Source organism: Ptychodera flava, chromosome 10 (genome assembly GCF_041260155.1).
Source record: "Ptychodera flava strain L36383 chromosome 10, AS_Pfla_20210202, whole genome shotgun sequence".
NCBI lineage: Eukaryota > Metazoa > Hemichordata > Enteropneusta > Ptychoderidae > Ptychodera > Ptychodera flava.
This window is the reverse complement of record NC_091937.1, coordinates 28,668,691-28,812,869: the sequence shown is the minus strand read 5'-3', so window position 1 is coordinate 28,812,869 and position 144,179 is coordinate 28,668,691. Positions and strand designations below refer to the sequence as shown.

General features: G+C 37.5%; 8 protein-coding genes and 1 non-coding gene across 13 annotated transcripts; 8 read left to right on the top strand and 1 right to left on the bottom strand.

Annotated features, from left to right (window-relative positions):
- Positions 1-4,275: 4,275 nt before the first annotated feature.
- On the bottom strand, positions 4,276-9,166 carry LOC139142422 (L-rhamnose-binding lectin CSL3-like). The gene is made up of 6 exons (XM_070712349.1): positions 9,037-9,166; positions 8,698-8,731; positions 6,205-6,489; positions 5,888-5,908; positions 5,004-5,267; positions 4,276-4,444 (listed from the first exon to the last, which is right to left on the bottom strand). The coding sequence occupies exons 1-6, from the start codon at positions 9,091-9,093 to the stop codon at positions 4,428-4,430; spliced, it is 678 nt and encodes a 225-aa protein (XP_070568450.1). The 5' UTR covers positions 9,094-9,166; the 3' UTR covers positions 4,276-4,427.
- Positions 9,167-24,590: 15,424 nt separating this feature from the next.
- LOC139142421 (uncharacterized) lies at positions 24,591-31,074 on the top strand. Its single transcript, XM_070712348.1, has 11 exons — positions 24,591-24,752; positions 25,632-25,683; positions 26,586-26,761; positions 26,974-27,149; positions 27,709-27,881; positions 28,279-28,329; positions 28,627-28,647; positions 29,099-29,274; positions 30,084-30,244; positions 30,477-30,652; positions 30,856-31,074. Exons 3-11 carry the CDS (start codon positions 26,729-26,731, stop codon positions 30,906-30,908), a joined length of 1,020 nt encoding a protein of 339 aa, XP_070568449.1. The 5' UTR covers positions 24,591-24,752; positions 25,632-25,683; positions 26,586-26,728; the 3' UTR covers positions 30,909-31,074.
- Positions 31,075-38,143: 7,069 nt separating this feature from the next.
- On the top strand, positions 38,144-51,249 carry LOC139142419 (uncharacterized). Its single transcript, XM_070712347.1, has 11 exons — positions 38,144-38,229; positions 42,726-42,771; positions 43,704-43,879; positions 44,693-44,868; positions 45,488-45,660; positions 45,950-46,000; positions 46,719-46,739; positions 48,103-48,278; positions 49,164-49,323; positions 49,655-49,830; positions 51,025-51,249. Exons 1-9 carry the CDS (start codon positions 38,185-38,187, stop codon positions 49,284-49,286), a joined length of 987 nt encoding a protein of 328 aa, XP_070568448.1. The 5' UTR covers positions 38,144-38,184; the 3' UTR covers positions 49,287-49,323; positions 49,655-49,830; positions 51,025-51,249.
- A 3,908-nt stretch (positions 51,250-55,157) lies between these two features.
- On the top strand, positions 55,158-62,783 carry LOC139142417 (betaine--homocysteine S-methyltransferase 1-like). The gene is made up of 8 exons (XM_070712344.1): positions 55,158-55,335; positions 56,702-56,742; positions 57,268-57,458; positions 58,480-58,674; positions 60,016-60,127; positions 60,834-61,030; positions 61,932-62,013; positions 62,319-62,783. The coding sequence occupies exons 2-8, from the start codon at positions 56,727-56,729 to the stop codon at positions 62,615-62,617; spliced, it is 1,092 nt and encodes a 363-aa protein (XP_070568445.1). The 5' UTR covers positions 55,158-55,335; positions 56,702-56,726; the 3' UTR covers positions 62,618-62,783.
- A 3,492-nt stretch (positions 62,784-66,275) lies between these two features.
- On the top strand, positions 66,276-77,647 carry LOC139142416 (betaine--homocysteine S-methyltransferase 1-like). 2 transcript variants are annotated; one of them, XM_070712343.1, is made up of 8 exons: positions 66,276-66,465; positions 72,156-72,196; positions 72,844-73,034; positions 73,377-73,571; positions 75,628-75,739; positions 75,908-76,104; positions 76,749-76,830; positions 77,156-77,647. In XM_070712343.1, exons 2-8 carry the CDS (start codon positions 72,181-72,183, stop codon positions 77,452-77,454), a joined length of 1,092 nt encoding a protein of 363 aa, XP_070568444.1. In that variant the 5' UTR covers positions 66,276-66,465; positions 72,156-72,180; the 3' UTR covers positions 77,455-77,647. The 2 variants fall into 2 exon arrangements, with proteins under 2 accessions (XP_070568444.1, XP_070568443.1); XM_070712342.1 differs by lacking the exon at positions 66,276-66,465 and adding an exon at positions 68,570-68,717.
- A 1,618-nt stretch (positions 77,648-79,265) lies between these two features.
- On the top strand, positions 79,266-86,650 carry LOC139142418 (betaine--homocysteine S-methyltransferase 1-like). Of its 2 annotated transcripts, none has more exons than XM_070712346.1 (8): positions 79,266-79,359; positions 79,757-79,825; positions 80,502-80,692; positions 83,958-84,152; positions 84,889-85,000; positions 85,194-85,390; positions 85,734-85,815; positions 86,134-86,650. In XM_070712346.1, exons 2-8 carry the CDS (start codon positions 79,810-79,812, stop codon positions 86,406-86,408), a joined length of 1,068 nt encoding a protein of 355 aa, XP_070568447.1. In that variant the 5' UTR covers positions 79,266-79,359; positions 79,757-79,809; the 3' UTR covers positions 86,409-86,650. The 2 variants fall into 2 exon arrangements, with proteins under 2 accessions (XP_070568447.1, XP_070568446.1); XM_070712345.1 differs by having other exon boundaries at positions 79,304-79,427; positions 79,786-79,825.
- Positions 86,651-93,209: 6,559 nt separating this feature from the next.
- Positions 93,210-104,169, top strand: LOC139142415 (betaine--homocysteine S-methyltransferase 1-like). The gene is made up of 8 exons (XM_070712341.1): positions 93,210-93,394; positions 95,534-95,577; positions 96,374-96,564; positions 100,403-100,597; positions 101,586-101,697; positions 101,886-102,082; positions 102,771-102,852; positions 103,553-104,169. The coding sequence occupies exons 2-8, from the start codon at positions 95,562-95,564 to the stop codon at positions 103,849-103,851; spliced, it is 1,092 nt and encodes a 363-aa protein (XP_070568442.1). The 5' UTR covers positions 93,210-93,394; positions 95,534-95,561; the 3' UTR covers positions 103,852-104,169.
- A 3,514-nt stretch (positions 104,170-107,683) lies between these two features.
- LOC139142414 (betaine--homocysteine S-methyltransferase 1-like) lies at positions 107,684-121,801 on the top strand. 3 transcript variants are annotated; one of them, XM_070712339.1, is made up of 8 exons: positions 107,684-107,792; positions 113,514-113,577; positions 113,989-114,179; positions 117,335-117,529; positions 118,450-118,561; positions 119,094-119,290; positions 120,292-120,373; positions 120,916-121,355. In XM_070712339.1, exons 2-8 carry the CDS (start codon positions 113,562-113,564, stop codon positions 121,212-121,214), a joined length of 1,092 nt encoding a protein of 363 aa, XP_070568440.1. In that variant the 5' UTR covers positions 107,684-107,792; positions 113,514-113,561; the 3' UTR covers positions 121,215-121,355. The 3 variants fall into 3 exon arrangements, with proteins under 3 accessions (XP_070568440.1, XP_070568439.1, XP_070568441.1); XM_070712338.1 differs by lacking the exon at positions 107,684-107,792 and adding an exon at positions 111,056-111,193 and having other exon boundaries at positions 120,916-121,801; XM_070712340.1 differs by lacking the exon at positions 107,684-107,792 and adding an exon at positions 111,271-111,391.
- A 1,903-nt stretch (positions 121,802-123,704) lies between these two features.
- On the top strand, positions 123,705-123,791 carry Trnay-gua (transfer RNA tyrosine (anticodon GUA)). Its single transcript is given in 2 exon segments — positions 123,705-123,741; positions 123,756-123,791. It is a non-coding gene; the product is annotated as a tRNA-Tyr (tRNA).
- Positions 123,792-144,179: the final 20,388 nt, after the last annotated feature.

Here is a 144,179-nt window from a genome sequence, read left to right as displayed (position 1 = left end):
AACATCATGAGATGGATATGCATATCGACTTACTTTTCGATTGCATGTAATATATATCCATTTTATTCTTCTATGGTATAATGTCAGACTCTCACAGTACACATAAGTTTTGCCAAGGAGAGTCATTTCACAGCAGATCTTAGTATTCCAATTTGCAGTAAACATCCATCTAATTTGCAAACCAAAAAGGCTGCCAGTGATATAAGCTTATTAATAAAACAGACCAAAGTTGTTTATTCACCAGAGTCCTGCGGGTTTCTGAAATTGAGTTTTATTCGCGCTGGAAATATGCGGGCTAGCGAAAGGTTATTTTTAAAATGGAACATATGGGATTGAAAGTAGGCCACTCTTGCGTAACATGTTATTGATGCATACTCTTTTCTTCCTTACAGAAGCGTCTGTCTGTCTGTCTGTCTGTCTGTCTGTCTGTCTGTCTGTCTGTCTGTCAGCCTATCAGCCTGTCTGTCATGAACGTGATAAATCTGCAGCTTAATAATCTTACACGTAATAAACATTCTTTCATACTTATCCTTTATCGGGAAGTGATATTCATATGAAACAGAGTGTAAACGAAGTTAGGAATTACAACATATATCAAAAATACAAAAAGCAACAAGCATGCAGGGCAGACATACACACAGGCAATTCGATAAAAAATGACATGTATGAACTTTTCATGTCATGTTTTTCGATAAGAGCAGCACATCCAACGCCACATTGGCGGGATTTTGAAAAAATCATCAGACCCCAACCCCTTAAAAACAGTAGTCCAATAATGGAGCAATGGTTGTTACAATTTTTTTGACTGTAACCCTCTTCCACTGGCTGTAGAGTTACACACACGCACTCACTCGCTATCACGCGTCCTCAAAACTTTACCAAAGGTATGAATGTATCGCTTAAGGCAGTATACGCCTCGAAAGTGAAAGACTTAATCTTTTGTTTAAACTTTCCTAAATAGTAGGAATCTTTCAGCCATTCTCTTTTAAAATCAAGAAAAAAATCAGGGGCCACCGTGCAAATGTTGGTACTGGGACACAAATCACTCAAGATTTGCTGATATTTGTAAGCCACAATGGCCGTCATCCATGTGTTAACTCTATTGAGAACAATACAATTTTCGATTTTTGAAAGACTAAGACGGTGAATTTTTCTTAGACCAAGAGCTTCAAAATGTGCCCCTACAAGTGGTCGATCAGAAAAGAATTGCCAAAGTTTTAGAGTCCAAATATCTCACCCCGGGGCGCATTCTACCTTAACTGAAATTAGAATGCTGACTTGTCACAATGTACCAGGCCATGGATTCAGATAGGTGTTTCGACATTATTGTTTTCTTTCACATGTGTACGTGCGGGTGCTCCTAATTTTTCAGAAATGTTCTATTACAGCTCGGAATAAAGAAACAGAGTGGGGTTCCAAAGTCTTCCAAGATAACACCGTTTATTTCTTATTCATGGGTTTTTCAGGTGTGTCCCTTCGTCCCCATGTATTCGTAAACTTACCTGTTATATGCATGGTACATATGCATAAAATTCAAACTCATTACATTACCCCCTGTTTACGTGGATATCATACGATACACCTGCAAATTCTTATGGCTGAAAATTTTAACCACTTGGTTTGTCGGTAGTTTGCAGGTGAGCCAGTGTGTAGGTATATATGTTTGGAATATTTCGGTTTGTCCGAAATCTCACTACGATTTTGTGGTTTGAAGTCACGCCACCACACACAGAGTACGAACGGCAAGTATTCCTACAAATACATTGGTGGCTTATTATCAAGCCCATCATGGCATAAATTGAGGCGTTACGGTTTCTTTTTTAGGCCGTCACAATGTAATTTATCAGCTTAAATTTGAGCCACTGACATCATTGGTTTGTTTATATATCAACAAATTCATTGGTAGTCTCGACTTCAAGACCTCGGTCGCTTCGTCTTTGCATAATAATCATGGAAAAGTGCGCCGCAAGCGTTGAAGAGTGTGACTTAGCATCGAGTCGCGAAGCGACGAGGTCTGGAGACTACCGATTTCCGCATTCCAGGATATTTATACTCACCAATCAAATACTGTGGACTATTTTATATGATTTCTCTAGCATTTCTTTTAGCAGAAAACAGATTTTCAATGTTTCACTGTGATCTCATTTTCATGCTCATATTTTACTTCAAACCCCAAAATTAGCTGTTCCGTGCAAAATGTTTCTTGTAATCCGTTTTGTCAAGGTGGAATATTCTCGGTGAATAAGATATGCCCGAAAACAGTTACCTGCTCTTGAACTTTATCTCAACAAAGGAATCCAATGCAACTTGAACTTCCTGTGTTTAATTAGCATTTCCCGTACTTACAATTATGACACAATGCTGTCAATTTAAATGAGTATAAGTCAAGAACGGACGGCTGGGTGTCTACCAAATCTTCACAGATTAACAAACAGGTGTCGTTCGAGGGCGCTCTGTGGGTATGTTATATTACCCTGTCAAAACTGTGCATTGCTGCACTGAAAGTCAAACCGCAGAACTGTTGGTATATAAAAATAATAAAGCAGCACTGCTGTGTATTTATCTCTGCGTGTATTCCTATGTTGTTTTAATGTTTTTTTCCGCGTTCTTGTTGATTGAAGAATACGAAAAAATTGAGAGTGAAAAATAACGCATCACCGTATCATTTTTGAAATATGTGTAGATGAAAAACAAACTTTTTATTTTTCTTGGCCTTAGGCTGAGTGTCGAGGTGCATATTATCTGAAAAACAGGCGCTGAAGACCCAAGAATTATGTGCGAGAGAATCTTGCTCTTTCGACTCTAACAGTCACCTCTGGTTACTCCAAAAGGTTTATGATGGAGGCAAACATACATCCATCAGACTTGCAGAAATATTCGATGACATTCATCCCCTCAAAGCTTAACAGATTATTTTTGAAGCTTTTCACACTTGAAAAGTCGATGTAGAAGCAAAAGAGATCGTTTAGAAATCACATTATTTTGATAACAAACCACTTCGAATTATGAAAATCAGCTGAAGTATTGTAAATTGCATGTAATGTTATTTTTGATTGATCATTTTTTACAGTAAAATCGCCATAATGACGTACATTATTTGGCGCCGCGGTAGACTGAAAGATCCGTCGTTCGAGGGCGCTCTCTACGCCCCCTGTTAGAGCGTCCCCGAACGACGGATCTTTTAGTCTACCACCGCGGCAGCTCAGATTTTAGTGTTTTGTTAGAGATGTCTTATCTCAAGTCGAGATGAATTAAATTCTCGTGGATGTCTCATGAAGACATTCACAATATCTATCAATCGTTTTGAGTGGGAGGAAAATCATACGCCTTGAGTCATTAAAGACGTAACGTGCGAGATGACAGTCAACGACCAAGGAAGTGCGCTGTATACAGTGAAACAAATGAACGCGAAAGTCAGCGCCTTCACTTCGGGTTCAACTTTGTTGCGGCTTTAAATAAAACATTAACATTACCCCACTGATAGACCGGCAACTATTGCAATGGCCAATATTTTGCATAGGAAGAAGAAAACATTCAAATTTTGTAATAATTTTAGAACATTTAATGTATTTAAACTTTTTAAGTAGAGAAGACGGAAATCTTGCCGGAAATTTGACTGCAGAGAAATTCTATCGGATTTTGCAATATTATGTTTTCGCTGTACAGTCCAACAGATGGTCTCTAATCAGCCATAACTATATAGGCAAGCATGTACAGGTCGTCAGTCAAAGGTCTGGGTAAATTGCTTATGGTATGATGCATAACTTAGCAGGGGGTCTTGGAACCTGATCAAAAACTAAACTTTAATCATGGCAGCCAGTATTTTAATGCAAAACAGTTTGTGTCTGAGTCCGGCGATAGGCTTAGTGGTCAAGGATCACATTATTTCAACCAATTTACATTCGGATGTTTCTTGGCGACCATTGCATAAACGTATGTAACCTTGCTCCAGTATTGACCTAGCTCTGTATCCATTGGCGGACCTCGCGGTACTGGCTGTTTTTACATTCGGACGAGTCATACGCCCCACACCACCGCCGTGTTCCGATCTGTAAGAGTACTAGTTGGAAGCAGGAAGCGTCTGAATGTAAAAACAGCCCTCCCAACGTCCCGCCAATGGATCCAATGCTATAGCATTGGCCGCACACTATGTAAATAAGTGTTTCGAGGCACCTTATAGTATACACACCTTAGTCATTGTATGTTGTGCTGCAGTTCATTTATCACTGAATTTTATAAGATGATTGAACATATAAATAACTCTTTAGCAATACCTCATTTAAACATGTTCTTTAATTCATGATTATTATTGTATTTATTGGAAGAAAACGATCCAATATGGCTGACAGAAAACCGCGCACACCATCATTACATTAAACAGCGTCATGTCTGTTTCTTTGTACTGTGCCGTATTTTCTTCGGGAATTCTAACAGGACGATTTACCTGTTGATTTCAGAAAAAAAAACATTAACCTAGAGTTAGTGAATGTTGATAAAACGTTAATAGAATATATATTCGAAATAAGCTACGTTTGTGATTACCCGGTTCTCAGAAATAAAATTAAGGCGATATTGAAGGATTCAACGCGCACGCGATCGCTATGGCTGGCAGTGTTGCCAATGCGCGCTATTGCACGTGAAAATCTTATCATTTACATAGTTTGGAGCGGCTTAATCTTTTCAAAATGTTACTGTGCTAATCTGCATGTCTATGACGTCACGCGTTCGCTGATCGACAACCATGCGTCTGCTCGGTTTTGGTGCGATAGTTTTGTATCTTCGGGTCAATAAATACACAAAAACTCTTATTTTCATGGATTTGACAAAGAGATTAAAACCGCACACCGTACTTTCAGTACATTGTTTCTTTTAGATCATTGCTGCAAACCTGTATGTTGCGTAACATTAGGGCGAGCATATATTTCATACATCTTGTTATCAAACCTATATTAATGTTTATATATCTCTCTTTAATATCTGAAATACAAAATATATGAACTCACATTTGTAGGATACTTCCAAATACTTAAACGTTCCGTAGCAAGGATCACCGAAGATATCATTAGAAGCATCAACACTGCAGCTATTTTTACCATTACATCTATCGGACACGATGGCAAGACTATTTGCTGCCTGGCAATCAGTAACGGCATACGAACCACACACGCTGCCGTCTGTGCGTCCGTAGTTTGCAGACTCAACCTCGATTTCACCAGACTGGCAGCTCAGGGTAAGGGTCTCGTGCTCGCATACAGTCCCAGATTTGTCTGTATGTTGGTGAATATAAAGATGTTTTTTATTACTGAATGACAAGTGATGCAAGTAATATAACAAAATCGTTGGTATAATCTCTTGTGGTATACAAAACGGAATGACCCTTATTTTCTTTCGTGATGTATGGTTTTATTGATTTCGAGATCTCTGTTTTTGTTTTTGTCAGATTGAAAGACGCCTACTTATTACATCTACCGAATCTGACACAGTGAGACTGTGTTCTGAGGTGTCACAGGCCGGCTTTCAGAAAATAATCTCATGTTCTTTGACCTTGACGTGTACACATTGCGAGAAGATCAAATCACTCTATTTTCACGTTTGGATAGAACTAACTTCAATATGCAAAAAATCTTACATCAAGCTAACTCCTCTTCAAATTTTACCCACCAGTGCTACAACTCACTTTGGTAGCAACTGCATACAGAGCTGTGTTAGCGCAGTATACATTAGAATCAGCAGAAAATCTAACAAACAGAAACTTAGAACTTAGACTTGGCAAACACTATCAAACGGGATAGGGAAAAACTATCGGAGATATAATTGTACCAATTTGGTACAATTATATCTCCGATAGTTTTTCCCTGTTTGGCCATGGACTTGTACGGCAGCTTACCTTCAACGTCACACAGTTTTGCTGTAATAAAATTGAAAAGACAAAGTGATTGTCACACATAAACAAATTGCTAATTAAATGTTAATATAATAAGCTGTGATTGTCAATACAACGTAAAGCAGAAGCGGTCACATTTTCTTTATTGCCCTCCTTCCATTAAAGATAAAATCAAAGTTTGTCTCTCATACGCGAGAGTCTGTCGTTAATTACGCCATATTGTATTGCGATACGGTAATGTAAGATATGCTTGTGAAGGCTGCATATCAAATAGTTGGCATATTACAGTCAAAAATCATTTATCACATGTATATCCTCACCGCCACATTTGCTTGTCTGACACTTGTAAGTGACATCCAGATATTTGAAAGTACCCCAGCACGGGTCACCAAAGACGTCGTTGGAGGCAGGAACATCGCAAGTACTTTTCCCGTCGCACTGGCCAGACACTAGGCTGAGACTGTTGTCTGCTCTACAGTCAGTGACTGCATAGTTGCCACAGACGTAATTCTCTGTCCTTCCGTAGTTTGCGGAGATAACCTTAATGTTTCCTCGAGGACACGTCAAAGAAAGCGTTTCGTGTTCACACACCCGGCCGAGCTTTTCTGAGAAAAGGAAGAGGACTATTGCTCGCCACTTTCGTAAGCATAAAGAAAACACACGATGCATTTACATGAAACACCAAACTCGTCGTAAACTTAATAAGTGTCGTCGTATGGATGAAAGTGTGCATGTTATAAAAATGGACGTTTATAATATAGATGCCTCTTAGTGTCCTATATTACATACGATGAATGGCCTCTGAAGTAATACCAATTAGGTAATGAAGCATGTTTTGCAATGGTATCAAAATGGTCAATAACTTTAATAAGAGTGCCTATTAGAGAAAAGGAGATAAGGCTGTCATGTGTCTGGTAGTATGGATATTTAGTAATGCTAGATGTAAGGGATAGGTTTTTGAGACTGATTAACGGTTACATTTGAGACGGCGCGAAAAAGCTTACCGACATAGGGCCTACTCACCTTTTGAACTGAGGTGAGTGCTAAAAGTAGAATGCGCTTCATGGATATATATTCGGAATTTTACAAACTTAATTTTCTGATCTACTCCTTGTTGGGGCTCAATTTAAAGTTCATAAAGAAAGACAATTTTCACCGTCTTAGTTTTTTTTAACTAGGAACTCGTAACCATCCCCATAGAGGGAAACATAGAGAACGAAGGGATAGCGGCCATTTTGAATTTGAATTTTCAGAAAATGTTCGATAATTTGTTTCTCTCGTACCAAACTTTGCACGGTAGGTAATCCCTGATGGTTACTCTTAATTAATAATAAAATGGTTGAAATTTTTTATAGGAAAGAACAGTTTGAACAAAAGTTTGTCCTTCACTTTCGAGGCATACACTACCTTAACACGTACGCGTCCATATCTCCACGTACAAAGCAGATGGTTCTACGTACCAGCGAAAAACAACCGTAACGGGCAATAAAGAAAGAAATAAAAAACAAACCCAAAAACAAAAAAAACTAATAATAATATAGCTAAAACGGGAAATGTTACACGGCAAATTATGTGATATTGAGACGACTTAATGTGACTGGCATTTTGTCTTTCATTATTATGAACAAGTTCATTCAGTATGTACCTCACAAGAGGGCATAAACAATGCGGAGAGAAACAATATGTACAGTGAAAGTAAATAAGACTCGCAGCCAACGCAAACTGTGCAGAACTTGCATACGAATAATGTAGAGTGGATACTAAAAAAAAAGAAAATGACATATCGAAAATTGTTGATGGCAATTTACAAAGAGAGCCCTTTAATACATGCAATCATTTAACACAGGCGGAGAGCATTCCACAAAGGTCTGGCGAAATAGTGTTATAGCAAGTGAAGCTAGAAAATCTGCAAACCTCACGCAAAATTCTCAAAAACAAAAAAACCAAGCCCGTACGAAATTCATAATGCTAAAAACATAATTGGCTAAAGCCGAACAAAGAAAACGGCCACAACGATTTACCAAGCGAATGACTATTCAAGTGCACTTTTGACCAATAAACACGGTAGTCTACAATCTAATATGTTCGTGATGGTTAGAGTACACGACTAGTTCACACAAAGAGTGCTTCTGTATCTGAATCAAACCTATGATTTGAGTGTTGTCGCATACTTCAACAACCGAAACTGGGAAGGCTTGAAAACCATGCATATGCGAAGAATAAGCTGCGACTAGCTTCATGTATTAAGAAAGAAAGACACCGATTCGAGCGTAAGCTCCATCAATTTTGGCATTTTCGAATATATCAAGCATTATCTCGAAACTCTGTCTGGGCACAGTGTCTAACTAAAGAAAAATAACCCGAACTTTTACGCTTTTAATCGACCGAATGGAAACAAATTTCCCGTTGATTGGCAGTTTCATCAGCAAAATCTTGGGCGCATGATTGCGAAGATAAGTGCGGCAACGCACGTTGTTAAATGACAAATAGCATGTGTCGAGTTGTTACATCAACCGCGATGGCACAGAAAAATAACATCGGCTTTTCTATCGCGGCAAAGTAAAAAACGGCAATCGCAGATTGCTTGATATGAGAAGTGCGTGTCCTTCAATTCTCTGAAACAGACAGATTTCAGAAATTTCACAACTGTTCTGTGTCACCAGCACGATATGTCTAGGTCAAGACTAAATTTTACTCTTTCTACCTTATAAACAGCTTTTCTTACAGTAATTATAACCATTATGCGTGACTACAACTATTTGGGCTATTAATGTGGTCAATTTATGATATGTCTGCGAAAAACTGACACTTACCCGGTGCAGGGGACCGACCGCCTTCAACCACATCCTGCATTTTATAAAATACGAAAAAAAAAAAGAAAAGTTGTGAATCCATCTATTTGAAAAGAAACATTGTCTCGTGAATTATGTTTCTATAAATTTAAACAGGACTGATATTACGGGAATACTCAGTGTAAACAAGCACAAAAGTTATAGCCAGGGATTGAGGCTAGAACTGTTACAAACTCACCATATTCAGAACTTTCCATTATGATGTCTTATTACACTGTCCAAATATTGAGAGAGAGAGAGAGAGAGAGAGAGAGAGAGAGAGAGAGAGAGAGAGAGAGAGAGAGAGAGATTTAACTTTACCTGAAAAAGGACGAAGGCGAAAAAAGCTGCGACTGTCGAGCTGACTGCAAATCTCATGGCTGCTGATATACTTATTAAAATTCGTGTTGCCCACTTGCCTTAAAAAGGCCAGATTTATAAGCGTCATGTGATTTTCCCACCCTCTGTTTGGCTTTTTAAATATAACACTGAAATACCAGCATTTTGACGCACATTGAAATTTCAAAGTAAACAATTCTGCTACGGCTGTCGTGATCTCCAAGTTTAGCAAGCGTGTTACAGCCTAATGGAGGTAAAAAATGTAAAATAATTCACGAGGTTCATGAATGTAAATTTACCTGAAGAAAGCCATCAATTTGAAATTATCACGTGACAAATACGAGCTGTGGTCTGCTCACCACGATGACTTCTTTGCCAAGATCTATGAACTATACGCAAAAAATCATTTTCAATATTTTTCAATGTTTGATACGGAAAAAAAGCTGCTTTACTGATGATTTACTAATGTCCTGTTGATTCTAACGACTGTTCAAATTTATATAGCGGGTGGGATGTGCTTAGCTGTTGTACGCGGTTCAGGTGGCGTTGTTGACGAACGTACAGCTAATTAAGCAGAGGATGCTACAATTAAAGATTGGTCCTTGAGACAAGCCGACAGGAACGATCAACAGTCTAGCCATTATCCATCGTAAAGTTCTATAAGTTTGGTTCAATACCAATATTTTCGAGTAGCTTTTCCTGCTATTGGGATTATGCAATCTGCAATTTATTAACTTGAATCTGTATGACCAAATACGCCACGAAAAAGGTTGAAAACTGCAATGGGCCTTTCTGTGCTTTATTTTGTAATAATTTGGGAGTCTCTTAAATGTTCGGGTGTATCGAGCGTTGAATCGAAAAGTTCGAGTTTTAACTTTTTACTGACCTACATCACGGTACAGTATTTGCATATTGTAAACGAGCAGTCGTTTATTATTTAGCATGTACTATATTAATTTCACGGTCTGTACCCACGATAGAACCACCTGCTCTATTCCCGATTTTTTGCATTGTTGAATACAGCTGTCAGGTCAATTTTAACACATAATTGTCTCCTTGACATTTTACCTTGATAACTAAATTCTTCAAAACATTTGATATTTGAAATTTCAGCAAAATTATGCAAAATATAAATGACAAGATTTTTGTTTCATATGAATAAAAATTTACTAATATCGACCATCATGTAGCATTACATAATTTGAAAATCACGTATTAATATTTCCTCGGCACAAAATTTTGAGTTCCAGTATCGCGTGATCTTGTACCGAAGTTTCATGTACTTGCAAACAACACATGTGGAAATAATTGTAATTATTTTAAGATTTTTATCACAAATAGCCGAACAGCAATCAAAGGAAAATTGCCGTTTATTACCTTTCGTACTCTTGATCATCTTAAACGTAGTGATCGCTTTAGTTGGGCTCAAAGATGCATCGACCAATAATTTGATAAGGAGTTCACTTGCTCCGCCGCTGAAAGACTTTCTTTGCCCAAGTATCGAGTTACAACATTTCCAACTTGTTGATTAGATAAAATTGACTAGAATATCGTCTTGCAAAGTATACGTGTAACATCTTTTTAGGGCTTCGTAATAGCATAATATCCTACCCACAAAATTCACAAAAATGTGTTCTTATATCTAAACTTTTGATTTCGTGTTCTCAAAAGAATATATTATAACTTTATGCTGGTAGCACTATGAGTTTATAGTCGTCTCATTTGTTAACGAAAAGATCCCTTATTATGTATTAAATGGCAAGACTAGAGATTTTGTCTACATCATATATACGGGTTACTGAAAATATGGAAAGCTATGTGTGACCCCGATTGGGTGACATCAAATTGTCTTGAGTATGATCATGTTTTGTGATGTGCATTTAACATATCGTTTAAAGCTTTTACAGCGTTGTTCAAGGAATTTAAGATGTTGTTGTAGGCATTTTAAATGTTGTTATTGACGTTTAACAGGTTACCCTAGGCATTTGCAATGTTGTTCTTGACATTCAGCATGTTGTCCTTGTATTCATTATGTTTTCCTTAGCATTTAACATGTTGTCCTTAGTATTTAACATGTTTTTAGGCATTTAACAGTGTTGTTCTAGGCATTTAACATATTGCAATAGGCATTTACAATGTTGTCCTACGATTTGACAATGTTATGCTGGGCAATTCAATGAATAGCTTCAAATTCAGTGACTATCTCGCTATAATTTATCCTCCGGAATCGGAGATTAAAGAAACTACAGAAACGGCCTCTTCTGCTTCGTATCTGGACATTTTACTTGAATTTGACTCTAATGGTCACCTTTCTACTAGGCTATATGACAAGAGAGACGATTTCAACTTCAGTATTATCAATTTACAACACCTCATCAGTAATATTCTGCTCTCACTAGCTTTTGGGGTATACATTTCCCAGCTTATTCGATATGCAAGAGCATGCAGTTCATATGGTGATTTTGTAGAGAGACTTAATCATCTCTTTTACAAACTGTTAAATCAAGGTTACACCAGAAAAAGACTTGTCTCTACATTAAAACGCTATTTTGGCAGGTAAATACAGCGTCTCTCTTCGACTAATGATCGCTGATGGCATCGGTGACATTGAACTTTAGTTGGTGACCACTACCTATTTGACTTACAGATTGATATATGGCGGGTGCCACATGTAGGACAGGATGCGCTTTCTATTTTCGAAACACCTGACATCTCTTCTTGGCTTTTTGGCCAGAAGTCCATATATCTTTCTTTCATGAATTTAACTGTGTTGTGTGTACCGGTGCTTTGCTGTCTGTTTTGTGCTGTTTTGTGTCTATGTTTATAACTAGTGTATTACGAATTTTGACCTAGTGTTATTGAATACGGATGGGTATAATCGCAATTATTTTTCTGGCTGCCTTTGAGATACACACTTTGTAATAGCACTTTGGAACTCCATTGCAAACATTAAGAATGAATCAGTTTCAGATGATTAGGGCATATCGAAATGAGTGTATAGATAGGTCACAACAGAAAGCGTTAACAAGATTTGAGGTAGTGACTTCCATTCACATTACTCGTCAATGTACTCCTGGACGTAAATAAACTCTCGGAATATGTGAGGGCGCAACAACTCAACCGAGATGTTGAATCATAGCATCTCGTTGCACTTTCTATGGTTGAATCAGGTCTTTCAAGTTATGATGATGGAGCCATGAGAGTGAACGTTTTATGCCAGTTGAAGATATCGTAAATTTGATTAAGACATTGCATTAAAAATTTACTATTCGACCGACAACTCGGTGATACGCAGCGATAATTTCCCCGTGTACTCCTTGCGTGATTTTACCCCAAAGTGCGACCTGCAGCTCGCAACAGACCAAAGGGCGACAATTATACTGACATCTGCTGTCAGATAAAATACCGTCTCATATGTCGTAAACGATAAATTACGTATCTTCTTGCCAATTTCTGGCTACTCCATGGCACAGCAAACATTTAATGAGATGCATATCGACTTATTTTTCGAGGTGCCTGTAGCATGTATTCATAGTCATTTTTTCTTCTTATTGTATAATATTAGACTCCAACATTGCACATATGTTTGCCCAAGGAAAAATAAAATCTTTGCATTCCAAGTTGCTGGTAAAATTTTATACCTGTGTATATAAAACAGTTAAAAGCCGTCTTATTTGCAAACCAAAAGGCTGTCAGTAATATATTAATCAGACTGACAGAGTTGTTTGTTCATCATAGTCCTGCGGGTTTCTGAACTCCTTAAAATCATATTTAGAAGTCGGGTTTTATTCGCGCTGCAAACATGCTGGGTTGCTAAAAGGTTATTTTTAAAATGGAACGTATGGGATTGAAGTTGTATACTCCTGCACAACATGTTATTGATGCGTACTCTTTTCTTCCTTCCCTAAGCGTCTGTCAGTGTGTCTGTATGTCTGTCTGTATGTTTGTCTGTCTGCCTCTCTCTCAAGAACGTGATGAATCTCTAATCTAATCATTTGAGCACGCAATTAAAACATACCTATCTGTTATCCGGAAATGACAGCCATATGAAACAGGATGTTAACAAATTCAGGTATCAACATATAAAGTATCAAATAAAAAAAGCAATAAGCATGCAGGACAAGTAGATTCGGTAAGATAAATATATATATATATATATATATATATATATATATATATATATATATATATATATATATATATATATATATATATATATATATATACAAATAAATATATACAATAAATAATTATTGCTCTGGAAACCTGCATCGAGCACTTTACCCCTCTGAGAAGATACAAACAAGTTTTGGTATATATATATATATCTATATATATATATATATATATCTATATATATATATATATATATATATATATATATATATATATATATATATATATATATATATATATATATATATATATATATATATATATATATGAACTTTTCGTGTAGTTTGAAGAGGTCAGTTTTTTTTGGGAAAAGAGCCGCACATCCTACACCACATGAAGCATCAGCCATGTGTCATAAATGTCTTAAATTATCGCAGCTCACTATTCAGGACATTTCAGAATTTGCTTGAAATGGCTTTGAGTTTGCTTGACTTGGCAACAATTATCAGTGATATTTTGTTGAGACTTGCATGGCAGCCGTACAAACAAGCCTAAAATAAGTTCCATATTGATGAACACACTCATGCTCAAATAACAGAAAAACGTATCAGATGACATGGTATTGCTTGCATTATTCGTCTAGAAATTATGAATATGATAAATAAATGTCGTGTATTAAACTTTATTTTAATTATACAAGCCTTACCTGTGTCGATTGTGTGCCTATTACTTTACCATTGCTATCTCTGTATGGTATTTCAAATAAAACAGTCCATATCTGTTAATTGTCCTCCCTAACACCTTTATTTCTTTGTTCAGCAGATCACAAACGTGGGGCTTATCGCTCTGACCAAACAACTCGTTAGCAGCTCAAAAACTACTACCTTATAAGCTGCTTATGAGCTATTTGGTCACGGCGATAACGAATTAACACAGGGGTTGCTGTATACATCTAGCGCCATGGTGTTGTCCCTTCTTCCCCTTATTCGTAAACGTATCTGTATAGACATGGTTATACGCACACAATTAAAATGTTAGCTCATCATATCATCCCAAGTACTCGTGGTTATCATGCGTGATCAGACCTTCTCACACTGCTTCGTCAATATCATCATGATGTCATGGTTTTGATTACAAGTTCATGACTGATTGGTCAGCAAGAGAGAGGTAACAAATGTAGTGGCCAAAAGGCAAAACACGTAACACATATACTAGTCTGGCAGAGACCCTGCGATTCGCGTTCTTCCCTGTTGGAACACGCGCGCGCCCTTCAGAGACGCGACGCGAATCCCAGGGTCTGGACGTTCTTGCAAGCGACCGGTCGGATTTCTGCCTGATCCGGGTACTTTACAGAACTCCACACATCCGTTAATGAAAACAAAAATGACAAGTAGCATAGCCAAATAAAATTAAAAATGAAAAATAAAAACATACCGCGTATATAGGTCTACCGGCTACTAGTATATATTCTCTCCGCCCAGTTAGATAGGTGTTTCTTTTGACGTCACTACCCTTATTGAATATTCATATACTTGCAAAAACCGACAGTCGCTGTGTCTGGCAGCGCGTGCTCACAGCTGCATAGCGTAGCCTTCGAATGCAGGCCCATCGTGGGCGCGCACGAAACGAGGCACAGCGACTGTGGAGAGTCTACACATATACATGCACAAACACATACAGAAATACAACATGACACCCACACAGAAACCGTGGTACCTTACGGCCGGTCAGGCTAAAGGTCAAGTTTTAAACTTTTAAGCTTGCTGGTAAATGCCTTTTTTGCCTTTTTCAGATATCATGAAAAATTAATAAAAACCTTTATGAGAATGGTACTCTGCGGCCAATCAGTATTTCATCTGCGCACATTATCGTAAATGCTGATTACCTTAGAATCATGCCCATTTGCACTTCTTTTCAAGTTGTATAACTCTTTGCAGTGCGGTGTTTCCCTTACAAAAGTGCTAGCATACTTCCAGTTTGCCTTTTGCGATTTCCTATTTGAGAGTGCGTGTGACCTTTTCTGTAGGGCGAGGCGGAATATGAGACGAGGGATCATGATATCTACATGTAGATTGATGCTTGTGTGAGCATTTTCGGGGAATATTAAGATTTGTCTGATAAAAATTGTCAAGGTGATCGTTCGTTACCTTCCTGGTATTTTCACGGTCCAATCACGAGTCAACCCACCCAATATAACCGTGATTGAATTATGAGTCATTGCTCTAAGTCTGGTCGACATCGCTTTGTGATGTGTCCTTATTTTGGCGGGTTGCGCAGCAACCAGTCAGAATGCGGGCACATCACGAAAATAATCCATGACATATTGACTTCAATAATGGAATTTGAACTTGAAACAGATTGTTGATTATTCTGGTAAGCTTACATCTATTGCATATTGAAACGTACCCCTCTTTCTATTTTCAATATCAATTTATCATTTCCAAATAAGCATATTACGGAGCTTCTTTGTAATCCGTGACATTTTTCGGCCAACCACTTTTTTACCCTGAAATTAAAGAATGACAGTCGAAAGGTGGGCAAATTTCATTACCAATTACATTAGATTGGACCAAATTTCGATCATGAATGTTCTTTCTAGCGCCGCACTTTGCAATTAAGAATAACAGGTGCAGCATGTTTAAAAGCCAACCTCATTTGTAAACAATAAATGCAAATATAGGAATTCTGAATCGGGTAAAATGCTAACTTACCAATACCGACGATAATAACGAAGCTTCTAGTTGTGCAATGTTAAACATAAAATCGAAATTAGTAATTACAAATTGGCTCCACGTGACTTCAATTTAGGGAGCCATTTTTTTACGGGGTGGCAATAGGGGGCTTAGATTTTTACACAAGAAGGTTTGAGGAGGGGGCATATATTACATAAATTTTGGACGAAAGTTTGGCAATTTTTATAATACAATGATGAACGAAACATATATGACACTTACATAGTGTTATTCTAACAGCATAAATTCTACAATACATTCTACCCACAGTAGAGGCGGTATATACATTTTTAGTTATGACTGTTTTGCTTAAAATACTTCATTGGATTGTGAGGGGGACACCTTCAGTGTCAAGTTCACTACCCCCCGCAGAATCAAACGATTAATCGTAGGCAAAAGTGTCAAAACTAGAAATGTACATACAGTATTACTGTTCTTGTCCGTTTCAAAACTGTTGTTCTCTCATAGAATGTTCGTAAACTGCCACAGTTGTATTGCTACAGACAACAGCTGCAGTCATTATCAAATGGACATCCATGACAGTTGTATCGATACAGAGATTGTGAACTGTAAAACTTGAACTCATATCCTATCTTTACAATGTACATCGATTCCTTGCTGCGTATTACGTTTCATTCAACAAAGTATGTAATATACAACTCCCAAAAATTGTCTATGTCAATGTTGTAAAACTAAATTCTCTGCTATCCCCCGCCCCCCATCAAAATGATAGTGCCCTAAGTTGGTATCATGTGATGTCAATTAATAATTTCGAATTTAAGTCTGCAGTCAGGAAAACCAATACTAATTTAGCATTTTGCTCTATTCGTAATTCCTATTTGCATTTATTGATTACAAATAAAATTAGCCGGATAAACATACCGCGCCGAACGTCTTTTTCTTAGTTAAAAATCGGCGCTAAGAAGAAAGAAAATTCAAACTTTGGTTCAATTTGGTCAAGCGAACCAATGAAATAAAGAAATTTGCGTGTATTTCGACTGTCATTATTTTATTCCAGCGTGAAAAAATGGTGGGCTGAATAATGTCACGAATTGTTCGGCTGCTTGGGAGTCTCGCAATAGATTTTAACATTTTGAAATCAGAGAAAAAGTGATCCTCGTTAATGTCTTGCACCAGCCCTTCCTGTAGTGTTTCAATGGCAATACTCTTCATAATATCCGCTCTAGACGATGTTTATGATCAGTTATATATGTTTTAATCTGTAGACACCACACATGCTGAGTGAGTACTTTGGCATACGATTTGATATGATTCAATAACATACTCATCTTAATACCATCAATCAGTGACGATACTACTCTACAATGCTCCACAACCGGGGAAAAAATTATCGACTAAAACTATTTAATTTGATGGTTGATGAAAGTCTTTTGACAAGCAACTCTAGAGGGCGGGAGAATTGACCGGGGGAGATTTGAAAAAAGTTTGAGAATATGCTGGGACGGTATCGAAAAATACTGAGATGGTACAGAGAACTTGAAATTGTATCGCGTCCGTCTCAGAATGCACAAAAAGCATTTTGTCTAACAATTTAAAACAAAATCTACAGAAGCAGCAGGGATAACCCAACCCCTACTCACCCACTAAAAAACCCTCTCACCTATTATACAACGAGATGTGCCGAATAATTAAAATCCGCTACCCCTTCATGCCACGTTTATCACGTACATTTGTAATAGACAATAGAAACAAAAAGAAACTTGTCCATGCTGCCTCTAATACTGTGCGGTTTTCAATACAGGAGATTGGAATGATTGTCCGTTTCTGTTTTGTCGATTTGGGTTTCTGAATTTTCAAAAATGAAGTTTTGAATTCGAGACCGATATTGCGGAACCAAATTTGAAAATCGTACTAAATTATTAATAATGAGTACAAGAACGCAATATCTGAATGAAAGCTAACCCCCAAAATCAAAATTACGTCAAAACCGAATTAGTCGATTTCAGAAAATAGTATAATTTTACTTGGCCGTCATTAGTCGCGAACTGCTTTATTCTTGAAGTTGCACAAGGAAATGTCAATATGATTTTCAAATAAAGAACAAGCTTTATATAAACGCCAACTTTATGATATGTCCCCTTCCAACAGAAAACAAACAAAAAACGCAAGAAATTTGTCGTTGTATCTGTGATGGCGCTAAACAATAAGCTGGGACAGTGATGAGGTGGTAGAAATTGCTTATGGTCGTCGTCTACCACAAGTGCATGTTGCTTAAGTACACAATCATGCAACCCAATATATAAATAAATAAATAAATAAATAAATAAGTAAATAAATAAATAAATAAATAAAATAGATAAATAAATACATAAATACATAAATATATATATGTATATAATACAATACAATATAATACAATACAATATATTGTATTATATTGTATTTATATAAATAGAGAGAGAGAGAGAGAGAGAGAGAGAGAGAGAGAGAGAGAGAGAGAGAGAGAGAGAGACTTAACCACTTCACTTGAGAAAAGTCATAGAAACGTTAATGCCTTCATTATAGGACGTAGGACGCAAAACATGTTTTGTTGTGGGGCGCATACAATGCAACAATCCTGCCTCTTTTCACTTAAAGCTGTATTCGCTTGTATTCAATATTTTCGTCTTCATGCCCTTACGTTGAATCTTCATTATTTTGCTGTATTTCTGCGTGACGACACGATAGGTAAATATCCCGGGTGCTGCATACATTTAGCGTCGGGGAGTAATGTGTTTTCGGGAGCATCATTCTCAGAAAGCGAATGATAGCTCATGAATATTCGCAAGTGTGGTGGCAGGAGCTAATGCTTCAATAACCAATGAAATAAGTGAAGAATTAGTAACATTGATTCATCATTAACCTCATATCCGCTTATGGATGTTATTTCCGTCATCTGCCGTTGCTGGCGGGCTTGCGGACGAGTAATTCATCTCCGCTTGGGTTGCATTAACATTTAATTTGTTCTCGTTTCACTCTATACATTAATGTTTAAGGAGTCCGAGGGTGCCAGACATCAGCCAATTAATTGTCAATCAATATTAAGTTACTTTAGTTAAAAAACACAACAAGAGAAAGCGGCAATGAACTGAGACAAAGACAAAGGAAAGAAATATATTTTTAAGCACATAAAAAGCTACTTGAGAGTAGCTCGGTTGATTATTTTGTAGGAAGTGAAATATGGATAAAATAAGGATAAAAAATTAACCCTTTATTTCGAGGAGAAATTCGCTTGTTAATGCGAACACTAGACCCTTAACCTTGCATGTCATGGAGGCAAGATTGAGGTTTTGTCAGCGAAGTACGACCAGACAAAGAACAATGTCTGTTGTTTATCGTCAATGATTATTGTAAAGCAAGGAACAGCCTCAGCGTTGTTTCTGATCGCTGCAATGGTAGAGAGGTCTCGTGACTGCGTCCTACAGAATCTTCGGCGATCTTTGCTAAGTGACCTTTAAATACCTCGAGGTTTCTTACAAATTTATTTCCCATTCATATGTTTTTAAAGAAAAATATACAACAAATGTACATGGACTATGTTTTCCGCATTTGTGAACCTACACAAGCATACACAACAATTGTCTAAAAGGGGAAAGGTAGCTCTACAAAAATATGTATGCTTGAAGTACAGTGATAAACTGCATTGGGTCAGACGGTAATCGACGACTCCCTACAATTTTTATACAAATAAGACATGAACAGATGTTCTTTCGAGAGGGTTGGTATTCCCTTCGCACAAACATAAAGCTCTTAGCAGGAATGGATATGGGAGACGACTAGAAAAATATATCAAATGTAATTTGCAAAATTTGTAATAGAGGGTAAGCAAAGCTGAGAAACAACGTGTGACCTTTTCTGAGCGTACGACATTGACAGCGGGCACCTCAGTAAACGTATAAAACATTGAAACACGATTGGAACTAATTTGGAATAATTGGATTTTCATATTTTGAAAATTACTTAAAAGTGTTAGGTACCATATAGCTGAATGTTGCAATATCACAAATTACTCATAAAAACCACTGTGTAATATAAAAAGAAAAGCAGATGAGGTAACATTTGTAGATTAAATCGACATTACTTCACCATTCAATTATCCCAAATTAGTTCCAATCGTGTTTAGAGAAATTGATGTTGAAAGGCTAGTTTTAATGAAATGTAGCCTTCAATAATGAAGGCCTGCAGGATACAAATATCGACTTTGATGTTACATTTCTGCTATTTTCTTTTACTTTCTTTTACTTTTACTTTCTTTCACTTACAATTCCTTGTATTAAGATCTTTTCGGAAACAGTTCTTCCTTTGCATTGATATTTCTGCTTCATGTACATGTTCTCACGCACTTCACCCCTAACTCTTGATACGTTTAAGAGGAACATCAAAAACCGTTCTGTTTAGTAGAGTATACTGAATAACTCTGACTCTGTAAAGCGCTATTGAACAAAACTACATATTCGAGTTTGGTACTATAGAAATCCATTTGATTAATTGGTTGAGTGATTCTGTTGTCACATTAGACCCATCAGACGGTTTGACAGTGTTAAAACACGAGTATCAAAAACACGAGTATCAAAATCAATTTTCTGCGTGTCTAGAGCCATCCATGACTATTGAAGCCTTAAATTACAATCTGCACTGGTACGTTATATTTGGTATGTCTACCCTCATTTGTGAGCATCAGCGATCACGCTCGCACTTGTTAGGCTTTCTACGAAAAACAATTTACGAAATGTGTTTTTAGAGTGATAAAACATTGTTTGTACGAGTAAATTACATGTGTGTTCAGTCCGCTATATTTAACAAGACTACGCTTAACCACCTAAAAACAAGGGTCACATAGCCTTTAACATTCCAATATTCTGTACCTTATAAAGTACAAGAACATAAAATATTTGGCATCAGCAACGATACTTTTACTGACCTATTGCTATTAGGTATATAGTAATCTCCCGTTACATATTTTAGCAATCTTATTGAACATCCAGAATAATTTCCTCTGCGAACTGATGTATATCAATGTAGACGTAAATCAAACGAGTTTTAATATTTTGCAACTTATAATTACACTAAAAACATTTAATTCTAAGTCTGATCCACGTTAATAAAGTTACGTACAAGTTGAACAGAATAGAACACCGCTTCTGCCATACGGTAAATCATCAAGCATTTTTAATTATTTAACCCGATTCTACAAAAGCTGACCCTGGAGATATATAAATTTAGTATTACACTATAACAATGTGTATGTCCGTCTCGCCGATACGTCGTTCTGATTGGACGAGAGGGCACTACGGCCTTGATAGAAAACTGGGTAAATGGGGACAGTATTTTATTATCTTGGTCGTGACTTGATGTCATACTCAGAGGTCATTTATCAGATATCCGCTGTGGATATTGCTTTCCGCATTCTACCGTTGCTGGCGGCTTGTGGACGAGGTATTCATATCTATAAGGCTGTATTCAAATTTAACTTGTTCTCGTTTCACTCCACACATATATGTTTGGAGAGCACATAAAAAGCTACTAAAGAAATAGCACAAACAATTTTACTTATTTACTTCGGACGTATTAAGATCTTTTCGGAAGCATTTCCTCCCTTGCACCGATTTTTCTGTTGTCACATTCAACCCACAAGTCGACTGGACAGTTTGTATTCTATGTTATGATAAAACACTCAAAATCGTATCAATTTTTGCATGTATAGAGTCATCCATGATTATTGACGGCTTAAATTACAATCGGCACTGGTACGTTATATTTGGTATACCTACCCTCATTTGTGAGCATCAACGATCACGCACACACTTGTCTATATTTAGGATTTCTGCGAAAAACAGTTTACAAAAGGTGTTTTTAGAGTGATAAAACATTGTGTGTACAAGTAAATTACATGTGTGTTCAGATTGCTATATTTAACAAGACTACGCCCAACCTTCTAAACAACAAGAGTCACAACGCCTTTTACATTTCGATATTCTGTGACTAATGGAGTACAGGAAAATACAATATTTTCTAATCAGCAACGATACTTTTACCGACCTATTGCAATCAGGCATGCAACAATGCTCCCGTAATATACATCCAGAATAATTTCCTCCGCGAACCGATATATGTCAATGTAGGCGTAAACAACATGTGCTTTCATATTTTGCAAATTACACTGACAACATTCAAGTCCTAGTCTGAACCACGTTGATAAAGGTACCAAACACTATACCAATACTACAATCCCATCGCTATGACTTATCATCAAAGACAAGTTGACCCTGAAAGGGCCAGCGTTTTCGGGAGTTACAACAACAACAACAACAACAACAACAACAACAACAACACACAAACACACATATATAAGTATATGTTTAATATATATATATATATATATATATATATATATATATATATATATATATGTATATTGTATATATAGTGAAAACCGACTATTCAACTCTCGAAGATGCTTCGGTTATTGGAGGTGTATGTTACTTTAATTGTTAACGGAAAAAGTGATTATCATGGACAACTGAGAACATGTTTATTTCAAACATATCACATCCAGAGTAGATATAAGCTGTTTCATCGAAACGCAAGAATATATCATCAAGTGTCGTTTTTTAAGTGCCACGATTCCTCGTCAGGCGGGTTCACATTACAGTTCATGCCCATATGTACCAAGCATTAAGAGCTTTAACTGTGGGGACAACGTACCAGGTTTGGTCTCTTTTGTCTTTTCGCTGTTCCACAATTCTGGTGTCCACTTCTCATAATTGATGTACATAATACAGGGACAATCATATCGAGTTTATAGAAATTATGCAGAGCATGATATATGAGTAATTTCTATTATTACCTTTTATTAGATTGGGATCTGCTGCCGTCTTCCGAGATGTTGAACATGTTCCTTTTCGTTCTTGTGCTTACAATTAAAGTTGTGACTTAAAACCGTGGTAGAAAGACAATGAAAAATAAGCAACAATTTACCATTGACATTGAAAAGGGGACCGACGCGTTATGACTTTAATGGTCAGCTTGAAAAAATGTCAATGGTCCTTTTGTTTTTAAATCTTGAATGTCACTGTGTTGAGTTTACCCCGGAGGGAACTCAAAATGAAATCTTAGTTTTCAGGACAAACGTCAATGTAAGCTACAGCCGTTCTTTTCACCCCACATAGTTATACTGTAAATGTAGGGCAGCCTTGTCAGTGTTTCGTATGGTGCTCGAAAGGTTTTGTTAACGTGCCGATTGGCTGTGTGTGTGTGTGTAGGTGTGTGTGTGTGTGTGTGTGATTGACCCCCGTGGACTGTATCAGCTCAAAGGTTAAAAAAAGCCAACAAACAATTTTTCTCGAAAGATATTCAATATTCCATGTGTTTTTTTTAAATTATTATTGAAATATTGGATTCTCCTTACATGCAGAACAAGTAATTTAGTGATAAATCAAAGGTAAAAATTCAATTATCTGAGCTGTCATTTAGTCTAACTTGTGAAAAAAGACGGGCAGGTAAAAAGTTAAATTTGACCTCAAAAATACAGGCTATGCGGTATGGACTCTGTACATTAAACTATGACGGTACAAACGTTAATTATTTTACCGAAAACAAAGGTGCACTCAGTATATAATTTTACGAAGAAAATGCGATCATGTACTGAGAAAGTTGGACATTCAAGTCGCTAATGTATGATCCCGTTTCAGTTTTTTTTGAATTCCATACCTTTATAATGTTCAGAAAACGTCTTTATACCCTACGACCTCGGTCTATAAATTAGCAGATGAGTAATTTCACGCCTGAAATGAAATGTAGCGAACTATATACGTCATTTTGACCTTGTAATTTAAATAGAAAACGGGTAGCAAAGGACGAATCTTCATATCATTGGTGTGAGGAAAGCACCATAATGAACAACGTCACTATAGGATAGGATGAATGAAAAATCTATTTTGAAGTAGCTGATAAAGGTTTGCCATTTTTGGTTTTATTTAAATTGTCGCTAAACATGTAAAGGAGACTTGCATCACAACTCTAGTAAAAGCTTAACCAGTAACAGGTATTTTTGTCATTAAAGTGTGAATCAGATTTCGGAAATAATGTAGAGTTTGTTTCTACCGATAGAAGGGCTTTTTGGATCAGACCAAACCAAACGATGTTTATGTGATGAACAATTCTTGAGATAACACAACTCTTGAGATAAAACCATATAATAAAGCCAGACACTTGATCGCATTGATTAGAATTTTAAGAAAGTGAGAATAATCGGCAGGTTAATTTCACGGAACGCATCAACAAGAGCTAGGAACACGTGTATCGTTATCGTTGTACTAGAGAGGGTTTTACCCGCTACTCCGGCGCCAATTGTTCCCTTGTACACTAATAAACATCGACCGACGGGGTTACGTTGATTCAAGTATTGTTAGGGATCAGCAGTAAAGGTTGGAATCATGAAGATTTGTTTGTATTTGTATTTACATTTGCGTTTATTTGCGGTAATTTAAAAAGTCGTGGCGTGTGAAGAAGAAGAAGTATATGGCGCAGTCGTTGAAATGGCCACTCTGTGTGAAATGACTGTAGCACATTTGTCGAGGTCATCGGCTCCCCCAGTCACCAGCAACAATGAATTCTGTTCCCGTGGACCATGTGATATGTTTGAAGAGGCCAAAGAATATCTTTTAATTATGTTACCGTACCAGCAACATTTAAAACACCGATATCTATTTCGACTGACCAGAAACTTTAATAAACGTCAAATTTCTATGCGACAGTATCGCACCAGTCATTATCGCGTCGGTCTCCTGCAAAGAAAGACATAACAATGCCGTCAACTGTTGTCGTAACCTTTTTATCTTCATTTGTCAGGTAAGTTATTCTGACACCATAAATTGAATAATGTGTCTTTTGAAGGAATCTGTCAAAGCATTGTGTGCTCGCTGTACATTCGAAACCAGAACTACTTCGCCTAAGGTAGAATGCAGCCCGAAAGTAAAAGACTTAAACCTTTGCTCAAACGTACCTCAACAAATAGTTCAGCCATACTCTTACTTTTGGTACTAGAGAAATAGATTACCCCAGATTTACTGATATTTGAATGGCCGTCATTCCTACATGGAGAAAATAAAATTTTCGATGTTCGAATAGCTAAGGCGGTAAAAATTGTTCTACACCAAGTGCTTTAAAATGAACCCCACAAGTGTTAGATCAGAATAAAATTGTAAAAGTTTCAGAGTCCGAATGTCTGTCCCCGAGGTGCATGCTTCCTTAATACAGCGTTTTCACACTATCGGGTGTTCCAATTGTGACTTTTAGTCGAACATCATATTATTGGTTCTGGTAATTTCCCAAGAGTGACGGTCCTGCCAAAACATTGCAACTTTCCCCAAAACAGGATGATATAGTGACCAAACGTCTCGTAAAATAGCATAATGTTAGTGAGTGTACACGCGTGAGTGCGAACCCTATAGTGTGTGGAGGGGTCGCAGTCAGAAAAATTGTAAGGGTTATTAAATCACTCTGTTTTGAGAGTTGGGATTAGGTCGAGCGGTTCTGTGACTGTGACTGGCTGCCGTATGTTATGAGTCCGAACCCGTCTGAAAACTTACCGTATTTTTCCATATGTAATATTAATGTTAGCAATATTGTAACTGTCAGATCATTCATACCGTTATCTTATCACTGCCATTGCTCTTTTGTCAAGTATAATGATAGCATCGTACTATTTTTTAACATTAATATATCCAGATTGTGGTATGTAGAGCATCAGGAGGAGGAAAATGTTGCCAGCCTGAACCAGGTAAGTGGCAGATATCCCAAGATTATGTATGGCAAGTCTTGCATTGGCAAAAGGTCTTGAGGGGTTTTTATTTAGGTTATGTAAGTCACAAGATTTCGTTTCAAGCCTTTTCGTACTGGTGGCTTTTACAGAAACCATATCGGATATCATGATGTAATTGAATCGCCCTCATCGATATCGTTTTTTTTTTCGATGTAGAATTTTGTAAGTTTTAGAGGGACTCTTTACTTTACTAGTGTAGCAACTATTTAATTTGTAGCTGTAAATCTCGTGATCCACAATTTGCATATCAAGTTACTGATTTATTCATATTATGATGATCCACATCGCGATGCACTGTTCAATCAAAGGAGAAAGTTTACCATCCAATGCATCGTTAGTTTGTTCGGACTGCAAATATCTGCCATCAATTAATCATGTTGACCATGGCTAGCATTGTAGTTTAAAGCAAATCGTACGCTTAATTACAGTTCATCCAAAATAAACCTCCGTTTTTGACCCCTAAGGTAAATCAAAAATCATTTATTTTCGGTATATACCTTGACACCTACCAAAGAACTTTTGCAGAAAATAAAAACATATTATGATTGTGTCGCCATTGAGAATAACCTTCCGTAGTACATTTCTTATTTAACATTTTCATAGTTAACTGCTGTGCAGCTCCGTGTATGATTCTGATTCGCCATTCTCAGGATGCTCGAGATATTCAGCTCACATCTTCTTCTGAACTCCACATAAAATCTTCAGAAATTGCACATATCATCATGAATTCTTCATGGCTAAACAATATCTAAGAGCAAAGGTGATTCGTCATCCTTCGAAATCTGATGGTGAAAGCTGGTTTCAAAATATAATATTTTTAAAATTTAGTCGCGCATGATCATTTTCTCTCCAATTTATAGAATGGAAACTGGTATTTAAGGGCGTCGCTGGCATTGGTGGTAATCTATATGACCTGTGGACATCTGATGAAGGACTGAATGAAGATGTAGCGGGAGCTCGGGCTTTGACCAATGAGTTTCAAGGTCACTACAAAAATCATCTCATGGACCATTGGGAAGCAATCGGCGTGACCGAGGTATGTTTTGTACACGACCTTTACAATATATGTCCAGGGCAGTTCATTGAATTTCAGACTTCTCGAAATATAGCAAAGCGATGGTACATGAAAACCAAAAGCAACAGTTATGAGTTGCCGGTTTTGATTTCGTAAATCTTTCACTGTTGCTCCTAACTCCTTAACACTGATACTAAGAGAGTCATTTGCCTCTATTAACATCTGCGCTACAGGTGAAAGTCGCCGTGTACTCGGACGGCCAGGAAAAAGCAAGTTTAATTTTCAATGGCATCGGTTCTGATAAAGAGAATTGGTTCAGTATTGATCGCTTGAGAGCCTCTCCCTGGGGAGATTTAATGGACGCAAAGTTGGAGAACGGAAAGGACGGCCAATATTTCTCAGTGGCTGGGTAAGTGCTTTCCCATTTAATAAAAACCAACTCACTACTATATTACAAATATGTAATGCTGTTAGTGTACCTGGTATCATATTATGTTCGAGCCTGACTACGAGAAATTGCAATATGTATGCCCTTGGTCAAGTTGAGCGATGTATTTCTTGCTTTGATTGAGTCTATACGCAACGTGCAAATGTGTGTGTGCGAGTTATTCAGTGAACTGTGAGGCTGGGAGATGTCGCGGTAAAACATTGCAACATTAAAAAACAAAACAAACGAAAAACAAAATATGAAATCCCAGTTAATTCTCGCCACAATGACATTGCAGTTTTGACTTCAAGCTGCAAAAACGTTTATGTTCTTTACTTATTTAACGATAAGCGTAAGGCAGAAATGGTTGCTTGCGATCGCTTCTCGGCTTCATTCGTCGAGTCTACAAACCATCCTGGGCAGGGTAAAGGCGTTTGCCGTTGGTGTATTTTTTGGGTCTGCGACATTCCGTACATCACGTGTCATTATTTTCTTCCTTATTTTCTTCTCTTACTTTCTTTCTTTGTTTTCACTTATATAGTGATAATGGTATCAATCGCCATTTCTTCATAAATAATAACTATGGTGGTTGTGGTAATGATGCTGGTTGGTTGGTTGTGGTCGATGATGGCTCAACTGTTTGCAACTGGAGTGAATATGCAGACAAACCGTACGTCATGTATGCTTCCGACTCGAAAGTTACATATGAAAGTGGTAAGCTGTTATTGCTTTCCCGTGTTTCTTTATCGCTTTGAACACAGGACAAAAATATGATCTACACCTGTTGTTTCTGATTTTGACGACAATGCTTGAATTTGTTCATAACCCTTTACATACGACCAAACGACCCTTTAACTCTTGCAGACACAATCCATGGAATAATTTTTTGTGAATCACATTACAGGAATAAGTAATGGAATATTTATTCCCTTGCAACTTTAAAAAGTAAGCTACTTTTCTGAGAATTGTTAGTCGTTTTTACTTGAAGGCAATTAAAGCACATCCTCACATTTTATAATCTTGCATGAGTAATGGTGATAGCAAAGATACGGCGATTTATGCAATCTTCTTCTGCGGAAAATAAAAGACTTATATGTCTTATTATTTTCAGGAAATGCTCAGTTTGCTGATTTCATAGCCGTTTTCATCAAACACCGATTCGGTATGTCATATTTATTCGTTCAGGCATAATTGCATGCATAAGTGTTTACTTGGCATTATACGAAGTATCTTATGAGCTTGTGGACGACGGTGTTAATAATAAAACTGTATGAGGTATGCCATGTCTCGTGTTTGCATTCTAATATTGACTATTTCAATATACTGTTGGAAAATGGAAGAAAATTTATTTTCTTGCTCAAAAGTAATGAAAATATAAAAAGACGTGGTGATTGCCTCTTTGATATTTGGTGCAGTATTTGATATTATTCTAACATGTTCTTTTCTAATTTTCTTACAGAATTTTTTGAAAGCAGTCACCGTAAGTATCCCATACTACTTTGTTTTGTGCAGTATTGCACATAGAAAGTGTTTATAATATTGCGATTGTAGTGATAATAGTGGCTAAATTAATTTTCATTGTCGGCGTCACCCTGCTAGTGTAAACATATATTTATGTGGTGAGTGAAAAAAGAAAAAGTGCGGAATTCTGAAACTGAAAAAACAGCATGCATGCTCAGTCTACACTATGAATGTGTATTAAAAATTGATGTCAAAAAGTGTAAAAACAGCATGCTGTTATTATTCTGGTAACCTTTTATATAGGCCGTCCATGAAATACAGTGATGTTGATGTCTATACTGACATCCGAATAATATACTGTTCATAGTGTTGTGCACATGTGATTGGTATACTCCACGTAGTTTTTTAATGTTTTCTCGAAAATATTTTTCGTCACCGTCATCTAACGCAACTATCGTTAATACTGGCAGATTGGGAAATGGTATTCAAAGCCGTTAGCGGCTCTGGAGGTAATGTTCTAGATCTTTGGAACAGTGACGGCGGAAGGAATGAAGACAACAGAGTTGTAAAAAATATCAACACACAATTCCGTGATCATTACAAGAATTCTAAAATCGACGACTGGTCTTCCCTTGGAGTGAAAGAGGTAAGAGGTCGATTATGTAAATTAGGGAGGGGTCTCCAATTGGTCGAAATGTCGCCAGCATTACCATTTTGTCTTTGTCCAAAAGACATTTATTCTGTCTATATGGTAGATTCCTTGCACATATTAGTTACTTAATTGTACCAAAACGTCAATTACTTGTACTTCTAAGCTAATGAATTTGAACTAAAACATGTATTTACACTGGAGGGCCTGGTAAAAACAGATAAGGCTGCTGCCCAATGGCTCAAACAAAAAGATGCCAGATGGCATTTTTCGGTCTGTTTCCCGAGGCATATAGTCTGTGTAAAATGTGCCTGGCCACATGACCATGCAGAGAGTGTCGTTTAGAGCGACATGAAGTGATTAGCTTCTACTATAAGGTACGATATTTCGCATTGCAACAGTAAGAAAGTTCAAGCGCTCATTCAAATCTGAAACAATAGTTGCGTCATTAAAGGGACAAAGGCGGCCATTTTTCATGAATTTTGTTTGATACAAGATACTACTTGTATTGTTTGATATGTTGAAAGATACTGATTAAATGGGTGACCATGCATATATTCGACCCCGGTTTTAAACACAATAAATGAAACCATCACGAAAATAAATTAATGTTTATGAACATCTATTCATTTTCGCGATGGTTTCATGTACCGTGTCTAAAACCGGGGTCGAATATATGCATGGTCCCTATTCATTATCTTTCAACATGTCAAACAATATTAAGTAGTATCTCGTATCAAACAAAATTCATGAAAAATGGCCGACTTTGTCCGTTGAAATGCCCGATCAATTATGCTTCGTTGCAGGTGAAAGTAGCTGTGTATGATCAATGCAAAGAGGTAATGAACATGGTCTTCAACGGTGAAGGAAGCGATAAGAACAACTGGTTCAGCAAAGACAGGTTGACGTCCACTTCATACACTGACCTTGATACCAACAGCGCAACCAACTATTTCTCAATTGAAGGGTATGTTACAACACATTTACACAGTAATCCATGTTCAGATTTTTGTAGAGAAGTTTACGATGGATTTGAAGGCAACAATTGTTAATACACATGAGCTTGTCTTACTTCTGCTATCACTATACAAGGCACTATTCTATTGAAGTTAAAGCCGCTGACCTTAACATGCCTAATTATGCAAAAACGATACACAGAAAAATGCCTCTAATCCTCAACACTTCAATTTCCCATTCAGAGACGACGGTATTTCCCGCCACTTCTTTGTTAATGCCAATTATGGCGGCTGTGGAAACGACGCTGGTTGGTTGGTAGTAGTAGACACTGAGAATGTTGCGTGCGATTGGAGCGAAATGGAAACAAGACCTTACTTCCTGTGCGGCTCAGCTGGACAGAAAGTTACTTATCAAAGCGGTAAGTGTGAGCTGTTGTGGTACTGTGTACAACTGTTTCAATAAACACTTACATAAGAACATGGAACAATAAAACACAACTACTCAGATTTCTCATTAATAAACTAATCCTATTATTTATTTCGATGGTCTAGTGCAAAATGTGTCAAGATTGTGAATTTCATCATCGCTCGAATTTTCAAAATGTCATGTATGCCGTTGCAGGTGCCAGTGATGTTACCACGGGTACAGAGTTTGCTGTCTACATAAAGACTTAGAATGCTGATTGCAAGTCGTTGGCTTCGTTGATGTCCAATATAGTGGTGAAATAGATCACCTTTCTGTCCACTGACAGTATTTTATTTTCGACGTTCAGAAGATGTCAAAAGTATCAGTGCCTTTCTCCTTATATCATTAAAAGACATTACTGCAAGACAAAACAAATATCGAGTCTGTGTCTTCACTTTATTCATATGTCCGACTAAATTGTCTTAAACGACTTTACCGGTCGGGTTAATTACAAAAAATGCGCAAATATATGCCGAGTGAGGAAAAGCAACAAAGTATATCTCTATAACATCATATTACATGTATCTCTTAAAAAATGCTATCATTTGGTTTCATCTACATGTATATATTTACACGGTTGCATGTTATGATCACGTCCAAGGATATGCGAAGATCAATTGCCTTATGGTACATTTATTTTGTACTGCTTTATGTGCCAAATACTATTTTACCTTAAATATCGTCGAAATGATATCAAGTATGAGCCGAATTCCTCTCGTCATTTAAGCACAAATGCTCAAATGTTCAACCTTCGGGAATGAAATAAACTGTTTTTCTGCATAGTGGTATAACAAGCAGGATTCGTTGATTGAATAATAAGCAATGGCATTGATCTCAGGCGATAAATGTCACGACACCGACCATTTAGAGTTACTTATGTAATTTATGATACAGTTCATGAGTGAATCGGTAGTCAAGATATACGCGGTGCTCACTAGAGTACTAGTTTGTTGAAATTGCAGAAACATACCAGTAGATTACATTTAAGCTATTTAAAGTTCTTTGTTCAACTTGCAAAATTTCAGCCATTTGACGCATGACATAATACACCATTTGCATTTCGGAGAGGATTAAAATCAAACAAACTTGGCAATATTGTGGTTACGAGTTTAAGGATGCAAAGACTGAAATATTTTAAGTTGTTCAAGGAACATTACTCATAAATCACTAGATTGGTCTAACGTTGAAGTTATTTCCCCGAAAAATTCTGTTGATAGATTTTTAACCATATTTAGTATTTCTTCGGCATTGTCCTTTTCAGCTTTTGTTGTTCAGGGCAAATTTTTCTTGGTTGAAACTCCATATATCAACATTTTGCTTCTTTGGTTACGCGCATACTTAATATGTTCTTGAGGACGTAAGATGCTTCATTACGTAGTCTTTCTGAAGTTTCTATACAAGAGGGTTGTATAGAGCCGACAACACCCGCATTTTTATCTGAAGGAATTGATGTCTTTCACCTTTTTTCTTTCGACACAAAATTTTAGAGGGTAAATTTGAAAAGTCATACCGCACAATAGACTAATAGCGATTCAATGCTAAATGCTAATTGGCCATATTTTCAGGAGTCAATGTCAAAAAAGTTCATGGCACTGGTGTTTGAACATTCGTAAAACACACACAGCGTCAAACATACATTATCACGCCATTGTAGAATCTATTTTCCTGTTTATTTGTATCAGACCACCGAGTTTAACACTTGTCTGAAGACTTTAGGAGGACTGTTCTAGAGGTAAACTTTGGACCTGCAGTTGCAACAGGACTTGCGAAAGACCAAGAGGAATCCCAAACCTGCTATATTGCTATCTGCAAATATTTATGTTTATCACAGACAAATATAGAAACAGACTAGCAACGCGGCATGCCTTTTGTTCCATGATCGTCTAGGTAGACTATTGCCTTTTCATATTAACATGAGCTCCAAAGGTGTTAAACTTTTTGGAGACTTTGTTTGTAGTTGATAATTGCACGAAATTATACAAAAAGTACGACGAGGTGGCATCGTGCTGCCAGTCGCGTAGCAACCATACTTACTTTGTGAGCTCTCAGGGCAGAAACACTGCTTCACGCCAATCAAAACATAACACGCCCGCAGTTTCATAAACACGTCCTTCAATGACCAACTTTTAATAGACGATATGACTGACCATAAACCATTGAGTAAAACCAGACAGTATCAATAGAAGATTTTCAAATTTGGTTGAAACACACTCATTATATATTCATAAAAAAGTGAGAGGAATTTTTAAAATGGTAAAACTCACTTTCCCGAAGCTCAAAACTTTCCCGTTTTCGCCAGCACGCCGATTCCGCTCAGCACCACATGACAACAACAACAACACAAACTTTGCCGAACATACTTTCGCTTAAAAATTGGTGAAAATCCGGAAATTACCGAAGGGTGCATGGTCGGCACTCTTCGGAAAAGCGAGGCGAGAGCTACTTGAGGCGAGGCGAACATGAATGACTTACGTAGCCGCTTCACGCCTTGAACAATACCCGTTGTAAGTCTGTTTCTATATGTCTGTGTGTTTATTGACAGCAGATGTGAATTATTTAATATGAAAGTCAGTTTTCATCTGTTGTATTGTACAGTCACTGTGCTAAACATCACCCAAAATTCATTTGATCACCTCATGTAGATGGCTGTGTAGGCATAGACAAATTAGCGGCTTTAAAAACGGATGCTACGAGGTTGAAATACAGTGTTTTCAATCGGGTTCAAACTCACAACGTATGGCATCCAGTCACCTAGCGGAGAAGCCAAAGACAAAACCACTCGGCCAAATCCGCACTCTCAAAAAAGAATCTTCAATAACCGAGTTTATAGTTGTTACAAATTTTTGGACTGCGACCCCGCCACACGCTGTAGGGTTCATGAAGCACTCATGCTCGTACACTCACTATCGCACAGTGCACACAAAACTTGATCGAAGCAATGAATACATCGCTAAACCTGGGCGAAAGACAGTTTTGGGGACAATTCTGTACGCCAGCAGAGCTATCAACCCAGGGTAGAGGTTGGAAATACTGCAAAGACTCACTGTAAGATAGCCTACTTTATAAGATTTGCAGTGCCACTACTGATAGGATTCGCACAGCCGACAATAGTTCTTAATACGTACACACTACACTTCTTACTACTTCTACAACAATAAAGGAAAACTCAAAATAGTTACAAAATGCATACCAAAAATACAGATTAACAAGCAAACACACATATTCAAGTTAGCTTTGACATAGTTCTGAATAGGAATGACTCTAGGAGAAGTAGGAAACTATGCATTTCGGACAAATGGCTAATGTGAGGTACTGATGATAATAATTTGAATGAAGCTAAGCTCAGAGGCGATATACGATCTATTCTAATCGGTAGAGTGCAAAACATTTATTTGTAGTTTCTGAGTACGTGCGGTTAAACTGACGATTGAAGGCTAGTTCGTAAATAATGACACGCCAAATGCATAATCTACATAATTAGTAAAGGAGTTGGTGGGCGGAGCTACACCATACACGTGATTCCCAACAACATATAACACGCTTATTTAGCCTTCAATAACTTACAAAGGATAACCGTAAAGATACATCGATTTAAATGTTGCAATGCATGTGTGTCATTTCAAAACGCACTCAGATTGTATACACTCCATGTGTTTATCTTAATGGTGTGAAAATAACATTTGTAGCAAAGTAAAAGCACCTTGGGTATTTGTTGACGGATCAGTTTAGTGATAATGAAGATATTGAGCGTCAAAAGAGAGCATTATATGTATCTGCAAATATGCTCTTGAGGAAATTGTCTTTATGTTCTGTGAATGTAAAGTGTAATCTTTTCAAAGCATATTGTTATCAGTTATATGGTGGTAATCTGTTGGTTAATTATACTGCTGGTGTCTTGAAAAAAGTGAAAGTTGGTTACAATAATGCAGTTGACATTTTTCTTGGCTATAAGAGACGCAGTAGTGCAAGCTCTATGTTTATTTCTAATTGGATTGATAGTTTTGATGATCTTTTACGAAAGCAAATGTATAGTCTGATGAAAAGGATATCTTACAGTGAAAATACAATCGTAAGAATGGTTAATGATGTACTGTTTTACAGTTCTGACTTGCGTAACCTGTGGAGAAAGTCGATCTTTCATGGTTAGTGAATGAATTTATATATGGATAGTATATCCAACACCAGTTGTATTTTTGTATCACAGTATCTGTATTTCCTTTGTGTAATTTATATGGACGAATGTAGTCCCAAATAAACAAGTATAATAATATAAAGAAAAACAGTTCCCACCTTTAGAAGAGGTTTGAATTTTCACCTATGAAAGCATTCATTCGATCTCGGTACTCCTTTCCGTAACAATTTAACGTACGGTCTCGACATTCTGTCGAAAACAAATGTTTTAAATCAACTTTCCCATAGTCACCTTTTGCTATTAAGGTTACTGAATTGTGTAGATTCTATGACAAGCTGACACACCCAAAATAAATTATTATTTTACCAAACCATCAATGATGTAGGAAGATCTTGAAAATTTCATTCGGCTTCCGTACGTTATATTTGGTACGCCTACCCTCATTTGTAGGCAAAATGGGTCTATCAACTAGTTTACACTTTGGATTTCTTGGAAAAGCAATTAAATATCTGGTTTTATGAGCAAAAAAATATATAGTATATTTTAAGGTATATTGTGCGTAGTCAACCATATTTGTAAAGACTACCTGTACATTGACATACCAAGGATCCCAACCTATTTGGAATTAAATTGCCCGAAAACAGAATATATTTTTCCACAGAGTTACCATTCAAGGGGGATTTATTTACTACAGTAATGCTAGGTTTGCGGCAATTTTACGATCAATTAGCAGCACAAGTTAGCCTGCCAACTGATACAAATGCCATTGTAGGCGCTAATCTAATGAGAAACGTATTTAACACTTTGCTCCACTGAAAATATTAAGTCAAAGTCTGTACCACGTTGATATAGCCACCTAAGACTATAAAGATTCTAAAAATACCATTGACTAGACTTAATATCACATACAGGGTGCCTCTGAAAGGGTCGGCAGCAGTAAGAAGTAAGGTCTATCACTGTTTTGAAGTTAAAGCGACAGCCTAAGCCGTGATTAAAATCGATGTAATAGGTTCATGCAGTTGCTTCGGCTTCTATAAATGTATATCAGGGAAACAAATCACGGATACAAGAAAATAGTTATTTTTATTACAAATGTATCAAGCTCTCAGGAGGTGTACACTATGTTGAAGGGTAATCTAAAGAACTTTTGTTGTAAATGCTCCGATTTCGTGTTAGACGAGTTTAAACGGCAGATCATGAGTTCATGCCAAAGGAATACAAAACATTGGGTACCAAAATTACCAAAGTAAATATTATGTACTTACAATTGAATCTGTGTATTTGAATATCTATCAAAAACGAGCTTTGAATACTGCAGGTTATTGGTGATATTTATTACAACAAACAAATCTAACTTAATGCAGTCATATCTTTCGATAGTGGTCTCTTTTTCAAAAATGTAACAAAACACTGCATTGCGTATTATTTTAAAAATTGCATTTTCGCGAACATCCTACTGAATATCGATTTGGATCAACGCTCTGAAAGCACTCTCGGCGCTCTAAGTGCACAAGCAAATATAATATTCAGTGAAGACAAAAACATAATGTGCTTGTGAAATCGTTTTTGTATCTTTTTGAGGAATCAACAGAGACGTCAGGTAAATGAGGATATGTATATCTTTCTCAGGCCCTTATTTGCATATTGATTAATGTACGAGCGGGGTACAATGGCCTACATGTACGAGCGGGTTTAGATAAATATTATTATTTTTATCATATATGATCGAAAGATGTAACATATGTTAAAATGTGAGTGTGTGAGAGTGTCGAAGTTTGTTAACTCAAGACCATGTATAGCACACAAACAAATTCAGTCGTGATATTCTATCGTTCATGCTTTTCTGTTTTTGTAGTAAAATTCAAATATTGGTTTTGCGGAATCACCTTATTCAAGTATGTAGGTGATAAATCAATGGGAAATTCTAATATGCCCAACTGTCATTGTTTCTGTTTAGTGTAAAAAAGCGGGCGAGTAAAATGTAAATTACGCCATTTTCAGGGCTGAAATACCAGGTAAAGACGCCCTAAAATGTTTATTATGTATCTGGAAAGCAAGCATTCAGTTTATAACCTTTCAAATACTTTAAAATTCATACCCCTCAAGTGCTTCAGAAAACATTTTTGCCCTGCCGACCTCCCATTTTCATTAGAAGATCAGTCACCTTACGTCTACAACGACATTAAGCTAACTTTTTATATTGATTGAAGTACGTAGATGTTAGGTTTTGTAATTCCTTGCTTTGCGCTTTAACACACGATAAAATTCGAGGAATTTTCGAAACAGTGTATTCAATTTAATGATCACTCGTCCTTCTCGTATAGTCATCATTCAATGATTTGCTTTCTGTTTACTAAGTCCAGAGAAAATTATGTTTAAGTGTCTCTTTAAAAGTATAAATACATAAATAAATAAATAGATAGATAAATAAATAAATAAATAAATAAATAAATAAATAAATAAATAAAATACTGTCTGCAAATAAGATAAACAAAAGTGCTTATACAGGGTCAAATAAGAATATGGAAATTTAATTTTGCATAAATTTCTTGTAGGAAAAGTGAAGATACTGATGTTGGCAGTTGCTCTCCATAGTACAGAAAAAAAATAGAGTAGTACATCTGAAATGTATCATTCGAACGGCGCAAAAAATAACATTCCACAAGAGACGAAATAAAGCCAATTTCTGACAACGAAGAAAATTAAACCAATCTTTTAGTGTTGGTTGCTCATTTAGAGGGTGATATATCCTATCAGACTGTCAATTTAGCAAAACAGGAGTAAATTATGGCAAATTTGCACTTGAACGTCAACTAAATGACGCTTACCCACTTTAGTTAATGTAGATCATTTCGCCAATACTGAGAGCGACATCAACAGTAAAAACATTCAGAAGGTTTGTATTTCTATCCCCACAATATCGTTTTAGGGCATTGCAAAATTTGGCACTGATGAGCGTTAATGTGTTCAGTGGTAAAAACTGTGTCCTGTAGATTTTTATTTGCGCTTGCGTGTAAGATACAGGCACTGGAAGTGTAAAGGAGTATTACTGTTCAATAAAAGAAGATTGCGCCGTCGTTGAAAGTGCCCGCCACTAGAAATAAGATGTGATAAAATTCATGGCATTACCGAGAACATTGGTGAAGGTCATCGATTCAACGAGTCACCAGCCATAGTGACATGTGCTACCTCGGACATGTGTACAGGGATAAAATTATCACTCAAAAATGCTCCCTTACCAGCAGATTTTAGAACCCTGATATCTATTTTGAGTAAGTAGAAATTTAATAAAGTAAATATTGTGCGCGACATGATCACTTTCTGTTTGGTCTCCTGGAAGGCAAGATACAACGATGGCTCCGAGTGTTATCATACTATTTTCGTTTCTCTTTGGTCAGGTGAGTTGTTCTGATATTTGTGTTTAGCGATAGTCTTTTCATTAAAGTTGTCTCAGAAAACGCTCGCTGTATGTTCGGATGTCAAACCATTCACGTATCACAACGTATTCTGTCACACTGTCAATCAGCTGTTGTACTATTAAGACACCTTGTCCTTTGTTACGGCTACAACTTCAAAAACTAATGTATGACATCAGTGATTTTGCCTGTTGCAAGTTAGCAGAAGTAGAGGCAGCTGGGAATAGATTGTTCACTTTTGTCTGCATTTGCTGTGATCTTTTTTTTTCGCTTGTGGACATTTTCATGAATGTTTGCCACATCGTATTGTCACATAGCAGAGTGGGGGCTAAAGGAAGTATTGATGCTTACACTCTAGGGTAAAACATTTGAGTAAGATAGACAGCAACAGGTACACAGGAATACTTAACGTCATCGTACTTCATTGACTGAGTAACACAGATACATGGTATAGCTCCTATAGCTATAACAATCGCTTAAAAGTCTTCGGGTCATGGTAGTCAGTGGTCTCTGACAGGTCGGGTCTCCAAAACGGTCTCAAAAACTTATCCAAACGGTCTCCGTAAAATTTCTATATCGAGTGAAAATCTGCATGTTGCCATGACTTTGGTATGCGCCTATGTATACTGTCACCTGTTCCAATTTTGCCACAATTATCATGGATTTTAAGCGGGTGGCCGCTTTTAAAACAGCGCCCTCACATGGACATTTTGAATACAAAGGAACGCCTCCTTGACCATATATGGGCATATTTAGATTACAGGTGACTGTATACCTTTAACTGGAGATGAGTCGGCAAAAGCCAATGGGAGGAAGGTCTATCCCATCTAAGTACAATGTCAATCACGATGAACGATGTGTTGATACAGAACACTAGGGATATGATTCGACATCGCCATTGCTAATGACTTAAGCAGTTGTTAAAACAATACATCACAAAAAGATAAACGGTCAAAGGTCCGGAAAATAAACACCGGAAGATCACTTTCTGCATGCAGCACGTGTAGGGTAACTGTTGCTTTACACGATAAATATGTTGTTGTGCCTGCAGACAAAGCATCAAACAACATCATTTTTGTCTGCAAGCAATATTACATTCAATGTTTAAAGAACGAACTTCAGATTAACTCAGATGATGAGAGTAGCACAACATACTCTCTTTCAACCTTATCTGAAGAGGAAATATTGCAGAACCATTCAACAGTTTTGAGTGAGTTTGGCATCGAGTTAGCGCAAGATGACAAGGTATTACCTAATCTATATTGGATTCCTAAGATCCATAAGAATCCCTATAAACAACGTTTCATAGCTGGTTCCAGTAAGTGTACAACAAAACGCTTGTCACAACTTTTAACCATCATTTTATCAACCATTAAATCTGGTTTGGTACGGTATTGTGACAAAATTTATGAAACTAGTGGGGTCAATCAAATGTGGATATTAAAGAACTCCAAAGAATTGTTACATATTTTACAAAATAACAAAAACATGTACAATTCAATCCACACATTTGATTTTTCAACGTTGTACACAACCATCCCACATAACAAACTTAAAGACAGGCTATCATCTCTCGTGAAGAAAGCCTTCTTTTACAAGAATGGTAGTCGTAGGTATGAATACATTGCCATCAAGCGCAACTTAGGCTATTTCACCAACAACAGTGATGCCAAACTCAAATACAGTGATGTTGAGGTGATTCAAATGCTTTATTTCCTAATTGACAACATATTTATCAAGTTTGCTGGCATGACATTCAGGCAAACCATAGGCATTCCCATGGGCACAAACTGCGCCCCACTTCTTGCAGACTTATTTTTGTATTCGTATGAAGCAGAGTTCATGGATTCACTTCATAAATCTGGGTGTAAAAGGATTGCCAAGCGATTTAACAACACCCAAAGATATATTGATGATCTCATCAGTTTAAACCATCCTGGTATATCCAATTATCTACACCACATCTACCCAGATGATTTAGAAATAAAAGAAACAACTGAAAGTGTGGACTCGGCATCATACCTAGATGTATTGTTTGAAATTAGACATAATACACTATATACTAAGCTGTATGACAAAAGAGACGATTTCAATTTTGAAATCATAAAGTTTCCCTTTTTGTCGAGCAATATACCATCATCTCCAGCTTATGGTGTGTATATTTCACAACTCCTCAGATACAGTAGAGCATGCCATTCATATGAAGACTTTCGAGTGAGACACAGCCTATTAGCTCAAAAGTTAGTGAGGCAAGGATTCTCAGAAAGTAGATTAGTGAAATCATTTAAGAAGTTCTACGGTAGATACGGAGATGTTGTAGCAAATATGACCTGTCTGTTTCTCAAATTTTGACTCACAAAAGTAATTTGGTGAATTCACCAAATAACAATGAATTTGTCACTTTGGGTCAATCTTGACGGGTGCGGCAAGCTGGCAGGGTACGCTTACCCATTCCGGACACCTGGTACCACCACTATTTCGTGGTTCAAGATGGCCCCATTGCCTTTGTCATCATCTATATGTTACTTGGACCTGGCAAATTTCACAGTTTACCTTGAATGATAACGATTATTGGACCTGATTTGATGTCTATTGGTCAGAGTCTTTGCCAGTCATTTAAACTAAACCCGAAAGGCTGAAATACTAAGCAATCGTTGGGCGATATTGCAGTGTCACGGGTGATTACATCTGATTAAAAATTCACATTGTTGAATTGTTTGTCTCAAATCCCGAGCGTATTTTGTACAATTTGATTTTGTTGATAATTTTTTTTATCATCGTTAAAGAAACTTCTTAAACTATATCTAGTCAATTTAATATTTGGTTCTTATATAGCGCACATATCCACAAGTAGATGTGATCAAGGCGCTTTACAATTATTATTACCCCTGGTCACTGGACCTAATATGATACCACTCAACTCCCTGGGGAGCAGACAACAGCTCACATGTGCAGCCAATAAGCGCAGCAGAGCTAAACGCACACATAACAACCTCTGTCCTACCAGGTACCCATCACTCCTGGGTGGGGAGAAGCAATGAGGAATAAAGTGCCTTGCCCAAGGACACAACACCACAGCCATGGCGGGGCTCGAACTCACCATCCTTTGATCGTGAGTCCACTGCTCTAGCCACTGGCCCATGATGCCTCCATATTATTGAACTGTTTTGACAATGCAGGTGAAATTATACCATTCAATTTAATTGTCTGTGTTTCGATGAAAACAATGAGGCACCTATACACGTACTGCTACAATTCTCTACCTTGCACTAGATTATTTCAAATAAATTTTCATTTCCCTTTAGTATACAATAGGAAAGGCGCAAAGACATTTTGTTTGATATCGTTGAATATGTGTGTGCCCTTTGAGTTGTTCTTTGAATTGGGCGTGGTGAACTTGCGAATATGAAATGACATTACAAGATTTAACAATGTCGTTTCTTCAAGTATATATTGAGGGTCATTAAAAAGACAGCTACTCATCTTAACAGTGTTCGGTTTCACTTTTAAACCTCGAAGGTGTGCTTAACGACATCATGTCATCTGAGTGTTAGCGCTAGTTCTAGTGTAAACATATGCTTCAGAATGTTACTCTTAAAAGGGCTTCAAAATATAGATATGGTCTTTTACAATTGTTCTTAAAGTGGTGTGACAAAAATTATCGTATAGATTTTGCATCTTTAGCAAGAAATAATGGCGAAATAGGTATAATAACTCCAATTTAGTTTTGATACGGTCTATAAAGTGGATCAAAGGAAAAAATGCGACTTGCGCGACCCGGTTGGAACATCCGTTGACACTTAGTCAGTGTACTTATTAAGTGTAAATACTAAGTCTTTTAATTAAAGCAGCTAAATAAGCAATAAACCATACCAGCGATGGTATACTTGTCAAAATCGAGTAGTATACCCGTTGCTGAGGTGGTTTATTGCTATTATTTAATAATATTTTAAATATTATAAATGGAATTTTTATCTAGCTGAGAACTGGTGCCTGTTCAAACCGTGCCAGATTGCGAACAGAGCACGGTTATTTTAACGACTTGACCGATCAGACCGCAGTATTTGTGCCGTCAATATATAATATGATATAATGTGTACTAACTTACAGGAATAGGAGATATTCATGCTACATGAACACTGTAGTGAGACTCGCCATTCTTTCATGTGTAAAGTCAAAATATCCTGCAATAACATACATACAAGATATGGTAAACGCTCATGCAGTACAAAGTGTTACAATATCTTACCTTTCTATTTTCTTAACTTTCGTACCAGCAATATTTACTTTTCACTTTGTTTTGCTTGTTGTATTAGTACAATAAGTAAGTTTTCTCAGTTAGACCCGGGTTTGGACTTTGAAATTGGTTATTATAGACACATCATTTTGGTTACAAATTATCCCGTTTATGCTTGTGATCTTGTAACAGGTATTATAAAGGTTGCTAATTATATTTCTCCATTTATATTCATATCTAGATCGCGATTTATAGAACAGCAGGAGAATGTTGCCAGCCTTCATTAGGTACGTGGCAGATATGCTTTGAATATACGTGCCTAATCTCAATTGTAAACGGTGTTGCTGTTCTGGTTGCATGACTCATGATATATCAGAGATATTTTCACAAAGTTCCTAAGCTCTCCCTGCGTCCGTTTAGATTTCAGTCATGACAAAAATGTACATTAAAAAACAACCACCGTAGAGAGTGGGGTAAGAGACATTGTAACTGGCATGAAGTGGTTCACGATGTTTCTACTGTATATTGTACTTAGTTGTAACAATGTTCCACTCAGAGCTTGTATAACTCGGATAGTTCAAGAGAATTAACTCCTTTCCCTCAATGGGTTTTTGTCTGTAGAGGCAGTGTCGGTCAAACAAAAGGACAGATCAGATACTTCTTTCGGCAAATCCGACTTTGTCAGGGTTAAATTTCGAGTTTGATTGGATCCGCCACTGGGAAGGTTTTTGTTTTGATAGCTAAGCCGTGGCACCGCAAGTCAGTACACAGAGCGACTATCGATTAGCATTCAGCAAACCATTCCTAGCGTTGTAATAGTCTATGAATTGTAGTTGTAATCTCTGTTCATCCAATATCCACCCACCTTTTCGAAGTCAAGATGTTTCTTGGGATTTTGTCTATTGGAGCAGACTTGCGGTTGCATTTGTTGAAATGGATTTTGACTTTTGCAGTAGACATTGGCAAACACTTAATTTCATATCATTACTTTGATTCTCACAAGTTGTGGACTGAATGATGATTATATAAAGTAAACATCCATGAAACTTTTTCAGAAGCATGCTTTATGACTCTCTGTATTGTACCAGTTTGCTCTTCTCAGATAACTATATATATCAGTTGCTCATGTTTGGGATGAATTAAGAACTGTTAAATTGTACATCAATCTTTACGTCATAAAATCAACATATATGCATAAAATTCTCTCTTGAATTTGTAGAATGGAAACTGGTATTTAAGGGCGTTGCTGGCATTGGTGGTAATTTATATGACCTGTTCACATCTGATGAAGGACTGAATGAAGATGTACAGGGGGCAAGGGCTTTGACCAACGAGTTTCAAGGTCACTACAAAAATCATCTTATGGATAAGTGGGAAGGAATTGGCGTCACTGAGGTATGTTTCGCAAAGAGATCCTATGGTGTTTTTCTACGAATATTTTTGAGTTTCACACTCAAATATAGCAAGGCCGGATTTAATGTTTCGGACATTATTCCCCCTTTCCTTTAATTCTTTATCACTAGCAAGTTCTTTTGAATCTACATGACCAATTCAAGGATCCAAGTGCTAACCGAAAATTCATTATTATGCATATTTGCCAATTTAATGTAGAGAAGGTTTTACCTAAACTATTGTCTACTTTCATCATGTAATGATGTTTTGTACACCTAAGTACCCTACCGATTATCTCTTTAGTGTCCTGATGATTTGTATTTTTTTTAAATCCTAAGTTAGATGTATGATGCACGATTTGCCATTTTATCATGTGTTGAGGAACGTTATACAAAGATAGCTACTTCTTTATTCCTTGACAATGAAGATAGATTATCATTTCGTCTTTCCTTCCTATTATCCTGTGTTTACATAGTTTTAATTCTTTCTGACGTGGCTCATCTCTAACTAATCAAAGTCAAAGACACTTCTTACTTTCTCTCCAAAACCGGCTATATCACAGCCTGAATTAGTCACTTTACTTTAGTATATGTTTATGTACAGTATAGTGTATGTGCATGCGTATACTCAGAGCGCATCGCTCACCACTGGAACTTGTCGTCACTTTTCCACCCACTGATACATTGAGTTATTGTAGCAGTAGTTCAACGTAGTTGTAGTGATAAAGTTTGAAGAAAAAAGAGCCGTCGCCTGTCTCCATCACTTGAACTCAAAAGATCCTGCTTCACAAACAATCCCACACAATCTGTATTACAGGTCAAAGTCGCTTTGTACACGGGAGGCAAGGAGAAAGCAAGTCTGCTCTTCAATGGCATCAGTTCGGATAAAGAGAGTTGGTTCAGTAATGAACGATTAAGATCTTCTCCATGGGACGATTTAATGGACACAAAGTTAGAGAACGGAAAGGATGGTCAATATTTTTCAGTTGCAGGGTAATCACTTTCATGTCTATAAGATACCGTTTAGAGCCATCATACATAACTGTTGTCATTTCAGCGTACATTTGCAGCATGGCATTATATTTTTTTGTCAATATTTTTTCTCATTTCGAGAATTCAAGGAGAGGAGAATTTTGCAATTATCTCATTAGTAAAACAGTTACTGTGCGCGTTTTTTCCAGTTTATTTCTTTGTGAATAACTATAAATGCAAAGAAAAATGGTAAATTGACAAGCATGCTGCCAGCATTACAGTGGTGAATCAATTTATTCATTAAGCAGTTGTTTCAATTAATATTTACTTATAGTCGATTAATAATCTCAATATCAAGAGAGAAAATACGTTAATCAACAAAGAAACGAAATCGATTCATTATTTTATTAGTGAAATTTGATAATTCATTAATATGAGAATTCATTAACATTCTGATCAGTTCCACAGGACAATATTTTGCGATTGTTTTGGCCCTGGCGGCCACTTTTGCGTTAACAAGGTGTTTTTTTCCCGGGATTTGTGAATTTGTCTTTTGGTCTGCGACTTCTTATATATTGAGTGTCGTTGTTATCTTCCGTCTTCTTTGTCGTACTTTCATTTCTTTATTTTCGATTTTTAGCGACGATGGTATTAATCGACATTTCTACATAAACAATAACTATGGTGGTTGTGGTAATGATGCCGGTTGGTTGGTTGTGGTCGATGATGGCTCAACTGTCTGCAACTGGAGTGAATATGCGGACAAACCATACTTCATGTATGGTTCCAACTCAAAAGTTACGTATGAAAGTGGTAAGTTTTGATATCTTTGGCGTGTTTCCGTTTTCTGATTTTATAATACAGCCACTAAATCTTGAAGATAGGTTATTGCAAAAAATGAATGAATCTAAAGTAGATTTTTTTCTTTACAACTTTCAAAGCTAATCCTATTTTCTAGGAATCGTGAGACTTATTTCCTATTTTTGTGTGTAATTGTATTGAATCTTCATGGACTCATATTGTGTTGATGACACTGGACAAAGCCATTCACATTTTCTTCGTTTACACACAATACATGATGTAAATGTCTTTTTATTTTAAGGAAACGCTCAGTTTGCTGACGTGATCGCAATTTTCATTAAACATCAGTTTGGTATGTAATATTTTCATCTTAACACTTCAAAATTGCTGACAATTTAGGCGTCCACAAAACAAGAGTATTTTTCCTGATGATGAAATTTATTGGCACCACTCTGGGTCACGTCATAGCTCGTTTCATGTCTATGTTTTAGGGTGTGTGCGCGCGTGTATGTATATATTGATGGATGGATGGATCATTGTATTTTAAACAAATTATTGTAATTAGCTCTGAAAACATGTCTTTGGATATGACTCGGCCCACTTTCACACATTTTACTTACAATCATTCCTCATACCCAATCGATTTTCCAACAACATTCTAAAACAATAAATGTGTCGTCACGGCAAATCTTTAGGAAGGTGTTATTTTCAAATGGAATAACAGAATTCCTTGAACTTATAATTTTACTAAGCTTCTTCTAAAATAATGTTAAAATGCCCAGTTTACCATTTCAACTCAGCCTGTATGTGTGTATTAAATGACCAAGAATATTGTTCGAAAATTGATTTTTATTCAACACTAGAATTTATTATTCAACAATACCACTTTACATGGTGAACAATGCCTCTATACGTAAGCTAATATTTTTCATTGAATTACTGTCGAGCAAGCAAAAATTGATTTGTCTTCTTCACTGAAGTGACGAAATATAATGAAAAGATTTTAACATTTAATTAGTATTTGATATTCACTTTTATATGTTTGTTTGGTTTTTTTATTGTTAACCCAGAGTACATAGAAAATGGTCAGGGTAAGTATACGCCATACTTTCGTATAGTATTGTATATGCATTGCTTGTAAATAGTGTGCTAGCAGTACTGATAATGGAATCGGACATGGACTTGTTATGATGTCACGAATAAGGCTTCGGCCGGATCTCAGTAAGATCACGATACGTTCGTAAACCATATTCCGTGCCTTCCTTAGATACGATTCCTAAAGACAGTTTAACTTATTAACTTTAGTTTAATCCCCAATGGATTATAACCAAAATCTATTCCGAATTAAAGTAACTGGTTGCCTTCTTAAACATTGTTTAAGCGATGAGAAGTGCACATAAATGCAGAAGTAAACAAGGTATGATGACACTAACGTTAGCTAATCGCATTTCAAAAAATCGTAAGACAATGTTAACATTTATATTGACCATGCACTCCCATGAAAAAGCTTTAAGATAAAGTTGATCTGGGTTCCTCGGCGAACTAGTAACATTGATTTAAGGATATTGTAAGAGCAAACTACGTTTCAAATATCAAATAATCATTATCAAGAATTGTGAGTATTCCTGCAATTAAGACTGGGAAGAAAGTCGCCAATTTTGAAGATATACTGCTTTATTTTCGTGTCTTCAACTAGCGTTTACATGCAAGTAATCATCAAGTACACATGTCAATTCATGGAGATACGTACTTCACGCTTCGTTCTCATAAAGGGTGAAATACCCTAAATGAGAATGTGAATAGATTTTTCTTTTATTCGGTGATGAATGGATTGTAAATGTTAACCAAAAGTGCAGCTAATGTGGTAATTGTTACTTTATGACTTGAAATTTACACTTTGTGTTGACAACAACTAATTATTACATATTATATATAGGTGACCTCAGTTTTCGACCATGCCACATAATTTTCCTTACATGTTTTCAAAGTTTTGAGAAAACATATTTACGCAATAAACTGATAGCTAAATTCAAAAGGTTATTTAATAAGTAGATAGACCTTATCGCCTTTGTGAAGGCTGCTCTTACTATAGATTATTTATGAAGAAAACGACATCATGCTGCAGATTGACAATTTAAAACAATGACCCTTGCTGCTTTGCAATAAAATTTTACCTGACAAATACTGAACGTAGTGTGAAACCCGAGGAGTAGTATGCGTTCCCTTCAAACTCAGTTCAAACATCTCAAATATCTGACTTCAAATTTGCAAAGACTGCATGTCATTATTCCTGACCGCCAATTTAATGGTCAGATCACAAAATACATGAAGATGGTCAATACCAACTTCCCATAAAGCGCTGTGGCAAGTGTATGTAGATGCTTTGCGTCTCAACCTAGCAGTGCTTAATGTTTTAGCAGGGAAGTCCAGCACTGATGTTGTTAATGCTTTCAGATTGGGATCTGGTATTTAAGGCCGTTACCGGCGCTGGAGGAAATGTTCTAGATCTCTGGAATAGCGACGGTGGAAGGAATGAAGGCAACTCAAGGGCAACAGATATAAACACTGGTTTCCGTGATCATTACAAGAATTCTAAAATCGACGACTGGTCTTCACTTGGAGTGAAAGAGGTAAGTGTGGGACATGCAAATGTGGTTATAACTTATGCTCTTAATGATTTTATGTCAACAATAATCAATTTACGAATCAAATTTAAAGTTTTGTTTAAAACCAGTCTATGTGTCCCATTTCCGCTTTCTGCATTAAGATCAATATCAACGTAACACTCAATAAGGGTAGGGGCTATTTTATTGTATTTTATGACTTTATAAAGTTACATTTGTCATTTAGATTTAAAGAAAAGGCAACTTGGGTATGAATGCCTGAAGAATCTATTCCACGAACATGCCAACTATACACAATTAGAGTTGCATGCAGTGTCATGAAACACGACAAGTAAATGGATCGTACATTACAACTATATGCGATTAATAAAATAGCTAGCTAATAGATTATATAACATTACACACAGCAGTACCATATCAGTCTACGGTTAGGCAGTCGCTTGCGTAGATAACAAAGAGTGTATATATGTAGCGAAAACGTACAAAGAACAGCCTTGCAAGATTGCAGCCACAGTAATCACCTGACGACTTTCAATTAGAGAAATATAGCTATTCACAGTGAACCTGCTAAATTCATCTAACCCCAGGTCGTAAAAGATGAAAGTCCCCAAGTTTTAATTCCTACAACGCAATCTTGCAATAGCCCTTTGATTGATAGCATCTGTTTCATCTTTGATTAAAACATCCATTTGCCAGTATGATTTCTTATGCAAAACATTGCTGTGCATAGTATATAATGTGAAATTTAAAATCGCATTACTAAAATAAGTTAGACAGACGTAGGAGTAAAATGTCCCATGCAGCCTTCAAGAAGAGATAATTTCTTAAGGGGAAGTTGTAATGTGCACCATCAAGATTGATATCCATTGTGCTATTTTTGTGATGTTACAGGTCAAAGTAGCCATATATTACGAATGTAAAGAGGTCATGTATATGATATTTAATGGTGAAGATAGCGATAAGAACAACTGGTTCAGCAAAGAAAGACTGACCTCCACTTCTACACTGACCTGAACACCGACAGCTCCACGAACTTCTTTTCGATGGAAGGGTATGTTTAACATTTCCTATCGAAATTCTGCAGCTTTCTTAGTTCAGGTATTTTTATACATCGTCACCATGGATTATAAGCTGATTTTTATTTTAGGTACACAGGAAGCTGGCAATCTAGATACTGCTTGTCAAAAAATTAAACTTTCTAAACTCAATTTTCTAAGTTGTAATGCTTGTTCCTGTTAAGAATATGCTTTTTAATTAACATATACCCCCTTTAACATGTTAAACACTTATATATATATATATATATATATATATAATATATATATATATATATATATATATATATATATATATATGTATAAATTCTGCTATATTTGATCTAGAGACGACTACATTTCCCGCCATTTTTTTGTCAATTCCAATTACGGCGGCTGCGGAAACGATGCTGGTTGGTTGGTAGTGGTCGACACTAAGGATATTGCGTGCGATTGGAGTGAAATGAGAACAAGGCCTTACTTCTTGTACGGCTCAGCGGGACAGAAAGTCACTTATCAAAGCGGTGAGATGCACCGTGTGCTACCTTGACTTAACAAATGCTTGATCGCTCCCGCATAGGTTTTAAAGTCTGTCTCAATAAGGGAGGTAACTTATATATAGGTCCATGGAGGTAGGTTAAATGGATTTAAATATAAATTAAATCGATTAAATTGCTTTAAAATGTTAAAGGAAGTATTAAGTTTGAGTTGGGAAACTTGTAGGCCGAAAGGAAGCAGTATGTTAAATAAGTCACGGCTTTGACTATTTGAGAACAAAAACAGGTAATGCATTAAAGTAAATGCTGAAATAAATGTAACGCAATTTACATCATTGGATGTTTAGGCATTGCGAGTATTAGTAGTATTAGTGTTTTATTAGTCCTAATTTCCTCAGTTGATATTTAGCTAGTAATATGGTGAAATAAACACGCAGCATATCTACATGCAATATATTTTGAATATTCAGAGATACAGCTCTCTAGTATTAACGGTCATTAAACAGTTGCATACTAATTAATTCTTCGTTTTCCTTTCAAGTAATTGGATGTCGGCATCTAGTCAAGAAATATAGATCAAACTAAAATTATCTTACATTGTAGAATTCTTATCTAAGAGGGGTTGTCGGCTAGGTGTTGATGGGCAGAACATAAAATTAGGCAACTTCTTGCACTTCATCAAGCTTCATGTACATTTTAGTTGGCTTCAAAAACTGATGATTTCCATAGTTTGAGGTACTTTGCAATTATGTTCGTAATCTAAATCAATATGAAAAGGGCAAACAGAATCGCCGCTAGATGCCAAGAAAGGTGAAGATCAGTAAAAATATAGGCCAGCAGTAAAAGACATGTGGTTGTGATAATATTGGTCCCTTTATGCTAAGATATATGAGCAAAAATGCCTGAAAATGTATATTCTGAACATTTGGATAGATTAAAGTACGCATGCAGGACATGGCGCGGCCATACACATATTTACATATCAGTTATCCAGTCAGTATCCTAGTATAGGCGTCAGTTACATTGCCATTATTTCAATTTTTCTTATGTCTCAATTATGAGTGATGTGTAATGTGATATTTTAAAAATCTTACATAATAGCAGTCAGTCTATTTATATTAATATGATAAATCATTTCAATTAACGTTACGTTTCTTAAAGAATATCACAAAGTATTTCTATTTCTCAATAATTGAAGTTATGTAATATATGTCGTTGCAGGTTCCGGTGATGTTGCCACCAATGGAGAGTTTGCTGTCTTCATAAGAACCTAATTAGATACTAATCGAAGGTCGTTAGCTTCAATTTTATCAATCATGATATAGTTTAAAGTTCTCCTTATTGCATGATGACATTGCTTTCGGCAATTAGAAAAGGTTTAAATTTAGCAGAGTTTTTCTCTTGATATCATTAAATTAACTCTATGCTTGATAAACAGCAAATGAACATGTGTCTCTCAGTGTCACTTTATTCACTTTTTTCTACTGTAATATTTTAATGGCTGTGTCAGTCGGCACATGACAAGAGCATGCGATCATGTGGTGAATGGTTTAAAACAACAAGTTGAAACTGAATATGTTTAAGTGATGCTATTCTTTTGTTGCTCGGAATATTTACTCGGTTGCAGGTTTGATCAAATTACATCAATCCTGTGCTATGCGATGATCAATTGTCTCCAGGATGGTAAATGAGAATAAGTTTCAGTGCGGGAATCTTCCTCCATCATCGGAATTACTTCAGACAATTTGAGCTCCCTTCGTGATTTACTTTCAGGCACTGAAGGTCAAACGTTATAATGTTGCCATAAAATATGTATAAGTAAGTGCCTGATGGAATTAATAGCAAGATCTTGGGGTAGCAGTTGCATTTATTTAGGTCACAATGTGAAGTGACTTAACTATCAATATCAAAGAAGTCCTTCTGCATATACACATTATATACAATCTACACATTCTCAAGGAGGCTATCACGTTTGTATTGATAACATAGTCATTTAGACAAGTACATTTTAGTAATGTATCTATTCACGCTCTATGCACATTGTTAGTCAGTAAGCACTCAGTGCTCACAGGTGTATGTCGTTTGGTCAAATACAACACCCGGTCCGCACGGCTTGGTTAGGTCGGTAAAGTATGGTCTCCCTAACCATTCCATGCGTCGACGCCCACAGAAATCGGAGTGCATGGCGGATCTGTATCAAAGTAAGGTCTTTTCATGATTACACATTTAGTGCTCTATGTTTATTTGGACAGCTTTCTAATGAAATTTCGGAAGTGCTAACGTATGCGACATGGCTTAATCTATTACCCTTCGCACGGCCAAACATCGCAAAAAGTAGTTGATAGTTCACACAAATTATTTTTACTTCATGGTGGATATTTTCAAAAACATATTATGTGAGGTGTCAATATAAACAGTGTCATGATAAATTTCTGAGAACCAATAAGCTTTGTGATGTGATAGAATGCCATTAACTCATCATATGATCTGTGGGCAACAGAAGTTATTTCCTTGAGTGATGCGGTGATATCCTGCAGTTGGTTATCACGAGCAATTAAAAATGACCGTTTGCAGTTTCCAAACAAAGGGATTGACCAAATAAAATCAGCAATATTTTGCACAAGAAGAAAGTTGATGAAAAAATACCTCAATATTTTAAATTTCAAGAACCACTGATAGTTTCCTACTGGTACACAAAAAACATTGCTAGGAAACTTTTAACTATAACAATGTCCTAAACATTTCAACATTTCTTCAAACAACAACAGGACTTGCAATCACTTGACATTCCCCTTCTGCAATAAACCGCTTGGTCATATAATACCTAAAGCAACCTTTGGCAACTCTTTTCTACATGATGTCAATATTAATTGGAAATTAAATTTCAAAGGTATAATGGAAGCCGCCGAACAATTTGCACGAGAGTGCGATGCAGTTGAGGAAGTTAATGAGGAATGTTTCTCTGACTGGCTGAGCAAAATCAGAGATAAATTAAAATCATGCATTTCACATCTCTATCCTCACATTAGAAATCTAAACACTTCCTGAGTCAGCAGCTTATTGGACTTCGTTTACAATTAAAAAGTAGTTCCTGGTTGTTGAAATTCCATAAATCCAGTAAAAATACCTTTTGTAACAAACATTATGACCATGTGACTCATCGGAATGTATCCTTCAAAAAAACCTGTTGCAGAAAATGGTTATAAAAATGTCACACTAATGATTGTGGTCTATATACATACATATCACCAGAATTTTTAATAAGTCGGATGAGAGGTTATATGTAAATGTACTGCCAACAGGGACTACTTTTTCTCATTTGCATAAAATTCATTTTAAAACCATTTTTATTTTGCTGGCAACAATGATGTAAACTGGATTTTCGTAAACCTAGATTCACGTACCTGTGTTAAGCTGTATAGGAAACAGCGCCCTCATAACAGTGCATTTATATTACATAGTACCCCCGGCCCGGTCCTAATATAGTGCTCGAGATTTAAAACTTGTTGACGGGCAAACCTTGTCCAAATATAGGCAATCGGCTGCATTTCTAAACTTCCTTAATTCCAGTTACTACGGGCGTTGCCTTCAGCAAATATTTGATTTCCATTCACAAACAATACCGGCAAGCGACAGTAAGACGTTGTGATCGCAGTGGCTACAGTGAAGCCAGCGACATTAGTTAATATTGATATTAAACTTCCTATTGAAATCCTGAGTAAAATAATAGCATTACAGATAATTTTAAAGATGACAAACTGAACTGAAAAAAGATAATGCAATGCTACATGAGCCAAGTATTCATCCGTCGCCCAGGTCAAAGTATAATGGTGATTTCAATTAATTTTTTTCTAATAATAGGATCACGCGACCTGTTCAAGGTAATTTACGATAATTTTCAGCCTCGTCATTCTTTGTTGATACAGCTATATAGGTTCGAATTCTACAGGCTAACATGTGACATCCACAGAGTAGGCTCTCAGTAAGAATGGTCACTGGGTGTACGTATCGAACAGCATCAGTAATGAAAAACGTAGCAGAGAATTTATTTTCCTTGAAATATCGTTGATTAAAGTGATCTAAGTGTCTAAATGAACATTTATATTAACTTTGAGAGCATGTGTAGGCGGAACGTTAATATACACTTATCATATCGTGGATATACATTCGTCAAGCAGAGAATACCACAAATTGTCAGAGGCTATAAGGACGAACAGGTCTACTATGCAGCAGAAAATTATATGTAAAAGGAGCAACGAACGTTCTAACGACGATTTCCAACTACGGTTGAAATAAGTTTGCATTTTGTTGACAACTTGTGACTGAATTCTGACCCTCACATTTTACAGTATCTTTGAAGTTCTTGTCGCTTTCATCATTCAGATGTATAACCGGGGTTGTACCCAGTTGTGCGTCTCTTTGCTCCCTTTACGTTGGTCTGTATTGGCTGCAATTCATCGTGTAGACTATTGTCTGACCTTGTTTTCGTACCTTGAGATCAATAACCTTTGGTGACATGTTGAATACAAAGCACGTGTCAGTATTTACTGAGGTCAGCGGTTTTGTTAATTTTTTTATCCCCAAACGATCACAACTTTATACAAACTTATGGGAGACAAGATATCGTGCATCTTAACAGGCCATTGCTCAGCTTATTTTACCTAGTTCGTTAGCAATTAGGCAACCCCTTTTATGTATTTAACCTTTCTGCAAGTGCAGTTATTTGTAAATGATAACTGCCGAGGGACCTTCGATCCCATACTGATATCACGACTTGTAAAACAAATCACTGGCGACTTGTTTCGTCACGAAACTTGGCTCGAGACCAATTGGACGAAAATCCTTAAGAAAATGTAACCAAATTTAATCTTAGGATTTTGACAGCCGAGTATTTTATCACTCACCAACCTATCGGTCACTTTAATTCATGTCCAGGTCATAGCAATGTTTACAGTTACGGTTCGTTGTTATCTCCATAAGTAGGGCAAACAACAACCTGCTCTACCAACGCGTGGAGAAACTCTCGTATATGAACATTTTTCAATGTTCCGTTTCAGACTTTCATCGAACGCACCTGGTCCAGTGGTCGTAATGATTTTCACGATAAGAGCGAAAGTTGTTTGAACAACGGCAGAAACAATTAAACAAGGCTCATCTAAATTTTCGTTGTATGAGTCTCTAAATTGAAAGACATAAACGTTTGTTTACACTTTCACATATCATTATGATTGGTTATCAGGAAGATTTATTGTTCTTCGACATTGTTAACAAATAAGTTCCATGTGTGCTAACCTCTGGTTCATAATTTACTAATTTATCAACCTCTGTGACCCCGAATTTTATCAACCTCCGTGACATGCGGGGTCATATATAGACATGATAGCATTGTTCAGAGAGGTTGCGTAGACAATTACCCAAATTTCAGGCTCTAGCATTTTGTAGACTTCATATGGTCACTGCAGGACTTTCTCATGCGAGGACCTCGTTCTCTATTGAAGACAATTGGCGCATAACACTGGCAGTAACATACAGGTAGGGCACTTTTGCACTATAAACAGAACCCATCTGTTCATTTGAATGAAATCCAGGTCTTTGCTTCACCACACTCCACCAACAATGAACGATCGATCGGCCATGATAAATCCACATGTCAACGATACAAACTGGACTTTGAATTGTAATGTTTCATAAAGAACTGCTCGATACGCGAACTCAGATTGAGAACATTTTCAAAACCTGAGATCCGTTTACAAACGAGTTCGACTTCACATGTCACATCCACATTTAATAGATGGCATTTTGTATCGAGTTTTCAGTAAAACGACTAGGATATACTGTTTTGTCGTCTGCTCCTGTAGTTGAATTGTTCGATGATTGCAGACAAAGTTGCAGTCTTGCTCTGTGGCTAAAATCTATAAGTTGAATTTCTGCTAAACGGCAGAAAAGAGAAGGGTACACAACGCAGATTTGGAGGACAATCGACAACGCATAAAACAAATACCAAGACAGTCTACATAAGAAATTGCCCACTGACCTATGGGCTAATAGGGGTTTCACAAGGTCGACGACCTTCAACAGTTGAACCCGATTCAAGCGTTAGTGTATGTAAAGCGCAATGGCGCGGCTTTTTGTCCTACAAACATCACAACCTCAAGTTACATCTGTATGGGGTCAACGATGACGTACCATATCTCATGAGTCATTGCAAGCTTTATTTTAGGAAGTTAAGGTGCAAGAGCAAGTCACCTCCAAGTGTTTAAAGTTTTTGCTAACGACAAGCGTTGGATAAATCTTCTGACACGTCGAGTTCAATAAAAAGTCACTGGCAAATGGGTCGAATGCTAATTTCCTCCAATAAACTTGCCCCTAGACCAATTCTGTGCAAAGCTAGTAGCTCAATCGGCTCGATTGTACAACAAATGTTGGCATGGGATGTTTGTAAAGCACTCTAGGGTGTCGATGCTATCGTCAGGGTTTGTATATATACGTTCCATGCCTGCCATTTCTCACGATTGTGGATGAAGATTTTGAAGCGTTTTTGACAGTTTACTACATTGTCCAAAGTTTTTACCGCAAAAAGAAGTAGATCATCCCTCACCAGTCAGCACTTCCATTTAAAGGCACAAATTTCAGCTTTATTTCTGAGCAAATTGATCAACTGAACACAACTTTGATGAAGAAACACTGTATGATTCAAATCACGTAAACAGTCAATGTCAACTTTTTCCACAAGATCACTACCTTTCAGTCGTCAGTGGCAAAAGAAAGTCTTCGATTATACATTATTAACAATTTAATATTGCGTTGTGCAGTCAGGCACGTGACTTACGTTGACTCTGTGTGCCATTCCCATGATTCATACTTTACCAGCACAAATGTTATATTTCATCGATTCTAGGGACAGCAACACTCCGTAGATTAAGATGCCAAAGGTAAAAGGTGGGTACATATTTAATCTTCTTGTATAAGTTATAGTTGTAGCTGGGATTTTGACATTCTGTGACAACAATTCGTACTGGACCCGTCTGTTCCCAGTAAAGACAATTTATTCCAACAGAGTAACGAGATCTGACACTCAGTCTCAGTTGACGAGAATATCTTAATATTGGTGAATTAGGGTTTTATGATTAACATGTTTCTAGTATTTGCAACTCGCCAGGATTCCTAGAACATTATGTGAGGACATAACGTTAACTATTATTTCCCTTTCACTTCACGCTGCCGAACCGACCTAGACAATGCATGGAGTAATAACAGAAAAGTTTGAACTGCTTTACACTGTAAAATACTGACATCAGCTAATGAGTGCATGATTCAAGTGAGCGAGCGAGCGAGAGAGAGAGAGAGAGAGAGAGAGAGAGAGAGAGAGAGAGAGAGAGAGAGAGAGAGGAGAGAGAGAGAGAGAGAGAGAGAGAGAGAGAGAGAGAGAGATAACAATTACTCACTCCCTTTTTCACCTTCAAGGCTTCCTAGAAAGGATAAAGGATGGCGATCATATCATCGTTGCCGAAGGTTACCTATTTTTATTTGAAAGAAGGGGATATCTGAAGGCTGGGCCTTTCGTACCAGAGGTCATTCTAGAGAATCCTGAGTTGGTAAGAAGTGCTTATAGGGAGTTTGTACATGCCGGAAGTGACGTAGTTTTGGCATTTACGGTGAGTACTAGGGGGTCCTTGTTTGCTTCTAGCCAAAGCAAGAGTTTATATGGCGTATACGTGTATGAACGATAACATTTCCGAAAAACCATTCATAGTCAGAAAATGGAATTAATATGTTAATGCATTGAGAAGTGGATAAGCTTATAAGAACATGCTGTGGTCCTTGGCGTTCCTCATTAATAATTATGCTATTGAGTCTGAGTATCCAAACAAACAGTCATCACACTATATTTCACGAAGTAATGGACAAACAAGAGAAGCAAAGAATATTGTACAGTCCTTCGGTGTCTCACCGGTTGTTAACTCACCACAGTCTTGCCAAATTGAGCATGATTCCACCCTGAATATTTAAGGCTTTGATTGACCAAAATCCATTCCTCACTATTTTGATTTGCAAAAAGCCAACAAACCTCGCTATCCATAGCGCCCCTATTCTAAAAGATTAAACTATTCTATTTAAAGGACAGCTCAGGGACAAGTACATTGTTTCAAACACCAAGCAATTATTTGCTTATACGTAGTCTACTGATAAAGTAATTCAATTTCTCTATATTAAAGAATCAACACAAGCTTTCCAGACTGTGAATGAATACATGAACCTCTTTTCACCCCTTCTAATACAAAATCAATATCTATGAAGCGTGTTATAGATATATTTTAGATTTAATTGATTGTTGAATTGATTGTTACCAATTTTCCAAACTTTGACTTTGCTAGACGTAGGAAATTATCGATGGTACAAATAGAGTAAATTATCGTCCATGATGTATACATAATTTGCTAGTGGAAATTAGGGTAGCGTGGATCTTCGTCTCGAATGTTGTTGACAATTGATTTTAGATCAATTAGTAGAGACACTGATACAGTGTTTTGCTCTCGCACATTTGTGTGTATCCAAAACGTTTAAGTCTGTTTCCCCTGCACAGCGAGACAATGAGATATACAAAACACACACTCTATCTCCCGCCTCTCTCATCAAATTACCAAACCACCTATATGTAATAACTCTACGTTTTAGTTTTATGCCCATCGCGAGAAAATGCGACTGATTGGAAGAGAAAAGGATCTCATGAAGATTAACGTTGACGCATTGCGCATGGCAAGAGAAGTTGCAGACGAAACTGGAACACTGATGGCGGGAAATATTTGTAACACAAATTTGTATTGTCCAGGGTATCCCGAGAGAGATAAAGAGATAAAGGAAATGCTTCAAGTAAGTTGTAACTCTTTAAGGTGGCGGTAAAGACCAGAGCGTCAGTTATAAACTTCAATAAAACTATTAAAATAAAAAAGTAGTCAACATTCTCTGTGGAATAAAAAAACTAGACATTTGGGGTCATAGGCATTGCAGAGTTATAGCCCATTGAAACTTCTGAAAAACGGAACAAATAAGAGGAAGTTGGGGTGTCCTTAGTGTATTAACTATGGTAGAGGTCCCCTAGCTTTTAAAAAAATGTTTGAAAAGGGAAAGTCATTTTTTACTGTTTTTCAGGAAAGTTTGACAAGGCAGTACTTGCATTCAAAATGCGTGACTGCTATTGTAAATGCATTTTTAGATTCTTTGAGTGTCAAAGAGGTGTCAAAAGTGAGATTAACCAAAAAGACTGCTCTGTGACTTCAAAAGAGGGGTGCAAATATGGCTTGTTTTCAACATTTTTGACAGAATAACAGTTTTCCTACATAATTTTACACCAATTTAATGCAATCTTTAAAATGAGATATAGACATGGAATTTTTACAGCCTATTAACAAGGTTACAGATAAGATTTGTATGGCACAATTTCCCTGTATTTGAAGTACTTTTTGAAAAATCACATTTTGAAATTTGAAAGATTTTTAATAATTTTTTGATATGTAAACCCATGTAAAATCATAAAAACAAATTTTATTTACAAATCCTGCCGTACAAATCTTACAATTAATAGTTTCAACATATTTATAACTAATTTGGTAATATTAATACTATCCAATTATTATTAAATTCAAATATGTAAAAAAAATATGAAAAATTAAATTTTGATATTGATTGGTGTCATATTTCAAAATCATGGCTACAAATTACAATTTTTATATTCTTTGGAGAAAGTATTAACTAAGGGAGTTATCCTGAAAATTTGAACTAAATATCTTGATTCTAACACTTGAAACTTGACATTAACTCTGAGAAAAGAATTGGTGCAAAAATAGCCTTTACCTCTACCTTAAATCGACGAAGTAAAGCTATGATGGCAAAAGGTAAATATAAACTGCTGTTTACATGTAATTTGTATTAATTCTCCTCAGGCTATTTAAGATAGTTTTACAAAATGATTTTTTGAAAATTCTAAGTTTACAAAACGATCTCTGATGCAGAAAATCACTAAATGAATCTGAAGAACTCTATATGATATAAATACATAAATGCGTACATATGCATAAGTCCATCTACAAAGTACAAACAAATCTATTTGTTATATATATATATATATATATATATATATATACATATTATTATTATTATTATTATTATTATTATTATTATTATTATTATTATTATTCACGATGTCTACGTAAGGAACAAGTCCAATGGGCAGTTGAAGCTGGAGCGGATTTCATCGTAGGTGAAACTTACTTCCATGTTGGGGAGGCAATGCTTGCCTTGGAAGCAATAAAAGAAGTGGGAAACGGTACGTATACCGAAAGAAAAACATTTAGCGAATTTAAAGCCCCGATTGCTGAGAATTTTATGCATTATTTTCAAAATTTTATTTCCAAATCGAAGTTGGTTCGTTAACATGTGCTACCTGAAGGACATGTATAGAAGTATCACTATTCGCTGATTTGGACCATGCCTACGCCTTTTAACAGATTAATAAATTAACGGGTGCCGCACTGACAAAATGGTGCCCCACGGAAAAATACAAAAAATGCAGTGTGACATATTTATTATGACATAAATGCAGTAGGACATATACGGCGTAATCATCAAAGAAACAAGCATTTACCTGAATGCACAGCACACGATGGCCAACATTTTTTTGCTGTAATCTTTATTTCCTCTGTCACATGATTCGTTTTTAAATGTGGTGGAAAATTTTAAATGATATCAAAACGTTTGAATTTACATACCAAGTTCGACAGTTATGACAATGTTACACACCTTTTCAGTTTTTAATGGGTCTTATTCAAAGAGAACTCTTCGAAAACGGGGGATATCATGAGATCGCTTTATCACACATTCGCAGCTTTTGGCGCTTTAATGTTCGTTCTATGACATAACCTCTCAGCCATGAAACAATAAGTAATTTAGGAACTTTGTAACATTGTCGATTATTGTCGGCTGATATTTATTAGGGAGTCAATCTGTTCACGCCAAATGTTCATTTTCGCAAGGTTTGCCGTTCGTGATAACACTCGGAACTTTACCTGCCGAGTACAGAGATGGTAACTATATTACCTGTGACGAGGTTCCATACGACCAGGCCTGTCAGAAACTGTACGATGCCGGTGCGACCGTCGTTGGTGTGAACTGTGGACGTGGACCTGAAACTATGATTCCCATACTTGAACAGATAAGAAAAACATACAAGGTAGAGTAGTGGGGACGTTTTAGATATATCAGTAATTGATAAATGTATACTCTAAACTACATAGTTGTTCTTTAGACTAAAACAGGCTTAGAAATAGAAAGAGCAATAGTAAGTAAAGGGAGAGCAACTACACAAATCCTTCATATATATATAGTTTATGTGTGTTTAATGTATATGGTAGTGTTTTTTTTGTTTCACTGTCTTGTGTGTAGAGCCTATTAGGCACGGCCAGACACCGCTGGAATCTGCGTATCAGTGCAGCCTGTACTCCAAAGTGGAGAGACTATGTTCGACGCTACGATTCTTTAACGCTATATTTCGAGAGTTTGCCAGGCTTTCTTCATCAGTTGCCTCAAGTTTATCTTCAGTGGATAAATTGTGTGAAATAATTGGCAGAGGCTCATCGAGCCAGCTGGGTTATAGCTGTTGAGGGCGCATCACCATACGGTTGAGGATAGAGCTGCGTAACGGACAAGGGGCTGTGAGAGAGTCTCGATCTGAGGTGAAGCCGGCGAGGGGCTGTAAAAGAATCTAAGACTGCACTGACAAGCAGATTACAGCTGTGTCTAGCCGTGCCTAATCGCATCTATACACAAGACAATGGAACAAAAAATACACACTACCAAACATTAAACGCAAACAACTTATACATGAACGATGTGTGGACCTGCTTTCCCTATACAACTTGTACTATGGATATTTTTGTATTATTTAGCTCTCTTAGAAATTTTCCATAGTAACTGAAGATTAAATATGGTAAAGGGCTAACATATCTGGCAAAATATTTGGAAAGACATGAGTAAATAAGCTGGTTAAAGTCAAATGACATATAAAATAATAATACAATTAATTATTCATTCATTCCATGTAAAATGTTCTATGTACCTTTTTACGATTCTAGGGACCGCTGGCTGCATTACCAGTGCCTTATAGGACCACAAAGAAGGAACCTTCTTTTGCTATGGTAACAGATCCAATCGATGGTAAATAAGTTTCCAACAATCAATTTCCTTTTATGTTGTCAAATGGTAAATTGGACCGATAGGAGGTTGTGTGCATCATGATATCCCCTTTCTATAAAAGTTTAGTTAACTGCACTATTTCTATCAATGATACATTTGGATTATTAAATGCTGTTCGGTAAATATTACAATAGATAGAGTAAAAATAAAATAGATTAAAATTTATCACTGCGCGCGTATTGTTCTGGAGCAACATATTTCATGCTGAATTAAAACTTTTATCCCCGTAATTTTGTCACGATGAAAATATTTTCTTTTGCATGTAGGTGAAAGACTCTTCCCCCTCGATCTCGAAGTCGTTTCCTGCTCACGTACAGATATCGCGAGATTTGCCGACCAATGTAAAGACCTGGACATCAAGTATGTCGGCTTGTGCTGCGGCAATCAGGCTTACCTAACCCGCGCCCTTGCCGAACGACTTGGTCGGAAGACCCCAGCAAGTAGATTTAGTGCAGATATGTCAAAACACTGCCTCTTTGGTACCGACGATGCTGTCGATAAATCCAACCTGTCTAATGTACGAGGATTCATTGAAAGAGAGAAGAAACGTGCTGATAAGATGTAGGCTCTGCGAAGAAATCTGAAACAAGTGACTGCAGTGAGTCAATGCAACCACTGCACACTGCACCTCGATATTAGCATAATTATATTTTACGAAAGTTTACATGCATAATCAAGTATAACAATCTATAATCCTTTATAAAGTACCTTTCCTTGGCTGTTCATGCTGTCATATGTGTTTCCTTGTCTTTGTATGCGTTTTGTGCCTGTGTGGGATGTGCAGAAAATTTGTGTGGCATGTACTCACAAAAGTTCCTTGGTGTGTATTTACGTTTCATAACAACGTAGTGTTGCGTTCCAGTGATATTATATTTGATGTGATTATTGTATAGTTATGTTGATCAATTAGTTATAACTTATTTAAAGCCCCACTAGCTGTAACTCTTAAAATTTGTTGACCTCAAAATATCTTCCTATTCTCTCCTCGTTTTCTCTTAATCTTACCCTCTGAAGGGATATGGGCTTTTCCTGCATTAGGAAACCACTCCTTTGTGAAACATTTTTACAAGTAAATTTAAATTTTAACGGTCATTTTGATTTCCTGCCATTTTCAAAAATTCATAACATTACAAAGAAAACAGAACATACAATGTCACAGTTGAAAACATTAACCGCTATGCATTGCATTTGCCTGCTCTGTGCTGTTCATGTGAAGATTTCGGTGTACATATGCACAGTATCCACGGATTTTGCGTTTCCGTGTATGGCTGCGATTTAATATTTAGACAATCATTTTATCGCAGTGTAATCTTTATCTCGTTCAAAATAGCACATACAGTTCCGGTACGTAATATTTAATAAGTGTATACACACGCCTATATTAGTACAGTCTAACAAATTTTTACGTAAAATCATAAAAACAATGCTCAAAGATACAGCTACAGGGGCTTTAAGGTTTTCGCTGTCCCTTGCGAACTATTCGATGCCCGTCAGTGATTATTTCGATTGTCGTCGTGCTGTTCGAATAATGGCCCCGTGTTTGCCAACCTGAACTCCAAAACGTGTGACGAACATCGTCATAAAGCAGGCAGTCTGATTGAGCACACCGGGTGAAGTGTTCCTGCTAAATTTGGCAAGGCCGTCGATGCCTTCCACACTGTGATAGTGGCAATGCTACCAATGTAGGAGAACGTTGGATTTACACAGCTTGAGAGAACAACTTCTATTAAGCCCCTGACTGTAGCAGGAATAATACCAAAAATATAACAAAAATGTAAACAAAAAATGAAGCAAGCAAACAAATAGCCGACAGCCTAATCAGAAATTACAAAATAAATTACAAAATATATACAAAATATCCAAAATAAATTTAAAAATATCCAAAGTTTTTGTGTCCTGTAAAGTTGAAGATTTTGGCGTAGCGTCTTACTTTTGCTTTTACTGTATACTGTATACTGTAGTATGTATTTTCCACCTTCGTTCTCTGATGCATTTTTCTCGCCGGCGCTTGTAGTAACTACGACTCTAACAAGGCTTTATAGTAACTTGAATCCGGGTTTCGACTCATTTCAAGTCACGATATGCAGATTCGATGGCCTCAAGGGCGAGTTGATCCTTTAAAGTTTCATATCAAATTATGTCCTCTTGTAGATGCTGTTGCGATTTAATGTTGTAAAGTTTCACCAACCAGGATTTTTTTCTCTAAGTTTTCTCAGGTTCCGAATTGCAGCCGATAAAGCTTTTAGCAGGCAGAAATTTTCTACATGTATGGGTAACTTGGTGGTTCTGGTCGACTGTAATCCTTTTCCGAATAATTTCAATGAGAGGGTAGTGGTCTCTCGTTGAGGACTGTAGAATGTGACCGGTTTACCAGACCTGCACGGAAATATTCGCAAAGTCACTAGCAATATTGTGTTTTTATTTGTGAGACACGCATGTATGGATTTTCACAGTTTGTTTAAGAATCATATAATTCTGTCTATTTGCACTGTAAATAACACCTTCTGATATATTTTGGGATTTTCTGATCTTAGGGTTTTCTGATATTTACATGATAATTATAAATTTGTTAGTTTCACTGTAATTGACTACTATTTTGCAAAATTTTGTTATCAACAGTGTATGTTTATGGTTTATAATTTCAGGCTGCTAAAATTTTCTGCATAATTCTTTAGTTTGCAAAATTCTGCTGTTTGAAGGTTCTTCATAATGACTGACATAAAAATCACAATTCAAAATTTCCATTCAGTCCATGTAATATATTTTAAAATTTGTAAGTTCAAAAATCGCATTTTTATATATGTCCAAATAATTTACAATTTCATCAAATAAATTCAGATGTAAGACATACTTGCAAAAGTGAAACACAAGAAATGACAGTACAAAAACATTCTTATTGACTATCATTTTTATTCAACAATTAATGAATAAAATAATACAGATTTACAACAAGAAAATTGACTGAGATATTTTACAGGCGAAAAAACACTTTGTATCGGCTTTCTCAAAAACAAATCTTTTCTAGCTCTGGACTTTGCACAGCATATTATTATCAGTCTGGCGTCATTAACTCTGTCATAAAAAATAGTTACATTTTTGGAAGAATAAAACAGGCAATTCATATTTGAAACAGCATTCAAGTGAATGCCGTCTCAAACAATGTTTGAGATGGCGTTCAATTGAACGCAGTTTCAAAGAATGCTTGAGACGGCGTTCAATTGAACGGTTTACCGATTTACCAGACCTGCACGGAAATATTCGCAAAGTCACTAGCAATATTGTGTTTTTATTTGTGAGACACGCATGTATGGATTTTCACAGTTTGTATAAGAATCATATCATTCTGTCTATTTGCACTGTAAATTAATGTACGCATGTATGGATTTTCACAGTTTGTATAAGAATCATATCATTCTGTCTATTTGCACTGTAAATTAATGTACTTTTATCAACGTCATGGTCGTAACTAAGGCCAAAACCATGGCTACCAGTTTTACTTTCAAAGGTAGATTCAAATACCCTTCTCAAGACGCTTGTGGAGAGGCGGCTTCTCAAAAGCAATAACTTGATACATACAGAATTTCAGATATAGAATTGTGTCGGTCACAGAGACCGAGAAAATAGTCTTTGGTTTCGAGGAGTAATACATCATTGAGCACAGAAATCTTAACACCTGAACACCGGACCGGAATAAAGACAAACATATCTTTGTTTACCTGAACACTGATAAACGAACTGAGTAATTGACATGTCAGTTCAGGGTCGCATAACTTTATTCACCATGGATACTTTTTCTAGTGCGAGAAAGCAACACCACCCTTTTGAAGCTTACTCATTAGAATACAGGTAGGTCCCTATTTTTTACGTAGGGTATAAGAACCGACTCATTATTCAAAACTTCAGACAGCGTTTGATAAGAGTTCATCGACGTGTTAAGATTTTTCAACACTCGATATCAAAAACTCTAAAGCGAGTACGGGTTAATGTCTTCAAAAATCCCTGACGGACGTGAGACCGTTATTGAGTGTGGCCATTAGAGAACCAGAGTTTCCTCTCAGTGTGCCGAATCTGAAATTCTCTCGATCGGTTACGAAACAGAAATCTGTCACATGGTTATTCTTTTATATATATATATATATATATATATATATATATATATATATATATATATATATATATATATATATATATATATATATATATATATATGGTCTATCTCGAAGGCTTTCTTAAGCGGATAAAGGATGGTGAACAATCATACTCGCAGAAGGTTATATCTTTCTATTTGAACGTAGGGGATATCTGAAGGCTAGACCTTTTGTACCAGAGATCGTTCAAGAGAATCCTGAGTTGGTAAAAAGTTCTAATAGGGAGATTGTACATGCCGGAAGTTAAGTAATTTTGGCATTAACGGTGAGTATTTTACTGATCTTTGTTGTGAATACAACGATGTGCAGTATGGTTGTCGCAGATAACTTTCGAAAACTAGCTGAATAGCCGAGAAACTCCTTTACGAGGTTGTCTACCAATGGCAGGTTTTTTTATTGTACAAACACAGCATTATTCTGGAGTTTGGTAACAGAGAAACTCGAGAGTTTAAATGAAGGCCTTCAGCGTCTCCGTTGGTGACGCACAGTCACAAACATTTTCCACAGACAAAGTTTGCGCGTAACATATTGCAAACCCTAATCCTTATTTTGCATCACATCTAGCCGTAGACATCTCATCACCCATTGCGCTCCACATGTAAACATAAATTAAAGGGAAAGTTCACCAAATATTCAGTTAATCTCGTCACCATGTACATTTCCAAAAAGGCCCAAGCCATGATCGCACCATCTTTTTAAAGCAAGTAACTCAATGTACACTTTCTCATCTGTCTTGGTAGTGAATTCAGAAGTGCTGCACCACAATTTGACAAAGACTGTAATCCATCTCTTGTTGTTCTAAAGTTTGTTATGCATGTTATGATTTGTTTCGATATTCATATTTTACATATTGGGGTTCAGACAAGTCCCACATAAAACAAGATAATATATTTTCAGTTTTCAAAGCCTCGATGATGATAGAGCGCTTTCGCGATAATTCTAGACAGTTTCGCTGAACCAACTTTTTGTGATAAGGTACCATAACATGAAGTTACATTGTTATAAGCAAATGTCAAGGCCTTGTATTATATACGCTCAATCTTTGTAATGTCAACACTTCCGTTCCACGAAAATTCCACACAAACGAACAATAATTGAAGTGTGATAAACTAAAGCATTTGAATATCTTTAACATACGATTTTGACCTTCAAATTTATAATATCCTTTAAGTCGTTGGTTTCGTCATTCAGTTGTGCAAACGAGGTTGTGCCCTATTGTGCGTCTCTTTGCCCCCTGTACATTGGTCTGTATTGGCTGGCATTCATCGTGTAGACTATTGTCTGGCCTTGTTTTACATATCTTGTGATCAATAACCTTTGGTGACACGTTGAATACAAAGCTCGTGTCAGTATTTACTGAGATCAGCGGCCTTGTTCGATTTTTTAGCCGAAAACGATCACAACGTTGTATAAATGTATGGGAGACAAAATATCGTTGCATTTTTAACTAAAGCTGCTAACGTTATTGTACATAATCCATCTGTAATAGGCAGCCTCCATGTATTAACCCTTCGAGCGCTGTAATTTTTTCCCGCCAAAATTTTAGTGCAACATTTTACCAATCTTTTGTAATTTTTCTGTTTTTTTTAATAATTTTGGACCAAATAGACATCAAATTTCATTTTCAAATTTTTTTTTTCTTCAAATTTTGGCAAAATCTGAGAAAAATTGACTGCGGTTTAGTTTATAAAGGGGACAAAAATAGACTTTGGCGCTCAAAGGGTTAAACATTTTCTGCAAGTGCAGGTAGGCCTATTTGTAAATGATAATTGCTGAGAGACATTCGAACATACACTGATATCCCGACTTGAAAGACAAATCACCGACGACTCGGCTGGTCACGAGCTCGGGACCAATTTGACGCAAAATCCTTAAGAGTAGCTAAATTTCATCGTAAGATGTCACCGAAGTATTTTATCACGCAACATCGTAACTGTCATTTTTATTCGCGCCCTTGTCACAGCAGTGGTTACGGTCTCGGTTCGCTTTAATCTCCATAGGCAGGCAAAGAGTAATCCCCTCGACCAACTCATGGTCCAGATACTATCGTGTGTAAACATTTTTATATGTTCCAGTGCGTGCATTCGCCAAATGCCCCTGTGATCGTAATGTCGCGATTAGGGCGAATTTTGCTTGGGAAAGGGTAGACACAATTAAACCATAGGCGTCTAGTTTGCGCATCTGAATAAGACAAACGTTTGTTCACGCTTTCACACATCAATATGACTGATTGACAGGAATAGTTACGGTTCTTTGACTCCATTAGCAAATAACAGCAACCACATTGCTAAGTTCCATGTGATCTAACCACTGGTTAAAAGATCAAGTGACTTATTTATCAACATCCGTGACATGCGAGGTCGTAGAGCATTGTTCAGAGAGATTGCGTAGTCCATGACCTAAATGTCAGGCGCTGACATTTTGTAGACTGCCTATGGTAACTGCAGGACTTTCTCATGCAAAGGACTAGTTTTACAGTTAAGACAAATAGCGCATACCACTAGCAGGAATATACAGGTGAGACACTTAAGCATTTCGAACAGAACCAATCTATTACTTTGGATGAAATCCAGGTCATTACCTTACCGCCGTCTACTAATATTAAACCATTGATTGGCCACCGTCCACATGTGCAGGATACAAACAGGACATTGAATTGTAATGGCTTCTATAAAAGAACTGCTCTATATGCGACCTGAGATGGACAACATTTTCAGAACCGGAGATACGTTTGCAATATAACCTAACTACACATAAAGTCATATCCATGTTTAATAAATGGCATATTGCATCGAGTGTTCAGTAAAACGACTCGGATATACCGTTTGTAGTCTGATTACGTAGTTCAAATATTAAGGATAACAGACAAAGATGTTTACTTGCTCTTTGCCAATCTATGTAAGTTATCGAGTTATAATTCATGGAGAGTAAATACCACAGACGTTCTTCGAGTTGAATTTCTGCGATACGGCAGAAAAATGAAGGGTACTAAACGCAGATTTGGACGACGATCGACAAAGTTCGCAAAGGAAATTGCCCTGTTTTTTAGTCTGTCGATGACCTTTGACGAAATTATGAGAATGAAACCTCCAATATCGTCAGTTGATTTTTTGACATTCAATTGTGTATGTCTTCGATCTTTGATCTCTAGACTGGCGTTTCATCATTGTTATATGTGATGGGTTGCCATGTCTGACCCAGAGGTTATTAGGGGTATTGCAACGTTTGATGACCTTTAACTGTTGAGCATGATTCACGTGTCAATGTGACCCGAGCTGTGGCGCTGCTTTTTTGCATGAAATATTACAGCCTAAAGTTACGTGTATGGATTTCACGAAGACGTACCTCCTTCGGAGTCATTGTACGCCTTATTTTCGAAGTGTATCTGCAACAACAAGTCACCTCCAACTGTTCAACATTTTTTCTCATGGCAACCTCTTGAAAGTTTTTTTGGTGTATCGAATGAAGATAAACGTCATTGGCAACTTGGTTTTACTTCGTTTAATTTAATTAAATAAAGGAACCCAGCCCCAAACCAATTCTGTGCAAGACAGTCAAGAATGGTACGCCAACTTTGTCAGTAGCCAGCTTTGTTTAATTATACAACTGTATGTTTTGGCATCGGATGCTCATCGAGCACTCTAGGGTGCCGATGATATTTTCAGTGTTTACATATGTGTATCTGTATCTACTGAAACACTTCATACTCACTGATTCACATGATTGTTATTGAAGATTTTGAAAGTTTTAGGCTTAAGTATCCTTCCTACGTAAATGGCCAATAAGCCTGCGTTCACAAATAATGGTGAAGGGGCTGGAGATTGAAATTTTATTTATTTCAGATACCCCTCATTACCGCCCAAGACTTTTAAGTCCCCATCTATATATGATCAATTTTTCAAGTCCCCAATATTATCATATAGCGGTATATTTATTAGGAATGTACGCACAGAAAAAATAAACATGTATTGCACAGTTCTGCATGGAGATGTTCGACACTACCTTTTATCAGCAGTTTGTAGAGGCAAGTTCTTGAATTCATTCGTTTTAAATAAATCAGTGTACTTTGTGGATTTATCAGTTCAAGCCGATTTAAGTTAATGCAACTCTGGCCAATTTAATGGTACCTGCTGAAGAGTACACAAAATGACGATCATGGCAGAGTATGCGAATTGTGAATTCCTGGCTACATTTTGCCAAATTATGAAAACTGAGCACAGTGACCTACCAAAAAATATTTTTTTCAAAAGTACTAGACAATATATCTTAGATGGCCATTGAAAAGTATCACGAATTGACAATGATGGAAACTTAAAATACTCCATCAAATAAACGTTTTAATCACTGAAATTTTGGGGTTAATAATGGTAAATTTGATGAAAAATAAACGATTACATTTCGCAACACATTTTTTTCATTTAAAGTGGAGTCTTTACTTTCAAAGTTTTACTTTTATGTTATTGTTAGATGAGAATGTGAAAATTTCACTTACTGCATGAACTTGAAATGAATGGTTTTATGTATTGATTGTCAGTGATTTTTTGTGAAAACGGTGACTTTTCATTATACATTTGTAGAAAATTAAATATGGTGACCCCATATGTTTTCTTTAATATTTGATTAGTCTCATACGCAAGAATCCAAAAATCTCTTGTAACTGTCAAGTCTCCTGGTACCTTGTGTACAAGTATATGTCACTGCCACAAGCCGTATATGACACAAAGTCTTCTTCAACTACTGAACTATCAATCTCACTACTGGTATTCACTGACAGTGACACTGTCCGTAGGCAGTAGCAGGACAGTAGCTGTATTAAACTTTAACAATTCAGTTCTTGTTCTAATCCCTACAGAATGTTGACTGTCCAGTATTCAAAAATGTTCATGATTTTGTTTAATTATTACTAACATTAGAACCATTAGATAACATAAAATGTGATTCATTTTTCTTTGAATAACCTACCAAATCTTGGAAAAGGAAAATATAAAACATAAAAGAGAAACAAAATATCTTCAGGTCCCCATTATACGCGGAGCTACCTCCCTACTACCGCCAGAATTTTCGAATCGCCCGAATTCCTCGCAGTCTCTCTCACCAGTATTTGCGAATGCAGCCATAGGGGTCACATACGGAAGTTCTTAAGCGTGCTCTGCACTCCTGTGTACATACAACAATGTATGATTCCGGTGCATAGAAAACATATTTACATACCGTTTTGGTCTTTCTAAATACTAAAAAGGCTTGCACATACCGCTTCTGAAGCCGCAGCACAGCAGATTTTGACACTCTAAATTAAGGAATAATGTACCTCGAGGACACTAAGATATTTGGACTCTCAAACTTTTCAAGTGTTTTCTGATCTATCACATGGAATGTTCATTTTAAACTCTCGATGAAAGAACCTTTTTTACGGTCTTAATTTTTTTTTCAAAAATCGCAAATTTTAAATATTTCAAATATCAGAAAATCTTGGGTACTTTGTTTCTCGTGCCAAATTTTTCACGGTGCTCCCCGATTTTTAATCTTGATTTTAAAAGAGAATGTTCTGAAGATCTCTAGAGTAAAGTTTGAGCAAAAGTTTAAATCTTTCACTTTCGAGGCGCATACTTCCCTAAGATAGTACTTTCGTTGAAAGGGGTAAATTTCAGCTTTATTTCTTAAAAAATTGAATAACTGAATACAACTTCTACAGTAGAACAGACTTTAAAAATCAAATATACAGTCAATGTCAATTTTTTTCCATAAGATCAATGCTTTTAACTCACAATATTTGATTGATCGAGTGAGCGACTACTGGTGTTTGGATTATGTACAACCACAAAGGAAATTTTTCGATTATATAACATTTACAATTTAATATTACGCTGTGCAGTCCCACACGTGAGTTGCGTTGACTCTTTGTGCCAAAGCCGTGACTCAAATTTTACCAGCAAACATGTATGTCATCCATTCTAGGGACAACATATCTCCGTAGATTAAGATGCCGAAGGTCAAAGGTTGGTGAAGATTTCATCTAGTTGAATAAGTAATAGTTTGTGGCTAGCCTTTTGGAAATATGTAGCAACTTTGCGAGCCAAACAATTATGTTCACAAAAAAGACAATTTATTATAATGGATGGAGTAGGGTGATGTGAAACTTACTCCTATTTGACGAGAATAACTTTATTGTGTATGAAATTTCAAATAAGTACGATTATACACTTTAGAGTTATGGAGGAAGCGTCTAAGAATTTAATAATGGAAAAATAATGTAAAATCGAACAATTTAATAATGTAAACTGTCACAATCGTGCGTATCCATGTACGGTCATTCAGCGGCCTTTTGTGACTAGAGTCTTTATGAATTACGCGTTGTTTAGTCTCCGAACTCGCCAGGTTGAATTCCGATCCTTAAACTTCAAGGTGACGAACCGATCAAGAGAACGCATTGGGTTATAATAGACAAGTTTTAGCTTTGGTATTTACACTCTAGAAACGCGGACACTGAAATTAGCAACTGAGTGCCTGAGAGAGAGAGAGAGAGAGAGAGAGAGAGAGAGAGAGAGAGAGAGAGAGAGAGAGAGAGAGAGAGAGAGAGAGAGAGAGAGAGAGAGAGAGAGAGAGAACAAACGGTTAATACCAAGTCCTTTTAATCATTTCGAAGGTTTACCGGAACGCATAAAGGATGGCGATCATATCATTGTTGCAGAAGGTTATATATTTCTATTTGAACGGAGGGGATATCTCAAGGCTGGACCTTTCGTACCAGAGGTAATTCTAGAGAATCCAGATATGGTAAGAAATGCTTATAGGGAGTTTGTACATGCCGGAAGTGACGTGGTTTTGGCATTCACGGTGAGTACTTCAGGCTCCTTGTTTTCTTCCAGCCAAAGCAAGAGTGCATATGGTGCGCCAATGTACCGTAAATGTATGAAAGTGTATGAGAGATAGTTAATATTTCTCAACAACCGTTTAAGGGATCTCTGCATCTGCAATCAGATGAAGCAGTTAGTAGAGACACTGATAAATTTACTAGTATAGTGTTTAACGCGGGAACATTTGTGTCTATCAAAAAGATGAACGTCCGTTTCCCCGCACAGCATGGCAAGTAGAAATACAAGACTGTCACAGTCTATCTCTTGCTTTATCATCAAATTACCTGTCTATCTACCTTCATGAAGTATCTCTATTTTTTAGTTTTATGCACATCGCGAGAAAATGCGGCTAATTGGAAGAGAAAGCGAACTCATGAAGATGAATGTTGACGCATTGCGCATGGCAAGAGAAGTTGCAGACGAAACTGGAACACTGATGGCGGGAAATATCTGCGTCACAAATGTATATTGTCCAGGGTATCCGGAGAGAGATAAAGATATAAAGGAAATGTTTAAAGTAAGTTGTAGATTTTTTAACTGCTGGGTCACCTCCCGAAATTGACGAAGTTATCTGCGAACGGGAAGAATCGCATATACAAAATCCACAACTAATGCTGTCAAGTAACTGATGAAACTTTTAGCATCGGCTAAGGATTTTATTGACGTTGAATTTCAGTAGAGGGTTTATCAAGGAGGTGTAAAAGGGGATTTCAATGGCGCTGCCATACACTTATGCAATTCTGATCGTGCACTCGTCAATCCGAGCCGCGGTACGAGACGAAGTGCATTAACAGTGACACAAATAGATGCATGAAACAAACGATAACTAGCTGGCTCGAATGAACATGTAATGGAAAATGTGAAATGTTTTGCTGTTCTGCTTCGTTTAATGTTAAGTTTATTGTTTGGTTCCATTCATAATAACGGCAAAGTTCACAGCATGAGGCTAATCCCCAAAGTTTAAAAACAGTATGAGCTCTAGCTGAGAACGCGATCGATCCAGCGATCTTCGTATCGCGTACTGCATCACACTCGCGACATTCATTTATTTTAACCACAGAGGAACATAATCAGAGTGGCAACGGGTATTGTTTAAGGCGTGAAGCGGTTACGTAACCCATCCATGTTCGCCTCGCCTCAGGTTGCTCTCGCCTCTCTTTTCCGAAGAGTGCCGACCATGCATCCTTCGGTAATTTTCGGATTTTCGCCAATTGTTAAGCGAAAGTATGTTCGGCAAAGTTTGTGTTGTGTGTTGTCGTGTGGTGCTGAGCGGAATTGACGTGCTGGCGAAAACGGGAGTGTTTAGAGCTTCAGGAAAGTGAGTTTTACCGTTTAAAAAACTCCTCTCATATTTTTATGAATATATAATGAGTGTGTTTGAACCAAATTTGAAAGTCTTTTATCGATACTGTCTCGTTTTACTCAATGGTTTACGGTCAGTCATACCGTCTTTTACACGTGCGTCAAGGAAGGACATGTTTATGAAACTGCTGGCGTGTTATGTTTTGATTGGCGTGAAGCAGTGTTTCTGGCCTGAGAGCTCACAAAGTAACTATGGTTGCTACGCGACTGGCAGTACGATGCCATCTCGTCGTATTTTTCGCATAATCTCGTGTAATTATCAACCACAAACAAAGCCTCCAAAAAGTTTAACACCTTTGAAGCTCATTTTGATATGAAAAGCCAATAGTCTACCGAGACGACCATGGAACAAAAGGCATGCAAGCGTTGCCGCTCTGTCCATGTTTCTCTGTGTTTTAACAGATGCACTGACGTTGCATAAACAATCGACAACGACAACAACGTGATGTACAGATTAATTGCGGTTTTATTCACATGTTGTACCCAAAGTCAAAATTTGACATAATTTTGAAACGGTGTCGACAAGCCGACGACTTCATTAGAGAGTATTCGATCCCCGGATCGGATTCGATCGATCGTGCAGTACTGTACAGTAGAACTAAACTGGGGAAAGCAAATCGCCGCTATGTATGGCACGGCCACTATAAATTTCGAAGCATTTTTTGATATTATCACTTTGACTTCACATAAATGCCGCACCTGACGATACTAATCATCTTCATTTCACCTATCCTCGGTCGTGACGGCTATATCCATTCAAATTTTTGCGAGAATATCCGACGGAGAAAGACCGTTTGGAAATACCACTTCACACTGTGACTGAGAGCGCGCGTCCGTGACCCAAATCAGCTAGAAACGAATAACTTACTCCGCCACGCTGACACAATAAATTCCAAATTACATCGCAGGAAAAAGTAATTTTTATCAGGAATAAAAATGATTGGGTCTATATATGTGATGAAGATATAATCTCCCAGTATTCCTCACTCGTGTGACGTAATCGAAAATTCGTGCTTCCCCCAACATAGCTGTATCCCTCCTCGCCTACAGTCTCGGAGGGATACTGCCGCTATTTTGGGGAACCCTCGTCTTCGATGACGTCACACTCGTTCGAAATACTGGGAGAATATATATATATATATATATATATATATATATATATATATATATATATATATATATATATATATATATATATTGTTTTTCCGAAGGAACAAGTACAGTGGGCTGTTGAATCAGGAGCGGATTTCATCGTAGGTGAAACATTCTTCCACGCTGGGGAGGCAATGCTTGCCTTGCAAGCAATTAAAGAAGTGGGAAACGGTACGTATACCGAAATACATAATTAAATGAGTGCAATGTTGGTTATATGACATTATCTATCAGCCTTGAAACATCGAAGAATCGATTAGGATCTTTGTAAAAGATTGTTGATTGACTTGTTTTTCACGAGAATCTTTCTTTCTCACTCCAAACGTTCACGCTCACAAGGCTTGCCGAGTGTGATAACATTATCAACTTTACCTGCCGAGTACAGAGATGACAAATATATTACCTGTGACGAGGTTCCATACGACCAGGCCTGTCAGAAACTGTACGATGCCGGTGCGACCGTTGTTGGTCTGAACTGTGGACGTGGACCTGAAACAACGATTCCCATACTTGAACAGATAAGAAAAACATACAAGGTAGAGTGGTGAGGGCGTAGTCACGTACATGTGCATGCATGATGAAGTAGTGGGTGTTTTACCAAGGTTTCATATCGATCGATCGATCGATCGATCGATCGATAGATAGATCGATCGATAGATAGATAGATAGATAGATAGATAGATCGATAGATAGATAGATAGATAGATAGATAGATGGATGGATGGATGGATGGATGGATGGATGGATGGATGGATGGATGGATGGATGGATGGATGGATGGATGGATAGATAGATAGATAGATAGATAGATAGATAGATAGATAGATAGATAGATAGATAGATAGATAGATAGATAGATAGATAGATAGATAGCAAACAATTGACATATGTGTACTCAAAAACTATAATTTATTGAGTAAAACAGGCTTTGGAACAAAAAGAGCCGAAAACCTTTGCCATGTATCATTTATATGTTGTAGTTTTCTTGTACACTTTTAAACTGGTCGTCAGCATATGAGTATAGGTTAAAGGGGTCTTAAATAGCTATCCTGGTCAAAATATTTGGAAGGACATGTGCAAACAAGCTGGTCAAAATCAAGTCACACATACAATACGCAAGGTGACGAATTATATATTTCATTCTATGTAAAATGTCCTTTGTAAGTTTATGCTATTGCAGGGACCATTGGCTGCATTGCCCGTACCTTATAGAACCACTGAGAAGGAGCCTTCCTTTGTTATGATGACAGACCCAACCAATGGTAAATAGCGTCCAAACAATAAAATTTCTCTCGCATTATCAATTGGGAATAGTAAAATGGACCAATAGGAGCACGCATGTATGTGCGCATTGTGATTATCGTCTTCTACAGAAATTGGATTAACTAATACACTGTTTACTTTTAATGATGCTGTTGGATTATTGAATGCCATTTGTCAGATAAGAAAAAATGCTTCAACAATGTATAGAATTTTTAAATATAAAAAAGAATAAAATTAATACTGCGTGCGTATATTTCATGCTGAATTAAAACATGAATTTTTAATGAATTTTGTCGTGATGAAAATATTATATTTTGTCTGTAGGTGAATTACTCTTCCCTCTCGATCTCGAAGTCGTTTCCTGCTCGCGTACAGATATCGCGAGATTTGCCGACAAATGTAAAGACCTGGACATCAAGTATGTCGGTTTGTGCTGCGGCAATCAGGCTTACCTAACCCGCGCCCTCGCCGAACGACTTGGTCGGAAGACCCCAGCGAGTAGATATAGTGCAGACATGTCCAAGCATGCTCTCTTTGGTACCGACGATGCTGTCGATAAATCCAACCTGTCTAATGTTAAAGGATTCATTGACCGAGAGAAGAAACGTGCTGATAATATCTAGGCTCTCCAAAGAAATCCGAAAGAAAGGACCGCAGCGAGCCCAACGCACACACTGCAAACTGCACCTCGATGTTGACATCATTTCATTTTACGAAAATTGACATTCAAGTTTGATACTCTAGAATTCAAAGCCATCTTGATAAAGTAATTTTTGTACACGGATTCTTTATTAATTATCATCCCTTGGGTGTTAATGCTCTCGTATCTGCCTCTTCTCTTTGTGTGTTTTGTGTCTACTGTGTGGGATGTGCAGAAAATTTGTGTGACGTATACTTATAAAAGTACCTCGGTGTTTATTTACATTTCATAACAGGGCGGCGTTGTATTCCCGTGAGATTATTTTTAGAAGTGATCATTGTATTTTTATGTTGATCACTTAGTTATATGGTTTTTCGCTGTGCCTTGCGAACTGTTTGATGGCCTGTCAGTGATTATTTGTATTTCCGCCTTGCTGTTCGAATAATAGTCCCATGCTTGCCAACATTCTAAAACGTACATCGAGAATTGTCATAAAGCAGGCAGTCTGATTGAGCACACCGGGTGAAGTGTTCTTGCTAAATTTGGCAAGGCCGTCGATGCCTTCCACACTGTGATAGTGGCATTGCTCAGTATCAATGTACGAGAACGTTGGATTCGCACAGTTCGAGAGAGCAACTTCTATTTAGACCCTGAATTTAGGCTAAATACAATCCAAATATAACAAAAAGGTAAACAAAAACATAGTTAACCAACAAATATTGCCAGGAGCCTTTATTAATTTCTGGTTATTAACCAGAAATTACAAAATACCCTAAGTTTTGTGTCCTGTAAAGTTGAAAATTCTGGCGTAGAATTTGCTTTTACAGTACTGTATGATGTATTTTCAATCGTCGTTCTCAGATACATTTTGCTAGGAGCGTGTCGAAACTGCGACTCTAACAAGGCTTTTCAATAACTTGCATCCGTGTTTCGACGTATTTCAAGTCACAATATGCAGATTCGATAGCATCAAGACGAGTTGATTCATCAAATCTCATTTAAAATCGCGTCCTCTTATAGAAGCTGTTGGGATTGTAAGTCGCGTGCTCGTAAAGTTTTACCTACCAAGGATTTCTGTCTAAGGTTACCATATACCCAGGTTCCGAATAGCAGCCGATAAAGTTTTTAGCAGGCAGAAATTTTCTACATGTATGGGTAACTTGGTGGCTCTGGTCGGCTTTAATCCTTTACCTAATGATTTTGATGAGTAGATAGAGGATTTTCGTTGAGGAGGTCGAATGTGACCGGTTTTACCAAACCTGTACAGAAATATTCGCAAAGTCACTTGCAATATTCTGTTTTTATTTGTGAGACACGCGTGTATGGATTTTCATAGATTTTATAAGAATCATATCATTCTGTCTATTTGCACTGTAAATGCACTTTTATCCACGTCATGGTCGTACCTAAGGCCATGCACGATCATGTCCATGTTTTACTTTCAAAAGTAATTACGAATAGCCTTCTCGAGATGCTGTGTGGAAAGGTGACCTGGCAAAAGCAATAGCTTGATACATAAAGTAAGACCACACAAAGGAAGAAAGACAACAAATCATGAGAATATTTAAGTCACATTGAAAATAACTGAATATTTCGTTGTAAGATGGAACTGTGTCATAATAAGATGGAAGAACTGGTCACAAGCGATCGAGAAAATAGTATTGGGGTTCGCGGAGCAATTCATCACAGAACACTGAAATCTTGACAGCTGAACACCGTGGTAAGAATAAATATCTTTGTTTACCTAAACACTGATAAACGAACTGAGTAATTGGCATATCAGTTCAGGGTCGCATAACATTATACACCATCGAACGGTAGTGTTCTCCATACCCAGGCTTGCGCTCCTGAATCGGAGAAGACGTCTGCTCTTTGCGTAGTGTTTCTAGTGCGAGAAAGCAACACCACCTTTTTAAGCTTACTCATTCAAAGTACCGGAGGTGTAAAAGAGTACAGGTAAGTCCATATTTTCACAACTGGTAAAGAACGGTATCATTATTTATTTTTTTTTAAGAGAGCATTGTTAGGATTTGTCGACTCCCGATATCAACAACTCTAAAACGAGTGCGGGGCGGATGTCCTTACAAATGACCTGCATGAGACCGCAATGGAGTGAAGGCAATAAGGGAACCGGAGTTTCCTCTCAGCGTGACAAATCTGAAATTCTCTCGATCATTTACGAAATACGTCACAGACGTTTGTCACATTGTCATAGGTCTTTCTTTGATGCGCATGACCTTAACTAACACAGTGTATTATGCCTCCGGGCAGGGTAAAGGTCAAAGTTTACCCAATTATAGTTTTCCCCCGTTAGGGACAACAGCTATTCTTAGTCACTATGGCAAAGGTAAAAGGTAAGTACAGATTTACTGTGTTTTCAATGAATCATTCTCACACTCAAAGCGGTGGTGCCCTCAGTGCATGATTCCATACATGCTATAGGTGACGTAACGGTAGCATTTCTGCTCCATGGCGCAATTCGTTGCTTGCATATTAGTAACTCTGTACCGAAATTTTGCCAACTTAATATTCTTATCCATTGTTCTTTGATTTTGGATACAAAAATTGCTTTTAGACTTTCATCTCTCTTACATAGAAATGTGCTAAATGGCAACATTTCAGCAAGTTTGTACAAGTGTAAGACTTTCCTATCATCACTAGTTTCAACGTAAATCACAAGGTGGTGGTTGGCACATTCAAAACTGCCGTACAAAATGGCGCCACCTATACTAGCACTTAATGATACCGTCATAGATAATGTAATAAAAAAGTGCATCCTATTCTACATTGACTTTAGCAGAGGTCCGGTCCGGTCATATAAGCTTACTGAATTCAGTGATATCAATAATCATTACGTTTTATCCAGTTTTTTATAAATAATTCTACATATCCACAGATACATATATATATATATATATATATATATATATATATATATATATATATATATATATATATATATATATATATATATATATATATATATATATATATATATATATATATATATATATCTGGTTTATATCGAAGGCTTCTTGGAGAGGATAAAGGATGGTGAACAAATCATAGTCGCAGAAGGCTATCTCTTTCTATTTGAACGGAGGGGATATCTGAAGGCAGGACCTTTTGTACCAGAGGTCATTCTGGAGAATCCAGAATTGGTAAGAAGTGCTTATAGGGAGTTTGTACATGCCGGAAGTGAAGTAGTTTTGGCGTTTACGGTGAGTACTTCAGTGACCTTTTTTGTGAATACAACGATGTGTAGTACAGTTGTCGCAGATAACTTTCGAAAACTGGCTGACTACGAGGTCGTCTACCAATGGCAGGTTTGTTATTGTACAAACTATCATCTATCGGTGCACATTGAACACAACATTATGCTGGAGTTTGGTGACAGAGAAGCCCGAGAGTTAAATGAAGGCCTTCGACGCCTCCGTTGGTGGCGCACTGTCAAAACAGCCTTCACAGAGAAAGTTTGTGTCTGATCTAGCCGTATAAACTTCATCACTCATTGTGCTCCACATGTAAATATAAATTAAGGAATATCCACCGCAAAATATATTATATCAAGTATTTGATTTTCCACCATGTGACATTTTAACGCCATTGAGAGATATACCGCTTTGTAAATTCAAGTATATATACTCTCAACTATTATCCATTTTTAGGTGAAAAGTCCTATACAGTTGACGTTGTACCCTTAACATTTTTGGTTGATTTATACATGTCAATTAAGGTATCTATTGACTCTAATAACCTGTATACATAGACTCGTTTCACTGGTGATGACGCAAGACAGAGTTAATGGTCCTTTCAACTTAGGAAATAAGGCTCACATGAAATGACAAGGAAGTGTGCATAACCTGTAAAGTTTCGATTTGGCATGAAGTACGTTATGTTTGTTGGATCACATGGATTTTTAGTCCCCACGGACACCGTCCGGGGGACTAATAGGTTTGGTCATGTCCGTGCGTGCGTGCGGGGGTCCATCCGTGCATCCGTCCGTTCACGCAGATATCTCAGAGACGCCTAGAGCGATTTCTTTCAAACTTGGTAAAAGGATTATTAGCTATGCCATACATATGCATGTCGATTTGTTTTACGATCTGATTCAATATGGTCGTGTGGCGGCCATTTTGTTTCCTGTATTTGATGTCGGTGCGTATGTTCACGCAAATTTCTCAGTGATGCTAAGAGCTATTCCCCATTCCAACTTGGTACATAGATTACTCTATATAATATACATGTGCACATCGATTTTTGTTTTGATCTGGTCTAAAATGGCTGCGTGGCGGCCATTTTGTTTCCTATATTTGACGACTGTGCGTCCATTCATGTAAATTTCTCAGCGATGCCAGGCGCGATTGCATTGAAAGTTGGTACATATATTAATCCCTATGTCATATATATGCATGCTGATTTTTGTAATGATTCGATCAAAAATGGCTGTGTGACGGCCGTTTTCTTTCCTGTATTTGATATCCATCCACAGGGTCGCCAGGAATGATCCACAGGGGTTCAAGGATGAAATTAATATTAATGCTGTGTCCATGCATAGGGGCTCATGAATGCAGATATCTGAGATATGCCTGTGCCAATTCTTTTTAAACTTGGTACAAGGATACTACACTATGGCATACATATGCAGGTCCATTTATATTGGTGTGGCATGCATAATTAGTGCTAATTTGCATAATTCGGGATTAGAGCGCTGTTTCTGGTACAACTGTGCCAAATTTGATGAAACTTTGTGCAGATGTTTTTCACACAGAGTTCTAATATCAGTCAATGACATATGTCAGTATTGCATCAATTAATTGCTAATTTGCATATTTGATGAATTTTTGCAATTAGGGTGATGTCTAGAATATACTGCAACAGATTTAATGAAACAAATGGTACAAATCTTTAGCACATGGCCCTGCAATAGTGTACACAGACACTTAGCAGTATCATGTTAATTAATTGCTAATTTGCATATTTTGTTCCTTTTCCTAATTAGTGGGCTATCTCCAGAAATACTGTTTTAAATTTTATGAAACGTGGTGCAGATGTTGATCTGTCAATATTATAATACTATGTGAACACATTAAGGAGTATCATGTCAATTAATTGCTAATTTACATATTTAATGAACTTTCATAATTATTGTCATATGTCTAGTAATGCTGCATCAAATTTAATGAAACATGGTACAGATTTTTTCCTTCCAGTAGTCAAATGGCGTCCAAAGAGATGTAGCAGTTTCTTATCAATGAATTCCTTATTTGCATATTTAATGAATTTTGGTAATTAGGCTGATATGTCAAGAAATAGTTCAAGACATTTCATGAAACTTGGTACAGATGTTGAGCTTGAATTGCTGTAACAGTGAATAAAAACATTCATCTGTATTATGTTTATAAAGTTTTAATTTGCATATGAAATGTACTTTCTTGATTAGAGTGATGTGTCAGATATGCTACATCAAATTTGATGAAACATGGTACAGATGTTGACCTCTGAGTGCTGTAATACTGTGTGAAGACATGGAGAAATATATATATCATGTCAATTAATTGCTAATTTGCATATTTGATGAACTTTCATAATTAGTATGAAATACCTAGAAGTGTTGCATCAAATTTAATGCAATGTGATACGGATGTAAATCTTCCAGTAGTGTAATGACGTGCAATGTTATGTAACAGTATCCCGGTACAGATATTAATCTCACAGTACTGTAATACTGTATGAAGACTTGTTTCACAACATGGAGCAGTATCATGTCAATTATTGAATTTTCATAATTAGGCTGATATGTCAAGAAATACTTCATCAAATTTCATGAAACTTGGTACAGATGTTAAGCTCACATTGCTTTAACAGTGAAAAAGACATTTATCAGTGTCATGTTAATGAATTTGTAATTGCATATGTAATGAACTTTCCTAATTAGAGTGATATGTCCACAAATACTGTATCAAATTTGATGAAACTTGGTACAGATGTTGATCTCATAGAGTTGTAAATACAATTTAATGACACATAGCAGTATTGTTTAAATTAATTGCTAATTTGCATTTACATGATGAATTTTTGTGTTTAGGGTGAATGTCCAGAAGCACTGCATCAAACTTTATGAAATATGGTACAGGTGATAATCTGTCAGTGTTATGATAGGATGCAAAAATGTTTGGCAACATCCTGTCAATTAGTTACTAATTGACTCATTTAATGACCTTTTGTAATTAGGATGGCGGCCTACATTGGTTTTATGTTTTCACCACCATGGAACTCATTCTCGGCCATTAAGCCCCATCTGTATCACAGTATTTTTAATCACAGACCTAATTAATGAAGAGGACCCTATCCTCTCCGAGGACTTCTAATTAAAGTACCCATTAACAAGTGGGGACTGTGTCATCAACGATAACTTGTTAACCAAGGGCCTTTCGTTACTTTGCACAAGTTACTCATGGAATTTATTCAATGTCGTATATACAGTACTATGCCCACCGTGAGAAAATGCGGATCATCGGAAGAGAAAATGATCTCGTGAAAATGAATATGGACGCCCTGCGCATGGCAAGGGAGGTTGCAGACGAGACTGGAACAATGATGGCGGGAAACATCTGTAACACGAATTTATATTTTCCAGGAGATGAAGAGAAAGATAAGACTATCAAAGAAATGTTCAAAGTAAGTTATGCGATATAAAAACGGCAAAGTTAACCACGCACGACATTAATATTTGATCTATTCGCTCCTTGCAGGTTTCTCGAGGGTCTATGCGTTGAATAGTATTATTCCGCTTGTCCGATGTCAGTTATTAAGATTATCAATTCTATGTAACAACTCCCCAAAACATGTCTTATCATACCTTTTCATCTGCAGAAATGTATACATCTATATAACCATCTATACATTCATTAATACATTAATCTATCTCTCGTCACCTCTATCCCTCCCCTCCATCCATCCATTCATTCATCCATCCATTCATTCATCCATCCATTGTCTGTCCGTCCGTCCGTCAGTACGTACATGCATCAATCCGTCTATACATCCATCTATCCATCCATCCATCCGTAGATTGGTAGGTGGATAGATAGATAGATAGATAGATAGATAGACAGACAGACAGACAGACAGACAGACACAGACAGACAGACAGACAGACAGACAGACAGACAAAGGAAAGACAGATAGATAGATAAATAGATAGATAGATAGATAGATATAGATAGACAGACAGGCAGATAGATAGATAGATAGATAGATAGATAGATAGATAGATAGATAGAGACAGATAGAGACATTGATACACACATACATACATACATACATACATACATACATACATACATACATACATACATACATTTCCCCCTGTGTTCCCTAATTTACTGGAGTAACCGTAATCATGTCTTTTTAGGAGCAAGTTCGATGGGCGGTTGAAGCTGGAGCGGATTTCATCGTAGGCGAAACGTTCACTCATCTTGGAGAGGCTATGCTTGCCTTGGAGGCGATAAAAGAAGAAGGAAACGGTAAGTCACCAGCCGCGGTCAGCGGTACAGCACCAACATGACTTCGTTGCGTATTTATATTCGTCAAACGAATGCAATCATTATATAAAATGGGTCTAGTTATGATATGTAGTATATAGTTAAAACTTTTTTTACACTTGTGTTTGATATTTGGTAAGCGTTTCTTCCTCACTTCCGTTGTTTATCCCACAAGGTCTGCCAGCCGTGATAACTCTCACAACGGGTACAGTCGAGTATAGAGACGGTAAATACAACACACTCGGCTCGGAGCCATACGACCAGGTCTGTCAGAAATTATACGATGCCGGTGCGACCGTTGTTGGTCTGAACTGTGGACGTGGACCTGAAACAATGATTCCGATACTTGAACAGATAAGAAAAACATACAAGGTACATTTATAGGGTGCAGAGATAGATAAACATTTAATTATTTACTCCAGTTATGGTTACCCATTTTCATATCAGGCTATTCAAATACATTTTGAATAAAGTATCATCGACGCTAAGCTGTGCACTTTATCATTGACCTCAAATATAATCAATGTACTCTGCTTTTGCAACTATTTGTCTGTAAAATGGCCGAAACGTTGCTGATCGACAGCCCGCTTCGGCGACTTTGACGAGTAAAATCAAAATCTGTGATCAATGCAAAGAGTTGAGAAAAGAGAAGTATTTAGCATTTGGTTCCGCAGAAATCAATTTGCTACACATTTGTATTTTGATGCACTTCTAGGGACCTTTGGCGGCCTTACCCGTGCCCTATAGAACTACGGAAGAGGAACCGTCCTTTTTGACGATAACAGACCCAGCAAATGGTAAATAACACGTAATCAAATACTTACTTGATACATACGCCAATTTCAAAAACAGGAGAGGGGACAGGTTCCGCACATGCGCAGAGGTGTATTCATGTCGTCTGCATGGGCATGTGCATTAGTCATGTACTTGACAGTTTTCAGCTCCTAACATCTCATGTATCATAGAAGTGTCTCTTGTTTTCAATCGTACAAGTGCTACCTCGCACCTTTATGTGTACTGTACAACATTAGTCTTAAAAATTTTCGATAATAATTTTTACTTCAGCTAAATATCACCCTGGAGCAAATGTCATCATGTCTTCTTTTTTGCTACAGGCGAACGACTTTTCCCGGTCAATCTCCACGTCGTTTACTGCTCACATACAGACATCGCGAGATTTGCTGACAAATGCAAAGAGCTGAACATCAATTATGTTGGCATATGCTGCGGCAACCAGGCTTCTTTCACCCGCACCCTAGCCGAGCAGTTTGGACGGACGCCACCTGCGAGTAGATTTAGCCTAGACATGTCAAAACATCCTATATTTGGAACACACGACGATGTCGATAAAGCGAACCAGTCTATGTATCAACAATTTATCGAGACATGAAATACGGTGGTAATTTGAAAATCATCCGAGGACATCCTAAAGAATAGAAATCTGATTTGATATGATTGCTCTACGTGAAATGAGAATTTCCGTTCACTGCTAGCATATTTGTATTTCCACTAAAGTTTCCTGGAATGGATTTAAATATGTAAATGAAGTCAACATTGTAGTGCAAGTGTGCAAAAGAGCTGAACGTATGAACTTGTCAACACAAAGCGATTAATAAAATGATAAAAGCATAATGTGTTTCTTTCTACGAGTAAATTTCATAATATATTCTTACTTCATGTGCGGTGGACTGTGCTATCTGCGTCCTCTAGACTTAACGAGAATGGGTTTACTTTTGTAGAGTTAACAGATCAAGCTGATCGAGAAGCAATTCCCACCATGCGATTTAATCATTAGAAGGAAAAATACTGAAAAAGTCGAGCAGGTTTATGCGCGATTGTTTTATGCATTACCATTTTCCCGTTCCTTACAAAGACGTGTATAGCTGTTGCTACGTTCAAACTGAGGCGCACGGCCACCATTTGTCCTGGAACAGATCGCTGAAGGAGATTTTTGGCTTCGTTCACACGCTATTTGAATCGCCTGCCTCTGGATCACTTATCGCCGACCTTGGGAACTAAATACAGTCAAAATGTCCCTACATCCCTTTCGTGCTTATTCATGCGTTGTTCTGTACAAAGAACGAATGTAGCTTTTCACAACTCGACAACCTGAGTTCTTGGGTTTCCAAATAGACTCAGTTTCAATGATCATGTCACTCCCTCAGATAGGCTGACATGGAATAAATAGTATTAGAGAGTTGCTCATCACTGAAAAAAGGTCGAAATTTGTCAGATACCCGATACTGTAACTAACTTCAGCTAATGAGCTCCCCTAAATAGAACTCTTGCTCTTAGTGTACCGCGTATGGCAGCAAAGACTTGCAAACGCGCCATTATGGAACACTGTAAATCGAATCATTTGGGCACAAATTCAAAGTCTTAAGTGGAGAAATAGTTGTATTTTTGAGCTCGTAGACTAATTTTTGGTTGACTGAGACTCTGAGAGCGTCAAATTGCTCCAGGGCTGGACGTGAACTCCGCACCAGGTCCGACATTGGACGTTCAAATAGATCTTTTCAAGTTCACTAAAACTCATAGGCGATAAAACCTCTGTCGTGCAAACGTATAGTAGATATGTTATTTTTCGTAAATTGTACATTTGATAATAAGATTGAATCAATGGAATTAATTCAAATTAAACCAAACAAAATTGCGTCAAATTTAACTAATTTAATTTATTGTTGAATGCCTATTAGCCTACTGTAACTTATGGTACTCTCAATGAAAATTTCATTTCACATAATCTCTCCTGATAAAAAATACAGTGGCGATAATTCCTCGAATGTATGCAAAAAGGTGTTTGGCGTGGTAAAGAGCAACTTAATTTCATTTCACGAAAGTTGATTGGCAAAGTCATTACTAGTGCGTAATTTATAAAACTGGATGTTTTAATATTAAGTGCCTTTGTATTTTGGTGCTAACATACGGCTTATATGTCTGCGTGTGTTAGGTGTGTTGATATGCAGCCTGCAGAGAGTTTCAATTCAAAATAAAAAGTATCAGAGAGTGCGTATTAACGCCTTACACGGATGTTGGTGCTGCTATCTAATAGAGAATTTCCTCAACGATTATTCCATAATTATGTTGGACAATTAGTAGTCATATAAGTTGCTCTTGAACTACCTAATTGCTGTCATACTGTTGAAATAATGACCTCTTACAACAAGAATTCAAACTTTGCCAACAGTCAAGACAGAAAGTCACTAGGTCGGCAAACAGGTAAATAAATTTTATCGATCAAAAATGTCTAAATCTGTGTGCGTAAACGTTCAACTTGCATTATATTCGCCCGGTGTCTTTGGATATCTTCTTCTTATCTGTGCGCTGTGTTTCCAATATTACACCGGTAAGTTAATTGTAATTGCTTGTCGAGATTCCTGTAAACTGAATTTTGTTCTAAATCAATTTGCCCAGAATCTGAAGAGAGACTGACCGAGGGTTTTTTTTCAGCAGGCCTGCATGTGTGAATGAACGCTAGCCCATAACTGGCTGGTTGTTATTGTAACTCAAATGATGCCGCTTAGTTGCTTGTGGTCCTATTGGGATCTGTCTTCAAAGGAAGATTGTGCAAAAATCGCGAAGCCAGTCTGAATTTTTAACAGATAAGTGTATAGGATTTGTCAATTTGCGTAATTATACGTGCGTGGGCTTGAGAAACCCACCGTACACCTCTACAAAGGCGTCCCTGACTCCAAAGGTGTCCTCATGTTTTCAGTTGACATTGATTTCCTTACAGTCTTATTAAATTTTCATTCATATCTTGGTATGAAGTTGTTTAACTTTGTAACGTCTTCACTACTGCTCTATCGTTCGAGTCGTTTTTTGACAAATGCTTTCACTGCAGTTATAATGTTTTAAATTCCTGATGCATTTTATCTTGCGAAAACAGTCCGAACTTCGTGTCATTTTTTTCCTCTGGCTTAGATGGTTTAATGAAAGCGCCATGGGATTGTACGCACGCGCAGTACAAGATCTGGTGTTTTGCTGTAGAATGGGTGCTAATACAACACTCAGCCTTGTCCAGACCGTGAGGGTTGTATTATGTTATACCTATTGTAGCCAACTTGGATCGATTTGGTTTGCAATCTTTTTGAGAGGCAGAGGATTAAACAAACACGGTCTCTCAGGACTTCATGATAGCAGCGAAAACAATAATCTCGGCAAACATTTAGCTTATTATGACCAACCTACAGGGGTGTACTTAGGCATAATTGTAGAAAGGGAGCTGTCATTATTTACGGCCTGAGGGTCGGGGGAATGATCTCGAAAATCCGAAATCGTTGTTAGGCTCCTATTTTTGGACAGCGTGGACTAGAGACCTAAACATTGTCGAATGTCCGTGTGTGTGTGTGTGTGTGTGTGTGTGTGTGTGTGTGTTGTGTGCGTGCGTGTGTGTGTGCCCGTCCGCCTGTCCGTCCTTCTATAGAAAGCTTTTGTTCACGTCACTGCCTAAAACCAGAGGTCATGCAATTTGGTACATAGCATCATCATTGGAAGGTCTAAATTTTAAGTGACTGCGGTGTGCATAATTAACTGTCATTTGCATAATTAATTATTTTGTGCATTCAGGGCTCGAAATTAACTTTTTTCCCTCGTAGTTCACTTGGGCTACCATTTTTTGAAGTTGGTAGCCCGGTGACAAAGGCTGGTAGCCCATGTATATTCTAGTTCATGGGAATATTTTTTCGTTACCCGGACAAGAATAGGCTATTTTTCAATATTCTGCCCATGAAGTGAATTTGCTGGTCATGTGATGTGAATATTTGCACACTTTTAATACTCAAGGAAACAGGTAAAATAGACGATAATGACACTCAAAAGGTTGATGACCTATTGACAACCCGTTTTTCTCTCAGAGTTGTATGCAAATTTTGATAGTCGTCATGACAACAACATGACCTCAGCACTGAGACATACTGTAGCAGTGCTAAAAAAAGACCATGGCTCTTCTGACAGAGGAGGCATAATTTCCGTGTAATTGTGATTGATACACTATGATCAAAATGCAACGAAAATGCGTTTTCATTGGCCATCATTTTTCTTGTGCCTGTCATTCAAGTACCTCGGTTCAGATATTGAAACTTTGTTGCAAAGTTCCACCCAACGACCAGTCGTCTTCGTAATTTGCATAACAAAGACATAGTATGGCCTTTCTGTGTCCAGCTGGGTTTGACTGCATCACAGTCGGACAGTCCCTCCACATGGGACTGTGACTGCACCTAGCTCGTCAAAAAGTGACGCAGAGCGTTATGAATAATAACACAAAAAAACTTCAAGTACAAAGTAATGATGTCTGATACTTAAGTTTCATGCATCCTGCAATCATTGAAGAATCCTTTCTTAGCTCGACAGTCTTATCTATGTATTATCGGGGCGTACAATTCTATTTGTAGGTGGTGTTAAAAGTTGATAAATAATATTTGTTTTGATGGCGACATTTTGAAACCAACTGCGAGCATTTGTTTAACAGCGTAATTTTGTCAGCACTGGTAATGTGTAGTTTTTCTGATATACAAAGATTAATAAATTAAGAAAATATATTTGACTCAAAATTGTCCTCTTAACCTCAAAGGTGTCTCCGGAATGGTGATGATTAAAGGTATACAGTCACCTGTAATGTAAATATGGCCATATATGGTCAAAGGGGAATTACTTGGTATTCAAAATGCCCATGTGAGGGCACTGTTTTTAAAAAGCGGCCACCCGCTTAAAATCTGTGATACGTTAGATTTTCTCTTTCCATGGTAACTGTAGCAAAATTGGAACAGGTGACAGTATACCTTTAAATGATCCCTCTACTATATTATACTACTTGTACATCATTGAAGGAATGTGTTTGACTTTAAAAATGTGCCGTGAACCTGAAAAGTATGATAATGGAACTACAGTACACTTCGTTTGCTATGTCCAACATTTAGTATTGAATTAAGAAAATATGTTTGACTCCAAAAGTGTCCTCGTGACCGAAAAGGTTTCCCCGGATAATTTTGATTGTTATATGATTCTACTGTTATATCCAACTGCCCATACATTATTGGAGGGATTTGTTTGACTTAGAAAATATGCCAGGTGACCTGTCAAGTGTTAGTTACTTATGGGTTTATAGTACACTTCCACTGCTTAAGTATGATATTGAAAAGAATACATATGACTCGAAAAGTGTCCTGACCTGAATGGTGTCTCCAGATAATTCTGATGGTTTTATGCTACCTCTGCTATGTTTAACTAGTTATACAGAATTGAAGGAATGTGTTTAACTTCAAATATGTGCCGGGTGACCATAAAAGTGTCAGTTACGAATAGTATTATTGTACATGTCCAAGACTTTGTCCAAAATATGTTGAATTGAAAAATATCTTTTACTCCAAAAGTGCCCCTATGACCTTAATAGTGTCCCTGGATAATTCTAATGTTACTCTAATATGGTTAATTGTATTCAAAGCATGATTAGGATATTCTCAATGCCAGGCATTACATTTATCTTTTGTGCATTTATGATATCAACAGCATTCCACAGCGTTCCATTTGCCTAAATAAAGGATCAAATGTGTGCCTTTATTTCATGACAGTGGGGCCTTTTATTATTCGCGCTATTGTTTCTGTACATTTGTTAGATTATTATGCTTCTTTGTCATAAGTGATGTCTTTGTTATGCTAAGTGCCTTTGTTATGCTAAGTTATCTGTGGCAGTGGTAAAAGTATGAATGATACGTAATTAGGCACATCTTTTGTCACTCGATCTTATTGACAAAAGGACAAGATTTGGCATGCAATTTCCTAAACAAATGCTCTCTATATGCGAAGAGTATTAAAAGTATTGTCGAAATAACTTGTTTAATACGTGGAATGTGACTGAAAATGTCTTTTGTAAGAATGTTGGCCGCAATATTGGATTTATGCAAATTAACGACGTGCCTATATAAATAATTACATCTCAAAAATGATTCCCCATGCCAAATACGTAATGTCAGACTTTGAAATCGCTGAAATAGCTTGTTAAACTGGTCAATTATTTTATTTTGTCGGACGGCTCGGGGCCGTATTTTATTTATGATAATTAGACATATTTCACCATGGTAGACTCGAGTAAACTTTTAACATGTTGTTCTGGGTACCTCTCCAAAATGCATTCTTAAGAAAAAAGTCTGCTGCAAATTGTGGTTGGTTGGATGCCAAAATCACGTAGATTGACTGTACTAGATCACATATCGCCGACCTTAAGGACTAAATACTGTCAAAATGTGGCTACATCCCTTGCCGTGCTATTCATGCGTTGTTTTGTTCGAGGAACGAATATGGCTTTATACTCAGGCTCAGCTTATATGACGTTAATAGTATACGAGAGTTCGTCAAGGAAAGAGGTATAAATCGATCAGATACCCTCCCGACATCATAACTAACTTCAGCTATTGAGAAGGTTAACCCTTATTCTTAGTGTGCCGCGTATGACAGCAAATTAAAGATTTGCAAACGCGCCATTATTGAAAACAGTAAATCGAATCATTTGGTCACAAATTCGTAGTCCTAAGTTGAGGGAAGTGTATTTGTGAGATCTTAGACTGCTTCTAGGTCGATTGAGAGAGCGTCAACTTGGTCCAGAGTCGGACGAAAACGCCGCACCAGGTCGGTCCGGCATTGTGCGTTCACATTGCTCTTTTCAAGTTGACTCAAAACTCAAAGGTTTTAAAACCTTTGTACTGCAAACGTAGTACATTGTTATTATTCGGAAATTGTGCATATGATAATAAAATTTAATCAACGGAATTAATTCAAATTAAACCAAACAAAATTGCATCAAATTTAACTAATTTAATTTATTGTTGAATGCCTATTAGCCTACTGTAACTTATGGCATGCTCAATGACAATTTCATTTCATATAATCTCTCCCGATAAAAATACTGTGGCGATAATTCCTCGAATGTATGCATGAAGATATTTGGGCTAATGTGCAGCATTAATTAGCTGTTATCCAATTGGGTAGCTGAATCTTACCGATATAATTAAAACAATACAACTAGACTCCCTAATTCGCTGTTAATAGTGACAATGGACCAATCAGAGAAAGAGCTTATTCGATGCTGCACATCAGCAAAGGTATTTGGCGTGGGTTCAATGCCGCCATTTGCATAATGGGCGTAGAGAACAGCCAAATTTCATTTCGCGAAAGTTGATTGCCGAAGTCCAAACACGACCTTCTAGTCATTATAATGAGTCATTTATAAAACTGTATGTTTTAATATTAAGTGTCTTTGGTTTTTGTTGCTAACATACGGCTTATATGTCTTCGTGTGTTAGCTGTGTTGATTTGCAGCCTGCAGAGAGTTTCAGTTCATTCAAAAGTATCAGAGAGTGCGTATTAGCGCCTTACACAGAGGTTAGTGCTACCATTTACAAATAGATTATTTCCTTAACGATTGTTCCATAATTATGTCGGACAATTACTCCTTATATAAGTTTTATCTTTGCCCTTGAACTATATAACGATCGTTCAATAATTAATTTCATTGTCATCATACTGTTCAAATAATGAACCCTGACAACAACGTTCCTGGTCGAACGTACATGGGGAGGGATTTTAAAGTTGAACTTTGCAAGGTAGTCGATGCCTGCACAGTGGCGATAATTGCAATGCTATACAAGCCTATTCAATTTCCACACGTGGTTCGGGTAACTATTGTTGAGAACATAACTGTAATCCGAATGCAATTTAAAATGTGAACAAGAAGTCAGTCAACAGTTCAAACTTTGCCAACAGTCAAGACAGAAATTCACTAGGTCGGCAAATTTATCGGTCAAAAAATTTCTAAATCTATCTTCGTAAACAATGCATATTGTTTCTAAATCTATGTTCGTAAACGTTGCATATTGTTTCCGCTCAGTGTATTTGCATATATTTTATTGTGCGTATGATGTGTTTCCGGTATTATATTGTCGACACTATTACATTGGTAAGGTAAATGCTTGGCGATCCAGTTTTTTCTGTTAACCAGTTTTGTTCCCTTGAGAGACTAGTCAGGGTTGTTTTAGCAGACCTAACTCTCCTGCATGTATGAACGCTAGCTCTCAACTGGCTGGCTGTTATTGTTACCCTAATGATCCCACTGAGTGGCTCGTGGTCCTATTAATTTAGGTTTTGCAAAACGTGTACAAAATACTCGAAGAGTCGATCGCGAAATCGGTCTGATTTTTTAACAGATAAGTGTAGAGGATTTGGCAGTTTGCGTAATTACGTGTGTTGACTGGAAAAACTCTCCGTACACCTCTACATTAACCTACCGGGTATTCCTTTTAAGTACTTTACTATCTGCTCGACAAGATAATCATGTAACAATTAAATATTTTGGGATGTACAGAGAAATTTAGAAATTTTTTGAAGAGACAATCTGCGAAATTATTTTTTGTGGGTCTTTCTGTACACTCTAACCAGTCTTAGAAGTGTTTTATGTGAAGGGTATGGTCCCTGGTTGTAAAGGAAAATAGTGACACATTTGTAGAATTATTTTACCGGTCTTTTGCGTTGAAAGAGAAAAAAACAGCTTAATATCGTTATTGTGGAATCAAGTAATGAGTTTTTTGTCTATCATGACTCTTTCACCTTGTAGGGTATTTGCATTTACTGATAGGGGCGATGGTTAAGGTATTATATATCTACTGAAAACGACACCAAAATGACCAATTTTTACAGTAACCTAATAGAACTCACTTCTTTAAATATATTTCACTGTGTGACACGAAATAGATCTTATCAGCTCTTTTATATTTATCTGATCGTAAACTACCCTCCCCAACTACCTTCACATTTAGCACTGCGGCTGAATCAGTTTTAGCTATTGTGTAGGTACAACACAAAAGCTTCATATAATTGTTCATGTTTTCATGGAACAACAATTTATCATAGGCGATGAGTCAGTGCTCAGACCAAAAAAAGATAGTAGCTATCTCTAGTGACCCGATACGCCCTACATTCAAACAATTGACTCATTGTTCGCTTTTTATCAAGTAGACTCTGACATTGTTTTGCTCTTTGTTTTAGTTCAAAGCGAACAAAAATGTTCACAAACGTAGTCTCTATGTACACAAACACAACACGATGACGCTACGCGGGCAGTCGGCAAAGCACTTAACAGCGAAACGCAAACATGAAAAACAACTATTCATCAGCCACCAACAGAATACTTGTTAGATATGCTAAACATTATTCTTAAATATATATATATATATATATATATATATATATATATATATATATATATATATATATATATATATATATATATAACACAATTTCTCTGAAAATTGATTTGTCATCTGTTTTATCTCTAAACTAACAGTGAAGGTGTAAATTGATTATTTTACATTCGGCCCTTCTTATTGGGATTAGGTCTATCTGTTGATAATGTTTGTTCTGAGAAAGAATAGACGCAGACCTTCGCTAAGCAAATGTTTTCCAATCTTATTCACTGTGCCTCCTGCCACGTCCAAAGTTATGACGTATGCATTTTTTTCGCTTTAGGGACAACAACCACTATTTTCATGATACCATGGCAAAGGTGAAAGGTGAGTACAGAATTACGTGTTCAAATATAGTGGTCGCGCTGTGCTACAGAGGTCACGTAGCATCAGAGCTAGTTGATATTTTCCTCTCTTGCTATAATGAATAGGAAGCTTTGCATATAAGAAAATTTTGGTAGCAATTAAATGCAATAGAAAAGTTTGGGCCGCTAATTTATGCCAAATCATGACAAACAAAGCTATATGTGGTCTTATGGGTTTATATTCCTTCATTTTCATTGAAAGCATAGTAATCCAGTGCCTTAAATTATAGATACTCTTCAAATGTAATTTTACATCAAAGTGGCGATCGCCACCTACTGGCAAAATGCACAAACCCTTCAAGAGTTTCTCAGAACACGACCTTTCCTTCAGTGTGTGTCGCAAGACTGCAGCTGATATTCCCAGCAGTCTCGGCAAGTTACCAGCGCCTATGCTCGAGGGAATGAATACTTATACACAAAAAACGAAAGAACATTAACATCGGTGAAGATTTTACAAGAAGCCAGGTCATGCAAACTCATCTCAGGCCAAGGATGTCAATAATTAGATGTCGTCCGCTTTTTAGGCTATCCTATTTTCTGTAACCCCTTCTGTGGTCGGACATGAGTAAATCAAAAAGGTCAATCTGTAAAAGGCGTGCATGTGTCACCTCCATCACGTTGACACAGTTTCACATAACAAAATGTTTCGCCAAAGTGTGATATGACCGAGCTAAAACGCTTGCATATTATAATTGATCGACATCAATACAGAACCAAAGAATTGTTAAGATAATATATACTTATGCTCTACATCGAAGGCTTCTTGGAGAGGATAAAGGATGGTGAACAAATCATAGTCGCAGAAGGCTATCTCTTTCTATTTGAACGGAGAGGATATCTGAAGGCTGGACCTTTTGTACCAGAGGTCATTCTGGAGAATCCAGAATTGGTAAGAAGTGCTTATAGGGAGTTTGTACATGCCGGAAGTGACGTAGTTTTGGCGTTTACGGTGAGTACTTCATTGATGAATACAAGGATGTGTCGTATAACTGTCGAAGACAACTTTTGAAAATTGGTTGAATGGCATGGAAACTCATTTATGAGGTTGTCTACCAATGGCAGGTATTTTTATGACACCTGTAGTATTATCTATCATTACACATTGAACCCAGCATTATGCTGGAGGGTGGTAATAGAAAAACCCGAGGATTAAAATGAAGGTCTCCGGCGTCTCCGTTGGTGGCGCACAGTAGCACAGCATTCACAACAATAGTTTGCGCCTGATTACCGTCCTTTAAGGTAGAGTGCGCCTCGGGGACAGACATTTTAACTCTCAAACTTTTACATTTCATTTCTGATATACCACTTGTGAGTGTTCATTTTAAAACTCTTGGTGTCAGAAAACTTTTTATCTTCTTAGTTTTTCGAAAATCCAGAATTTTATTTTGCTCCATAGAGTCACAGAGAAACATTGACAGAGTCGCAACGCTTGCATGCCTTTTGTTCCATGGTCGTCTCGGTAGACTATTGGCTTTTCATATTAAAATGAGCTTCAAAGGTGTTAAACTTTTTGGAGGCTTTGTTTGTGGTTGATAATTACACGAGATTATGCGAAAAATACGACGAGATGGCATCGTCTGCCAGTCGCGTAGCAACCATAGTTACTTTGTGAGCTCTCAGGCCAGAAACACATGCTTCACGCCAATCAAAACATAACACGCCAGCAGTTTCATAAACATGTCCTTCCTTGACGCACGCGTAAAAGACGGTATGACTGACCGTAAACCATTGAGTAAAACCAGACAGCATCGATAAAAGACTTTCAAATTTGGTTCAAACACACTCATTATATATTCATAAAAATATGAGAGGAATTTTTAAAACGGTAAAACTCACTTTCCTGAAGCTGAAAACACTCCCGTTTTCCCCAGCACGTCAATTCCTCTCAGCCCCACACGACAACAAGAACACAAACTTTGCCGAACATACTTTCGCTTAACAATTGGCGAAAATCCGAAAATTACCGAAGGATGCATGGTCGGCACTCTTCGGAAAAGAGAGGCGAGAGCAACCTGAGGCGAGGCGAACATTACGTAACCGCTTCACGCCTTAAATAATACCCGTTGCGACTCTCTCTATGTTTCTCTGTGATAGAGTTAACACAAAGATGGTTCCATTTCGGATTTCGAATATCGATAAATCTTGGGTAATTTCTTTTTCAAGTACCAAAATTTGTACTGTGACCCCCGATTTTTACTCTTGATTCTGAAAGAGAATTGTTGAAAGATTCCTTGGGGAAAGTTTGAGCAAAAGTTTAAGTCTTTCTCTTTCGAGGCACATACTACGTTAAGGTTGTGTGCGCCATTAATCAAAAGACTGAAAACTTTTGCTGAAAACTTATTATAAGGGAACCTTACACTCTTCCCTTTCAAAATCCAGAACAAAAATCTAGGGTCACTTCGCACAAATTGTCCTTAAATTGGTCGCTATTTTGGCTTTTCACAAAATAATGCAGTGAAAAATTATCTTTATTATATGAGCTTCAAATTGAGTCCGAATAAGTAAGACAAAAAAAATTGTAAAATTTTGGGAGTCCGAATATCTGTCACCGAGGAACATTCTACTTTAAAAAGAAAAGGTTTATTTTTGCTCACGTGTTGACACACGTGAGCATATGTCGCAGCGATGTCTGTCTGTCTGTGTGTCTGTCTGTCTGTCTGTCTGTCCGTCTGTCTGTCTGTCTGTCTGTCTGTGTGTCTGTCTATCTGTGTGCTCAATATCTCAAAAACGGCTCATCAGATCAGAATCAAATCTGGTACATAGATTTAGTTTGCAAATGGCAAGAACTGATTAGTTTTTGGTGGGTGTGGCTTGCTTACTTTTTGCTCATTTGCATAATTAATGATTTTAGAAAAAACGGCTATACATTGAGAACGACTGCACACAATTTGATGAGATTTGCTACAAATGTTGATCACATCAAGATATATCAGCTGTGCAAGTTATTAAGGGGTGACGTGAAAGATAATTACTAATTTGCATATTTAATGAAATCTACTAATTAGGCATATATATCTGAATTTACTTGATCAAAATTGACGAAACTTGGTATGCATATTGAGGATACTATGATTTAACATTACTGAAAGTCAATAAGCATTTTTACTTCATCCAAATCCTAATTTGCATATTTAATGACCTTTTGAAATGAAGGATATATATTTGAATTTACATGACCAAAATTGATGAAACTTGCTATGTACATTAAAGATACTATGATAGAAAATTATTAAATGTCATTAAGCATTTTTACTTCAGCCAATTCCTAATTTGCATATTTTATGAACTTTCCTAATTAGGGGTATTTATCTGAATTGACGAGACCACAGTTGACGAAACTGGCTATGTACATTAAAGATACTATGATAGAACATTATTGAAAGTCATTAAGCATTTGAACATTAGCCAATTCCTTATTTGCATATTTAATGAACTTTCATAATCAGGGTTATTTATCTGTATTGACTAGACCAAAGATACTATGATACGACGTTACTGAAAGTCATTAAGCATTAATATTTTTACTTCATCCAGCTCCTAATTTGCATATTTAATGAATTTTTGAAATTAGGGATATATATTTGAATTTACATGACCAAAATTGATAAAACTTGCTATTTACATTAAAGATACTACTATGTAGGCTAACATTATAGAAAGGCGTTAAGCATTTTTGCTTCAGCCAATTCCTAATTTGTGTATTTAATGAACTTTCCTAATTAGGGATATATACTTGGATTTATTTGATCAAAGTTGGCATAGCATGCAATGTACATTGATGATTATACCAGGTTATACCAATATTGATAGTCATTTCGCGATAGTTAAGTTTTCGTGTAAGCTAATTTATAGTTTGCATATCTAATGACCTTTCAAAGTTTGGAATATATAGTTTGAAGGACTTGACCAAAGGCATGCAATACACTTGCTATATAAAGTGGTGATACAATGACAGCAGTCAAAGAAATTAACTAATTCTATTTCAGCTAATTGCGTATTTGACTACTTAATGACCTATTAAGGTAATCTGTGGTAAATATTGTTCATTACGTTGATCATAATACTTTCAATGAAGTTGCAAACATGTGGCAAAGCTTCAAATTTACACATAACTTCAATATATAATGAAAACACGTGAGCATTTACAGTTCATATCTGGTTTCATTTAGGATGAGCTCAGCAATGTAAATCCCATCGTTCATTGTGCTATGTCTGTTGCGAATCAGTTATGCGAGCTAAGAAGGATTGTCGACTATAATTTTGTTCCCACTATGAGACATTCTGCAAGCCGTTTTAAAGAATAGTACCGTTTTGCCAAGCCACTTTCTTGAACACCCAAAGTACACTTTCTAAACATTCCAAGCGATTGAGATAAAGCACTCTGTGTAGAATTCTTTCTGAAGCATTGTGAAGTAGTTATCTCCGCATAACATTTCTCAACACACTCCTATTGAGGCCTCTGATTAGTACATACTTTCATGAAGTCCTTGTTGATTGAACGATTAATGCCTGTTAGGATACCTATTGCTGATTTTAGGACTGTCGAGACAAAGCGCGTTTTCAAGAAATGCCTATTTCGGTTCCGATGCACGAAGTAAATAGTTTATTTAAAGGAAAAGAATATCAAAACAAACGACAACAAAGTGTGCGTTATCTGTAGTGTTTTGATTAAAATTGTATTGTGAGAAATATTGTCACAGCATTGTGTAGCAAAAATTAGCAACTAGTATGTTAAGTTTGCTCGATCAAAAACAGGATTTGTTACTCACAAGCTTTTTATCTCTCAGTACTATGCTCATCGCGAGAAAATGCGGATCATTGGAAGAGAACATGAACTTACGAAAATGAATATGGACGCACTGCGCATGGCAAGGGAGGTTGCAGACGAAACTGGGACATTAATGGCGGGAAACATCAGTAACACAAATTTGTATTTTCCGGGAGATGGGGAGAAAGATAGGACTATCAAAGAAATGTTCAAAGTAAGTTGTGCACAATCAAATAAACTCTATTTCATCTTGCATATGTTAGAACGAATTATGCCAAATATTGTAATTTCAGTACAAAAATTATGTTGACACGTGCCCCATCCTGAACAGCTTGCGGAAAAAACTGCTTTATTCAAACTGATGTACGTCACAGAAGATAAACTTATATCAAGTGCATTACAAGGTAGATAGTATGATAGTGTTACATGGGTCATTCATTTTGACGTGAATTCTGCATAAATGTGAATGACCATGTTCAGAATTGCGAACGATGTACGACAGCGGTACGGACTGTAAGAAATGTAACAAGTAAATTATTGTTCTGGTGTTAATGGTATTGGCTGTTGATATAAACCTTGGCTATAAATACGTCATTTCTATGGAGGGACACTAATTATGAGATGTATGTAAATAACAACTGTACTGATTGTATATACGAGGTGCCTTTACGAACACAAGCACTTATGAGAACAGACAACAAGTTGCAGTAATGTAACATCCATGTATGAAAACTAAGCGGTGTTATCTTTGAAGTGTTGAACTTATACTATGTTTCTGTATCCCAACGACCTCTCGCTAGCTATTTCCCGAAGAGAAACGGTGGGCCATGATTGATTGATTGACTGATTGATAGATTGATAGATTGATCAATTGATAGATTGATAGATAGATAGATAGATAGATAGATAGATAGATAGATAGATAGATAGATAGATAGATAGATAGGAACGTACGTACGTACATACATACATACATACATACATACATACATACATACATACATACATACATACATACATACATACATACATACATACATACATACATACATACATACAAATAAGTCTTTCACTCCATCTGTCTGTCCTTAAGCTCGTGTGGCGTTACGCTTCTTTCAAATAACAAATACAAGAGAAGTGATATATTTACTTTTATGCTATTAGTGTTGTTCTATAATGCTGTTCACCCGTCGTTTCCCAAGGAACAAGTTGAATGGGCAGTTAAAGCCGGAGCGGATTTCATCGTTGGCGAAACATTCAATTATCTCGGAGAGGCAATGCTTGCCTTGGAGGCGGTAAAAGAAGTCGGAAACGGTAAGTCACCAGCCGGGGTCACAAGAACCGCAGCGACATGACTTGATTGCGTGTACATATATCCCTCACGTTGTCACAATCAGATATTCAGCTTTGATATGTAGTGCATGGTAAGCGGTTTGCTCACATTTGTGTACACTATAGGGAAATTGTAATTCTCCTTCATTTCCGATGCTTATTCCCGCAAGGTCTTCCTTGTGTGATAACTTTTTCAACGGGAGCAACTCAGATCAGAGATGGTAAATACATCACACTCGGCTTGGAGCCATACGACCAGGTCTGTCAGAAAATATATGATGCCGGTGCGACCGTCGTTGGCCTTAACTGTGGACGTGGACCTGAAACTATGATTCCTATGCTGGAACAGATACGAGAATCGTACAAGGTAAATTGGTGCGCACGTTGATGGATAGACAGATAGACAAATACCGAGACAAACAAACATATAGACAGAAAGACAGACCAGTTGATAGAAATAAATAGATAGATTGACCGATCGATAGATGGATGAATGGATTGATCGGTACGTAGGTATAGGTAGATAGACATACCAACAGACTGTCAGACAGACACCTGCATAGATACGTAGATAGATAGATAGATAGATAGATAGATAGATAGATAGATAGATAGATAGATAGATAGATAGATAGATAGATAGATAGATAGATAGATAGATAGATAGATAGATAGATAGATAGATAGATAGATACACATAAGCTTATATATACATACATACATGCATGCATGCATGCATACATACATCCATACATACATACATACATACATACATACATACATACATACATACATACATACATGCATGCATGCATGCATACATACATAGATACATACATGAAGACATACATACATACTTGAAACCCCTCCCAACAAATTTAAGATGTTAGAATTGTTATTTTATATTTGACCCAAAATAAAACACTACGAGTCTTACGGCTTGAACTCCCTCCCCGGCAAGTAAAATAATAATGTTATATTCAACAACCGAAAGACAAAACTATAAAGCATTTGGTTCTGTATAAAATCGACATTTCATTGTGATGCATTTCTAGGGACCGTTGGCGGCGTTACCTGTGCCCTACAGAACGACAGAAGAGGAACCCTCTTATCTGACGATAAAAGATCCAACCAATGGTAAATCACATCCTAGCAAACCGTTATAATATATACCAGAAATGCCGAAATAGGCGAATAGATACTGCGCGTTGACGTGTTACTATCAAATATGTCTTCCTTACGGCCATGTGCACTATCTATGTAATGGGCTCAAAGTAGCGCTTGGCTAAATATTCCTTCCTTAAACCATTCAACAGAGCAAATCTTGTTTGCGGGTGTTTGATAAATATGAGTTCTAGTTCTTTAAGTTGTCATCTGTTCCAACCCATAGAAATTTTATGCAAGTGATGACAGCGCCCCCATGACCTTTTTTAGCAGAAATCCATGCATGCTCAATGCAACGTTTTGAGTGGATCATGCAACTCCCTGCATTGCCAGCTTCAACTACCTTTCACCTCTGCCTGTATCTTGATTCAAGTAGACAATGATCTTTGCAAAATTTCCCAAGCAAACATCACTGCAAGCATTATTGAAACTTAAGGTCAGTATTACCTTCCTTCAGAACCATAATCCGAAAGTAAGTAAATTGTCTGACACCAGTGGTCATCCAACATCTTGTGCATATTAGGCTATCCTTTTTCAATCTTTAAATGCCAACTTGCACACATATGAGTATTTTCCCAATATGAACCTATCACATGTTCGATGAAAATTTCAATTGCACAAAAATTTCACCCCTTGCAAATGTCATCGAGTGCATATTTTCTTTTGACTGCAGGCGAACGACTTTTCCCGGTCAATCTCCACGTAGTTTACTGCTCACATACAGACATCGCGAGATTTGCTGACAAATGCAAAGAGCTGAACATCAATTATGTTGGCATATGCTGCGGCAACCAGGCTTCTTTCACCCGCACCATAGCCGAGCAGTTTGGACGGACGCCACCTGCGAGTAGATTTAGCCTCGACATGTCAAAACACGTTATTTTTGGAACCGACGATGGTGTGGACAAAGCCAACCAGTCTACCTATCAACCATTGGTCGAGCAAGCAAAGGAGCGCGATGATCATCTGTAAATTCCAAAAAGATATTCAAAAGATTAGAATGGATATGATTGTTCAGTGATGTAATTTTTTTTCTCGCAGTGCTGTCGTTGAGAAGTCATGAACGATTTTAAAGCAAATATGAGCTGATAGCTTTGCAGTGCATAAAACATTCTGATAAATATTATTCTGCCAAATAATCGCACAAAACAACTTTCACCATGATATTCCAGGAGTGCCTTTGAAAATCCTAGTTACTGTTAATCTAGAAAAGTTGTCACGTTGCCAGTATCACTGTATTATTTTGCACCATCTCTTGGTGTCATGTTCCAATAAAATTTTCTGCAGTCAGGTTATCCTTCTTTCTTGTACTTCACCAAACGATGCATCACAATCCATTACATTTCTGCAAAAATATCTAGTCTGGCTCCTTTTCAAATCTCTGCAGCTGGCTACGCTGAGTTTATGAAAATGTTTCGGTATGGGGCAGCCATTTATTCTTAAGATCCTGTGTATCTACCGTCACGTGACACTGTCTATTGAATCATAGGTCAATACTGCGCATCCGTAATAACTCTCGAACAAGTAGTCTCAGTGCAAGGCTAGCGTAATTGTCCGCCCCATTTCTGTATACGGGGTGTTTCATCGATGGCATATGCACTTGTTTTGAAAGCAGAACAAAGTTGACATCACCAATCTTGAACAGCTCAAAAACTATTCACCGATCAGATTGTTCGATAATAGCCGGCCTGTGAGAGCCATGGATGCGATCTCACACACCAAACCCTTTTCGTGAGCACAGCGCAGCCACCGGCAGAAATCGGTCAGGGCGCAAGACTAGCAGATATCAAGGGACTAGAAATGTATCGACAGGTTTACCGCTGTGAGATTGTTTACCATTTTAGTTCATATTTTCACATACAATGGAGCTAACCTCGCACGTGAACCTTAATGCATGATTGTATGTTTGTTTGCCTGTCAATTATCTCCAGGAGGGTTAAATGGATTTTATAGAATTCTACAACTTTGAGAAATGCATTCTAGTAACGCCCAGAACTGTTTTGACTTCAGTGACCGTAGTCCGTAGCTTACATCCTCATCCAGGATTCGGAGTCAACATTCACTGTGACAACAATCGTCAAGTGGAGCTACATTACAGATCATAGGACAAGTGTCCTATGTATATTATTCAGGCACTCCATTTTTTACAGTACTTTTCTGATCTTCTACTTGCGCATGCTCATTCTTTAGCTCTTGGAGTAAATATAAGCTTCGTGTTCACCGTCTTACTTTTGTGAAAGTCAAAAAAATATGTTTCTAAAAGAGTTAACATAGGGGAAGGCGGTCATTTTGAATGTTGTGTTGCGAGGGTAGTTCGGTCTCATATAAAAATCAATGCAGTCGATGGTCATTGGCACCAGTATAGAATTATCAATTAAAATAATCAAAATCTCAATACTGAGTCGATTTTCATACAATCGGAAGGATACACACCAAATTGGCGGTAAATGCACAAAGAAGCTAGTACGCTTTTACGAGGATGTTTTCGAATTTTTAACGCAGCAACATATGTTTAATAATATTTAAATAATGAAATAGTTAACATTTAATGAAGGAACAAGAGAATTTCAAGAGAATTGCAACGTGTAACAGTGAGTTTAAATATCATTTCTGACATGTTAATTGAAGGCCGGGAGCTGTATTGATGTTTGTGATTGGATGTTTTATCTTTAATTCATATCTATCGTGCGATCGAAACAACGCCTTTGATGTCGTGTATAAAATTTTTTTCGATAGTATCAGAAGGCAGGAGGACGGAGAGGAGGGGTCCGCTACCTCTGTTCCTGACGACATGTATCTTCTACACGAAAGAAATAAACGGATTTCACGACTTCGAAGACTGAGAGTCTCTACTCTGTTTATGTATCCCAACGACCTGTCGCATGGCAATATCCCGATGGGAGGTAATTGTGAACAGTACTACAAGTATCGATAAATTTTACCGAACTTGTATCCCTTGCACCAAATTTGCACGGTGACCTCTGAGTTTTATTCTTGATTTTGGAAGATATCGGTTAAAGGTCTCCCTTAGGAAAATTTAGGCAAAAGTGAAATCAGTTTCGAGGCGCATGCAACCTTAAATCATACATACAAGCATTTATTCGTACCCACGGTCACACTATTATTCGCAACTATGCTGGGAGATAATCTGTAAATGGTATATAAATAAAATACATACTTGTTTACTTATATAGAGTGTAGATCAAATGGGCATGGTTGAAAATCATCCCTAAGTAGAAGTAGACCAAAGTCATGTTCATGCAATATGTTCAGTGCATATCTTGTACCAGTAAGCAGGGCATGCGTAAACATTGTTTCATAGATGTATGCATAGTCCAAGTACACAATCATCCATCGTGCGAGAACCTCCATGAGGCTGCATTCGCAAATACTGGTGAGGGGGACTGGAGGAATTCAGGGAGGGGGGTTTCGAAAATTCTGGGGGTAGTAGAGGGGGAACTTGACAGTGTTGCTCTGCGAATAAGGGGAAGGGCTGAAAATATTATATTTCCCTATTAGGTTTTCATTTCCGATTCCAAAGTTTGGTAGGTAATTCAATAAAAGGCGAACAGCATCCATGTCATCCAATGGCTCTAATACTAGTAATAATTAAACAAAATCTGAAACCATTTTGTCGCATACTATTATTTCTAAAAAATATAATGTGTACGAGTGCAATTGAATTTTTATGAAACACAAGTAGGCCTTGTAAGGAGGCAGAAGTTGCAACTGTTGATAATTATTTCAATATTTTTATGCAATGTAACAAAATACAATTTCTTTGGTATTTCCCTACAAAGCATGCTATACGTACAATATTCAGTTTGTCGACAAAGCCTGTATAATGAACATTGGTGATAATTGAATTAGAGTCCAGAGTAAAAGTCATTTGTCAATGATAAAAATGCACAGTATACATACACAGGCTGTACAATTCAACATGCTGCAGGGAGTAGAACAAAAACGCAGTAGTATAAAACAGAACAAAAATATTGTCAAAATTATTAAAGCTACCGCTTACGGGCAGGGTCACTGTCACTGCGTACCGGCAGTGACTGAGATAGCTCTGTCTGTGATGTAGTTGAAGAAGAGTTTGTGTCATATGACGCTCATGGCAATGAAACATACTTGTACACAAAATCAGGCCAGAAAGCAACAATTGGAAGACCAGATGACTTGACAGTTTTTGAATTCTGGCATATTAGAATAAATCAAATATTAAAGGAAAAGATGGGGGTCACCATGCCTGTTTTCTACAAATGTACGATGGAAAGTCAACTGTTTTCACGAAAATCACTAAAAATCAACCTCATACAAAACAATTCAAGTTCTGAAATTTTCAAATTCTCATCATACAATAACACAAAATAAAAACTAATAACAGTAAAGACTGAAATAAAAAAACGTGCGACTAAATGGAATTATTTATTTTTTACTAAATTCACCACTTTTACACCCAACATTTTAGAGATTAAAACTTTTATTTGATGGAATATTTTTCCCCTCCAGTATTGTCAAAAATTGTAACACTCTTTTCGTAGCAGCTAAGTCATACATATCTTGTACTTTTGAAAAGAAATATTTTGTCCGGTACGTCACTGTGCTCAGTGTTTTTCAAAATTTGGCTAAATGGAGCCAGGAATTCGAAGTTTGCATACTGATCGTCATTCTGTGTGCTTTTCAGCATATAGCTGTGAACACGCAGAGGTAGTGTGGCGTAGTAGTTTATTTACAATTCAGCATTGTGCTCTTTGCCCCAATATCTGAACTCTGGACAGAACAAACACTCGGGACATCTGACCCCTGATAAGAGAGCCGAGCGATTGGCATATGTTAATATTCAAGGTCACGCATTTTGATCTACAGACCAGCTGAGTGGTGCATCCAAGGACGCGTGTCACTGTGGAAAACAGGTATAGTAGTAGCTTTTCACACTTTTAGTGAAGAACTTACTCATGTACAGAAAAGCATGGGTGACTACTTTAGTGTCATAAACTGTTTCCTCGATTATTGGTTTGATTCAGTCACGGTGGCACAGATTCAGAATTGAAATAATGTCTACACAAGAACTTGTCGGTGCAAAGATAATGCCAGAGATGGTGCGCGGAAGTTGCGAATCGGCTCTGAATATGTGAATCCGAATTTCTGCTCGCATTCACTTCAAAACTTCGGGGTTCATCTACTTATCTGTATGGGACAGAACTGAAATTGTAAAATCAGGTAGTTGTCGAAATGGCGACTTTCGACCCTTTGCCGTTCACGACTGATGTGTAGGTCGATGACCATCGCTTCGGTTTATTTTATTTGTAGTGAATTAATTCAGTAGCTAGAGAAACACTGTTGTTATCCGATTATGTAGTTTGGAGGTCACTGCCAACCCTACACCTGAAATTGATCGCTGACGTTGTTGTGTGGCGAGCTTAAAATTCCTATCGGCCGTTTGATGCCCGGCCCAGCATTACCACACGACTCGTATATAGTCGCTGTCGCTCGTAACGTTCGTAAACTACGAACAAAAATGAAAATTAACGAAAAAAATACATGCCCTATCGGCCATTTACGAACAATTTTGTTATTTTTGAAGCCTGATTTTCGGTCAAGATTATGAATTCGGGGAAATACTGTCATACCTCGTCTTTCAAAAACTACTCTGCCCCTATCATCGGCGCATCGACAATGGTAATAGCTTTGGACTTTGACCTGTGCTAACATGAGCATGCGCGAAAAGGTTTCAAGATCCCCGGGTCGTGTACTCTCATACTGGTATGTCATGCATTACGGTAGTTTCGAGATACCCAAACACTCACATGCTGTCAACTTTCCGAATGGACGCGGGTGAAGCGGATCGAGGGAAGCGGGCAGTTACAAATGCTTCAGATAGATAGTATCCTCAGCTGGGAAGAAAGTTGGGCATAAAAACGGCACCTGATATGAAAAAATTGGAAACAATGAAACCGCCGAGAAGAGATCAAGACAGTCAGCCGGAAAGACAGTCGAACTGCAGTCCGGACCGCCCATGGCATGGTCACGGTTGAACGATGTACCGTACCGCAAAGTGTTTGTCTGTGCATGGAGGTGGAAACGAGCCGGAAATCTTAGCCGGAAATCTTAGTTGTCATAGATTTGTCATTTGACGATCTGCAGATTGATTTTTTTTCAGTGAACTTGCCAATTTTAATAGGTTTCCTTCAAAATATTTTACAAGAAACTGTCTCAGCAAATGTTATGAATACTGATAGTTTTCTTTGATGATCCAAAGACAATGCTGTGCACAGTCCCAAGACGAAAACGTTTATCCAGACAAAAAATAAATGACGATCATCTGCAGCGTTTTAAAAGTATAACTGTCTCTAAGAAAACATTAGCAGGATCACCAGTCTCAGTTTGCGTACTTAAATTTGATGTTATAATGAGACAAAATTTGTGCGAAACCACAGACTGCCAAATGTTCTGATCAGTGGTTGTTTAAAAGAATTTTAGAGATGAACATGGCATTATGACAGCAGCTACCAAGAGGCACCACCTAGTACCTATGGATGACATGCATGCTTTCAAAGTAACAGAGCTTTCCAAATATGAAAAACAGGGGAGAGATTTTCTAGCATCTAAAACTTGTGCAAACACTGATAATATTAATGACCACTTCATATATTAATGTATATAATCATCAAGCACTAACCACACACACAAAGGGAGTTACGATTTGTGTCACAATATACTTGAAAATGTTATGTTGTGCAATAAAGATCGATTAATGAATAACATTCATGGGCCGGTTGACCAAAATGACACACTTTTTTGAAACAAGAAGAAATTTCAATGTTACAAGCACTCATGATCCATGATATACTGTTATTTAATGGATCTTTTGAAAATGTGTTTCAAAAAAAAGTAAAAGGAATTTTTCACTTTCCTTTGTCTATAATGAAATCATTTATCATTTCAATACCCTTAACGTCATTTATTGAGTACCAGAAGTGCTTGTTGAACATGGGCGGGCTCAGCATTACATAATTTGTGCTTACTAATTTATTTTGAACCAAATTCGTAAATTTACTAACAATTTCGAAAGGCCAGGGAGAGCACAGCTTTGTAAGCTGCTTCACTCGCTTAACCCGGAAAACGAGCCAACCAGAACTTATAACGACATGAATTTGACAGAGACCTAAATATGAACATTTTTCTGCATCTTCGTTGAACATACAGCAACTACCTCGAACGAGCAATTGTCTCGAAATTCGGGGTTAAAATAACCTCGGTCGAACATTTACGTCGAACATCGAGTACATCGGGCGATAGTCTCTCATCATACATATCAATGAGTTCTATAAGTACTACCCTAGCTTTATCTCGATGACCGTCCGTCCGTACCTAAAGAAATATACCGGTAACCATACACAAGTTTTTAACTTGTGCGGCAATTCTGATTTTACATCCCGTAATATTGATTAGTGAATTAGTCAATTAAGAAGCACATTATGTTATTCTCCTTCCTAAAATATGTTATTATGAACCCCTCCCCCCTCCCGTTTTCCTCTACGTCACAAAAGTCTCTTCCGGCGTCGCGATATGATTTTGGTTATCTTTTCCCGGGCTACATTTTCAGGGCTGAAATGTTATACTTGTCTTCGTCACTTTGAAATGATGTGGCGTCGAAGGCGATACAAATGTGAACTACATTTTGCACAAAGAACAGAGACACGACAAACTGCTCAGGTCATTAATACGGTTATTTGAGGTCAATTGTATCAACGCGGTCTCCGATTAATGAAATGCAGTTATGTAACCCTGATGGAGTGGATGACTTTCCCCCAAAACAAATTCGAGCCAGGAAAAAACAACTGTCAAATACTTCCATCAAGTCAATGAGAAAGGCTGTATGGAAGAATGGATTTAGCCTGCAGGGAAAAATGGATTTTATTTGCATGATATGCGTTCATACTGTGAACAGAAATGCGTGTTGTTGTGACATGGAAAACAGTGATGACGTAACAATCTTAACGAGCTTGTGCACGGGGTGAAAACACTATTTAGAGTTTAAGTCAGAAAAGATGAGAAGGAAGACATTAGATCGCTGAAACTGAAGTCAAATATTTTACATTCAAGTTTCACTTTTGCTCGGGCAGACAAAGTCACTAGTTTTCCGACAGAAATTGCAGTGGACGCAAATACTGTACACATTTAAAGGGCTCGGACGAGGCCCCCGGACGTGACCTGTCCGGGCTGATTCTGGCTGCCGGTGAAACACAAAGGTTGATCATTTGGGTGCATGGATGACAATAGGTATTGTGCCCTCTTTCCAAGACTTTCCAAGGTATCTATCATTTATTGTTACATATTGCAATTGCATATCTTGTGGTACACCAGCTTCAGTATATTCTTCCATGGAGATAGCCTTCCCACCTCCGTGCTTCCCAGTATAGAGGTCTCGCTTCTACCTCCATGTTCCCTGTATAGTAGTGAAGATCACCCGTTCTGTACACATGATCACGTGGATTCATTCACAAGGCAGGTGAGCAAGCTATGCAAAAGCTATGCTACGCTGTATAAAAAGGGCAGAGTTCAGCAACACTGGTTCTCGCCGGGGTTGACTACAAATGTTTGGAAGTCGGTTTGATAACCCGTTTCATTTCAGTCAGCGTTGTGTTGTCCGTGAGCTCCAATCGAACTTTGACCTTTCCTTTGTGTACGATTATTGAGTCTCGCATCTGGTTATGCCATGTTATGTACATGCGCGTACACTGAATTGTGACCGTCCTTCGAGTTGGATATGTGCTGATTCATGCCTGTTCTGACAAATCTCCTTCTTGATAACCTCTAGTGACTCTTTAAACGTGATGCACCCGTCAGCGCGTTAACAAAGAAATAGGTTTGCTTCATTTACTCAATGAATCGTCATGTTCTCAATCCCGATCCTACCACAGCCTAACCTAATATTATCCTTTCCTCATGCCTGAGCTGCAAAATTAACAAAGTTCTCGACGTGATACTAAAGTGTCAAAATTTCAAAAACAATTCCACAGTCCCTGCTCAAGGGACTGGGCATGGCTATCAATAATGATTAAGTAAACCACTATTTGTGATTCTTGAAATGACCAATTCTGTAAGGAGTTAATATTTGTATTCCATTTGTACGAGAAATGTACTGTCGATGTTATTGGCAAAACAATGAACATTGTCTCCAAATGTGAACATGGGAACAGACTATCTACACGGGTGTCTGCAAAACTGCTTCAAACTTTCATGCAGTTGCAAACTTTCTGTCCAGCGCAAACAGTCATCATATTTTGAAAAATTAAATCAGAGTGAATAAAGAGGGGCCTGAAACTTTGTAGTCCCAAACTTAATTTAATTCCTCTTGAGAATTTTTGTGCCCACAGGAATTTCGACAAACATCTCGAAGTAACATTAAATTTAAACACACTGTTTTTGAAGTCATTTTGATATATATTGCGTCATACACTGACTGCACCCCAGCGCAAAGAGGCCATCACTTGAGGTGTACGCCCACTCAGTTTATCGTTCTGTGAAGATCAAACGGATGAAATTAATCATATACATTCAGCTGTATCGCGAATGGCAGTGGCTAAGTACCTGGCTGATCTTTCCAATATCCTGAACCGCAAATACTGCATGCACAGACGACTAAGAGCAGCAACCCATCCGTTCGTGCACACATGCGTCAGTGATTCCCAGCATCCAATGGCATCAAGCACTGCCATACGTGTGTAACGTCGGGAACACTACGTGGGGTAGAGTAACCGTGTCTGGGCCGATAACAAACTCAACCAAATTTTCTGGTATGATTTTCATGAGCGCGTTGCTCATTCAAACATATTCACAGCGAACGAGAATGAAAACAAAGATGTCGAGCGAAACTGGTATATAGTCGAGAAATTTCTCGGTTTATATGCTGTACATTGTGTGTATGGTACGTTGTTATGCATGACTGTGAATGAGGTGTGTTATTAAACACATAGTGAATGGCCATGAGGGTATTTTGACAGCATACGTATGTAACCCTCGGGCCTGTATGTTACCCTCAAAAAATTGTTTCCTTTTGGGAAATAGTCTGTTTTTTAGACTCGCAGTCCCTCATGGTACAGACATACTCTGTTACCCTCATGGCCAGCCTGAATGAATATGTGTACAATGATAAGGCAAAAAAAAAAAAAATAATAAATCGTACTGTTCCGATAATATGGTTTTCAAAAATAGGGTAAGTAGGTCGACAGGAATTTTTTCGAAATATTTTTATTTTTAAATATACATTTTCAGGTGTTCAGGGCGTCAAACACTGGCAACATTTCTAGAAAAATGTATCATACATATAAAAGGAAAAAAAAGACATCCTCGTTTAAGCAAAAATCAAATGCCAAGTAACGAACGCGTGATTTTATTGCTTTTCCTTTCTGTCTTTCTTCTACCGTGTTTACGTAGCTCTAGAAAGTTTAGGGTCGGCAAGTAAAAAAAGGGTAGGTCGGGTTATCGGAACAGCACAATTTGTTTTGTTCGGCCTAACAAGAATGTTGCTGTGCAATATGAATGTCACTTATTCAGTGCAGTCATGCTAGCGCACCGAGCCGTCTTTGTGGCATATTTACTACCCATACTATTAATTATTTTAATTACAGTTACACTGACTTCCCATCCTCTGAGACTACGACGGAACACAGTACGAGATGCCAAAGGTTAAAGGTGAGTAGTGATTTAATGTAGCTTCTCGTAGGACAGGTGAACTACCGTACCGTACCATAGTACCGTTTGTACACGGCAACAAATTTACGACCGCAATGTGATTTTAATACCAGTCGGTTTCTAGATCTTTTACTTTGATGATTACTGATTTTGCGGGAGAAATTTTCAAAATACGTCGTATTCAAAACCAGAAATGTTGAGAGGGAAGGGACAAGTGATTTTGACGACTTTGCACAATTCGCAAAAGAGATAACCGTACCTGCATTAGGTATGCGCTAGTCTTTCACAAGCTGACAAGCGCGGTGCGAGTATTGAGAGAGAGAGAGAGAGAGAGAGAGAGAGAGAGAGAGAGAGAGAGAGAGAGAGAGAGAGAGAGGATGTCAACTCAATTCTGTTTTCTACGTATCTCAGGCTTCCTAGAAAGGATAAAGGATGGCGATCATATCATCGTTGCCGAAGGGTACATATTTTTATTTGAAAGAAGAGGATATCTCAAGGCTGGACCTTTCGTACCGGAGGTCATGCTAGAGAATCCAGAGATGGTAAGAAGTGCTTACAAGGAGTTTGTACATGCCGGAAGTGACGTAGTGTTGGCATTTACGGTGAGTTCATTTGTGTCTACTGTATGTTATATTAGGGACTCTTATAAAAGGGTATTTCCTTTTTTAGTGTTTGAAGTGCACTGGTGGCTTAAACCATGCTGGCTCGGTACCCCTTGTTTGCAAGAAAGGCCGTTTAGGGTGCATTACCTTATGGTTGAGGATAGAGCTGCGTAGTGAAATGGGCCCGGGGCTGTGAAAGTCTTAGTACTTCAGAATACGTTCCAACGGCAACATTTTACACTTCTCTACCGGTTGCTTGAGCAGGCTAATTTCGAGCTAGTGGTGGAATTGGTGTTTCTCTGACGGACTAGAATATTTTGATGTTTGGAAGAATCATACACCACTGTTTCCTCCCGTCCCCATCTCTCTGTCTGTCCATGCCGGAAAATGCCGAGAGGTTTGACCGTTTAAGAAGGGCTTGACTACGCAGTTTCTGCGTAGTGAAGCTTCATTACGTATTCATGGTGACCCCTGGCCAGCTGTCAATAACTTTGGGGGCTTTTGTCTTTTGGCCTGCTTTGCATATGCGTCGTTGGACACGACCTGCCAATCACCCTGGTAGTCAATTAAACTATTAATTGACTGTTTACCGACCCAATTAACACTATCCAGCAGTATCAGTCATATTTTAATCGCGTGGCCCGGGTGGGCACAACGTAGGAACGCGTGTATTTCTATGTGTACGTTTCACTTGTGGTGTTGTTTGTACCATCGTGTTTGAAGTCCTTGTTTCACCCACCGTCCCTCCACCCACGGTGTTTCACCTACAGCATTACCTTCAAGGTGACAGGCTTACTATTAATGTTCAGTATCATTGCACCGAGTTCTGCCCACGGTGAAAACCACCTGTTTTGCCTACTAATTACTGCCCGTCGCTGCCCGTCCTGAATGTAGCCTATCTATAGCTACAGTAATCACATAAATCATTTATCAGTTTTGATGTATATACTCCTAAATTGTAAGTTTGATCAAAATCGAGACCACATTCAAGGGCTATGCAGACTGTCCATGTACGCACACACAGTGACAAGAAGGCGGCAAACACCTACTCACCAAGCACATCGAATCGGCGAAAAGAAGCATAAAAAAGCTAGGCTCATCGCCAAAACAAACGCGCCAAGCGCTAACAAAAACCCATACCAAGCGGCCCTTTTCAGGGCCACCAAATACTCCAAAAAGGGAACTACAAAAAAATACGATAAAATGACATAGAACACACAAACACTTAAAAGAAATAACAAAAATCGTACACATATCAAACAATTGAAACACAACATTAAATACAAAATAAACAATCACAGTAACGTAACAGAAAACATGGCCGTGGAAATAAATCAGCTATTTCCAAAGAAAAGCCGACAACAACATGATTCAACAACAACCTATCATCGCTCAAACTATGAAACTCCGAAAAATAGTACTAGGCAAAAGCCTTAAAATTCATTCGGACACCAACAAAACCAAACAGAATAAAACCACCTCAGGATTTCAACAAATAAAGTCGTATAATGTGACTACGCTACATCGTGAGACACAAACAATCGCAACAACACCAATTCAAAGAAAAGTCAAATTGGACTCCACGAACAACAAAAAAACAAAAACTTGAAAGCTATCTGAAGCTTTTAAACTCGCACTTCTAGAGATACCCTTTCAAACAAGGAATAAAACATGTCGCGTGCCAAAAGAATCGCGATAAACCAGCTTGCAAACATTGGACAAATTTTGGGAAAATAACCCTTCGACAAGGGTCGGTTTTTCGTTATTGTCAACACAAACGATTACGTACTCGAATGCGAAGGCAATTACGTAACACTCAGTATTATACACAACAAGTCAGAACAAACAGTAAACAAAGTAAACGAACTATTAATTAAAATGTACGAGAACAAGCACATCAACCAGGATACTTGTAAGTATCTTGATCCAATAAACATAAAATCCGTACCCCGCAGTGGTACTTATTGCCTAAAAATTAACAAACCTCCGCAAAAATCTAAAAGACACACCAGTCAAAACAAAATTTACCGAAGTAAAGAAATATAGAACAAACAAACCGAACCACCAAACGGACTCACAACGTGACCAAAATTAATATACTTGCCTCGCTAATCGGAAAGCAAGACCACTAAAATGCATTAAAATAAATTTTCACAAACACAAACTAAGGAAAAAATCTACACTGCGACTGATGAGAAACCACACTCGGGTTTCGAAACGCAAGCGTCAAAGGGCGACTCTATCAACTTTTGTAACAACATAGGTCCGGCTGCGTCTGGCCATAAGCTTTCCCCACACAAACAAATCATTACCGTACACACTAATCCAAACTTCTCTACAAATATCCAAAGCGAAACAAACATTTCATTAACACAAACAATCGGATAAGAATGTAGGAACACATTTTCGAAACGAATCAAACACAAACTCGACACAAAACATTTAGGATAGTTAGGTGGGGAGCCTGTTTCACATTTTTACATCTCGCTATACTGTCTATGATTCTAAAAATAAAGTCATCTGACACTTTTTCTGTATACGCGGTTTGGCAAAACTCATCTCTTCAATCGAAAGTCGGGCGATTTCATGGTTCTTTGGGGCACTTAAGTGTACGTCGAGCTTAAGGAATGTAGTTACATTCGCGATGTTTTATTCGAAAATTATTTATTCCTTCAAGGGCAAATGCACATAATTTATGCTGTTGGAAATACTGGCCGCTCATAAACAAGACAATAAACTCAATATATGTGCATCTTTACTTATATTGTCAAAGTACCACCGACACCCACAAAAAACAAATGGTTAAGTCCAGGTATTTGCAACTCTGCCATCCGACTGGTCAACAGGAAATCAACCATAGGTGTCTTTTGGCACGCGTATACGCCAGTCACCTAGGCGACGGTAATCTGCACAACTTATCACCATCGGGAAGGTACTCCTCCCCATATACCACTGGTGATCCCTCCCTCAAGGCACTGCGTCATTCGACCAAGCATTGTTATTGTAATTTCCTGCATAAAATTAACAGCGAGGTCAACCGGTCAAAACCTCTCGGCATTTTTTCTCATCTCTCTCTCTCTCTCACTCTCTCAAAATCTTTCTATCAAAATCTCTCTCAAAATTAATGCATATCTTCACTATATTCACTTTAATAGTACTATGCTCACCGCGAGAAAATGCGGCTGATTGGAAGAGAAAATGATCTACTGAAGCTGAATGTAGATGCCCTGCGCATGGCAAGAGAGGTTGCAGACGACACTGGAACCCTGATGGCGGGAAACATCTCTAATACGAATTTATATTCTCCAGAAAAGAAAGAAAATGATCCGATCATCAAAGAGATATTTAAAGTAAGTTGTAAGTCAGAAATAGACTCAGTGAAGTGTAGCTGACGGTGTCGGAGTAATGAAAAATTGATTTTCACAAACTGGAGCTTATATCCTCTTAAAGTTCCATTAGCTGTATCTTCTGGCGATTTTTCCGTTAATTTTGATTGAAATGATCACTGGCTCATGTTGAAGAGTGTGTCAAATAACAGAGAATCGCATATTATTCGGAAACATTACGTGCCCGACAACTAAATAACATGTGATTTTACAACGAAAATTTCAATTTTGTCCGGACAGAAATACAAACTCTGTTGACATGCGGATTACAACGTAGGCATTCTTCTGCACCTGCGCGAGCCATTTACAGCAATTTAAAAATAAATATTCATTACTTATGCCCGGTACTTACGTCGTAGTCCATTGTCCGAACACGTTGCGTAGCCAGATGTCTGGCAATCCACGACGCAATGTTGTTTTGATCCCCCAATAAAGGTGAACTTGTACATCTCGCGTGATCGCGGCGTCACCATATCTGCGTTCTCCCCAGCACGCTGAGCATGCCAGACGTCAACAAACGAGCTCGGAAGGGCAACACGTTTGGACAAAAATTAGCAGTTTTATGTGGCTATAACATCACTAATCATGTTTGTTTCTTCGTAAAACAACATTTTGCAACAAATATGAGCCTCCAACATGGAATTTTCCGGAGTAAAAAATGGTCAAAAGTTACAAATAATGGCCCTTTAAGTGTACCACGCATGCGTAACGCCTCCGTCAGTTTCCGCACAGAAGCAAGATTATGAGTGTTTCTGTGCATGTGTAAGCAAATAATGTGAATCTACTCAACTTCTTCGATGTTCGGCTTACTTGGCACGTCTATTTTAAGGGCTAACCTACTCCATATTTATTCAAATTAACATAAAATTTGCATGTTCTTCCAGGAACAAGTCCAGTGGGCGGTTGACGCCGGAGCGGATTTCATCGTGGGAGAAACATTCGCCCATCTAGGAGAAGGAATCCTTGCCTTGGAGGCAATTCAAGAAGTCGGAAACGGTAAGATACAGTACTGGTAACAAAATTAAGGCATTAATGTGTTAAGGTATGCAGTTATTGTACATTTTTTCTTAAGGTAGAACACGCCTCGCGGACTGATAGTCGGACTGTCAAATTTCTACAATTCTTTTCTGATCTACCACTTGTGGGGGTTCATTTTAAAGCTCTTGTAGAAAGAAAAACTTACACCATCTTAGTTTTCGAAAATCCAAAATTTACTCCGCCCACCCGAGAGTTCAGACAAGAATTGTGACCATTTTGAATTTCTAATGTCGCAAAATGTTGGGTAATTTGTTTTGCTAGTTCCAATCTTTGCAAGGTGATCCCCGATTTTTATTGTTGATTTAGTAAGAGAATGGTTAAAAGTTTCAGGAAAGTTTGAGCAGAAGTTAAAATCTTTCACTTTCGCGGCGCATGCTACCTTAAACATAACATACCAGTGTCAAAATAACGGGCCATCACGGCATTTCGGTACGTTGTCAATAGTTACATGCGTAAATCTATTTTCTTTCTCCCTATGCATTCTCCGAAGGTCTACCCAGTGTGATAACATACACAGCTGTGGCAGCCGAGTACAAAGATGGTAAATATGTTGCATGTGACGAGGTACCTTACGACCAGGTCTGTCAGAAAACGTACGATGCCGGTGCGACCGTTGTTGGTCTGAACTGTGGACGTGGACCTGAAACAATGATTCCCATACTTGAACAGATACGAAAAACATACAAGGTGTGTACACCGACAAGCTTAAAGTACACGTATGCATTCACATATACACACAATATACATCAACTCTGCAGGCGTGGTCTAAAGAAATGAAACTATAACCGAATGCAGAAAGGCAAAGGTGTGTAAATATAAAAAACTCTCAGCGCAAAGTTACTGAGAATGTAATTACTTCCATTTTTATATTTTTTCAGCAGAATTCAGTCAATTTCTTCAAAATGTGTTACAAGCACAAATAAATTATTGCCTATGCTTATTTAGCGGCGATTTATGTCATATTTCCATGTTTTGATCGATTTACCCTTACGAACATATATTTACGCAGTTATGATTTTCGGTGTGATCCGTTATGGTCTGGCTAAGACATGTACAGTTTCTTGTGTGTTAATATGTTTTAATGTCCAAAGTCATTACATACCCGTTCTTTGACCGATATTTGTTCAAAGTTAAATAAAGGAAGTATACTATAACGTACGTATGCAGGTCGATTGGTTTTGCAGCGTGGTTCAATATTGCTGCCAGGTAGCCCTTGTCTTTCATATTTTGCGCCATTACCAAACGCGCCACAACTGAAAGTATCATATACCGATGCCAACGGTAATTCCAACCCGTTTGCAACTTCTATACGTATATTGCATATAAAATTACCTAAATGCCATTTTCAACTCCGAAATTATCAAGCTCAAAAATTGACACAATTTTTTATCAAGATATACATTTGGTGTGAAAATGAGTCAATTTTTTATTGGAGTGGAAATTTGCTCCTAAAATATAAACTGACAACATATTGGCTTTGTGTATTCGTTTTTGCACGTAATCTTACTGCACAATATGTCGTAGTCTCTTATGTCCGACCATTTTACACATCGAAAGGCACTGGTTTAAAAAAATCATCCCAACTTAATGTAAATAATACCAGAACGTAGCCGGCAATTTTCAATAGAGAAACTCAAGCATTTAAGTCCATTCTTATGTTTAAAATCTTCTTGTTTACGCCTTTATAGGGACCATTGGCCGCGTTGCCTGTGCCTTACAGAACGACAGAAAAGGAACCATCCTTTATGACAGTAACGGACCCAACCAACGGTAAACATCTTCGGATTTTTTTATTTTTTATTTTTTGCCTATTGAATGCATTAAACAGGCATTTCGGTTCACGGGTTTTCACAAATTCATCGATTGGAGTCCCGTATCCGTCCATAAGTGCGAATTTGTTTTCTCTATTAAAACGGAATGCTCACTCACTGTGTGATGGTCTTGTTTCGTTTAATATACTTTTGGGACCCTCGTGCCTCATAGAGCACATTTTAGTGCCGTCGGATGCTATCATCAGACTCCATTTTTCTCACTCCCCACGCATGTATATATGTGTGTATGTGTGTGCTTGTGCAGTGTGTAAATGGGTATATGATAATTATTTGTTGAGTTTTTCCTCCAATTTCTAGTGTTCGTTATAAGATTTTACTCGGATTTTGTAAGTCTGTTACAGAGCCTCTCAAGTTTATATTTGATGAGGTTGCCGACTTATTGGTGAGTTTAGCTTTTCGTTGTGGGTAATTGGCCCCGTTGTAATGAGCTGTTTCACTCGATTGAAAATATCGTGAAGTTTTTATTTTCTTCGACCCTAGGCGAACGACTCTTCCCTGTTAATCTCGATGTCGCCTACTGCTCTCGCACAGATATCGAGAGATTTGCTGACAAATGCAAAGAGCTGAACATCCTGTACGTTGGTATATGCTGCGGCAACCAGGCGTGCCTCACCCGCACCCTGGCCGAGCGACTCGGCCGAAATACCCCGGCCAGCAGATTTAGCCCGGACATGTCCAAACACTGCATCTTTGGCGACGACGAGGCTGTCGATAAATCTAACCAATCGAGTGTACGGGCACGCATGGAGCAAGAGCAACAACGCACCGATAAACTGTAGACACCCACCGTGCAAATGGATGAAGGACATGTAATTGGAGATACCCAATCCTGCCATGAAATAATAATGAGCCGTTTCAGATTAAAAATACCAACAACACGATTGGAACTAATTTGGGATAATTGGATGGTGAAGTTATGTCAATTTAATCTGCAAATGTAAGCTCACCTGCTTTAAGTTACACACTTGTTTTTATGAGTAATTTGTAATATCGTCTCATTCAGCTGTAGGGCACCTCACGATTTTGAGAAATTTGAAAAATATGAATATCCAATTATCCCAAATTAGTTCCAGTCGTGTTCAACCTATCAATGACCAAAACGTACATTAATTTCACTTTCCTTTTCCATCTTATCAAGAGCTGTACCACCAGACTTTATCGTAGCGATCTTCATAAACATAGCTTTGTTTTGAGATTTATGGAATTTGGCTTTCATCTAATTAACAGAAAGTCGTGTATTTCAAGAACTTGCGTTGTATCTCATTTTGTGCAATCTCTTTTATACAATATTACACTAAGTATTCCACTTTCGACAAAACTGACTGTGGTATTTGCAATAAAATTGTTAAGCAATCGGGCTATCCTATATTTCTTGTGATTTATGTAAAGGAACGAGGTGCGATGCTTTATTCTTTATTTTGTAAAAATATCAAACAGGAATCTGCTGACAAACTTCCAAAAAGCAGTTTGAGAAACGGAAAGTCTTACTCCATGGACAAAGACACCAGGCTTGCGAAATGTTGTTTTGTCTTGCGAATAATAGATTTAAGCTGCAGAATTTCTTTGTATTCATGTAAAGTAGGACTTGTCTTTGTACCCCGTGGAGTTTGAAGATCCACTAGCTGTAATTCTCGGTGTTATGTGCGCATTTTTGGTATGATATGTATTCCTATGCTACTCCCCCGATAACGTCAAAGCACCACTGCTCATCTTGTCAACATAGCCTGCGTGTATTGTAATGCCGAATATGACAATTGATTTGTAAGTCCAGACAAAAGCGATTAATTTGCAGACTTCGACATTGCATGGTATAAATGATACACCATGTGTTAAAGACTTATACTTTGTGTATATCAATGTACTGTACCAAGAAGAAAGATACTTTTTCCACTGGCTGAGGAGAACGAATGAAACTATTAGCAATAGTTACAGATTTTTCCCCTGTGATTCGTGCAAAACACAGGCATGACTCTTCAGATGACGATAAATTTGACGACAAATCTGAATCAAACATCGCCTTCTGGTACCCTCAACGAAAACTTAGTTTTCATGGATCGCAACATTGCTCTAAACAGAAATATTCGACATGATAAGAGACACTCCCCCCTGTTTAACATGTGCGCCCCCTAGCGTCGAACCCGCAACCCGACTTTAATTTCAATATCGTCTTGAAGGCATCCTTTTTTATTCCAATCTCTATCAAATGACGCATTCAGTCACTTAAACGATCCTCATTTACATGTCTCTAATGATGCAAAGCTATCGAGAGCAGTATTACACATACAAAAGTACTCTTGATCAAATTTCACGTCTGAAAATGGCTGGAATTCAGGATTGATTATAAAAAACCATTCAAAGTAGGATAGCTTGTTTTTTTCGACAGACTCGGCGTTGTTCTATTAAATAATAATAATAATAATAATTTATTTGTAAAGCGACAAACTCCACAGAAAAAGAAATCACAGCCGCTAAAAGATACATTACAATAAGAAAATGGATAACTAACCTTGTTCTATTAACCTTGAAAATCTGTACCCTTGTGATTTTGCTTAATTATGTCGGAGGACTAATTAGTCAGGGCCTCACAAACTCGTGTATGAAAGCCTTTAAATACGTTTCCGTTTTCAATTGGTGACGAACATGATGAAGATTCCTACGCACACAAAAGTCTACACAGAGACACGCAATCAGAAATTCTGACTTGCACTGTCCCTCGTCCTCCAAGTGCACAAGGCGGCTCCATAACACCGTGACGACGACTGGCACCCGGCGGTCTAGGGTATGCTTACTGAGCCAGCAAGCTGATAACATCATATATTATGTTACACTTGAGTGATGAATTGAATCTTCCTTCCCAAATTTGGCAGATAAGTGTGCATTTACGCAGAATTACTTCTCAGACAGCATCTTTGGGAAGGGGAGGGGAGTGGCCTGCAAGACGTTTACATGATCGACTCGGAATCCGAAGAGCGGTGAGCTCCGAAGACCCGAGCATGGCCACTGTGCGATATGATCGCTCATCGCGCCATTGACTTTGCAGAAGTTGGGTGAATTGGTATAAAAGAACTGACGTCACAGCTTACCGTGTTCTTGTACTTAAGAAGAAGGTTGTTGAAATACAGCTGTAGGATATGCAGAAGACGAGGAACCCCATTCAACGCGAAATGGTTCGGTAAAAAAATCAAAATGAGTAAACACGTAAATTTTATCAAATATTGAAACTGCCACCTTCTCTATTTAACTTCTCGTTGATATAACGTTATCATGCACCTTCGATAGCTCAGTTGGTAGAGCGGAGGACTGTAGTGTGAAAGCCTGTCATCCTTAGGTCGCTGGTTCGAATCCGGCTCGAAGGATTTTTTTTCAGCTTAATCCGATTTTCTTGCACTCTACTACACATTCTTACCGAATGGCAGGATGTTCCTCAAAAATAACCATACTTTTTGCAAAGTATGGCTAACAGTACCTCCAATAGCGTTATGCCACGGGACTAATGATAACAGCAAACACGATTGGAACTAATTTGGGATAATTGGATGGTGAAGTAACGTCGTTTAAATCTGCAAATGTAAGCTCATCCTGCTTTTCTTTTTAAGTTATATACTTGTTTTAATGAGTAATTTGTAATATTGCAACATTCAGCTATAGAGCATCTAATACTTTTGAGAAATTTGAAAAATATGAAGATCCAATTATCCCAAATTAGTTCCAATCGTATTAGCAGTGAAAGTATTAAGTCCAAATGGATACATCCGTCTGTAAATGACATAATACCGTCATTCTGTAATTGTGTCGACATATTGTTGAATCGAGTTCCTCTTGACACAAGGGTACGAGTGTTTACTACGGCGCGCCAAATGTTTCAAAAATATTTATCGTCATAGAGTAAAAATAAACTGTCAAATTTTCTTTCTAAAAAAAGTCTTAAACGTGTATGAATAACAAAGAAAAAGTTCTTTCGTCCATATCATCGCATTTTATTAATGTACCTTTTCATAAAAATAGCATTCATTTGAAAATACGTGTCATTAAATATTTGAATGTGTCTGTACAGATAATGATGACGTGCAACCGTCTTTCTTGATTGAAATAAAAATTCGATGGAATTACGGAAGAAAATAAACGAGAAAAGTATTATTGCAAAAAAGGGCAGAATGTTATGTAATGCTTAATTGTAAAATATTCTTTAAACCGTAATGAGAAGATAAACTTTTCAAAAATTTGGAAATACCACACTCCCATACTTATTGACGTACACATACACGTGTATTTGATATAAAGGTGCAATGAATGCTGATTATAAGGGAAAAAAAGAAAAAAAAAATCAAGCACACACCCAAAAAATATTGAAATGATTAAAAAAAACCCCACAAATAGTACTTGCACTACTACCAAAAAACAAAACGAACCACCATCAGGTCTGACTTAAAAAGAAAGAGAATCACAATTGAAAAGTCGACCGAGATCGCGCCGGCGTTGAGGCTGTAAAGAAACCAAAACGAGGTCAGCTTGGGAAAAAAACCAAAGCGAGGTTACAAAAAAAAAAGAGGTTACCCAAAAAAAAAAAAAACAAAAAAAAAAAAAAAAAACAAAAAAAAAAACAAAAAAAAAAACTCAGTAGAAAAAAAAAGAGGCCCGTTCGAGAAAAGAAAACAGAGTGGGATACCCCGCAGAAAAAGCACAACATGAAAATTGAATAATTGTCAACGTCATGATTGTTACAGTTTAATGCCAGATGGTTATGGATCATCACACTCGGATGTTGGACAAGATATTTTGGGTATTTCAGCGATAACTCTCAGCTTCTAGTCTTCAATATCATCTCATGGACGTCCAAGTTACCGACACGTCCCATTCTATATTAAACAGTTACCAGTTTTGGTTAAAAGTGGACAAAACACTCGTGGTGGTTCGTCGGCTGCCAGCGGTCCCCTGGCTCCAATGTCCACTCGAGGTGGTAAGCCAGCGGCCGGCGGTCCCGTCGCTAGTACAGTAGGCCTACACGCCGGCAACCAGCGATCCCCTCGCTGTAAAGTGTAGGGCCGCCTCTCCCAAACCATAGACAGTCTGTGCCCAAACCCCAACAAAACGATGGCTTGCCGCTAGCCCACGGTTACGTGTGGTTCGATACACAGCAGCCGCCGTGTGGGTATGCATAGTAAAATTGCATACCACCATGGATGACATCCATGATACCACACAGCGCGCAGCGCTCTCCGGTTCTGCATGGCAGGGCTGTGTGTTACCGGCGTGAAACGGCCTCCCGTATAACGCCGGTAACACACAGCCCTGCCATGCAAAGCTAGCAGCGGCCGCTATGTATCGAACCACACACGTATCCCGTGGGTTTAGCCTCTGAACGGAGTGTGGCAAAGGCAAAAATACTCGGGCTGAAACACTCCGTTTAAATTCGAGGCAACGTTTAGTTTTCACTAGTAGGGCCTACATGTAGAACGCGAACTCGCCCGACTTGACAGACACTGATCAAGCAGCCGCTATTTCTTTGTATACTGTAGCTCTGGGTGGCAGGGCCGGGCTGTGAGTTACCGGATACGGCCAGGCCGTATAACACCGGCGTTATACGGCCAGGCCGTATAACGCCGGTAACTCACAGCCCTGCCCTGCCACCCAGAGCTATGTATAGGCTACTGCACAAATATCGTAGCTCCATATATTGGACTGTGTGGATATAAAAATTTCTCCAATGGGGATCGACATGTCGTGTATGTGCCGGTCTAGCCCTGCGAGTATAGTGAGAGTGTCTGGCATTGCGAAGGCCGGACACTCTCGCCATACTCGTAGTCGTAAGGCTTTTACAGTTGCGTCGCTCGTCTTGTCGAACACGGAAAATGATGGACGTTCTCTCAACACGCGGCAGATTTCTTCAAAACTATTCATTTTATCATGATTTGGGTGATCTTTGAGGATAGACGAGGAATTAGCAAACAACGAGGTGGTTTATTATCATGGTATTTGAACCCGATGTATCGAACCACACGTATAAAACTGTGTAGAAATCATGTAGGCCAAAAGGCGATGACAGTGAGCTCCCTGCCATACCGCGTTCGCAATGTTGCTATGAAGGGTCATGGGTTGTACATCTCGCTCGTGATCTGACCTGTGGACTGCCTGAAATTGGCTCAGTTAACTTGACTCTCTGGAACTATTCACTGTTAACTTGGACGTTCTTTAGGTGATATTGCCCACTTCATTTCATCAAGTATGGTTTCAAGTAGAGCAGGGCCCAGCCAAACAGAGCTAGGTTTCAAGATGTCACGTTATCACTGAAATGCTCAATTAATATTCGTCAAACATTGGAGTATGTGGTGATCGGATTCCCCGCTGTTGGGGATTCATTGATCGAAGGAAACGTGAACCATTGAGTTTTTGAATAAAATAATTGTAATTTCGGGCTTGTTGTTTTTTTTTCTGTGGCGAGTGCTCGTTTTTTTTTTTCGTTTTTTTTTTTCTTTTTTTTTCTTTTTTTTTTTTGCTGTGGCGAGTCCTTTGTTTTTTTCTTTCCACAGGCCCATGCGTTTTTTGTATCTCTGTTCATGGCATTTTTTTATTTTTTCGTTTTTTTTTAATTTTATTTTATTTTATTGTAGATGAGATCCACTTTTGTTTAGAGCCATCACTGCCGAATTTTTTCACCGATTTTCTCTCTTTACTGTCAAAGCGGCTGGTGATTCATATTATATCTTTGATTATCTATAATATGTTTATTATGAGACTAGTGCTTTTTAATTTTCTTAAGTACATAAATAATTTTATGTATGCATGGCTTTTTTGTCCGATTCTTTTATAATTATTTTCTGTATGTGGTTCACGTTTTTGTTTTTTGTACTATTTTTTCCGAGTGGTAGTAGTGATTTTTAGTGATTTTCTTGTGAATTTTGTGGACGTACCACTGTATAACATATTTTTCTTTTCTTTTTTGTAAAATCAGCACTAATTGCACCTTTTACGCGAACTATTATACGTGTATGTATGTCGATAAGTATGGATGTATGACTTTTTCAAATCGTTGAAAATTGTTTATTTCCTAATTACGCTTAAAAGATTTTTTCTCAAGTTAAAATGAAGTATTAAATGACATTTCTGTCTTTTGTTTTTAATTATACTTTTCTTACTTATTTCCTTCCTAATGAGACCGAATTTTTTTTTCAATTGAGAAAGACAGTTTATTTTTGCACTGAATCGATAAATATTTTTGAAACATTTGGCGCGCCGTAGTTTACTACTAATTTAGACTAATTTTCGACTCCCAAAGTTGCATGGACTTTGCCCACTGCGTCACTCTCAAATAATGTTTCTTTTGGCAATATTTTTCTGTGAAGAATCGCACACCACTTTGGGGTATAACCTGAAATAGACAGAAGTACAATTTTAATTCTATAGCTTTTCTCTGTGTCTGTGTCTCAATGACGTGGAAGAGATTAATGTTAGAAATAGAAGTTGGTGAAGTTATATGAGTCTATCAGGTGTAATGAGCATTTACATGCTTAGCCAGCTATCATGGATATTTTATGTGATATATTGTATCGCGCCCTCATTTTGCCAAATATCATTTACTTCGTTTCATTAGTCGACGAAATTTTTTGTGCTATGGAATTTTCTGGAAAGTACAATTTTTATTTGGAATTGGGTTGCAATAGTTACATCGTATAGTGTGGCTAGCGTTCGTGGTGACAAAGTGGTGACAAAAATGAGAATTTCCTGAAAGATACAAACTTGAAGGTAAAATTTAAAGTCTTCTGCCAAAACTTACAAGTGGTAAAGGACTTAGACGTAATCAGAAGTGCAAAACAGGTGGTCGGAAGTCAAGGCATATATGGAGTTCAGTTCTTACCGAAAAACAAAGTGTGGATAATATATGCAAGAAATGAAGATTTCAAGAGAAAGTTGCTAGTAAAGGGAATCAATATAGCTGGTATGCATGTAATTTTAAGTTCAGCCGAATTTGACGAGGAAAATGCGGTACGCATCTCCATCCATGACCTGCCGCTACATGTAACGGACACTACAGTTGCCACGTTTCTGGACGGGTTCTATGAACGAAGTCAACCGGTTAGGAAATGTACTGTGACTGACCCTGAGGACAACACATCTTATTTCAATGGAAATCGATTTTGTTACGTAAAGCGGATAAAAAAGCCTATTCCGAATTTCACAGAGTTGTCATATTCCGATGCTAACGACATTCGTCGTACGTATAGCTTTAGGGTATTTTATACCGGACAGGACAGAGAATGTTATATTTGTCGTGAAGTTGGCATAAGCCATCAACGTGCCCCCGAAATCACCTCCGTCCTGCTTTGGTTGCAAGGAAGTTGGTCACCGTGTTTCTGAGTGTCCTAGGGGAAAGCAGTGTTATCATTGCAAAAATTTTGGGCATGTGGCAAAGGAATGTCCTAGAAATGATGCAGATCTTGTTGACCATTTTGTCGAATCATTTGCAAGTAAAGCAAAGGAAGCCGAAAAGCTGATAGACAAAGTCTTAAATCGCAATGGAAGCACTAGTTCACCTGAGTCACAACAGCAGAGATCCGAAAAGATCGATGTACCAGTAGAAGTACACCGTGATGCGGAAACAGTTGTTCCACCATTACAAGCGATGACTAGCGACAAAAACAGCGAAGAAGAGTCAGCAGGATCAACCAAATGTAGATTTTACAAGAAGTTTACAGTTCAGTAAAAGATGAAAAATTATGGGAAAAAGAGTGGGAAATAAGATCGTTTGGAGTCATGGATCACATCATAGTAGAGGAGTGGCAATCTTGTTTTCAAAAGAAAGTGATTTAAGTCTTAATGAAACGTGTTGTGATAGTGAAGGCCGCATAGTAGCCGCCTCGGTAAGCACTGAAGATGAAAAAGTGTGGTTGGTTAACATTTATACTCCAAATTCACCATTAGTTAAACAAAATTTTTTCACTTCTTTGGAAAAATTTGTCCAAAAAATGGAATTTGTTACGATGATATGATTGTATCGGGAGATTTAAATATTGCATTAAATCCTGATTTGGATAAAGATAAAGGAGATGCGAAATTACCGAGGGATGAAAATCGACAAGCTAGAAAATGCGTTATAGATTTTATGAAGCGTTATCATTTAGTTGATATTTGGAGAAAGCTACATCCAAATGAAAAGCAATTTACGTGGCGTAGATGTTTACCTTTTGTTCAATGCAGACTTGACTACCACCTTGTTAGTCAATCCCTGCTGAAATTTGTGATAAATGCAGAAATAAGCCCTGCGGTGAAATCTGACCATTCAGCGGTAGTTTTAAAGTTAAATATTTCTAAAAATGAGAGAGGAAAGGGATACTGGAAATTTAATAATAGTCTTTTGGATGATACCGTGTATTTAAACAAGTTTGCCATTTTAATGGACCAACTAAAAGTAAAATATGAAAATATTCGGTCAAATCAGATGAAATGGGATTTAATAAAAGAGATATAAAAGAATTTACAATTAAATATTGTGTAACAAAATCAATGAGTCATAAAAATGAAGTAAGTGAGATTTGTGATAAATTACAACAAATGGATAAATTTTAAGTACCGATCCATCAATATCGCTGTATAATGAGTATAATGGTCTTAAACAAAAACTTGACGATTTATATGCCTATGAAACTAAAGGCAAACAGATCCGCTCTAGGGCTAAATGGATTGAGTACGGAGAAAAAAGTACGAAATATTTTTTGGTTTGGAAAGAGAAATGGAAATAAAAAAAGCATAACAAAATTACAGACGGAAAATGGAATATATGTCACTAATAGAAGAGACATTCTAAATGAGGTGACAAGCTTTTACAAAAATCTTTATAGTGAACGTAGAAGAAAAACAAATGCGCAAGACTTTTTAACAGGCATTACGGTTCCACAGTTAAGTGATGACCAGAAAAAGTTTTGTGACAAAGAAATATTAGAAGAAGAATGCCTAAACGCCATGAAAGAGAATAAATCACCAGGATATGATGGGCTAACGTTAGAGTTTTATGTAAAATGTTGGCCATTAATTAGAATATTTGTTTTGCATTGTTACCATGAAAATTTTCAAAGGGAGGAGTTGTCGACATCCCAACGACGGGGAATTATAACTTTGTTACATAAGAAAAAAGAGGCACATTTACTTAAAAACTGGCGTCCTATCAGTCTTTTATGTATAGATTACAAAATTCTTGCGCAGGTATTGGCGAACAGATTGAAAACTGTCATGCCAACACTGGTTAATTTTGATCAAGTGGGATATATGAAAAATAGGCAAGCAAGTGAAGTTCTTAGAGTGATTAATGATATATATGATTATACATTAAAATATAATAAACCAGGAGTTGCTATATATATTGATTTTGAAAAAAGCTTTTGATTCAGTCGATTGGAATTATATTCAAGAAGTGTTGACTTTATTTCGTCTTGGAAATTATGGAAAGTTTTCAACACATATCTGGTTTAAAAATGAATAAAGATAAAACAGAAGCGACTTGGATTGGAAGCCTAGAAATTCTAACCGGTGTATTGGAGAGATAAAATGGTCATCAGAACCAATCAAAGTCCTTGGAGTATATGTAGGTTATAACAAGGAGAAATGTGAAAAATTAAATTGGGAGCCAAAAATAGCGAAATTACAAAATACATTTAATTCTTGGAAAATGAGAAATCTAACGCCTTTTGGGAAAATTACAATTATCAAAAGTTTAGGGTTATCAAATCTTTTGTATTTAGCGACGGTGTTAAGTGTACCAAGAGATGTTGCTAAGAGAATTGACAAAATAATTTATGATTTTTTAGATTATGCAAAATATACCAGATACTTGGCTAGCGTTCGTTGCAAGAGGAAAGGGGCTTTTGGATTAGCACTGAAAACAAAATACACTTTAACAAAACCAGCTGATAAAGTTGATCGCTAATCGATTTTTTTACCTCATTCCGGAGCCAATTCTGTCATTAATAAGGAATCGTGAACTTCAGATATATTGTGAACTTCCGATATATTGGAACAATGCACAAACAATGCACAAACAATACAGATAAAAATTATACGGAGAGAACTATACGAAGAAAGTCAACCCTAAGCCTTTCTTTCAACAGTTTACGTTGATTTTTGTGTGAAGCTTCTCTTAATTTATCTTGGGTTCCTCTAATGATAAGCGCTCTAAGATATTAAGATATTATCAAAACATCTGTGTGACTCATTTAGCCATGACTGGGTCAAATTTGCAAACGGTATTGTAAAATGGTGCGACGCAGTGCGGTACATCGCAGTGCAATATTAATTGGGCATGTTGTATTGCAGTACCATACAGGTAGTACGTTACGTTACATTGTAAATTTTGTAATACGTTAAAGTACAGTACAGAACGTAACAATACAATATAGTACAGTACACTGAGTACAATGCAGGTCAGTACAGCACAGCACAGTGCAGTGCAGTACAGCACAGTGCAGTACGATGTGGTACAGTGCAGTTCCATGCTGTGCGATGACACGACACATCGTACCATAACACTAAACACCACACTACACTACACTACACTACACTACACTACACTACACTACACTACACTACACTACACTACACTACACTACACTACACTACACTACACTGCACTACACTACACTACACTACCAGGGTCCCCCTAAGTTACCAAAATGATTAGCCAACTGATTAGCCAAATCAAAAATTTTGTAGCCACTTTGAGCAACTTTTAGCCAGTTTATGATCTCAAGCGTGGCAATTACAGCTTTCTCCGCATTCAGGAGTTCCTAATTTTACGAATCAAGATGTTTTGTATGATTTTCCTGATAGTTTTTACATTAAAGAAATATTTGTTCAGTTTTTATTGAATAATCTGTTTTTATGACATTTACAGAATAGAAATACTTTTTCATTTCAGTTGGTAAACTTTTACCACAGAAATAAAATAAGATATCAATTGAATCCTAAAAATCTGGTAGCAAAGTGAAGTGTATATTACAACAGGTACAGAACATTTCTGCGGCATTCATTTAGTGTTCACAGTATGATAGCTTGTTATAAGCTACAAGCCTCTCATGTGGCAAATTTATGCAGCCTTCCATAACCAAAATGTTTTAGCCACAAGAATAAAAAATGGTGCAGAAGAAAACATTTAGTAGCACACTGGCAGTGTAGATATAATTGGCCCCGATGTTACTTGTATGTCATAGTTGTGATCAAGTAGGCTGAAAAGCATTTTGAGTATAAGTATTTTTCTTGAGACCAAAGGGTTTGGCTAAACACAACTCTTGTAAAACAAGACACAATGATATGTTCATTTAAATTACTCTCTGCTTGAGAGTATTCATTGTTTTGATGATTATGATAACATTTTAGCACAGATATATTTTTCATTTGATAGTTTGATATCATCAAGAAATGTCTGATGTTCACCTCTACATAATTAAACTGGTGGAATCTGCAAAAATATCTAAATAATTCAGAATCTCATAATATCTCGTATAAGTTATAGCAGTTTGAAATAGACTGAATTAACAATTTTAATGAATTGTTGCTTTAAATTAATGTTTACATGCAAAATTGCAATTCACAAACGTGATGATTTGACAATGGATATGCTTACTGCAATTACTGTTGACAATTTCCCTTTGCAATGACTCTTAATAAAATTTAATTTAAAACTGACAGTCAAGCTGAATGCCATTTAAATTGGAAGGCACCAAAATTACCTTTTACCTATTGGACCACCCTAGGTGGCTCTTTTGAACCATAATTGTACACTTAAGGGGTCTTCATGCATGACATCACATGATGAGATGACCTAGACTTGACCTTTCAGAAAACCTCAGTTTTTCTCCTCTTCCTTTGTATTATTACTCTGTATGGTTTTTACTATCAAACTGAGTAGTTGCAGGCCAAATTTTGATTCTTGCTAAGGGACCGTCTCAGATTGTCGCAGAAGTTCAAAAAGCGAAATTTATTCGTTTAGGGGGGGAGTTGACCTCCATTCAATAGTGAACTTCACTTTTGCACTTTTATTTTGTGATCACAAGTTTTCGTGTGTTTATTTTAAATTAAAGAAAAACTGCACACTCGTGCCAACAAATTTGTAACTGTTTCCCTCTAGTTTGTGCCCAAACACAATTTACCGATAGGAACATTGTATCCTAAACATTCATTCATCAAATTATACTAAGACAAAAGTATCATTTTTTTAAAAATGTGCATTTATAAGCGTCTGCTCTCACCACTAGATGTCTTTATTCTCACTTGATATGCACCTGGTCATAGTCGTTTTAATATGATTGAACATGCCTGGTTATTTACCGCCCCTACCAAGTACAAATTCCGTGTTCACAAAGACAAAGAACAGCACAAGAGATGCAAAAAGGGAAAGTAAAATAAAATGAAACTTTTATGCGGTAAAATACTCTGTTAGTACTCAAATCTGATCGACTACTTTAATTGTATTGTGGCAAGGAGAATACGTCTTTAGTAGCTATAGCAAAATGCAACATTCATTTGTACTCTAAGGCAGACATGAACATTTCGCACTTTTGAAGTTTCGTTTAGGGGGAGGGGGAGGGGTTTTGATCTAAACGAAGAAATTTCATTTCTTGAACTTCTGCGACAATCTGAGACGGTCCCTAAGTAGGTAAAACTTCTGATACACTGAAGGGCGAACCGGACTCATGGAGGCAAAGCAAAGCCTATGTGTACTGCAGAAGGAACAGCAACAATGTTTGTTTTACGTACCAGGAATTTGTAACTTTGTAGAAAGGCGAGTGAAGTGTTTCAATACATTGCAACTTTGTATGAAGGAGGGTAAACTGTTTCAACATCTTACAACTTTTCTATTGTTAGCTGTAGTTTTTGTTGAGGTGGCACAAGGGCAGTAAAAATTCATTAGCCACTATGTTCGCCAAACTGGAATTTTTGTAGCCATTTTTAACTTTCTTTCGCATTTGGCTAACTTGCGATCGGGTAGCGGGAGCCCTGACTACACTACACTACACTACACTACACTACACTACACTACACTAAACACTACACTTCACTGCGCTGCACTACACAGCAGTGCACCGCACCACACTACACTACACTACACTACACTACACTACACTACACTACACTACACTACACTACACTACACTACACTACACTACACTACACTACACTACACTACACTACACAAAACGTCACGACACTACACTACACTACACTACACTACACTGCACTATACACTGACTAAAATACACTTGCACTGAATTGTACCTCACTGCACCATAACAGTACACAGTACTGCATTGCTGTTATGATATCAACCTTACGTTGGATGGGGTCTGTGAACATATTAAAATTCAAGCCAAAAAACTCTAATTTACACACATATAAAATTTCCCATGATGGTGATTAACGAATCTGACGCCTGAGGCCACGCCAATTCTGTATTCATAACACAACTGGCGCACACGTGCGGGTGTAAACAATAGGTGAGAATAAGGATAAAAAGGGGTTGAGAGAAGGAGAAAGGGAGGGATCGACGCTGGCGGATATCTCCTGAGGACCTGAAGACCGTGGAAGACCGAACGACTGCTCCTGACACCCCTCCTCCAGGTCTTAGACATTTTGATTCCCTCTCCTCCCGCATTATTTGTTAACTAGGCCATTTCATATCGGCAGTAGCTGGCGTATAGTTAAAACGTAGGTGCTCGAGCCGGCTTATTTTATAAAATTTTCACATTTTCAGTTTACACCATAAATTACCAGTGTTCGTGTCGGTCTATTTGGACGTCAGCACGATTCCGTGTTGGTACCTCTCAGTCCTAGCCAAGCGAGATGGTTCTACCCGATAAGTGAGTTCCCTCGTCATTCCCAATTCCAACTCACCCGTGTGACATGGTGGATTACTGTTGACGTCTGACGACTCCGCGGAAACGAACAAGGTGAGTACACTGTACTGATTTCTTATGAGTAATTCCAGTCCTTACAACTTATATACAAGGAACCAAATCGGCCACTACACAACCCACAACTTCAAAATCAACTAGTTCAAAAGAACGTTCAAGCACTCCATGCCACAAATCACACACACCAAAATTCCAAGCTTCAATTGAAGAAAATTTTGCCCGATTGGCAAGCGCAATCCAAAAATCTCTAAGAACCGCCGCGAAATTTTCTCAAACTGTGTCGGTCGCCAAACCTACGAATATAACATCCTATGTGCCTATCGAAGCAACACCCTCTGTCTTCAATGATGGAGACTCAAAACATCCGAAAACATGTAATGGTTAAGAGATTTGAAAATTATGCCAAATTGTGTGACTGGAATGAGCAATATATCTGTGCCATTTCTCCGTCTATTTATATACAAGATATTGATTGCCTCTACGTGGTACGAATCACTAGAACCGAGTTTAATAAACAAAGTCACAAAATTGTCTGAAGAATTTCTTCAACATTTCCTTGGCGATGATCCCTTTTTGGGTCATTAAAATATTAAACAAGGCCAACGTCAAACTGTTGACGATTGCACACGTCTTACTATCGAAGACCAATCAAGCAAATTTGCCAAGAGCAGAATCATTTGATTATTTCATCATTGGTCTCAAACCAGAGTTTGGTTCATTTACTCTCTTACAAAAAAAAAAAAAAAAAAAAAAAAAAAAAAAAAAAAAAAAATATATATATATATATATATATATATATATATATATATATATATATATATATATATATATATTTATGAGGTTATACAAGCCGTTAAAAAGTATGAGAAATCAAATGACGTCACAAGGCACTATACCCAGATAAATCAAATTTCAGACCAAACCTCCAATTGTTGGACGGAATAAACCAAATAATCGTCCTCTATACAAGAAAGTATCTCAGCACTTACTAAAAATGATTTGCCAAATTCTCAACTGACATTCTTCTTTATTTATTATAAAGCTGATGGCATACGTAGAGATGGTCATAAAGAGACGCACGAAGTCCACCCTCCGAATGCCTATATACAGGCTATTTACTATTATTTCTAGAGGCTAAAAGAGTCCTATTACTACCCGCCAAAGACGCGATAGTTACTTTAGGTTATAGCGATAATGCTTTTATGATTTTGAATCACACGTGTTTCAAACTCTGTCAAGGAAATGCACTTTGTCATATCCTCAACCGTGACTCTGAGGGAACCGACGTATCATTTTGAAAATAAGTTCAGTTTCTATTTTGAAATTGGTGCATGATGTCATAATCTTCCAAATTGGCGCAAAATTAATATTTCTTGCTCTCGATATATTGGCATATCCCGCCGATTCCACTCGGTTATTTGGACTATAACAACGCTGGCGCCACGAAATACCAGCACGTTATCGACAACATATGGTCTAACTCGTTTACACATTTTTAAAATCCACCCACTAACTTATCCCTCATGGAGGTATTCTGCATACTATCACCATGTTCTATTGTAATTTAACCAATTGTAATATTGAGCTGTTATTACCGTTTTAATTTATTCATAGCGAGGGCTTGAAACAATAGAATTGTAGGGTGGAGCACAGTCCCTCGTGTGGAGGGACTGTGGGTGGAGTAACTGGTGCTCAACGGCAGGCTCACAGACAGATGTATCGGCGGCTGGGCCGTGAGCGAGGCCTAGCCATGGTTCCGTATCCAATAAACAAGTTCAAGTTCTGCATCATCACTCATTTCCAGAGGCGTCTTCCATCTACACATTCCTTATGGAATTACGACATTAATGGGAACCCTGTGGATCTCAACGAATCATCTTGAAGTGGTGGCCGGAGCGCGCAAAAAATCTTTCAAACATCACTGCAAATCTTTCAAACATCACTGCATTTTATGCTGTTACCCTTACCTAATATCTTCTGATAAAGCTATATGCCCAATGAATATGGAACACATGCTTTCAGACTTACATACATCCTATTGTGCAGCATTTTACAGCGTATTCAAATGCAACTTTTGTCTTAATGGTGCTTGTCACATTTCTAATCAAATCTAGAAACGCTGTTACGACTTGTCTTAAAATTAGCTCGACCGTATTAATTTTGATTGATCACTTTGCCATTTGTCTGTTCATTCAATGGGGGCACCGTTACATTATCGCTATGTTCATTTTAGCAGCGGCTTCAGAGTGGGCATACTAGATTGCAACGATAGGAAAGACCTTAAGGGAAACAGTCGTCGGAACTGCGCCTGTGCGATTTTCTTGTTTACTAACAATGTATTTCGTGCACGATATGTAGATGCACCTCATCATCATAGCTACAACATGTAGATTACGACAGACATGGGAATTGAAGATTAGGAAAGTAGCATCAATATTGAATATTTAAGTTATAAGAATCTTTACTGAGTTTCTCCCGAATTGTAATCGCGACTAAAAGATATTTCAGAAATCTACATGCCGTAACTAGGTAACGTTCAACATTGTTCTACCTTTTCCCCCACTTGACGAGAACTGTATCATTTTGTTCGACGAGACTTGGGACTTGTAATACAATTTTCGTTCATATATATATGCATGTTCCTTTCACCAATACAACAAGAGTGTTTCAATCGTCGACCCGAGCTGCTGACAAATGCCATTTAAGCATGCTTTCATCAGATGTAGATTAATGTAATATACCACAATTGTCCCTGGTTGCTTGTGTGTTGGCTTTAATGCAGCTTTTAAATCATTCCAGATCTAAAATACAGAATTTGTAAAATCTTTAATTCGATAAAATTTACTGTCATTTCCACTCTGACACAGAAAAGCATTATATTGTGCATCGTTTACCACTAGTAACTCTCCTTTTTAATTATAAATTGTTCCATCCTACTGCTGGGTTTTTTGCAACTAATATTCAGACATGAAAGTAATTTCCTTGCTAAAAGTACCCCGCTTTGAAATTAAGCGAAGTAAAAGATTAGTCTTTCAACGGCTGCGCTCCATTTCGAAACAGACACTCATTTGCGCAGGTTGAACATATCCGACACCACTGTCTGTGACAGGATTGAATCCAAGCTGAGAACATCATATGCAAAAAAACCCGATGTCACGGACACGTCATTACGCGTAATCAGTATCAGTATGAATAGCATTGTGACGCAGACAGTTTTGCACAGATCCCGCTTTTAGTCGAGTCCCTTTATACATGGCTGAGTCATTCGCAGAACCGACAATTATTTTCAACTTCGCCGAGCAACGACTTACATTCAGACAACGTGAAGCTTACTGAAAGACAAAAGACCTACATGTATACAACCATTTTCGGTAAGTTCTCAACTTTTTCCCTGAACATAGGGTTTCTTACGTTGTTATATGCTGCTTCCCCCTGCAACAACAACAACAACAACAACAACAACAACAACAACAACAACAACAACAACATTAATAGCAACAGACGCATATACTGTAGTCTAGAAACGACTGATTGCAAACATTTCCATGTATATGCAAATACAGAGTGATAAATGACAGAGAGCTTCACCTACTTAAGCTGTGATGATTGGTAGATTTAAAGGAATGCTGTCATTCATTGTGTCGTGTACGCACTGTCTCTCTCACGTAAAAAAAACAAAATTAATTTGTATAACTTAATAGATTACACTTCAAAATATCATCAAGCATTTCCGTATAGCATAAATGAGTGGAATGATTTTACGTGCGTGGTATCGAACTGCTCCGGAGATAACTGTGGGCGTGTGAAATGAACAACGGAAACTGTCCTCGGTCGAAAGTTTACACGCACTTCCAGATCGCGGTAAATTATTGTTATACCTGAATATGACGTGCATATATGCAGTCAAAGATAATGAACTTCATTTCTTTCGTGTCCATACGCGATACTAAGAACAAAATCTATGTCACCAGTTTTGTAAAACTGACAGAAGTTGAGTTTTCTGCAATGTATTCGCATGAGTAAGATCGTATTTCTTTCTCAGGTTTTCGAAATACAATACTGATGCTGTTGTCAGTGTGGTGGTTGCCAACATAGTGAAAATGGCCAGTGAGTTAAAGGGACATAAGCTGTAACTTGTGGCCAAGTTTTTCAGTATTCTGCTTCTGTATATCAGCTATTGTGTCTGACCGGTTTGTTTGTCATGCTGAAATTTTGAGTAATGTTTTTGTCATCACAGCTTGTATGTGTGTAGTGATCATTGTTTATTGTTTACAAATGAATTCTAGTCCGGACTTGAATATAGTTTTCAAAAATAACAGTAGATTACCTCATATAGGTTGTGTTGATATGCTAAATACTTAGCATTAAATTGCTGTTTAGGGATTAAATGCAGAAAGTGTATGGAAACCACAAAACAAAAGTTCTAAAAAAATAGCCAAAAGATACAGTTATGGAGCTTTAAGAAGAGCACGTCGAACCGAGAAAAAGATCTCAATTATTACAATATTTATTTATTCATTGAACGTGATAAGAATGTGTCCGATGCACGGCACTTTCTCGTGAAAGGGAGTTCAATTGATAATGAAGTGTTAACACACTTTGCCGCACTTTCTTGTGATGTTTGAAAGATATTGATAAGGCAATCTATGGAATATATGTGGAACGTAGTTCAACAGTAACTCTTCTACCTCGTCGTAGCTCGTTTAGTAGATTTGGGGTAGACCTGTGGAACAATGACCTTGGATTCTCGTGCAAGCAAAGTCGGGGCTGGTACACATTCGATCAAGACGTTTTAGAGGACAGAAAATAGAAATCGATGCAAATCCCAGGACGAGAAAATTACAGCCACGGAAGAAGAATATGTAATGATAGAGAGAGAAAATATCTACACTGAACGGGTGGTGGTTAGACGTCTGAAAGAGACACTTAGAAAGGCAAAGTAGTAAGTTATCACAGAAACACAACGAAACGGATGAGATTCGAGTGTGAACGCCAAATCATGTAACATCTTGTGAACATCTGTGTTTGCGTTGGTTGCACTCAATCACACAATGAGGAATTTGTTCGCAGTTTCATTATATAAAGACAGAAGCAATGCATTCCACCGATCGCTTCAAAATTCCCTTGAGCCTGACTACACGGTCTGGTTTCCTTGACAACGCTGTCAACAGTCTACCTGCGTCTAATTTGAGCTCATCGTGACAAAAGCGATGGAGTCTATTATATGAAAGGAGGAATGCTTTTGATAGGCGCAATCGCAACAATACATGCTTTTTTTCTGTAAAAATCATTAATATACATAACATGACCACTTCCTTTCTTCCCAAAATAATGTCGGTGTCAAATTATTAACAACACATTATTTAATCCTCATGAAAAGTGTATGATGAAAAGGTGTACATAACGAAAACCATTGTAACTTTCTTTTTTTTCTATTAATCTTGCGCTGATGACTTTAAACTTTCATAAATTTGATTCATGTGTCTGTCGTATAACTGCCTGCCTGTCTGTCTGTCGCCTGTCTGCTTGTCTGTCTGTCTGTCTGTCTGTCTGTCTGTCTGTTTATCAACCGTGACAACAATCGTGTTAAAAGAAATCGTTCGGTTCCAATTACGGACATGATCTTTGTTTATACTATGGGTCACTTATACCTTTATTGGCCGGCTTTACAAGCGTAATGCAGTGAAAAATGTCACACTGTACTATAAAGTCCCCCAACTAGCGTTCGCACTTGAACTCTATTCGACGATAGGTGATTACAGTCAAATCGGGTTCAACTAGCGCTAGCACTTGAACTCTATTTAATCGATAGACGAAAACAATCGAGGATCAAAATCGGGAACAGCTATTTGAAACTGACTGGCAGATATCCAACGACTGTCACAATTAGATGAAGACAAAATTTATATGTAACGAGAAGCAGACGCATTTCTTAAGAAATCGTAAGGAACCATATCTGGGGAATAGGCATTATCTGAATGTGTGAAGTTTTCTTCGAATTATAAGGTGAACAAATATTTACTATCATCAGATAAGTTATTAATTTTTTTTTACAGAATTGATTGCAATTTAAATTCGGATGAATTTTGAAAGGGAAAGATAACACTCACAATGAATGGTTGAGTAGTTGCCTGAGGCACGTGTCTTTTGAAAAACACAATCATGCATAAACTAGGTATGGTCGGTATTATATTAACAGCGGGCGTTCTGAACGCCCACTTCAGAAAACCTCTCTGACTCACAGCTTTGTTCTGCAGCTTGCGCACTCCAGTAGAAACCAAGACATGGCGAGAAGGTAGAGCGCCAAAATGCGTCGAATTACTCACGAATTACCTCACTCAGATCAAAAATAATTGGCGAGTATCGCGATATTATAATTTAAAAGAGATACAGTGGACTAGCGTATAATTTGAAACATGCAGAAAAATATCGTCATGGAGGAGCGACTGAAGTTAGGTTAGCGCCTTGAAAGTGAAAGACTTAAACTTTGCTCAAACTTTCCTCAGTGAGACTTTCAACCATTTTTCACGAAATCAAGAATAAAGATCGGGGTTAAAGTTTCGATTGAACTAGAGAAACAAATTGCTTGAAATTTACATGTATGTATATTTTAATTTCAAAATGGCAGCCAGCCCGATGTTATGTGACTTGTTAAGTTATTTTTTCTACAAGAGTTTAAAGTGAGCCCCCACAGGTGGTAGATCAGAAAAGAATTGTTAAAATTTGAGAGTCCGAATATCTGTCCCCCAGGCACGTTCTATCTACGGGTTGTTTGAATGTTGCATGTTATAACATAATACTCGATGTCTTTTGATATCAGTTGGGTGCCTTGCTGTAGCGCTGTGATTTAAATTCAGAAAGAATTCAAATTTTTCTTTAGCGTATTTTTTTCTGTGCATTGAATTGGTGTGAGTCAAAAGTCAACATTACTTGAGAAACAAGCAGCAATAAATACTCTCAATCTTACACGATATAAATACTCGGACGGGGGGAGGAGACAAAAATACATGGTTTAACTTTAGTAAAATATCCCCTACCGGAGGTTGTCACATCGAAATAACAGTGGACTGGAATGTGTACCAATTCCTCAATTTCTAAGATTTATATTTCACGGGAACTAGACCCCCCCACCCCCCTCCCCGTCCGACCTGAATCAAATAAATCGAATGCCGGAAAATTGTTCATATATAGAGAAGAAACAGAGTTATGACATGTGAATCAGATGCTTCGCGAAGCCTATTTTATCATCTATATAGTCGGGCACTATTGAGCGATAAACAGTTTTGTATTCTTGCCATTGAAGGCACAGAAACTAGCTTTCGGGAGCTTTCCGAAAAGAGCACTTAGATTTAATTTAACGTCAATTTTTCTGGTTTAGGATGGACATAGTAACACTGCTTTGTTCATTTTGTTTGTCGATTTCGATTTTAGAACCTCTGTCAATTTTCATTTCATGTGTTACTGTGACCAGCCTTCGTAAATGCTATACTGAATAATTTTACGCGAAATGAATTTTGATAAATCAAATTAAAACCTGGTTTCTCGCTTCTACTATCAAAAGATTGGGACCTTGGTGGAGTGCTATAAAAATAAAGGGTGAATTTCAAAGGACCCGTCACGCTAACGAAACAAAATTGTATTGATCTAAAGAAACGTCAGTACACAAAAACTGTTTTACATGTTTTCTGAAAAATTCACTTATCGGCAACATCTAAGTGCGCATGCTGCCCTCTCTTGGGGAAAAATGTAGTGGAATGTGTCTGCAGATTTTACAGTTTTCATGGATATCCGGCATGACAATTTCTCTGCGTTCCTGGATTTCGGTCTGTGTCCTCCCGCCTTCGCTGTAAATTGACAAATTCGGGGTTTTAAAATGTCTTGTCTGGCTTTGACTGTCTCTGTCTGTCTGTTTGTCTGTCTGTGTGTTTTAGTCTGTCTGTCTGTCCGTCTGTCTGTGTTTTAATCTATTATCTATTCGCCTGCATTAAATGAAAGGCTATCGTTTTTCCGACTGTCGTGTCGTTGTCTCTGCTTTTCTGTCCCAATAGAAGCAGCATCGTTCGTCCACATCACATTTTTATGACGTAACACGCAAAATAATGATAGTGATCCCCAGGCAAATAATCCGCATTGCGGAGTAATATATCATGGTGCCTAATTGCAACGACCCTTTCAACGATTGCGTGACATTTACTCTGTCATTTAAACGTGCATGGTGACACCACCGCTCTTTGAAGATGATTTTGTTAACGTTGTTCCCACAAGGAGAAAAAAGCGCCGAATAGATCAATCAATCCCTAGAGCTCAATAATCAAAGGACGGCTTTGATAGGTTAGATCGTTTGATTGATAAACCAATCAAAGTGGCATGATATGATGTTTTGTTAGCATGGATGCGTTGTCACGTAGAGTCTTACCGAAGAGTAATTATATGGTGTACATATATTTTACAACGAAAGATGATATTGATGATAACGTTCGGATGATGGAATGGGGCGTCAGTACTGTCTGTGTACTACATTTTACCCGCTGGAGTGAGCGAGCGACAACTGTGAAAAGAAATTAACATGCGCAGACACAGCTTGCGCATCTGCGCAGTATTTGTCAAAAGGCGCGCGTCCTACCTTCTAAATTTACGTATATTCCCGAAAAAGCCGGCGGGGACACTCATGTTCAGCTTTACACAAAGTCGAAATGTTGTAACAAAAAGCCTGGATAGCAGTTGCATGATGAAATAGCATATAAAATCCTATTGAAACTCATCGCTGACAGAAGATATCAGGAAAGTTGGAAATCACATGTACAGTTTACTGTACGTTGATAGTACCCTGCATCCATTAAATGGTATGAG

Bases quoted from the DNA above. Each gene is read 5' to 3' on its own strand.
- LOC139142414 (XM_070712338.1), top strand. The intron at 119,291-120,291 runs GTGTGTACACCG...ACGCCTTTATAG, and splicing joins AGATACGAAAAACATACAAG to GGACCATTGGCCGCGTTGCC. The intron at 120,374-120,915 runs GTAAACATCTTC...CTTCGACCCTAG, and splicing joins AGTAACGGACCCAACCAACG to GCGAACGACTCTTCCCTGTT.
- LOC139142416 (XM_070712343.1), top strand. The intron at 73,035-73,376 runs GTGAGTACTTCA...TCTATTTTTTAG, and splicing joins ACGTGGTTTTGGCATTCACG to TTTTATGCACATCGCGAGAA. The intron at 73,572-75,627 runs GTAAGTTGTAGA...GTTTTTCCGAAG, and splicing joins ATATAAAGGAAATGTTTAAA to GAACAAGTACAGTGGGCTGT.
- LOC139142418 (XM_070712346.1), top strand. The intron at 80,693-83,957 runs GTGAGTACTTCA...TCGTATATACAG, and splicing joins AAGTAGTTTTGGCGTTTACG to TACTATGCCCACCGTGAGAA. The intron at 84,153-84,888 runs GTAAGTTATGCG...ATGTCTTTTTAG, and splicing joins CTATCAAAGAAATGTTCAAA to GAGCAAGTTCGATGGGCGGT.
- LOC139142417 (XM_070712344.1), top strand. The intron at 57,459-58,479 runs GTGAGTACTAGG...TCTACGTTTTAG, and splicing joins ACGTAGTTTTGGCATTTACG to TTTTATGCCCATCGCGAGAA. The intron at 58,675-60,015 runs GTAAGTTGTAAC...TGTCTACGTAAG, and splicing joins AGATAAAGGAAATGCTTCAA to GAACAAGTCCAATGGGCAGT.
- LOC139142419 (XM_070712347.1), top strand. From the start codon at position 38,185: ATGGCTCCGAGTGTTATCATACTATTTTCGTTTCTCTTTGGTCAG. The intron at 38,230-42,725 runs GTGAGTTGTTCT...ATTCATATCTAG, and splicing joins TTTCGTTTCTCTTTGGTCAG to ATCGCGATTTATAGAACAGC. The intron at 44,869-45,487 runs GTAATCACTTTC...TTCGATTTTTAG, and splicing joins CAATATTTTTCAGTTGCAGG to CGACGATGGTATTAATCGAC.
- LOC139142421 (XM_070712348.1), top strand. From the start codon at position 26,729: ATGGACCATTGGGAAGCAATCGGCGTGACCGAG. The intron at 26,762-26,973 runs GTATGTTTTGTA...TCTGCGCTACAG, and splicing joins AAGCAATCGGCGTGACCGAG to GTGAAAGTCGCCGTGTACTC. The intron at 28,648-29,098 runs GTAAGTATCCCA...TAATACTGGCAG, and splicing joins ATTTTTTGAAAGCAGTCACC to ATTGGGAAATGGTATTCAAA.
- LOC139142422 (XM_070712349.1), bottom strand. From the start codon at position 9,093: ATGAGATTTGCAGTCAGCTCGACAGTCGCAGCTTTTTTCGCCTTCGTC. The intron at 8,732-9,036 runs GTAAAGTTAAAT...TATAAAATGCAG, and splicing joins TCGCCTTCGTCCTTTTTCAG to GATGTGGTTGAAGGCGGTCG. The intron at 5,909-6,204 runs GTGAGGATATAC...ATTTTATTACAG, and splicing joins TCAGACAAGCAAATGTGGCG to CAAAACTGTGTGACGTTGAA.
- LOC139142415 (XM_070712341.1), top strand. The intron at 102,083-102,770 runs GTAAATTGGTGC...ATGCATTTCTAG, and splicing joins AGATACGAGAATCGTACAAG to GGACCGTTGGCGGCGTTACC. The intron at 102,853-103,552 runs GTAAATCACATC...TTTTGACTGCAG, and splicing joins GATAAAAGATCCAACCAATG to GCGAACGACTTTTCCCGGTC.